General features: G+C 43.7%; 6 protein-coding genes across 8 annotated transcripts in view; 2 read left to right on the plus strand and 4 right to left on the minus strand.

Annotated features, from left to right (window-relative positions):
• Nucleotides 1-21935: 21935 nt before the first annotated feature.
• Nucleotides 21936-29104, plus strand: fgf16 (fibroblast growth factor 16). Its single transcript, XM_033973547.2, has 3 exons — nucleotides 21936-22317; nucleotides 24408-24511; nucleotides 28699-29104. The coding sequence occupies exons 1-3, from the start codon at nucleotides 22014-22016 to the stop codon at nucleotides 28942-28944; spliced, it is 654 nt and encodes a 217-aa protein (XP_033829438.1). The 5' UTR covers nucleotides 21936-22013; the 3' UTR covers nucleotides 28945-29104.
• Nucleotides 29105-31426: 2322 nt separating this feature from the next.
• Nucleotides 31427-61820, minus strand: atrx (ATRX chromatin remodeler). 2 transcript variants are annotated; one of them, XM_033973506.2, is made up of 34 exons: nucleotides 61588-61820; nucleotides 59745-59788; nucleotides 59421-59470; nucleotides 59223-59332; nucleotides 59084-59155; nucleotides 58886-58995; nucleotides 58739-58806; nucleotides 56170-58181; nucleotides 56033-56102; nucleotides 55818-55969; nucleotides 55571-55741; nucleotides 55360-55486; nucleotides 55187-55286; nucleotides 54756-54950; nucleotides 53662-53803; nucleotides 53480-53589; nucleotides 53230-53376; nucleotides 52978-53155; nucleotides 52686-52823; nucleotides 52439-52614; nucleotides 51949-52066; nucleotides 51097-51227; nucleotides 50363-50454; nucleotides 50135-50277; nucleotides 48586-48739; nucleotides 48406-48512; nucleotides 47080-47188; nucleotides 46814-46991; nucleotides 46540-46731; nucleotides 38137-38286; nucleotides 34660-34782; nucleotides 33362-33457; nucleotides 33166-33294; nucleotides 31427-32512 (listed from the first exon to the last, which is right to left on the minus strand). In XM_033973506.2, exons 2-34 carry the CDS (start codon nucleotides 59781-59783, stop codon nucleotides 32312-32314), a joined length of 6090 nt encoding a protein of 2029 aa, XP_033829397.1. In that variant the 5' UTR covers nucleotides 59784-59788; nucleotides 61588-61820; the 3' UTR covers nucleotides 31427-32311. The 2 variants fall into 2 exon arrangements, with proteins under 2 accessions (XP_033829397.1, XP_033829398.1); XM_033973507.2 differs by having other exon boundaries at nucleotides 59421-59467; nucleotides 61588-61806.
• A 1579-nt stretch (nucleotides 61821-63399) lies between these two features.
• Nucleotides 63400-71192, minus strand: kif3a (kinesin family member 3A). The gene is made up of 17 exons (XM_033973515.2): nucleotides 71047-71192; nucleotides 70375-70648; nucleotides 69730-69874; nucleotides 69562-69646; nucleotides 69372-69477; nucleotides 69098-69237; nucleotides 68801-68998; nucleotides 68550-68724; nucleotides 68343-68441; nucleotides 66542-66698; nucleotides 66277-66457; nucleotides 65656-65766; nucleotides 65459-65584; nucleotides 65323-65376; nucleotides 64815-64883; nucleotides 64596-64726; nucleotides 63400-64283 (listed from the first exon to the last, which is right to left on the minus strand). The coding sequence occupies exons 1-17, from the start codon at nucleotides 71050-71052 to the stop codon at nucleotides 64235-64237; spliced, it is 2106 nt and encodes a 701-aa protein (XP_033829406.1). The 5' UTR covers nucleotides 71053-71192; the 3' UTR covers nucleotides 63400-64234.
• A 253-nt stretch (nucleotides 71193-71445) lies between these two features.
• sh3rf2 (SH3 domain containing ring finger 2) lies at nucleotides 71446-90887 on the minus strand. 2 transcript variants are annotated; one of them, XM_033973554.2, is made up of 11 exons: nucleotides 90776-90887; nucleotides 89893-90329; nucleotides 86665-86904; nucleotides 85794-85889; nucleotides 84328-84705; nucleotides 77774-77883; nucleotides 77499-77669; nucleotides 76252-76520; nucleotides 73585-73877; nucleotides 72685-72980; nucleotides 71446-71972 (listed from the first exon to the last, which is right to left on the minus strand). In XM_033973554.2, exons 2-11 carry the CDS (start codon nucleotides 90319-90321, stop codon nucleotides 71792-71794), a joined length of 2463 nt encoding a protein of 820 aa, XP_033829445.1. In that variant the 5' UTR covers nucleotides 90322-90329; nucleotides 90776-90887; the 3' UTR covers nucleotides 71446-71791. The 2 variants fall into 2 exon arrangements, with proteins under 2 accessions (XP_033829445.1, XP_055080753.1); XM_055224778.1 differs by having other exon boundaries at nucleotides 90573-90779.
• Nucleotides 90888-108429: 17542 nt separating this feature from the next.
• LOC117377173 (BTB/POZ domain-containing protein KCTD16-like) lies at nucleotides 108430-120964 on the minus strand. Its single transcript, XM_033973531.2, has 2 exons — nucleotides 119686-120964; nucleotides 108430-109228 (listed from the first exon to the last, which is right to left on the minus strand). The coding sequence occupies exons 1-2, from the start codon at nucleotides 120476-120478 to the stop codon at nucleotides 108786-108788; spliced, it is 1236 nt and encodes a 411-aa protein (XP_033829422.1). The 5' UTR covers nucleotides 120479-120964; the 3' UTR covers nucleotides 108430-108785.
• A 3860-nt stretch (nucleotides 120965-124824) lies between these two features.
• nr3c1 (nuclear receptor subfamily 3, group C, member 1 (glucocorticoid receptor)) overlaps nucleotides 124825-143136 on the plus strand; it is a 23237-nt gene continuing 4925 nt past the window's right edge. Inside the window, exons 1-6 of the mRNA XM_033973513.2 lie at nucleotides 124825-125127; nucleotides 125709-126817; nucleotides 139778-139938; nucleotides 140018-140134; nucleotides 141051-141332; nucleotides 142176-142320. Of these exons, the coding sequence (XP_033829404.1) occupies nucleotides 125709-126817; nucleotides 139778-139938; nucleotides 140018-140134; nucleotides 141051-141332; nucleotides 142176-142320 (1814 nt within the window). The 5' untranslated portion in view covers nucleotides 124825-125127. The remainder of the gene's footprint in view (nucleotides 125128-125708; nucleotides 126818-139777; nucleotides 139939-140017; nucleotides 140135-141050; nucleotides 141333-142175; nucleotides 142321-143136) is intronic.

A 143136-nucleotide genomic window follows, 5' to 3' on the forward strand; every position in this document is an offset into this window, starting at 1 on the left:
CAGTCGTGAGGATTTAAAGTCGATATAGTGACAGTCGTGAGGATTTAAAGTCGATATAGTGACAGTCGTGAGGATTCAAAGTCGATATAGTGACAGTCGTGAGTATTTAAAGTCGATATAGTGACAGTCGTGAGTATTTCAAGTCGATATAGTGACAGTCGTGAGTATTTCAAGTCGATATAGTGACAGTCGTGAGTATTTAAAGTCGATATAGTGACAGTCGTGAGTATTTAAAGTCGATATAGTGACAGTCGTGAGTATTTCAAGTCGATATAGTGGTAGTCGTGAGTATTTAAAGTCGATATAGTGACAGTCGTGAGTATTTAAAGTCGATATAGTGACAGTCGTGAGGATTTAAAGTCGATATAGTGACAGTCGTGAGTATTTAAAGTCGATATAGTGACAGTCGTGAGGATTTAAAGTCGATATAGTGACAGTCGTGAGGATTTAAAGTTGATATAGTGACAGTCGTGAGTATTTAAAGTCGATATAGTGATTGTCGTGTGTCTATTTAAAGTCGATATAGTGATAGTCGTGAGTATTTAAAGTCGATATAGTGATTTCGTGAGTATTTAAAGTCGATATAGTGATAGTCGTGAGTATTTAAAGTCGATATAATGACAGTCGTGAGTATTTAAAGTCGATATGGTGATAGTCGTGAGTAATTAAAGTCGATATAGTGACAATCGTGAGTATTTAAAGTCGATATAGTGACAGTCGTGAGTATTTAAAGTCGATATAGTGATAGTCGTGAGGATTTAAAGTCGATATAGTGACAGTCGTGAGTATTTAAAGTCGATATAGTGACAGTCGTGAGGATTTAAAGTCGATATAGTGACAGTCGTGAGGATTTAAAGTTGATATAGTGACAGTCGTGAGTATTTAAAGTCGATATAGTGACAGTCGTGAGGATTTAAAGTCGATATAGTGATTGTCGTGTGTCTATTTAAAGTCGATATAGTGATAGTCGTGAGTATTTAAAGTCGATATAGTGATTTCGTGAGTATTTAAAGTCGATATAGTGACAGTTGTGAGTATTTAAAGTCGATATGGTGATAGTCGTGAGTATTTAAAGTCGATATAGTGATTTCGTGAGTATTTAAAGTCGATATAGTGATAGTCGTGAGTATTTAAAGTCGATATAGTGACAGTCGTGAGTATTTAAAGTCGATATAGTGACAGTCGTGAGTATTTAAAGTCGATATAGTGACAGTCGTGAGTATTTAAAGTCGATATAGTGACAGTCGTGAGGATTTAAAGTCGATATAGTGAGTCGTGAGTATTTAAAGTCGATATAGTGATAGTCGTGAGTATTTAAAGTCGATATAGTGATAGTCGTGAGTATTTAAAGTCGATATAGTGACAGTCGTGAGTATTTAAAGTCGATATAGTGACAGTCGTGAGTATTTAAAGTCGATATAGTGACAGTCGTGAGTATTTAAACTCGATATAGTGACAATCGTGAGTATTTAAAGTCGATATAGTGACAGTCGTGAGTATTTAAACTCGATATAGTGATAGTCGTGAGTATTTAAAGTCGATATAGTGACAATCGTGAGTATTTAAAGTCGATATAGTGACAGTCGTGAGTATTTAAAGTCGATATAGTGACAATCGTGAGTATTTAAAGTCGATATAGTGACAATCGTGAGTATTTAAAGTCGATATAGTGACAGTCGTGAGTATTTAAAGTCGATATAATGACAGTCGTGAGTATTTAAAGTCGATATGGTGATAGTCGTGAGTATTTAAAGTCGATATAGTGATTTCGTGAGTATTTAAAGTCGATATAGTGATAGTCGTGAGTATTTAAAGTCGATATAGTGATTTCGTGAGTATTTAAAGTCGATATAGTGACAGTCGTGAGGATTTAAAGTCGATATAGTGAGTCGTGAGTATTTAAAGTCGATATAGTGATAGTCGTGAGTATTTAAAGTCGATATAGTGATAGTCGTGAGTATTTAAAGTCGATATAGTGACAGTCGTGAGTATTTAAAGTCGATATAGTGACAGTCGTGAGTATTTAAAGTCGATATAGTGACAATCGTGAGTATTTAAACTCGATATAGTGATAGTCGTGCGTCTATTTAAACACGATATAGTGACAGTCGTGAGTATTTAAAGTCGATATAGTGACAGTCGTGAGTATTTAAAGTCGATATAGTGACAGTCGTGAGTATTTAAAGTCGATATAGTGACAGTCGTGAGTATTTAAAGTCGAAATAGTGACAGTCGTGAGTATTTAAAGTCGATATAGTGACAGTCGTGAGGATTTAAAGTCGATATAGTGACAGTCGTGAGTATTTAAAGTCGATATAGCGACAGTCGTGAGTATTTAAAGTCGATATAGTGACAGTCGTGAGTATTTAAAGTCGATATAGTGACAGTCGTGAGTATTTAAAGTCGATATAGTGACAGTCGTGAGTATTTAAAGTCGATATAGTGACAGTCGTGAGTATTTAAAGTTGATATAGTGATAGTCGTGAGTATTTAAAGTCGATATAGTGACAGTCGAGGGTCACAGCTCTATTTAAAGTCACACTACACTCTCACTTCATCTGGACACAGTTGTATTCGGTTAAGTGACCACAGTATTTCTCAGCATATTGTAATGAAAAAGGATTTCAACAAGTGGTTTTGTCAAACAAAATGTCAACTTTGGAAGTGTCTCTCGAGAGTTTAGCAGCTCGCTCGTGTTTTTGAGCCAGAAACATTCAGTGGCTGCTCCTGACTCGTCTGACCGCGGTAACCACATGTGAGCCACAGCTAAGCCCCAAAGCCAATTAAAGTGTTATGAAGTGGAGTTCCCTTTATTTATTTATTTACTCGTGCTGGCAAGGAACAGCTGCACAGTTACAGTAAGTGTGGCGTAACAGCTGCTCTGGTCTGAGAGCAGGTCCCTGTGAGGCCTCAGAGTCAGAGCAGACATCAGACAGTTACAGGAAAACACCGTCCTGCATAGCAAACATACTGTTGTGACGCACTGACCACAGAACCAGCACCGCCACGTCACTCTGAGCACATGAGCACCTGCATGAGCACCAGAGCACCTGCATGAGCACCTGCATGAGCACATGAGCACCTGAACACCAGAGCACCTGCATGAGCACCAGAGCACCTGAACACCAGAGCACCTGCATGAGCACCAGAGCACCTGCATGAGCACCAGAGCACCTGAACACCAGAGCACCTGCATGAGCACCAGTGCACCTGAACACCAGAGCACCTGCCTGAGCACCAGAGCACCTGAACACCAGAGCACCTGCATGAGCACCAGAGCACCTGAACACCTGCATGAGCACCAGAGCACCTGCATGAGCACCAGAGCACCTGAACACCTGCATGAGCACCAGAGCACCTGCATGAGCACCTGAACACCTGCATGAGCACATGAGCACCTGCATGAGCACCAGAGCACCTGAACACCTGCATGAGCACCAGAGCACCTGCATGAGCACCAGAGCACCTGAACACCTGCATGAGCACCAGAGCACCTGCATGAGCACCAGAGCACCTGAACACCTGCATGAGCACCAGAGCACCTGCATGAGCACCTGAACACCTGCATGAGCACCAGAGCACATGAACACCTGCATGAGCACCTGAACACCTGCATGAGCACCAGAGCACCTGCATGAGCACCAGAGCACCTGCATGAGCACCAGAGCACCTGCATGAGCACCAGAGCACCTGCATGATCACCTGAACACCAGAGCACCTGCATGAACACCTGAACACCAGAGCACCTGACGCTGTGTCAGAGCACGTTTAAACATGTGTCAAACTCATATGTTATCTTTATTTATTGAAAGTATGTGCTGTGTGTATATGTTTCGTTGTGTGGATGTGTATGTGCTTTGTGTATGTGTGGTGTGTGTCGTTGTGTGTATGTGCCTATATGTTTCATTGTGTAGATGTGTATGAGCTGTGTGTATGTGTGTATGTGCTGTGTGTATGTGTGTGTTCTGTGTGTATGTGCTGTGTGCTGTGTGTATGTGCTGTGTTCTGTGTGTATGTGCTGTGTGTGTGTGCTGTGTGTATATGTATGTGCTGTGTGTGCTGTGTGTGTGTGCTGTGTGTATGTGCTGTGTGTGCTGTGTGTATGTGCTGTGTGTGTGGTGTGTGTGTGCTGTGTGTATGTGTGTATGCTGTGTGTGTGTTGTGTGTATGTGTTTCATTGTGAGGATTTGATACAGGATGTACTTTGCTGTCGGACGCTCATAATCTTTGTGTATTTTGACCTGAACATATTCGTTTCTGACAAACTGCAGCTTCAGCCTTAAACACTTTTCATGTGGACAAAGTGGTTTCATTACATTAGTTCCTATCAGACTGCAGTCTGCAGAAACCTGTTTTAACTCTGGTGGATTTGAGCGGCTGGGTGGTTCGCCCCCTCAGTTTCCCCACGGGAGCCACAACCGGGCTTTTCCCAGGCTCCGCTCATATTGTGTGTCGCAGGTGGTTAAGTACAGAAACAGTGACAAGGATTTCACTCCCACTGCTGTGTCAGACGTGAGGAGACGTGTTTGATATCTCTTTGACAACGTGTTTATTTCTCTGCTGTTTTGGCCTGTGTTTACCAGGAGCCACGTGACAAACATTAATTATTGCCACTGGTTAAAGTGGAGTGAGGTCCAGGCCTCAGGCGGTGACCGGCTCCTCGCTGTGGCTCTTATGAGACTCTGAGTTCCAGAGTCTCATTCTCTGGCCTGTCCTTTATTTTGCACACAGTTTAAAGTCCTTGAGGGTACCTCTGCCTCCTGACTCTGGAATGTTTTTCCCACTCTGTTGTCACACACACGGAAATTATTTTATGTCTGTCTACAAACCCAAAAGAGAGATAAAAGGAAAACGACATTTCTTCAAAGGAGCATTTAGTGCCACAGCCGTATTTCTTCATGTCGTCTGCACCGCTGCACGAGTGTTTCCATCAGGACTGTTGGTATACACCTGCCGTCAGAGGTTTTAGCATAGTTAAAGTTATATGTTTATGCACACAAACGTCTAGCGCCAAAAAACATTATCATCAAATGTATGAAATTGGGTCAACATCACCATTATGACATTATAATAAATCAGACCCTCACTGTCCTCGGCCTCTTCTGTGGGGTATAACTCTCATGAACTTGTGATTGTTGAAAACACCACCATCATCCTCAGATTATTCTGCCCAGAGACGGACACTTTCCTCCAGAAGCTGATCAGAACTCTGGCTCCACCCACGTGACCCCGTCTCACAGGGCGAGAAGATGTGAGTGGAGACGGGGCAGTAAGTGTTTAGTCTGGGCCTGTGCTGGACTGTTTTTGGTTGTTTTCCTGGTGTGTGTGTGTGTGTGTGACAATACGCTAACTGGCCAAAAAAAAAAGTCACCACCAAAAAAAAAAAAAAGTCCCACACTCTAATATTTGGCTGTTCCTTTAGCTTTGATTGTTTTGATTTTGTTTCTTCAACGTCACAGATTTATTTCCATCCAGTTGTTGCATTAATGTTCCACCTGTTGCATTGATGATGGTCGAGTCTGACGCTGCTCAAAGCTTCTCCAGCACAAAGATTCTCACTGGGGTTAAGGTCTGGACTCTGTGGTGGACGATCCATGTGTGAAAATGACGTCTCATGCTCCTGATCCACTCTGTCACAATCTGAGCCCGATGAATCCTGGGCATTGTCGTCTTGGAATATCCCCAAAAATCCACTGATGGAATAACCTGGTCATTCAGTCTATTCAGGTGTCAGCTGACCTCACTCTTTGAGCACAGACTGTTGCTGAACCTAGACCTGACTCGTACCTAGAGGTTCGGACCTATTAGTTTACTTAAATCCAGGTTGTGACTTTTTTTTTTTGTCCGGGCAGTGTGTAACATTCACACACACACACACACCCCTACACACACACACACACAAACCCTCAATACTTCAATAAATCCCCAATACCAAAGTCATCTGGTTACGTCCTTGTGTGGACGCCCTGCAGCGAGTCAGAGTCTTACAGCGCCCCCTAGTGTTTTACATGATCGTTCAAGCTGGATTTCTGGCGTACTGCAGCACAAGATGTCGACTTCTGAGAACAGATCATCTGAGACAGACACATCAGACTCAGGCCCCCGGGCCAAATTTGGCCCTCGAGATCATATCAAATATGTATTAGAGCTGCTCCACCGGCCGCCGCGCCAGGACGGCACATTTGTGATGTGTATTATTCTGTCTCACTGTAAAAACCTGCACATAATAGATTTTTTATATTGGTTTGGTTTGTGGGAAACACACTGCACTGGACATGGGACATTTATTGTATTTTCTTGCTAATGTCAGTGATGAACTGTTTGTCTTATAATGTAATTAGAAAATGTGTGTGTGTGTGTGTGTGGGTGTGTGTGTGTGTGTGTGTGTGTGTGTGTGTAAATGTGTGTTTTAATGTGTGTTCACTGCACAGGGGCTGCACATGGAAAAAAGCAGGAGCTAAATCTGGTACAAATCATCTCTTCTTTTGTTAGATTCATGAATTTGTACACGGTCCCTGACAAATAAAGAATAAAAAGGAAAATAAAGATGCATCTCTTCACCTCGAATCCCAGAATACTTTGTAAATGTGTTGGCGCTGGCCCCACCTGTCGACCCTCATCAGCATCTGCTCCTGTCGTCTCACTCACATTTAATCCACCTCTTCTGAAAAACACAGATGTTGTTGAAATTTTTCAATAAATATTTAGTTTGGCTGCGACTTAGTCACAGTTTTTAATTTCGGCCCCCCCTTGATTTTGACGCCTCTGATCTAAGACTTGTCTCTAGTCACACCGTAGAGATTAGGACCACATTAGTTCTGTCACAGTCACAGCTCACAGACTCCACGGCGCCCCCTGGAGAACAACAGAGTTTAGAGATTGAGAGCATTCTCTGACCAGGAGCAGACTCAGGAATATTTCACTCCTCATGGTTCTGGAGAGTCTGAAACTGCAAAACAGAGACTTTGAACGAAAAGCCCAGCAGAGGGACCACAGACTGACCACGTCCCAGAGTCCAGAGTCCAGAGTCCAGAGTCCACAGTCCAGAGTCCACAGTCCACAGTCCAGAGTGAGGAGCTGAGAGCAGAGATCAGACATCTGGGCAGTTTAGTGAAGCAGCTACAGTCACGTCCTCAGAGCCAGTCCAGCAGGAGACTCACACCCGGCCCCCGCAGGACACAGGTACACAGCTCCTCCCAGTCCACCTCAGGTCCCTCTCCAGACCTACACAGTCTGTCGCCTCCTTCAGGCAGCCAAGCGTATAGCAGCTGGTCAGAAAGATGACGCTACCCCTCTCCAGCACACCACGACTCACAAGAGAGACGTCCAGTACAGTTCACCCGAGAGACACCATCAGGGACATCGTCTGCTCAGCACCATCAGCACTACTGAGAGAGAACAGCGCCACCTTCTGTGAGTCTCATGAGCACCGCACCAGGTATGACTCTCCTCCACTGCTGAGGACGTCCTGTATGTAGATAGACCCCCCTGAAAGTCCTCCTAAAAGTCACTACGGTCATTCTATGTCATGAAGACTGGACAATGGAGACCTGCACCATCCTGGATGATGGACAGTTCTCTTGTACCCAACGGCCCGGCAGCTCGGCCTTGACCGGCGGCAGAGGATCTGCCCCTGAGGACTATGAGGCAAGATTTCCAGTTGCTTCACAGGGCCGGCAGTGTCCTTTATGCTGTGTCCTGCTGGCCAGCAACACAAGGTCCACCACATCAAAGGGGCTTTGGCTGCCAAGGAGCCGGGATGAGCAGAGCACACCCATCCACTGGACGCACTAGACACAAAGTATGAGCATCTTTGAGGTCTGCCGCTGAAGAGACTCCGATCTGATCCGGTGCTGCTCACTGGGTCTGACTACCCCCATCTCATCACCGCCATTGAGCCTGTGCCTCCGGGTCCTCCTGGTGGTCCAGTTGGAGTCAGGACGCCGCAGTGCCTGAGGTGGACACTGTTCAGTATTTCACAATGATTAAAGCTGCACCAGGTAATCTTTCTTTCCCAGTAGATCAGAAGGAAATACTTACACTGCAGCCTCAAGCCCAGCAGTGGCCCCTAACGTGACCTTCCCAAAGAGACAGCCGTCCAGCAGCCGTCCAGCAGCCGTCCAGCAGCCGTCCAGCACCATGCAGCGACGGCGACGGGCCAAACATCTCTGCGCAGGTGGAGCTGTGGAGAGAGATTAGACCCTCAGAGCCGTCCAGACTCCTCACCTGCAGATAACCTCTACACACAATCAGAACTCTGGCTCCGCCCACATGACCTCGTCTTACAGGGCTGTGTCCAGGTCACAGGGAGCAGAGAGGAGACGGAGTCTGGGCAGACGGTCATTGTGTAAGTCAGAGCGTGTTCTGGACTCTTTTTGGTTGTTTTCCTGGTGTGTGCGTGATAATATAACAACCACACACATACACAAACCCTCAATACTTCAATAAATCCACAGTACCAGAGACATCTGGTTAAGTCCTTGTGTGGACGCCCTGCAGCGGGTCAGAGTCTTACAGCGCCCCCTAATGTTTTACAGTGATGGAGACGGTTCAAGGGCTGTAAAAGGGTTATAAGGTGAACTCACTCACCTCAGTGACATAGTCCTGTCTGCAGCAATTTACCCATAGAAGGACATGCACTACTCCCCATGAGAACAGAGAGGACGCTCAGGATTCATCAGACAAATCAATAGAAACTCACACAAACTCATTTCTTTGAGTAACATGATTTTCTGAGCCAACAGTGAAGTATCCTGTCTGTGTAGAAAACGTGTTAATGATTTAGACGTCTGCACACCTGAGACACACGTCCTGAGACACACGTCCTGAGACACACACCCTGAGACACACGCCCTGAGACACACGTCCTGACACACGTCCTGAGACACACGTCCTGACACACGGCCGTCTTACACTAGTGTAGTTCAGTGTTGTCTCATTAATGTGACTCTAACGAAGATGCAAATTTAATCACGACTACGACGTTTATTGGAAATTATTTGCTAAATTTGTAATTCCCTGTAGTATTTTATTTTATGTATTTGCATCATATACTCAAATACGTGTATTTGTTTCATATACGTGTACTTGTATCATATACGTGTATTTGTATCATATACGTGTATTTGTATCATATACATGTACTTGTATCATATACGTGTACTTGTATCACATACGTGTACTTGTATCACATATGTGTACTTGTATCACATACGTGTACTTGTATCACATACGTGTACTTGTATCACATACGTGTACTTGTATCATATACGTGTACTTGTATCACATACGTGTATTTGTATCACATACGTGTACTTGTATCACATACGTGTACTTGTATCACATACGTGTACTTGTATCATATACGTGTACTTGTATCACATACGTGTATTTGTATCACATACGTGTACTTGTATCACATACGTGTACTTGTATCACATACGTGTACTTGTATCATATACGTGTACTTGTATCACATACGTGTATTTGTATCACATACGTGTACTTGTATCACATACGTGTACTTGTATCACATACGTGTATTTGTATCACATACGTGTACTTGTATCATATACGTGTACTTGTATCACATACGTGTGTTTCTGTGTGAGGGGCCCTGGGAACAATGGGGCGTAATCCGTGCATTTTTTTCCAACTTGAAAAATAAATTCTTTCCATCAGTGGACTATATGAGACGATGCATATTTGTTTTCCCTTTTTCCTCTTTTCTTCAATCCCAATCAGTTCCTGCTGGACTTACTTCATTATTCCATGGAAAGTAGCTGACATGAGCAGGTGTCTCGGGCCTGGGAGCTGATTGCCAGAGTGAGTGGGCTGCAGTACAGCTGACTGTCGGAGCTAATGTGAAGTGACGGAGCCTCTGAAGCCGCCGAGAAAACACAGGATCAGTTTGCCCCGCAGTACGACCCACAGTGATCAGGTTAAACACGGGTTAAAAACTCATCACTGAAAATGCTCCAGGTAATTAATAGTTTTCCCACAAAATCTGTTGTATTTGATCCTATTTTAAAGTAAAGAAAGAGTTAAAAAAAAAAAAAAAAAAGATAAAACACAACGTCTCATCATTAATGAAACTCAGCTCCAAACACAAGACACAAAACCAGGACTAAACCAGGACTAAACCAGGACTGAACCAGGACTAAACTAGGGCTAAACCAGGACTAAACCAGGACTAAACTAGGGCTAAACCAGGACTAAACCAGGACTAAACCAGGACTAAAATGGGTCAATTATGAATAAAACAAACACAAATCTTTTACAGTTTGTCATTTCAGGTTTGGGTGAAAAAAGTGAATGTTTTGATTGTGATTAAAGTCAAATGACAAAAGTGATGAAATCTCAAACTCAAGGTGGTTCCACTTAGAACCTGAACCTAAACATTGATTTATTTGAGGATCAAATTCACACATTGGCTAATCAAACCTTCTGTAATGATGCAGCTCTATCTGTCCAGGAGATCATGAGCCGCCTGCCGTTTGTGGCCAGGATCCCGTCCCGCTGACAGCACCAAGAGTAAACAGAGGAGAAGACTCACGCGAGGCCCGTGGAGGAGGAGCACATCTGTGAGGAGACGCCGTGTCCTGCAGCAGAGGCACCTTCACACGGCCGCCACACCTCAGACTCTCTCCACCAATAACATCGTCCAATAAAGAGGATGCTGTGTTTTCAATCTGCCCACGCAGACAAAAACAGCTACAGAGCCGTCTAAAGAAACACAACAGGGTTTTAATCATCTCAAGTGGAACCTTATGGTCCAGGTGCAGCTCGGCCTCACTGTTTGAATGAATCGCAGACAATGGATAGGGTCCATATGTTCACGGAGGTAAAGCCTTAGGGCAGACATTACCCTCGTAATCATAACACTAAACAAGCTGAGATGTTTTAGTGGAGCCACTTTCCACTCTCTCTGTGAAAGGAGCCAGACCTTTGACCAATCACCTGCGTGCATATGTACTTTTAGTGTACTTTTAGGACCTTTTCAGTCCCTTCCAAAGCGGTTTATTGTGAAGGTGGTCCTGTGTGTGCCTCATGAGCAGATAACTGTGTCTTCTCTCGTGTGGGTCCATATGTCTCTTATCGCATTTCTCCTCCTCACATTAAACCAGGATTTGCAGTCTTATATTTCTGATAACAGCTTCTTCTTTTGGGCTTGAGACGAGACAAAGCAGTGGCCCACAGACTGCATATATAAATGGACAAAGCTAACCTGCTAGCAACTGGTCTTAAATGTTCGTATTAACCCTCCACATGATCCTGGGTTTGTTTTTATTTCACTATTGTGTCTGTAAATCAAGATCTGAACATTAATAACAGACAAATCAGGTCCTTCTTTCCCCGAGGTCGCTCCCGTTATCGTTAGCAACAGGTTTGATTGACAGCGTTGCTAAGCGTCCGCCCCCTGCTAAACCGATGAGCTTCATTCGGAGCCAAACGCTGTGGTGACGTCACACAAACCTCATCCACGTCTTTGCAGTCTGTGGTGCGGTCGTTCTTGTTCTCGTCTCTCGTTCCTTTGGCCAAACACACGCGGCGTTTTTCTGTCGGTGTCTTGTGCCGTTCGGAGTCCTGTATGAGATGCAGCTGTGGGCTTTACTGCAGCATTCAGACCATGATAATTAATAACTTCACTTGTTCCCCGCAATAAAAGTCAATTAGAACGTTTAGGACCAAACACCACGGCATGAAAGAGGGTCCTAATTTACACGGAAACTGATGCACCTTGTGGTTTTACTCGGTTTGAGGGAAAATAAACCTGGATAAATGGTTAATTATGAAGATTATAGGTCAAAACATGCGTGATTAAGGCATGATCAGTGTGACCGACGCTAATGATGAAAACAAAGATCTGCGCCAAGGCCTTTTCCTCGTATTACAATGTGGTGAGTGGTTACCATATAAAGGTTTGGGGAATGGTTAAGATATAAAGGTTACCATACAAAGGTTACCGTGTAAATGTTACCGTATAAATGTTTGTCTCCCGTCACGCACACACACACACTCGCTGGGTTTCCATGCTTCTTGGGGACATTACATTGACTTCTATTCATTTCCTGGAGACTGATCCAAAACCTAAACCATAGTCTTTACTTGCCTGACTTAACCCCAGACCTTAAGCTGTTTTACCCCATATTTGAACTAAAGACAGACTGATAGACCGATTTGCCGATATTTGCACGTTGTTTTGTTCGGGTTATTGGCCTTAAGGCTCCTGTTTGGGTCTGTGTTTGGTTTGAGCACAGCGGTTTCTGCATAAAACCTCATTTTAACACTTTAGAGCAATGATGGCTTTCACAAAATGAGATTCCACAGCTCCATTATCGGTTTGTAGTATTATCTTATTTGTCTTTATTTTAGTTTAATTATGCAGAGAAGTAAAAAGTATACGCAGTCATACAATCAAATCATGTATTATTGGGAAAAATGATCCAAATCAGCCCAAAAATATCAACAGATCTTATTGGTCATTGGTTGCTCTGGATTCTAAACAATCAATATCAGCCACGAAAATCTCCATATTGATGTCTAATTTTAAAACTTTAAAGTTCCTGGTGTGTTTCTGACGGGGTTACGTCACAGGACACTGCAGAAAACACATCCGTTGTTTGACCGTAGTGTGTCTTTTTTTTTTTTACTAGAGTCTGTGTCTTTAATCTTCAATTTGTCGACTCAAACAAGGAAATGAAAACTTGTGTTTGATTCCATAAACCCATCTGGCACTTTAACAAAGCCTCCTCTCACCGTGTAATCCTGGAGAATCTCATCAAATTACCAGTGCTATTCATACACTTACCTTCCCTGGAAAGACTTAGACAGAGCGATCCCATCTTTCCTCGGCCATCTTTCGTCTCTATTAACTGTCCACTCTTTAACTCTTGGATTAAATAGTATCAGACATAAGCTCAGCAAGAGTCAGATTAGTCATCAAAGCCTCGAGATGTAACAATACACTCAAAATAACCCGCCTTGTTTTTGTCCCATCGTCGCGGTAACTCTTTTGGTTGCTGTGGAGACAAGAGCGACTCTACAACCAGTTTTCCTAAAATAATATTTGAAAACTATTACACACCTTTTTGTTTGTCTTATATGTTGCACTTTACTTTGAAGGTCAAAGGTCGTCGTGTTCAGTTCCTGTGATGTTTGCAGTCGATGTCCCTCAGAAACACGGCTCCTGATGGACCTACGGGTCACAGAGTAAAATATAACGGACTGATCATTAAGTGCAATCACACGAGACACATGACAGAAACAGAACATCACATTTGTGAACCTGACACACCTCCACTGATTAGAACTCTGGATGAAATCAGAACAACAGGTGTCTTTGTGCCTATGTGGCCGCAGCAGCAGAGAGCCGCCGGCGCGTAGAGTTTCAGTCTTTGAAAGTGATAGGGGAGAGCCGCTTTTCTCAGACCTAACCCCAAATGTGCTGCTGATGGACAGACCACCCAACTCTGGGCTCTTAAACGCAGTGGGGCCGCTCGCAGCAAAGGCCGAGCCCCTGTCATTGTCCTGTGGGATCAGCATGCTGTTTATCAAGTCCACTGTCAGGACTCGTGCACTATCAAACCGCCAGGTTCACACATGGTGCATACAAAAATACATGGAGCGCTTTACAAACCCAGCCTTACATCTCTGTAAAATGTGACAGCGGTAGCATGCTTTGTGTAAAACTCCAGAAAGATGTCTTGTTGGAAAAACGGGGCCGTCTCATCTGTAAAAATGGAATCCCTGAAGATGAATGACATTTTTATGGTGATTTGTCCTTTTCGCCGCTCCAGGAAAATCTACGCTTTCTTTGTTCGACTTTACTGTGGGACTTTATAGAGGGATTCTGATCAGAATAAAGATTCCCCCAGGACGTCCTGGTGCCAGAGGCGCGGATGCCAGAGTCATTGGTCAGAGGCTGCTCATCTGACACCGTGATGTGGCCAAAAGTGGACTCACACCCATCCGTTTGTCCAGAGGATCCTCAAACTATTTCTGATCCAGACAAAATGACACAAACTTAATATGATTTCCCTCTGTTCTATGTTTATCATCGCAGTGAAAGTGATGCTGAATGTATGGACAGATGCTGATTTTAACATTCTCTTTTTAAGAAGAGCTGCTGTCTGTCACTGACATCTTTGGACGTGTCATACTGTTAAAAAGACTCGTTTGTTTGTGGATGAAGAGGGCACACACCACTCTAAATGTTTAGCACATGTCCCACATGAGATTTGGCTCATTATTTTCATGATGAAGTCTTAACACAGGACAAACGTGTCTTTCCAATCAAACCTGGAGCTTCAAACAAACTCCCCTCACAAGAGCAAACAGCCTGTGGTTATGGGGCTGTGTTCAGCGTGAGCCTCTTATAAAACATGAAAAAGGTGAGGATACACAAGGCCTTTTCCTGAAAGAAGTCAAGCTGCTGTCACTCGAGTCATAACATATACACACTAATGTACATATCTACAATAGACACATATACACACATAAAACAATGTCCAGAGAAAATGAACTTTTCTCTGGACGGCTCGGTCAGGACGCTTACTTCATCTCATACTTGGTTCATTATTAAACACATCTGGCCGACAGGTGCCCTGTCTGTAAAATATTGTCTATAGCAGAAATGAGAAGCCACAGAGGAGGAGCCAAAGGTAGCCCCCTATCTTCTATCTGCAGTGACATCAGAGCTCCGAGAGCTTGTTCTACAGACTCATGTGGCCCACCACTGTCAGTGCCCTTTCAAAGGACTGATTACTCCATTTCCAAGGCCTAATCTTTGTAAACAATCTCTGTTTTCATTATCTTTTAAACTGATTAGTCCTATGAACATAACTTTCCAGAGATGGACTCGGACAGAAAAGGCCCAGCCATATTGATGCCAGCTGTAACTGCCTGACCTTAAGAGAAATGGAGCAGTGATACAAACACAGATACAGCGCTGAAGAACACATGTGACCAAGACGAGCCCGAGACTCCCACAAAAGTCCTGAAGGAGAACGCCGTCCACAGTCTGCGGTTTTCAACAATTTGTCCTTATCATTATCAAAGAGTTTGGGTCTGATTCCTTTTAGATCTGAGCCACTCCTGTTTTTACACTGATTATTTCGTTTGCACGGCTCCATCGGCTCACTCCTCTGTCCTGCCTTTAAATGATGACTTTTATTCTCCTTTCCATGTGGACGACTCAAACTAAGTGGTCAGCACCTTGTCCACATCTTGCCCGCAGTCGCCTCGTGTGTTTGTACTAAACAGTGTGCACCTGTCTCAGGCTTGTTCCTGGCTGAACATTTTCTCAGCTATTTTCTGCTCTAACATCAAATGGCTTAAACAGTCCAGATGAAAACTTTTATTGAAAGTTTTTAGTCTAAACCTCATCAATTCCTTTTGCCAATAACCACCTGAGGTTTTCGCAACAGGTTTCAGACGAGCATTTCAAAGTTTATTCTTCTGTGGCTGAAATCACTCTGGACACAAAATATCCCTCACTAATAAACCAGTTCTGAGTGTTCAACAACAGCATAACATCAAAACTACGTCAGCAGCAGAAATGGCCTTGATTACAGAAACTGAGGAAGAATTTATCCACATGTGAGCGGCCGAGGGAGAATGTTTGGGACTGAACTGAAAAGAGGAGGGGGCCGACCTGCATCACCCAGCACTGAACTCCCTCCTTAATGAACTAATGTGTGTCCATTTGTCATAGCGTGACATCGCAAGGTTCTCAGGCACTTTGCCATCCAGGCCCCTAAAGGAAAACATCAGCGCCCCCTACTGACAAGCAGAGTCACACGAGAAGAGCCACACTAGAAGAGCCACGCGCCTCCAGAAGAGCCACAATTCTCCAGAAGAACCTGATTCCTCCAAAAGAGTCTAATTCCTCTTGTCTTCCATTCTCTAATACTTGCTCGAACAGTTGATTTGTTGACTCCAGCTCTTACCTGTTGCAGATTGAGTGTTCGGGGCCTGGTGTCTACAGTTTTGTTTGTGGTTCCTTTGCTCTTTGGTCTTGTCCATAGTGGAGTTTGAGTCTGACTGTTTGAGGTTGTGGACATCAGAATCAGAATCAGAATCAGAATCACTTTTATTGATCCCCGAAGGGAAATTCTCTTAGTTAACAGATGCCACAACCACAGGATAGAATTAAGAATAAAAATAAAAAGTCATTTAAATAAGAATAAATGTGTCATGTGTCACACACATGTGACATGTGTCTTTTATACTGAGGACGAGTTCAAACAGGGGACATTAATACAGAGAACGAGTGGAGGACAGAGGAGCCTCTGAAAGAAGAACTTACAGGTCTGTGAGAGAATACTACTGATACTACTAATACTAATACTTATTTTTAATCCTACAATGTGATTTCTTGGATTCTTTCCGCTCATTCTGTCTCATAGTTGAAGTGAAACTATGATTAAAATTACAGGCGTCTCTCATCTTTTTAAGTGGGAGAACTTGAACAATTGAGGCTGAATAAATACTTTTTTGCCCCACTGTAGGACGGATTGAGGAGAGATGAGACGTTTGAGATCACTGTTTAAACTGCTCATTTATGTGTATTATTCAAGATACGTGTTCATTTCGTTAGTTTATAACAAAGAACCTGACGGGCAGAGACTAGTCCACCCGAACATGATGATCTTTTACTTTCTTTACCTCAAAACTTGAACAAAAAGTCCACAGTGTAAAGGTAAAGTGTCTCTATAATGTGCACCCACAGGTTTATATGCTTATTTCAATTCTCTTTTATATAACGCTAAAAATGTTCATATTGCCCTGCCCTAATCTCTATGAGGATTTATTTATTCTCTGAAGCGAATGACAGAATACAGCGTAAAGGCAGCGGTGAAGGCCTACATCAACACAGAGATATTACGCGATAGGGGGCGCCTGGCTTTTTTCACTGTGTAACTGAACCTTCATCAGTATGTCACTGTCTCCACGGCTAAACAAATTAGTCCATTTGATTGATCAAAGTTTATACAAGAGCCGGGATTTGATTTCAAACAGAGGAGAGGGCGGCCGAGCAGCGGAGCGGGAGGGGCCAGGGGAAGGAGCAGAGTTGGATTGCCATGTAAATAGCTGTGTAGATAGGTAGGGTTGGGCTCGCTGCCAGACACTGTACAAAGGCCTCCTAACATCTGTTTGAGGGTAGATTCCTGCTCTGTTGTAGTAAGAATAATAGTGCAGCAGTGCGGACGGGATCATGATGGTGCATATGCTCTGTGGTCTGAGCACTCACTCATTACAAGGCACATCAGTCATCAGCTGCACGGACTCACGGACAGGTGGGGCTGTCATAAAGACACTTGTAGGATCCGGAAAAGCAGAGACTCTTAAAGTGGAGTTGGTGCTTTTATACTGGTGCTTGTACTGTGTAAATAGCATTTGGAAAGCCAGTTTATAAGTGTGGGCGGCCTTGAAATGAAAACACAAAAACCACAAGTTTGTCCATGGATAATCGCCCGCCAAACCGACACGAGGGGGTTGTGTTTGACCAAATGCTCGGAGAAACCACGCTGGAACATCTCTGTTAATGTTTGTCATGACAAGAGTTTCGTTCCCCCTCTCCACACAACACATGCAAGCAATTTGTCCTGTAAATGTTGGTGTAAGGTTGTGTTTGTTGCATTCTAGTGGCTTTGAGAAAACCAGGAGGCCTGAGTTTGTTGGTGCTCGAAACTAAACCAAACAAATTAATTTACACTATCTTCAGACGGGTTGGCCAAGGAAAGCAGCGGCTGAAACGTTACACCATTACCTAAATTCACATGCATTTGTCTGTGTCTTCTACCCCCTCCCCTGGCCGCGTCCCAGCCCTGCCCCAGCGCACAGGGCGCCCTTGAACAAGGCTGAGGGACCACCGGCGTGAAAGAGGAGACCCTCTGTTATGTCTCTGCGAGGGAACGAAAGAACACGGAATCCAGCTCTGCAAATAACTCACACTGAAGATCATTTTCCACATGCTGCTGGACAAAAGGTAAAATAAGAACAGATGATGGTCTCTGCTGTTCAGAGTTTGTCCAGTGTCTGTGGACACCACCAACTTTATCTGGAACAATCCACACGTAGAATGACTCAGTTTACTGCACAAACTGAGGGCTCGTGTTTTTAATGGTAGATAAATGTCAACACCTCATGACCTGTTTTTATAAAGCTGATCTGCAGAGTCTTGATGCTTCAGTGTTTGGTTCTTTGTCCAGTGTAAAAATAAACTTGAAAAAGTGGTGAATAAAACCATGAAGGAAAGAGCCTCCTTCTCTTCAGCCTCTTGGGTCAGATGAGTCGAGACCCTCTCACCTGTTTCATGGCCAATATGAAATTCTTTGGTCGTCATGGAGACATAACTTTAAGAATAACAGATTTAAACTCTCGTTTGTGCCACTTCTGTTGCAGATCTGTTCAACAGAGACACATCTAAGTCCTTTAATCTCCAGTGAGCTTCAGGAGCTGTGATTGTGTTGAATTTATGTTTGTTATGAATGATATTTGTGACACGGAGCAGTGACCTGGACAGTCACAAAATGGACACTCATTTGTGTTGTTTTTGTGAGTGTCTCTGAGGTGTGAGTGTAACTGTGTCTAAGCTCAGGGCATCCAGTCCAAGACAAACCTCCCCTCGTGGAAAATAAAGTTTATCTTAATTTTAAATCACTACAGAAAAACATTCAGCAGGTTCCATTTATAACACAGAGAATGTCACAAACAAACAAACAAACAAACAAACAAACACTGGATTCAGACAAACCCAGAGCTGCGTCTGCAAAAGTCTGTGTCCTCTGGTCCAATCATCGGTGAACAGTGTGTATCGCTCCCACATGATCTGCCTCGTAATTATAGAGATTAATTTAAATATTTATTTTAATGAGCTTTTTTAATCAGCTCTACCACTGAGGCACCTGGTCCAATAATCGCTCCATATTCAGGAAACAAGACTCAGGACGTACTGTGTGTGAAAGACACTGAGTCCAGAGCGACCTGTGCTGACCCCACACACACACACACACACACACACACACCCCACACACACACAGATGGAGTCAGGTGAGGCTCTTCTTCGTCCTTATATCAGTGTGAGTGTATCTTCATCAGCTCGTCTTCGTTCTCAGTGAGTGACTCGTGGGAGAAGCTTCAAAGCTGCAGCTCTGCACTCGAGTTCATCTTCATTTCTGTTTCCTCGGGTTTGTGTTTGTAGATGTGTGTGTGTGTGTAGATGTGTGTGTGTTTGTAGATGTGTGTGTGTTTGTAGATGTGTGTGTGTGTGTAGATGTGTGTGTTTGTAGATGTGTGTGTTTGTAGATGTGTGTGTGTTTGTAGATGTGTGTGTTTGTAGATGTGTGTGTGTAGATGTGTGTGTTTGTAGATGTGTGTGTTTGTAGATGTGTGTGTGTTTGTAGATGTGTGTATCCTCGGCAGGTTCTCCACATATGGGAACATTTGGACTCTTTTTTGTTTGCAGTCATAAATCTGCCATGTCAGCGGTGCAATCGGCCTGAGCAGCAGCAGATGTAGATCTAACAACGACACAAAGTCAAATCAAACTTCACGACGTCTTGATTCTGAGAGAGATCAAAATGGTGGCGGCGTAAACAGTTAGCAAACAGTTAGCAAACAGTTAGCATAACGCGTGTCCGGGAGTGTCTAAGTGTTCATGAGGTCACTGGAGTGTTCAGGTCTCACCTCGGTTTGCAAATATCAACACAGCTTCATAATAAAATAAATAAATAAATATAATACAGTAATGTTTTAAGCGACAGCCTCCCTCATGGACATGTGTGTTATGTGTGTTTTTAGACATGTGTGTGTTTTTAGACATGTGTGTTGTGTGTGTTTGCAGACGTGTGTGTTGTGTGTGTTGTGTGTGTTTGCAGACGTGTGTGTTGTGTGTGTTTGCAGACGTGTGTGTTGTGTGTGTTGTGTGTGTTGTGTGTGTTGTGTGTGTTGTGTACATGGGGCCTCTCTGTTGCACTTCTCTGTGTTTGTGTTGCTCCTGAGGCGTCTCCTCGTGTCATAAAAGTATCTCCAGTCTCAATATTCACTGTATCGACCTGGAACTGTGGATTTTTGGGGTCAGTTTTTATCATGTTTACATTTTTCTGCACTGATGGGAACATTTTGGTTCTGTTTTGTCTCTGTGCACAGTAAATGTTCAGTAAATGTTCAGTAAATGTTCAGTAAATGTTCAGTAAATGTGTGATGAAGTTTCTTGTTGTCTGTAGGTGTCTTTCTCTTTCTTTTTTATGAATTCCTCTTCTGCTCAAAGTCTTCCATCACGGGCGCAGTGGGCCCTGGCGTCTGCTCACACAAAGCCTGACCATCGCTGACTCCCCTCGTCCATCCATCAGAGGAGGCCCCTGGCACCAGCTGAGCGCCACTGTCCCGGCGCTCGCTTCAATGCCGCCGTGACACACCCCTAAGATTTATCGTGGCATAATTAGTAGCAGTGAGAAAGGGCTGTGTGCTCGTGAGGGTCACTCTGCTGCGTCCCGCTCACATCTGAGGGTCACTCTGCTGCGTCCCGCTCACATCTGCCTCCAAATAGATTACACTGCCACCGCACAAGTTGATAAATTAACTCAGCAACAAGAGTGTAGAGATCCATCACAGTCCTGACACCAGAACCGCTCTGCACAGAGTCAACACGGAGTCAACACAGAGTCAACAGAGTCAACACGGAGTCAACACGGAGTCAACACAGAGTCAACACAGAGTCAACACAGAGTCAACACAGAGTCAACACGGAGTCAACACAGAGTCAACACAGAGTCAACACAGAGTCAACACAGAGTCAACACAGAGTCAACACAGAGTCAACACAGAGTCACAGGCTCTGAAGTGGAACAGCGCCGTAAATCCACCTCTACCGGGACGTGAAGAACAGGTGAGGTCCCCCCGCCCCGCCCCCACCCCACTCAGTCTGTAACATTTGAACATGTTTTTTCTCTCAGGACTCACAGGTCTGTGTCTGTGTCTGTGTCTGTGTTTGTGTCTGTGTCTGTGTCTGTGTCTGTGTCTGTGTCTGTGTCTGTGTCTGTGTTTGTGTCTGTGTTTGTGTCTGTGTTTGTGTCTGTGTCTGTGTCTGTGTCTGAGTGTGTGTCTTTGTGAGAGTTGTAGTTTTATTCATGGATGATGTTTCTCCTCGTCACATCTGGATAAAAGTGTCTTGTGTTTTGAGGGTTTGTGTGAAGCTGCTCAGTGAGTCTTCATAGGACATGTCTTTAAAGGACACGTCTTCATAGGACAGGTCTGTTTGTGTCCTTCGCTCCTTGATAGGACACATCTTCACAGGACACATCTTCATAGGACACATCTCGATAGGACATGTCTTTATAGGACATGTCTTTATAGGACACATCTTCATAGGACACATCTGTTTGTGTCCTCCCTCCTTGTCAGGACACGTCTTCATAGGACACATCTTCATAGGACACATGTGTGTCCTCCCTCCTCGTCGCAGCCTGTGTTGCCTCGTGGTGAGGAAGCACCTGCTCCTCAGAGGAGGTGGAGATACGCGCGCTCTGAAAACGTCCCACTGCAGCGTTTGGCGCTGTCAGTTGCGCGGGATTGCGCTGAGATTATCCGCAGCGTTCTTGGGGAGTGCAGATTCTTTTTGCTTTATTATCAGGAACTATTTCCATCTGTTTGTTGTTTTGACTCAGTTTTTCCCAAACTTTCTTTGGGAGCTGTGATTTCGAGGCAGATCGGGCGCGTGGACGCGCTCATCATGTGAAAGTTTCACTGAGGTAAAACAGAAGCCACTTTTTGAGTGGAAAGTGAAATTGATGCGAGGAAGAAGAGATGCCAGCCAGGCGTGGCCTGTGTTTGAATATCCAATGTGAGAATGCACGGGGAGTATGTATATAACAGTGTTTGATACACGCACATATCAAACAGAAGCGTTTGTGGAGTGAGCGGCGCGGGTTTGGAGCAGGACGCGCTTTGCTTTGCGCGTGAATGGACCGTCCACCTCCCAACCCTCCATAAGACACTCGACTTTTGAAATGCCTTCGCTGAATGTGACAGCCGTGCACACCATGGCTGAGGTCGGGTCTTTTCTGGGGACACTCGACTTGGATTTACAGAGTTTCCCTGCGCTCGGGACGGTTCCTCTGGTGGAGTCTCCGGGCGGCCTGAATGAGCGTCTGGGGCAGATAGAAGGGAGGCTGCAGCGGGGCTCGCCCACGGACTTCGGACACCTCAAAGGGATCCTCAGGCGGCGGCAGCTTTACTGCAGGACCGGCTTCCAACTAGAAATATTCCCCAACGGGACAGTGCACGGGACACGGCAGGACCACAGCAGATTCGGTGAGTTACACTTTACTGAACCTGAGACCAGAGATTCAGAATGAAACTAAAAGCCCGAGCAAACCCTGAGCACAGTTAAAACAACAGGCTCTGGTGTGGCGATACTTCACAAAGTCACTGAACGGAAAGAATTTCAAACATGGCGAGCATCTTAAACGAGCCTGTGCTGCGTTTGTAACAGTCCCGGGTCATGGGGAGTCACTCTGGACATGTGCAGAATATAACCCTCCTGTCTCTGATGTGCGCTGTGTTTAATGAGGAGTTTTGCTGTGAACCTTTATCCCAAGAGCTGCATGACGTGCGTCACTGCGCCACGGCGCGCCACGGCGCGCCACGGCGCACTTTACGCACTGAATCCCACTGCGCGCGGGACACAGGTGTGCTCCTCTGCGCCAAAAACACACGCACCAGGTCTGAATCTGCGGGAATGTAACTGATAAACACAAAACAGCGCGTGTTCTGTCCGCTACAGGCCTCCGTAGACGTGGAGTCCTGTCTGTGGGTCAGGATGACTTCACGCACTGAACTGTGGGAGTTCAAAGAGTTTATGGTGAAGTGAGCGCGCGCGGCTGATGGGTGGTCGTGGTCCTCGTGCACTTGTGTCTGTGAGAGGCCCCTGAGGAGGAGGTGCGGGGAGGTGCTGTGGACATGGGGCCCAGGTGCCACTCTCCGGGGCCAGTCTGTGACTCACCTCCGCGTCACGGCCTCACCTCCGCCGCGGGGCCTCGTTTTACGCGCTGTTTCCTCCGCTTTGAACTCACGCGCTGCTTTTCACTTTAAACATCCGAGACTCGCGACGTTTCGCCACGAGCCTCAATAAAACTGTGCACGCGCTGTGTCATCCGGGGCCTCGTGGAGAAAAATAATGTAACGTCTCAAACTTCCTCAAACTTCTGCATCGCTCCGCTCATTTTCACGTTTAGTCTTTTTTATATAAATCACAAACGTTTCGTTCAAAGTCACGAGGGAAACACTTCTGCACGTGCACGCGCTTTATAAATGTGACCCCAGAGTGACCACACGTCCCCACTGACCCAGGACAGCCCCAGTCCTGAGCCCTGTGTCCTCTGTCCCAAAACCAATGACCTGTCCCAGTTTTATTCAAGAAATGACCCGGATGTCCCTATTTTTGACCCATCTGACCCCATCATCAGCAAAGAGGGACAAACATCTGTTTGGATAAAAACAGAAAACAGGGTTTGAAAATGAGCAGAAGGCAAAAAATATGACCCACAAGTGACCGATAAGTGACAGATAAGTGACAGATAAGTGACCATCAAGTGGCCGAGACATTAAAGTCTTTTTCTCTGTTCTGTTTCCTCCAAACTCCAGACTCGGGTGTGTCTCAGTTTTGAATTCTGAAAATCTGCCTCACCTTAAATAAACCCAGAGGAAAGTCCAGAGACTCAGAACAGAGCTGTGTCTGTACCACCGTGTGGTCACTGTGCGGTCACTGTGTGGTCACCGTGTGGTCACCGTGCGGTCACCGTGTGGTCACCGTGTGGTCACCGTGCGGTCACTGTGTGGTCACTGTGTGGTTTCTGCGTGGTCACCGTGGCTGTGTGGTTACTGGATCGTTACTGTGCTCATGTGGTCACTGTGCCCGTATGGTTACCGTGTGGTCACTGTGCCTGTGTGGTCATCATGTGGTCACTGTGCCTGTGTGGTCATCGTGTGGTTACTGTGTGGTCACTGTGCCCGTGTGGTCACTGTGCTTGAGTGGTCACCATGTGGTCACTGTGCCCATGTGGTCTCTGTGTGGTCACTGTGCCCGTGTGGTCACTGTGTCCTTGTGGTCACTGTGCTTGTGTGGTCACTGTGCCCGTGTAGTCACTGTGCTCATGTGGTCACCATGTGGTCACTGTGTCCTTGTGGTCACTGTGCTTGTGTGGTCACTGTGCTCATGTGGTCACCATGTGGTCACTGTGTCCTTGTGGTCACTGTGCTTGTGTGGTCACCGTGTGGTCACTGTGCCTGTGTGGTCATCGTGTGGTCACTGTGTGGTCACTGTGCCCGTGTGGTCACTGTGCTTGAGTGGTCACCATGTGGTCACTGTGCTCATGTGGTCACTGTCCGTGTGTCTACCGCAGGTATACTGGAGTTCATCAGTCTGGCGGTCGGCCTGGTCAGTATCAGGGGAGTGGACGCTGGACTTTACCTGGGCATGAACGAGAAAGGAGAGCTCTATGGGTCGGTGAGTCCAAGGCCTCGGCCACTGCTCCTGGTCTGGTCAGTTTGAGACCGGGCAGTGGTCTCACATACACCACACACACACATACACACACACTGCACGCACTACACACACACACACCACACACACACACACACACACACACACACACACCACACACACTACACACACTACACGCACCACACACACACTACACGCACCACACACACACTACACACACACACACACCACACACACACACACACACACACACCACACACACTACACACACTACACGCACCACACACACACTACACGCACCACACACACACTACACACACACTACATGCACTACACACACCACACATAACACATACACACACACACTACACTCACACCCCCACTACACACACCACACACACGCACTACACACACATACACCACACACACTACACACACTACAAAAACACCACAAAAACACGCACCACACACACTGCACACACACGTGTGTGAAAATACAGAGGAAACAAAAGTGAAAGTGAGTCCGTCCTGATCCTGGTCAAACGGCTCTTCACTGTCACATTTACATCTGTCCAAAGTGCAGACTCAGAGGGTTTGGGCAGTGGCGTCCGGTCGCACTCGAGCGGTCAGAGATAAAGCACATGAGCTCAGACGGCGGCTCCGACGCCGTGACAACAAAAGAGAGGAAGTGTGTAAAGGGTCACATGGATCAGATGTCCCAGGGCAGTACCTGAGGCCCCTGAGGTCCAACACAGACCCCTGAGGTCCAACACAGACCCCTGAGGTCCAACACAGACCCCTCAGGTCCAACACAGACCCCTCAGGTCCAACACAGACCCCTCAGGTCCAACACAGACCCTCAGGTCCAATACAGACCCCTGAGGTCCAACACAGACCCCTCAGGTCCAACACAGACCCCTCAGGTCCAACCACAGTCTGTGTAAAGAAGTGACTGAGTGTGACGTCACCGCAGCTTCAGCTCTAAATGAATCTCCTCGAGGCCAGAGCAGGTGTAGCGGCGAATTTGGAGCAGAGTCCCATATTTGGAATTCCAACCGCGAGTATCATAGCAACCAAAGAGCCAATCAGGAGCGAGGCTGTTGAAGGTAACACCTCTGGTTTAGCAGGGAGCAGGCACTTAGCAACGCTGTCAATCAAACCTGTTGCTAACGCTAACAGGAGCGACCTCGGGGAAAGAAGGACCTGATTTGTCTGTTATTAATGTTCATATCTTGATTTACAGACACAATAGTGAAATAAAAACCCCAGGATCATGTCGAGGGTTAATACGAACATTTAAGACCAGAATGAGAGAGCGACAGTTTTTCAATAGAAAGTGAATTGGAGCCAGAAGTGCGTCCATGATCACTTCCTGTTTGGATCATGGTGAGCAGGTTAGCTCTGTGTCCCCAGAGCGCCTTAAGTACAGCCGTGTCAGACGTGTTGTGTTAGCGGCGTTTTGTGTCAGACGTGTTGTGTTTTGTGTCAGACGTGTTGTGTTTTGTGTCAGGCGTGTTGTGTTAGTTGTGTTTTGTGTCAGACGTGTTGTGTTTTGTGTCAGACGTGTTGTGTTTTGTGTCAGGCGTGTTGTGTTAGTTGTGTTTTGTGTCAGACGTGTTGTGTTTTGTGTCAGACGTGTTGTGTTTTGTGTCAGACGTGTTGTGTTTTGTGTCAGACGTGTTGTGTTTTGTGTCAGACGTGTTGTGTTTTGTGTCAGACGTGTTGTGTTAGTGGTGTTTTGTGTCAGACGTGTTGTGTTAGTTGTGTTTTGTGTCAGACGTGTTGTGTTTTGTGTCAGACGTGTTGTGTTTTGTGTCAGACGTGTTGTGTTTTGTGTCAGGCGTGTTGTGTTAGTTGTGTTTTGTGTCAGACGTGTTGTGTTATTTGTGTTTTGTGTCAGACGTGTTGTGTTTTGTGTCAGACGTGTTGTGTTTTGTGTCAGACGTGTTGTGTTTTGTGTCAGACGTGTTGTGTTAGTTGTGTTTTGTGTCAGACGTGTTGTGTTTTGTGTCAGACGTGTTGTGTTAGTTGTGTTTTGTGTCAGACGTGTTGTGTTAGTTGTGTTTTGTGTCAGACGTGTTGTGTTTTGTGTCAGACGTGTTGTGTTAGTTGTGTTTTGTGTCAGGCGTGTTGTGTTTTGTGTCAGACGTGTTGTGTTTTGTGTCAGACGTGTTGTGTTTTGTGTCAGACGTGTTGTGTTTTGTGTCAGACGTGTTGTGTTTTGTGTCAGACGTGTTGTGTTAGTTGTGTTTTGTGTCAGACGTGTTGTGTTTTGTGTCAGACGTGTTGTGTTAGTTGTGTTTTGTGTCAGACGTGTTGTGTTAGTTGTGTTTTGTGTCAGACGTGTTGTGTTTTGTGTCAGACGTGTTGTGTTAGTTGTGTTTTGTGTCAGGCGTGTTGTGTTTTGTGTCAGACGTGTTGTGTTTTGTGTCAGACGTGTTGTGTTTTGTGTCAGACGTGTTGTGTTAGTGGCGTTTGGACTTGACCTGGACAAATCTGTTTCTGGGCTCATTTCTTTTACTCTCGTCTGACTCACTTTTCTGACACGGGGGATTGTGGGAGATTTGTGTTACTCAGCTGTTTTACTGGAAGAGGCAGCGTCCGCCTCACAACAGCACGACGCCTCTGGACATGTGTGTGTGTGTGTGTGTGTGTGTGTGAGAGAGAGGGATGTGTGTGTGTGAGAGATGTGTGCGTGACAGATGTGTATGTAGGGGTGTGTGTGTGTGTGTGTGTGAGAGAGAGGGATGTGTGTGTGTGTGAGATGTGTGTGCGTGTCTGTGAGATGTGTGTTATGAGTGTGTGTGTGTACAGTGTGTGTGAGTCTAGATTTCACAGTCCACAGTCCAGCCGAGCTCATCCTGACCCTTCATCATCATCACTGTGTGTTCTGTCGTCCTGCACTCACCTGAGCAGTGTGGTCACTGTGTGGTCACTGTGTGGTCAGAGGAGGTCAGCAGAGGAGGTCAGCAGAGGAGGTCAGCAGGAGAGAAGAAGACAGCGTTTTGTTGGTTCTGGACACTGCTGGACTCTGACGTGTGTGACGCATGACGGAGCGTTCCTGGCCGCTCTGATGAGTCTTATTGTTCTCACACGCTCTGTGAGCCAGCGCCGGTCACCTGCTGACCCCACCGCCATCGCTCACGCTACGAGACCTCGGACCTGAGCCAGGTCCAGAGCTAAAGAAGTCCAGAGAGACCACGTCCGACAGGAGCAGGTCCGGCAGGAGCAGGTCCGACAGGAGCAGGTCTGACAGGAGCAGGTCAGGAGCAGGTCCGGCAGGAGCAGGTCCGGCAGGAGCAGGTCAGGAGCACGTGGGCGGCTGGACAAAAGACACTTGTGGTTGTGATGGTTCAGCCTCTGGGGTAATGAGCACCTGCCGTGTGTTTCTGTGGGTTCGTTTTGTGTTTCTGTGGGTTCGTTTCAGTTCACGGGACAAACACAATGAGCTGCGCCGCAGTTTTTGTCAGTGGCGCAAATTAGAGCTGAAACTTTGTACGTGTGAAATTTGTGAGCGACGTTTTTGTGCTGCTGGTCAGAGGAAGGACGCGAGGACGACGTTTGTGGAGACGCACAATAGGCACAAACTATCAAAACATCAGCCAGTATTTGGAGAGTTGGAGTTGGAGGCGGCTCAGTTGGTAGAGCGTTTGCCCACTGATCTGAAAGTTGGTGGTTTGAATCCTGCTCTCGACATAAACATCATCGGTTGAGCTCAGATCCACTGACCCACAGGTTGTTGGTGCGATTCCAGCTCCACAGATGAACGCTGCTGTTGTGTCCTTGGACAAGACACTTAACCCCCTTGTGTGTGTGTGTGCCCTTGTGTGTATAAATGTGTATAAATGTGTGTGAATGTGTGTGAATGTGTGTGAATGTGTCTAAATGTGTATAACTGTGTCTAAATGTGTCTAAATGTTTGTGAATGTGTGTATAAATGTGTGTATAAATGTGTATAAATGTGTGTGAATGTGTCTAAATGTGTATAACTGTGTGTATAAATGTGTGTGAATGTGTGTATAAATGTGTGTATAAATGTCTCTAAATGTATATAAATGTGTGTGAATGTGTATAAATGTGTGTATAAATGTGTGTGAATGTGTGTCTAAATGTGTATAAAAGTGTATAAATGTGTAAACCTCTGTATAAAATCGTGACGTTAATCGTGTCGTTTTGTTTGTTTCCTGCAGAAGAAGCTGACGGCCGAGTGCGTGTTCAGGGAGCAGTTTGAGGAGAACTGGTACAACACGTACGCGTCGACTCTTTACAAACACACGGACACGGGACGATTTTACTACGTCGCCCTGAACAAAGATGGCTCCCCCAGAGAAGGGAGTCGGACTAAAAGACACCAGAAACTCACACATTTCTTACCCAGACCGGTGGAGATCGAGCGGATACCGCAGGCGTACAGGGACTCGTTCCAGTACAGGTGACCGCGGCCGTCCGAGGGGTCAGAGGGGACGAGCTGGTGTGAAGATGCTGGACCTGCCATGAAACTGTTTATTCAAGATGGAGCTGGTTTCAAACCTCCTGAAGTCACTTTGTGAAGCCTCTGCCAAGTTTGTGGAGCACGGACATAAACACGACGAGAGGAAACGCCACACACACCCACAGGTCCGACATCCCACAGGAGGACGCCACCGAGGAGGAGACCGCGCTGCAGTGACGCCAACGATCATCTGGACACAAGGGCACATTCCACACACAGAACGACACTTTCTAAAGGTACAGGAAAAGTTTGTGAACCTGAAGTCAAACTGGAACATGACTTTTTTAATCAAAGGTACAAAGTGGAACAAAACCACTAAAGTCAACACGGATCAGGACAGAAGCACTTACTGCACGGAACGAGTCAGAGGCGTGTGTGTGTGTGTGAGTGGGTGTGAGTGTGTATGCGTGACTGTGTGAGTGTGCATGTGGATGTGCTTGTATGTGTGTGTTCATGCATGTGTTCATGTGTGCGTGTCTGGGTGTGCTTGTAAGTGTCTGTGTGTGTGTGCATGTGCGTATGTGCGTAGGGGTGTGTGTGTGTGTGTCTGTGTGTGTGTGCGCTTGTACCTGTGCATGTGTGTGTGCATGTGCGTATGTGCGTAGGGGTGTGTGTGTGTGTGTGTGCAGGGGCTCGGGGGATGCACTTGTTTGACACAGATAATCGTGACTTGTGATGTTCCGTGTCTAGAACATTATGAAATCAGACCGAGGTGTAAAATGGGGGATCCTATTTATAAATGTACAATATATTTATTTTCTCCATATCAAATACAAATGTATATTTATTTATTGCAAAGACTTTATTTTGTAATGAACTTGAAGTTATATGAACTGTAGATTCTACTGAAACGACACAGACATGAAGAACTGACCCCAACCTGACAATAAAATTGTCTTCTATTGAAATATTCTGAGTTTGTTTGAACGCGGCGTCCGGCGCCGGCCCGGGGGCCGGGCGTTTGCATTAACCCTTTAGCAGGAGCACATAGTTTCTCAGGGGAGAGCGCCGGTCCCAGGGTCCCTCATAAACCCCGGGCTGTTCCGTCCCCACGGTCTCACACATTCACCGTATCAAATGAGATTCCTTATGCAACCGGACACCAGATACTAATTGCCTTTACACATCAGCGCGGTTTAGACCCACGACGAGGAGCCGCGCGGGGCCGAGAGGGGCCGCGAGGGGCCCCGCTGACCCCCGGCACCGAACAGACAGAAACAGCTGTTTGCTGCACAGACCCGGCTGGATGTGCCACAGTCCCAAGATCCACTAATCTGAGGATAAAGTCAAATGGATCAACATTTCAACATCTGCAAGAGCCGTAATGTTCCTCAGAGCGAGAGACCCCGGGGAAAACGAGTGGAAAAGAGAGAGACAAGGGAAAGAAAACAGAGAGAAAGAGAGGGATGAGAGAGATCTCTGAGAGCGGAGAGACCCCGGGGAAAACGAGTGGAAAAGGAAAGAGAGACAGGGGAAAGAAAACAGAGAGAAAGAGAGAGAAAGAGAGGGAGAGAGAAAGTGGCATGAGAGGGATGAGAAAGAGAGAGATCTCTGAGAGCTGAGAGAGCTGCTCCCCGGGGAAAACGAGTGGAAAAAAGAAAAAGACAGACAGAAGAAAGAAAACAGAGAAAGAGAAAACAAAGGGATGAGAGGGATGAGAGAGAGAGGGGGAGAGAGAGAAGAAAGGGAGATCTCTAAGAGCTGCTCCCATTGGGCAAAGGAGTGGAAAAGGAAAAGACAGGCAGTCGGAGAAAAGAAAACAGAGAGAGGGATGAGAGGGAGGAGAGAGAGAGGGAGAGAGAGAGAGAGAGGGGGGGAGAGAGAGAGGGATGAGAGAGCTGCTCACAGAGGTGGAAAAGGCAAAGACAGACAGGGAAAAGACTGGCAGATGGAGAAAAAACAGAGGGAGAGAGGGATGAGAGAGAGAAAGAGGGACGACAGACTGACAGAAGAGAGAAAATGTGGGGCACTGTAAAAAAACTAATATCAGATATTTTAAAATGGTCTTTAAAAAAAATCTGGTGAATGTCCAGATCTGTTACGATATTCTCTCCATCGACACGACAGACGGAGCGATACTTTGATACTTTGATACTTTCAGTGGGTCAGTTTTTATCGTGAGTTTTTCTTTGCACTAGTGGGAAAAGTTTGGTTATTTTCCTGAGATTTGAGCTTTAGAAGTTTGAACTATGAACTTTTATGACTCATTATAGAAACAAACTCCTAAAGTGTTTCATTCTGTCATTTATTTACTAAAGTTTGTCATTTAACTTTTTGTACAAATAGACGTTTTTTTTTTAGATAATTCTGTTTATAGTTTAGTTTCAATATTATCGTCTGTATTTACTTCAGTGATGCATCAAACTCCTACATGTGTGAACCGACCTTTGACCCTCTGGACTCGTGTAAATGACGCAGACTCAGATCACTGTTTGGTCACTTTATTAAATGTAATATTAAATACTTATCAAGATAATAGGAGATCATGGCAAATCATGTCGAACATAAAAACATTCTTCAAAGGCGTAATATACATTATGAAATACTATAGCAACAGTTCTGTGTGTTAAGAGCTACACCAGTCTGAACATTTAAAAAGCGAGAAAGTGGCAAAATGAGGTCTGGACGACTCCTGGTGCGACTAAAAACACCAGGACTAGAACACAAACCGAACGGCACCCAGACCATAGATCCACAGCCGTCAAACTGACAGTGAAGTACCCAGATGTACCCACGTATACACCCGGATGTACTCGGATGTACTCGGATGTACTCGGATGTACTCGGATGTACTCGGATGTACTCGGGCTGAAGGGGTTGTGCTTTCAGAGAGCCAGTCCTTCACACGCTGCCTCTAGTTCAACCCAAGAGGAAGTGGGACAGTAAAGAGGACGGTGCTATGCTAAAGAACACATGACAAAGTGAACCAAAGGGTCAGGAACCGGCACGGAGGTTTGAACAACACAAGCTTTACCACATTCAGCGACCAAGTAAACACTCAAAATTATATAGAAAAGATTTTATAACCTTTACATGTTTTTAAGAAAGAAATAAAAACAAATTTAATGTCCATAATAGAACACACATTTATACAACACAATCCATCTTTTCAGTGAACTACGAAATTATGAACTGAGAGTTGATCCCATTTCTGGCTCTCACTGTACAGCAGTCCCAAAACTACACCACTACACACCGAGAACCGGGCTGCGCGAGTTCTTAAGTGTCTCATAGTTGGCGTTTATGAGAACAGGGCCTTGGCAGAAGAAGCCTTTGGGACCAGAGAGCAGAGCGACAGCGTCCCGTCTGACCTACAAGCCTTTGGAGGGCCCCGGGCTTTTGCCCATGGCCTGATGAGAACCTAAACCGTGGAGGTGCTGGTAGAGTCCCAACAGATCCATCTGGCTCATCCCAGACGCTCCCAGGGCCAGCTGGTACTGCTGGTTGGCCAGGGCCAGCTGCTGCTGCTGCACCTTTCTGTTGTTCATTAGCTTCTGCACAAAGCCCATTAGCTGCAAGAAAGTAGAGGGCATAAATCAAATGTGGTCATAACTCACAAGGATCAGATTATTCTATGAGCAGTGAACCTCGAGAGAAACAGCTGCTGCTCCCGATCTGCAGTGTGAACAACTGAATACATGTCCTGAGAATATGTACTCTGAGTACTCTGAGTGACTGTACTCTGGTACAGTACTCAGAATACAGTGACTTTTCTTAAATCAAAGGAAAACAGGACAATACTTTAATTAGGGTCAAACTAAATGAGAAAAATATAAAACTCAGCTCTTGTGATGAGACGTGTCATTTTAGAGATAAAAGAAACACAAATCCAACAGAGAAACATTAAACTGTTTTAATCCTATGTTGTGTTTTTACTCTATAATATGAATGCAACTCTGTAAAAGTACTCAGAACACAGTAAAAGTACTCCAAGTATTCAGAACACAGGACTCTGGTTGGTCCATGTATCAGACTTTACAAAATACAGTGAGTATTCTGTAAGTGAATACAGTTTATAAAAGTATTCTCCCATCACTGCAGGTCTATGGGTAAAACAACCCACCCCCACGACTGTCCCCGGGCACATACCCCCCCGGGCACATACCCCCACAGGCACATACCCCCCTGGGCACATACCCCCCCCGTTTCCCCCCCGGGTACATACCCCCTGCTGCCGGGCCAGGATGTCTCGGTAAACGGCCTCGCGCCGTTTGATCTCCATCTCCACGTTGGCCTGTCGGTTCAGGGCGACGGCGTGGACCTGGCTCTCGGTCAGTGCAGGGTTTTCTTTCCACTAAAATATAAAAATCATTACTGAGACGTCCATTCAAAGGCATTACACCCGTTTAAAGGAGACGTACCACTCTGGCAATCGTGTCCTCCAGTGTCTCCGGGTTTAAAGAGTTCAGGGAATTCGTGGCTTCTATGACCTTTGCACGACCCTGGTTTATCAGGTCCTGAAGAGAAACAAAATGGCGTCATGCAGTGAGTTAATGATGGTTCTGACTGTACAGGGCCGGGCTGATATGGACTTTTTAAATCTTTTGAACCAAGACAATATCAGATTTGAGACTTGCTGCTGTGGCGAGGAGCGTGTTGTTATTTTTCTGCACTCTGCTCAGATTTGAGCTTTAGGAGGTTGAATAAATTGTTTTTCAGTGACTTGTTGCAGCTCATGTTCATATATTTTGATTTTTTGGGGGACATTCTGCTTAAGGCGATTGTGTCAGTGACAAAAATGAGTTTCAATAATATCGTTTATTGTCTGTATTTTCATCAGTGATATATCGAACTTCAAAACTCGTGGCAGGCCTAAGGGTTGATAACTTTTCTGTTACTATGGATTTTAAAATCTTCATACTGTGTCAACTATGTTCAGTTATAATTAAGTTCATATATTATATTTCCAGTTTGAGAAAAATTAAATGTCTGTTTTTTAATCTAGGATACAAACTAATTAGTGTCATGACGGTGTAAACTTGGAGCTGTATTTAAAGCCTGATTTCCATTTGTGTTTTTTGTTTAACTGAGGCCTCGCTGACACATGGGAACACGGCGGACGTTCAGTTTAGCTAAATTTTCATGACTGGACTGATCCGTGCGTCACAAATACAGATTTCACACAGATACATCAGCCATCGCTACGGCTACTGACCTTCCTCGGCCTCGCCCACTTAAATGCGACTAACCCACGCGTCTCTGGGAATCCCATTCATTTCAACTGAGAATTTGGGAAAAGTTTTGCCGCTAAAATCCGATATAAAGCAGTGTTCATTTGTGTAAAACGTTCTGTGATCATGTGACCGACGAGTCAACACTGCAGCGATTCTCCGGAGGCTTTAAAACGGCTCTTTAGTCCCCGTAGGACGCATTTACTGTGGAGATCGGCCCCACGCAAAATAATACAACCTGAATCATGACGGAGCGAGGTGGATACAGTTTAAATGAAATACTAAAAAGATCTTTGTGATTATTAACGCACAATGCCGACTTAAGACTTTGGCCCTCGCTCAGTTGCGCCCGCGTGTATAAATAGCCGCGGTCGCAGACTTGGAGTATTACAAACTGTCACAATTAGCAGTGGGGTCTGAGGAATGCGGGGTGCCGGGGGGCAGAGGGGCAGAGGGGGGCAGAGGGGCATATGCAGCTCATTACTTACCTCCAGCTGCTGGTTGGACATCGAGGATAACGCCGCCATGTTGAAGTTGACGTAGGACTGTGCGCCCGGAGCCATGCCCATTTGGGGGTAGACTGTGGGGGTGTTCCTCATCATAGACATGCCCTGCAACATCAAAGACACACACAGTTTGACGGGTGCCGTGTCACCTGAGGCATGATGGGAAAACCAACTCTGTTTAAAGGGACAGTGAACATCATCATGACGCCTCAGAAAAACTTTTGAGACTTTAGATTCTACCAAAAGTGTGCGTCGCTGTCCTGGATTAATGTGTGTGTTTAATGTGTGTGTTTAATGTGTGTGTTTAATGTGTGTGTTTAATGTGTGTGTTTAATGTGTGTGTTTAATGTGTGTGTTTACGAGCGGAGTGACCCGGGTCTCGTCCCAGTAAAGGACAGCAGTAATTAAACCTCTGCTGCAGATGTTTTCTCTGTGCCCTGTAATCTGGTCCATTCCGGTATGTAAGTGCATGTGTATGTGAGCGCGTGTGTGTGTATGTGAGCGCGTGTGTGTGTATGTGAGCGCATGTGTGTGTATGTGAGCGCGTGTGTGTGAGTGTGTATGAAGGGGTGTGTGTGTGCGCGAGTGTGTGTGTCAGGGGCCCTAGCACACACACTTGGACAGTGTTTTGTCGCAGACGAGTACAAAACCTACAAACGCAAACTGGACGTGGACAAAGAAGTGGATTTGTAAAACTCAAAATAATCATCACAAATAATGACGACATAAACCCTGAGCTGAGACCTTTGGTGTGGGGTCCACTACCTGCTCATCTCTGTGGAAATGTCGTCCCTTTCTTTTCAATGTGCCACAGAGTGCAAACGTATATTCTTGCATTGATGTAATTATGTGTGTTTTTATTGCTTGTCAAAACGCTGTAGGAGTAAAGACGCTTCTTCAGTTCTGGTCAGGTCTGGAGGAGGAGCTAACGACTCTGAAACAACGTTCTGTCCAGTTACAGATTTAACTTCAGCTCTTGCCCTGGATCAGACGTAGACGACTGAGGGATCACACAGACTCAGGGTCACCTCTCCACAGATCTGACCTGTAACATGCTTGTCTCCAAGTTTATTCCAGACAAAGTAGAAAGATCTCTGTAGAAGCTATTGGCTTATTTTGTTTACCATTTCTGTTTACCAAATTAGTTTAGTCTAATTTGCATATTTAATATATATTTTAACTGTTAATACTTTATATATTTTTGCTTATTTGTTAACCCTAATTTGCCATTGTTTACCCTGACACCTTTTCTGTCTCTGGTTCAGTCTGTGGGTCGTACAGATGGACCAGAATGCACCTGGGTGGGCCTGTGGTTTTGACCTTTGATAATGTGAAGTACTTTGGAATAAATCTATGAAACTGCATCTTTGGACCTGATACTAAATTTCCTCACCACCACAGACCCTCGAAAGTTGCATATTAGACCTTTAACACTTTTTCAAACTGCACTGGGGCAGAGAAAACGCGCCCTTTTTCTGCCCATGTGCGGAACTAAAAACTGAACTCCTGAGTGGAGTCTAGTGTGGGCCTCCAGCTCAGGTTCTCACAGTTCTGTCCCATTTCCTGAGCTGCAAATCTGATATTCATACACGCAGCTTATCCCAGCCACCGCCGGCCAAGCCTTAAGTTGCGAGGACATTAGCCGAGGTTGGGTTGCGTTCCAGTTGTTTCTCCCGCAAAGCTCCCCAGTATTTAGAATGATCCTTTGGCCTCGCTCGTTCTCTGCATCTTCAGTGGATATTACACAGAACTAATGCGAACACAAATTGGATCTCCGCACTCAGCTTTTGTGACTGAAACCCGGTGTTCTTTTGTAACGCAGAGGCCGCCGTCGAAAGCGGCTCGGGGCAGACGGAGGGCACAGAGGAGAGCGTGTAGGAAAAATAATCATTAGAGTGAATTAGACTCTAGAATTACACAGAGGGAGAGGAGACTTCTGAGCCATTACAACATCAGCTCACCAGAAACACTTTTACAAATAAACTTCACTAATTGCTCAATGAGGCTGGGGTGCTATGGAAAACTGAACACTGGGAATAGCGCGCCACCGGAGTATCTACAGAGAGGACCTGTCGACGGCCGGGCCAGTCATGAAAGGATAACAACAAGCCAACCATAGACTGTATAAAGACGTGGACTAAGGGCCCGGGTCGGCTCCAAATGAAGCTCATCGAGGCTCAGTTATAGAGGCCAAGTTGGAGCTGAGTTCCATATTTGGAATTCCGACTCAGTGTCACAGCAACCGAAGAGCCAATCAGGAGCGAGGCTGTTGAAGGTAACGCCCCTTCTCGCCTGAGTCTCTGGTTTAACAGGGAGCAAGCGCTTAGCAACGCTGTCAATCAAACCTGTTGCTAACGCTAGAGGGAGAAACCTCAGGGAAAGGCAGCGACAAAACACTGAAAACAATGAAATAAAAATCCCTGGATCACGTAGAGCGGGTTAATACGAACATTTAAGGCCAAAATGACGAGTCTGACAAAGGCGCCTACGAAGGTTTGAACTTTGAGAGAGTTTAAACGAGAGAGAAATGTGAGAAAATGTTAACGCCTGTGTGAGAAAAGTGTATAAAGTGTGTGGTGAGGGGTTTTACAGACAAAAACAGAGAATAATTAAAAATAAAGCTGATACTTCACGGATTATTGCGGGTTTTTTTAGATCGTAACAAGGGAACAGTTTAGCTCAAAACACAGATCTACAAAAAGAAAACTGTGGGTGGGGGTCACTTAACTGGAAGACGGGGGATAATCTGTTACGCTTCTCATGGCCAAATTAACTGCGATTAACGATTATATCAGGATAATTATTAAAGTTCCTGACAGTTTTAATGTTCTGGATATGAATTAAATGAGATTATCGTGTATTGCTCCATCTCTAGTCAAGATTCCTACACTTTTCTTGGAATCATTTTTCAGAACTTTTCCAGGACATTTACAGTTATGTAATCACGGCGTCTATAAACAGATCACCTCCTTTTTATACAGTTTTTATAAAGAAAGATGTGGTCTAAGCTCAAGTGACCCCAAAGTCCACAATTATTGGAACTTAATTACACAACAAGGTGAACGCACTACACACCCAAAAGATTTTCAGGTGGAACTCAAACTGGATGAAGAAAACGGTTTACTCTCCACATTTGATTTGTACTTTGTGAGTCTAGTGTTTCTTTTCTAACACAGGAAAGTCAGAGGTGCCTGTATGGGTAAGATAAAGAGATGTAGGAAGGGCGCGGGTGTAATTTCCTGCGTTTTGGTGGAAGAAAATGCTCCAATAGGGGGCAGTAAACGTTCCAATAAACAGCAAAGCAAAGAGTGGAGACATTTTCAAGGACAAAATCTATCTTTTCCAGGACATTTAGCTGTTTTTCTCATTTTCCATGTCTGGAAAACAGGCCGATTATTTTCCAGGTCTCTCAGGACTCGTGGGAACCCTACTGTGGGCGATGCTTTCCCCGGAGCTCACCTTCTTCTCGGCTTCGTACTCTGCCCAGGCGGCTTTGCGGTCCTCCTCGCTCAGGGCCTCCTCCTCCTTATGGTCCAGCAGAGAGTCGTGCTCGTGGTATCCCACTATCTGGTCCTTGCTGTTCTGGAGCATCTCGGCCAATACAGCGTCCTACAGTAAAACAAGTAATATTATCAAACTACCAAACAATTAACCATGGGATGATACTGCAATTTTGTGACAATTATCATGGCCAAAATAATTGTGATTAACGATAAACATCATTATGAATAATTAGAACCTGTGGTAAGTGTTTTTTTTCCGCACACTGAGGCGACATAAGGGCAATTATCTTTGTTGGCGATTATCACGATTATATAAAATGTCCTGCGAGTGATTGTCGACCCTTTTTATCACGATAAACAATATTATCCTTTATTGTCCCATCCCTAAAAACAATAATTCCATCTGTGCGACATGACAAGACATAAAAGCGTGTAAACATCGGAGATCTATATGGTGTTTTCACGGCTGATCCAGATAACATCATTCAGAATCCAGAGCAACCGATGGCTGAGCAGATCTGCAGATATTTTGGGTCAATTTTGATTATTTTCCCCAAAGTATGTCATGTTAAATTTACCACAAACACATATATAAGAGCTGTGGTCATGGTCTGTGCAGCTATTTCTTCTTATTAAAGTGTTAATATAAAGCTTTCTGTGTTTTTTTAGGCAGCAGATCGACCAAAACTAAATATTTCGACCTGTGCTGGAGATTTGAGGCCGATATCAACGTCCAAATATCAACCCCATGTATAATCCAACCGCTCCATCTCTAGTGAACATCTAACTCCCATTACAACCATGTATGATGCTGACAAAAATCACATAAACACAAGAACAATCTGGAATCTTCAGGTTGTAATGGGCCTGTGCCATTTATTACTGAAGTAAATATAAACGACAACAGTGAAACCAAACCATAAACAGCAAAATAAAGCACTTGAGTAATTAGTTTACATCTATAATGAGTCATAGAAGTTGCCAAGTCATCTCAAAATCTTATCATGTTGCAAAAGAAACAAAACAAAACCACAAATTTCCCTTTAGATCAAAGCGAAGACGCCCACGAAAAAAACTCACCTCCACACGTTACTGTTCCATCGATCATTTATTAAATACGCCAAGTATTAAAATGATCGTGAGACATCGGCCGCGCACGACAATCAGACACAAAACGCACCTGGAGGACGGACTGTGACGGGAGCGTTTTTAACAGTGTACAAAACGAAACGACCTTTGCCCTCAGACACGATAAAACACCGGTACACAAAAAAAGAGCGACGAGTTGACCCGATCTGCAGTGTTTGTGCTTTTTAACGGGCCGGTTATACTAAGAATGATTTAACAGAATTATGTATAAAATGAAAGAGCGTGTTGAAAAGGCCCCTCCCCACACACACAACAACGTGGACTGACAGTTTGAACAGTTTTATGAGCTAAAACTTGGCCTTGCCTGTAAAAGGAATTAGACAGATTAGACAACATATAAAAAGGCAAACAAAACAAATACCACATAGTTTTGTCAGAATCTGGTTTCCATGACGACATTGTTATTGAAAACAATACCTGAGTAAAAATGGAGCTGGACCAGATGCCGCTCACATAAACATGGTTTAAATTACTCTACACACACACAGACACACTTTTTTTTAAACTTTACATTAAACTGGGACTTCTTTCTGGAAACTTCATACAGGAGTTGCATCATTACCCTCAGCGTGAGCCAGTTTACAAAGGGACTGCCCCACAAGAGGAAAAAAAAAGTCAAAATGAAAAAGCGCTAAATGACAAACAATCTTAAAGAAGAGAAACAAAAAGTAAAACCTGAGGAAGTGGAAAATAAACGAGGTAAGGAGAAATAACTTTTACTCATCATCAGATTCGATCTCAATATGACGAGAAAACACACAGCGCGTCCATCTGAGAGCAGGTCTGCGGTCAAATAAACGGTCAAAGTCATGGACCCAAACATTTGAATGTCAAAAAGGTTCAAACGTTTTTAGCTTTTTTTTCAACATGACCACTATTGTAGTCAGTAACATAAAAAAGTATTCTGCTAATCACATCCAGTCAGAAGGAGCGACGCTGTAACGGGTCAGTAACTCCTGAGGTCAGATGACAGGACACAGCCGGTCACCGTGCATCTGGAGGGACCACAGTGATCTGTGTGGCTCTGGGGTGGTCCGTCTCACAGACCGCACGGAGTGAGCCAGCGCTAATGCTAATGCTAATACAGTGAGCTAATGCTATTGCAGAGCGTCATTGTGTTCAGAGCAGCGCTAATGCTAATGCTAATACAGTGAGCCGCTGTGTTCAGAGCCAACGCTAATGCTAATACAGTGAGCTAATGCTATTGCAGAGCGTCATTGTGTTCAGAGCAGCGCTAATGCTAATGCTAATACAGTGAGCCGCTGTGTTCAGAGCCAACGCTAATGCTAATACAGTGAGCTAATGCTATTGCAGAGCGTCACTGTGTTCAGAGCCAGCGCTAATGCTAATGCAGTGAGCCGCTGTGTTCAGAGCAGCGCTAATGCTAATGCAGCATGCTGTTGTGTTCAGAGCCAGCGCTAATGCTAATGCAGTGAGCCGCTGTGTTCAGAGCAGCGCTAATGCTAATGCAGCATGCTGTTGTGTTCCGAGCCAGCGCTAATGCTAATGCAGTGAGCCGCTGTGTTCAGAGCAGCGCTAATGCTAATGCAGCATGCTGTTGTGTTCAGAGCCAGCGCTAATGCTAATGCAGTGAGCCGCTGTGTTCAGAGCAGTGCTAATGCTAATGCAGCGTGCTGTTGTGTTCAGAGCAGGGCTAATGCTAATGCAGCGTTGTGTTCAGAGCAGTGCTAATGCTAATGCAGCGTTGAGTTCAGAGCAGGGCTAATGCTAATGCAGCGTGCTGTTGTGCTCAGAGCAGGGCTAATGCTAATGCTAATGCAGTGTGCCGTTGTGCTCAGAGCAGTGCTAATGCTAATGCTAATGCAGTGTGCCGTTGTGCTCAGAGCAGTGCTAATGCTAATGCAGCGTGCCGTTGTGCTCAGAGCAGTGCTAATGCTAATGCAGCGTGCTGTTGTGCTCAGAGCAGTGCTAATGCTAATGCTAATGCAGCGTGCTGTTGTGCTCAGAGCAGGGCTAATGTTAATGCAGCGTGCCGTTGTGTTCAGAGCAGTGCTAATGCTAATGCAGCGTGCCGTTGTGCTCAGAGCAGTGCTAATGCTAATGCAGCGTGCACTTGTGCTCAGAGCAGTGCTAATGCTAATGCAGCGTGCTGTTGTGCTCAGAGCAGGGCTAATGCTAATGCTAATGCAGCGTGCTGTTGTGTTCAGAGCAGTGCTAATGCTAATGCTAATGCAGCGTGCCGTTGTGCTCAGAGCAGGGCTAATGCTAATGCTAATGCAGTGTGCCGTTGTGCTCAGAGCAGGGCTAATGGCTGTAGGTAACCTGACCTATTGTCATACTTTCGGGCGGAGGAGCCTATCACTTTACTGGGGGAGACGGAGGCCCTGAGTGGAGCTGGGTGGGCAGATGGATTGAAAAAGTGGTAAATTAACCCACTGGCCCAAAGCGTGGGGAGCAAGGATTGTTTTTATAGAGTCACATCTCAAAAGGAATTTTGGCATGTGGCATCACAGACTGTTGTTTTTATTCAATTATGAAGATGCCAAGACATAACAAACAACAGGCTTTTTTCATTCAAGACCAAAGACCAGACCTTGTCTCAACCTAAGTGCCATAATCTGTTGTTTAAATCTTAAACAACACAAAGTATGCCTTTTATTTAACAAAGTATCTGGAAACGTGCTAATAACGTGATGTAAGCTCCAAGAAGAAAATCTGCTACAGCTGAGTTGGACAAACAAGTCAAAAGGAAAAGTCTACAGAATCAGGCTGAATTTGTGTGGTATTTACACATGCTTGAAATCTATTTAAGTTCAATATCTCAAACTAGTGTGTACTGTGTATGAAATGTACGTCAAAGTCATGGGCCAAACATAAACAGGGCAACATCAGACGCCTCACTGGGTCTGACGACATCCCCACAGCTGGTCATCCAGGTCGTCCAGGTCGTCCAGGTCAGCACATTTCTTTAAAATCAATCTATGTTTACGTTTTTTTCTAAACCTTAAGGTCTTTGCACTTCACTCTGAATCGTTACAACATTCTTTTTTTTTTTTACTCTGGAAAAGCTAATCTTGTTGCTGACGTGGGTCCAATCTGCCGGCATTTCAGCCAATAGTGAGGCAAAACATAAATGAGGAACGAGAAATTATTTACTGGAATAAAACAGAAAACAGACGACTGACAGTATCCATAGCCTCTTGGCCTTTTACCTTATGCAGCCTGGTGTTGCTTCTAAGGAGTAAACTGTTACATACTGAGATCAGACTGTTTGTAAGACACATCTTAAAACACAGGTGGGTTTACCATGGCAACACAGGGGGGCCAAGACGGGATCGCAGCAGCAGGAATGTGCGGAGCCAGGATATTTGTAATACCTAAACATAGACCGTCAATACTCTCCCCACCAGCTGCACATAACCCCGACGGCCCGCTCCAAACGCCGTCCAACAGCCTCCAGCGCCTGCGAGCAAGTGTGGGTTTATCGAGCTGTCAGTCAATTAACAAAGAAACAAAATCACGGATGTCACAAAGGGCTAAACAAAGACAATAAACATGGTACATTCCTATAATAACAAGCCCAAGCTAGCACCAGAGGAGAGAGGAAGGAGGGGGTATCCAGAGAGGAGCGAGGGCAGGCCAGCTGGAAGGTTAGCGGGGATTCAACCAGACATCAAGCCCAGACAGTGCTAGAAATTAATAAACCTGTTGTAGCCCAAATAAACTAAAAATACACCGATGGTATAAATAGACGTGTACATGGCTACAGGGGAAACACCGCAGCTACACGACAACATATGTACGGCCATTTGCTGGTAACACAATATCGACTTCACTCTCGTCACCCTTTTGAGTTTTGAAAGTCATTAAAAAGACAATAAAAAAGGGATTATATAAACAAAGACCGGAGTGAGGAAAAAAACAACAACAGAAGGAACACGGTCTCGAGCTGTTACTATCATTAGAGTTCTCTTCACCTCCGATCGGACGAGTCCAAACGTGTTCTGAGGCGGGCAAAACGCTGAAAAGCCAAACAAACCTCTGACTCAAGCACAAGTCGCTCAAGCAAGAAGCAAAACAACCCCTCGACATGGCGTACATCAGACTGGTGATATATGATCATTAAATAGAGTTTGAGGATTTCCCTTTAGATCAAGAGAGTTTTCCGATGGCTAATGAGACGAGCATGGGGAGGCTTACGGCCGTCTGTCGCACAGGAGCAGCCTCCGCACTGGCTCTGAGCAACAATAATAAATCAGGATATTTTATTAAATGATACAGCACCAATAATGTGAGCCGCTGTAAAGATAAACTCCCAAGAACATTTTTGGGAACACTTTGCAAAACTACATCGCTATAATAATTTTACAGTGCTATATACTGCTATTCAAAATATCCCCCCGAAAAACGACAATTTCGAAACTGCTCCAGACGCCGCTGATGTAATAAAACCCAAAGCAAAATGCAGTGGATGTTAATGAGCCGATACTGTAAACAAAATCGTACAGTCACATTTTTATACGGCGCTTCTCCAACTTCAAAACGCTCTACATCGAGGAACCTCTCACACATTTACACACACATTCATACACCGACACTGGGGACGAGACGGGTTTAGCGTCTTGCCCAAAAACACGACGACAGCATTAACCTGTGGGAGTCAGATCTGAACGCCCAACCTTCAGACAGAGGACAAACGTTCTACCAGCTGAGCCAGAGCTACAGTCGCCCCAAACGCACTGGTTTGTAGTTATGAGCTGATTTCCATCTGTCGTCTCACAAAAACAAGAAAAATACTTGATATCAGCTAAAAAAACATTTATGCCGTACTGCCATCTCCATTAGTGTGTGTTGTCTTGACCTCAGGGACTGGCCTCCTGCTAGAGCCCAGAGTCGGGACGAAACCGGGACGAAACCGGGACGAAACCGGGACGAAACCGGGACGAAACCGGGACTAAATCAGAGCTAAACATCATTTCAGTTTTTTGCATTTAAAACCTGTGTGACTGAAAGGATTTTATTCTGCCTCTGCTCTTTTAATGTCCATTTTATGATGATTACTTGTGATTATTGATGTTTTGATTTGTTGTTTTGTGATTTTAATGCCTTTCTTATTCTGTGAAGCACTTTGAATGACTTCGTGTACGAGTTGTGCTGTTCAAATAAACTCGCATTGCGTCAAATCATGAGGGACCCAGAGATTCCCAGCTCTAAAAGTGTCTACCGCACGCTGGCAGCACAGTGAGGTCTAAAAACCAGCCCAGCAGGAGAAACACTGCAGCACCGTAAGTGTTCGACATCGTCTAAGGATAGGGCAAATCTCTGGGTCACATGTACACTCCATGTCATTAGGAGGAAGTGTACCCTGTTGCGTCGTCTCCAATTAGTTTCTCTGAGCCATCTTTAACAGTGGGGTTTCAATAATGACCCTTCATCAGACCAGAAGAGGCCAGAGGCGGATGAGGAAAAAAAACAGTGATGTAGCTTTGAACATTTCTCAGCGGTGATGAGTAAGAGTAGCAGATAAAGATATAGCGAGCAAAGGAACAACAGTGAGGACATGGGGCGTGGTGGAAAAGATGACACAATAATATACTTTATGCAATAAGGCAGAGATCTGAAAAGTGAGTGTGACGTCACCCACAGCGTTCAGCTCCAGTCAAATGAAGCTAATCGAGGCCGGAGCAGTTAGAGGCGAATCTAGAGCAGAGTTCCATATTTGGAAAGAGCCAATCCGGGGGCGAGGCTGCTGGGGTTTTTAACAACGATGTCAATCAAACCTGTTCTTAATTGCTAGTGGGAGTGACCTCGGAGAAAGAAGGCGCCTGATTCGTCTGTTATTAGTGTTCATGTCTTGGTTTATAGACACAATAGTGAAATAAAAACCCCAAGATCATGTAGAGGGTTAATACGAACATTTAAGACCAAAATGATGAGTCTGACAGCTGCAGGTACAGAGAGACGGGTCAGTTTTTCAATATAAAGAACTGAATTGGAGTCAGAGTCAATGGAGCCGTGATCACGTCCGATCTGGCGCGCAGACGTTAGCTCCGTCCATTTGTATAAACAGTCTATGCGGCTACCACTACACCCACCACACACGATAAGACTTAACACACTTCAAGAAACCCACGACCTACTCAGTGGAAAATACTGCGGCTTACCATCATTAGACTGACAACGTATTCATGTTTAGATGTGGTTTAAAGACAAGCAATCATAACAGGAAACTACCACAACAAACGTACGAGTATTTACGATGACTTCTGCCCACTCAAAACGTAGAGGCCCATGCGACGCCGTGCCTGAAATGTAGATTACGTTTCATGAATGACACGGCCGACGCTTGACAAGCCACATATGGAAAAGCAAATATCTCCAAATATTGTACACCTGCTGAAATGGCTGCTCAAACTATCGTCATGAAAGTGTTCTTCCCACTTTGGCTCACAGTGATGGACACAGTCTGACTCATCTTCACATTTTTCCAGACGCCAAATTCCTTCCGTCCAGCTGTATTTCGGCTGCAGCGTTCGCCAATAACCTTATGGCAAAAAAGGTCCTGGCTCTGGATTGTCAGGTTTTAATCGTATCACTGAAATACCAAAGGGTTTTTTACTAGACATCCACTTATACTTACAGACCTCTGCAAAGTCAAGTTAATCAAACCAAAACCAAAATGTAAAAACACTTCAAAAAGAAAGGAGGGAGATGTGCGGCCAATTTAGAGACGAGGACAGTAATAAAAAGGAAGACGATTTGGGGAAAAGGGTTTTTATAGTGGACCAGCAGCTTTGCAATGAGCACACTGTTTAGTAAATAGCTGTAAACAGACAAACTAGTGCAGCTGTTCAAAGCTGTTTATTCTTATTAAACCCTTGGGGCCCAAATACTGACACAGCACCTGCATTAAGGAGAAGAGAGGCAGATTATGAAAAGAAACACAAAGGAAAGATCCCGGAAAGGCCAACCAGGATACAAGCTGGCATGTGGTTTGGTGCAATTTTGGAATAACAAGCTTGGCATTTAAAAGTAGATTCCTTGCCATGTTTTGTAGCATAAAAGACACATTTACTACTGTTAATAGGTTTCATCTTAAAAGGTTTTGTTTGAAGAACACAATGAAATTTCAAGCTAATTGAATACTGCGATTAAATCTAGTTTCCTGATGTTTTTTTTTTAAGATCAGCCGAGTTTATAAGTGTTCAAATGGACATGTAGCATACACAGGGCGAGCGTATCGGTTTACCTTAGGAAGCATTGGCGTGTCCCTCTTCTTCTTCTTCTCTGAGGGGTCGTCCAGCTGGTCTGGTTCAAAGGTGTAGAGCTCTGCCAGCTCGTTCATGGTAAAGTGCCTCTCTATTTGTTGCTGGTCCACAACTCGGAATGACAAAGACTGCTTAGTTACCTGCCGCTCGTAAATCTTCTCTTCCATTGTTCCCTGGGAAAAAGCAAAGCACATTTTATCAACAGACTAAATCCAGTATAATATCACTATAGATTATTATTTACAAACTTCATACCTGGGCCAAAAACCTGTACACAAAAACGGTCCTAATTTGTCCAAAGCGGTACACTCTGAAAATACTCTGGATGTCGTAGGAAGGATTCCAAGAAGCGTCAAAGATTATGACCCTGTTCGCAGCTACAAGGTTAATGCCCAGTGAGCCGGCTCGAGTGGAGATGAGGAACAACCGGCCTCTGGAAACAATGCAGGTTCAAACTTTATTACATGTATGTATTTCAAATCTGATAAAGTATTGGACACAAACGTTGACTCTGAGTGTACCTCGTGTTACTGGTGTCATTGAATTCTTCAGCCCACTTCTTTCTGGTGGTTGCGTTGGTCGAGCCGTCCAGGCGATAGTAGTCAATGTTTCTGTACCACTTCCCTTCACCTGGACAGAACAGGAGACGACAGGTCAAACTTCAATGTCCAATACGTGGATGTGACTTTTCCAGATGAACTTAACACTGGGTATAAACAGCAGAATCATGATTGTGTTGGGCAGACACCAGCCATGTTTAGCTTTCAAGATGGCCCACCCCCTACCAGCCTTCATAACCAGCATCTCAGTATGTTTCCAATTACAGCACTGTGATCTTTTCATTACAAATTACAAACCCTTGAGCAAACATTTTTTGTGGAATAAAAAGTCAAGGTCTAATCATTTCCAAAATGAAAGTAAAAACAGCTGCTCAAGTTTAATTAGGAACATGACCTTACACCAGCAGCGGTGCGTTTGTAAGCGCCTGTGTGTGTTTAAAGTTAATAAGTATGTAGCATACAGGCAGCCTCTCCATATGAAAAAAACATGAGCATTTTTCACATTTTACAGTGTTTAGTCAAAATCCACAGTAGTGTCACGATAAAGACGAGATCAGCTCACCGATCCATACATGAACGATGGAACAGTACTTTTTGTGGGTCAATATTCACTTTGTCTTAGCGCTACTGGGGAACGTTTATGTTTTGTACTTTTCTGAAGATTTGAGCTTTAGAAAGTGGAATAATTCACTTCTGATTCTGAAGTGTTTTATTTATTTATTGTAGCTCATGTTCATTACTGCACTTATAGAATAGTTCTGTGGGAGAAATCCTGTTTTAGGGTCAGTCATCGGGTCAGTGGGATAATTAGACCTGTCACTACTATCACTGTATCCACTCATTCTATACATGAAAGATGGAACTACATGTTTTGGGGTCAATATTTATCACTGTGCTTTGTACTGCTGGGATATTTTTGTTGAATAAATAACTTCCATGACTCATTACAGATGCAAACTAACGACTAAAGTGTTTCATTCTGCTGTTTATTTATTGCAGCTGATGATTTTTAACAATATTGTAGCTTCAGAATAGTTTTTGTGGTTTGAATCTGCTCTTGAGCTTTTGTGTCAGTGGCATAAATGAGTTTCAATATTATTGTTTATTGTCTATATTTACTTCATCATTATATATCAAACTTTAAAATGTGTAATTGTGACAGGCTTAATCTACAGTAGAGACATGTGGGCCCAGATACAGGCTGGACCGGTCAACTAAGAGGTACAATCAGTAAAACAGTCACATAAATCTAGATTAATCAGAGTAATATTTAAGACGCTTCAGTACCTTTGTATGGAGAAGGTTTTTCATCGTCATCATCACCATCACTACAAGCCAGTTTCAAGAAGTCCTCTATCAAGTCCAGAGAAATGAGAGACTGACTGAACACCAGCCTGAAAAAACACAAAAAACATGTCAGTAATGATAATTCAACAAACCATCATCATCACGGTGCTTGGGACGTACACTTTCTCGTCCAACTCCTCTGCCATCCGGAGAATCTCAAAAAGCAGCACCATTTTCCCAGAATGCTCTAGGACTTCAGAATCCGCTTCAGTGACAAAGTCTCGGTGCCAGTCAGCAGTGGGACTCCCGGGATGTGAGCCAGACGGCCGAGCAGCTGATTGAAACAGACATAAACACTGTGTCAATTCACTGCAATGTGCCAGTACTGACATTCAAACTGCACTCATTGTTTTGTGTCGTACCAAATGTTCTATTCATGGGTTACAGTTTCCTGTTATAGCAAACATTGAGGCCTTTTTTCCCCCATTCAAAAGACATAGTAAAATACAATTTTTGGTAACTGAAAAAGCAGCTTGAATGAACAGCCAAACATCTTCACTCCTACAACTTTGTGTCCAGTTGACAAATTTTTGATTTTTGTTTTACTATGGATCAGACCTGGACGACTGAGGGATTACACAGACATTCAAAAGATATATTTAGCTATAAATTGTTTTTTGCTATGGCAACGGTCCCAAAATCATTCGGAAACCTGTGGAGAGTAAACAATAATGTGTAAAGACTCATTTATGCTCCATTTTTGTGTGTAAACAGATCTGTAGCTGTAGTAAAGCTGTGTTCTTATGCATAGCCACTGGAGGGCGTCCAAAGTTAATGAAATAACCAAAAATGAAAGAACAAGAACAACATAAATTAAAAAGATCAAAGATGGAAGCTTTTTAGGTCACATTTGTTGAAAAAGAAAGTAAAAGTTTGTGCTGCAGCTTGTTCTAGTCACAGTCAGTACAGCTGCACTGAGTTCACTACTGTCCCCTACAGTCAGCAAGTACAGAGGGTGTATGAGCCTTAAGGGTGTATGAGCCTTAAGGGTGTAGCAGAGGGTGTATGAGCCTTAAGGGTGTAGCAGAGGGTGTATGAGCCTTAAGGGTGTATGAGCCTTAAGGGTGTAGCAGAGGGTGTATGAGCCTTAAGGGTGTAGCAGAGGGTGTATGAGCCTTAAGGGTGTAGCAGAGGGTGTAGCAGAGGGTGTATGAGCCTTAAGGGTGTAGCAGAGGGCGTATGAGCCTTAAGGGTGTAGCAGAGGGCGTATGAGCCTTAAGGGTGTAGCAGAGGGCGTATGAGCCTTAAGGGTGTAGCAGAGGGCGTATGAGCCTTAAGGGTGTAGCAGAGGGCGTATGAGCCTTAAGGGTGTAGCAGAGGGTGTATGAGCCTTAAGGGTGTAGCAGAGGGCGTATGAGCCTTAAGGGTGTAGCAGAGGGCGTATGAGCCTTAAGGGTGTAGCAGAGGGCGTATGAGCCTTAAGGGTGTAGCAGAGGGCGTATGAGCCTTAAGGGTGTAGCAGAGGGCGTATGAGCCTTAAGGGTGTAGCAGAGGGTGTATGAGCCTTAAGGGTGTAGCAGAGGGTGTATGAGCCTTAAGGGTGTAGCAGAGGGTGTATGAGCCTTAAGGGTGTAGCAGAGGGTGTATGAGCCTTAAGGGTGTAGCAGAGGGTGTATGAGCCTTAAGGGTGTAGCAGAGGGTGTAGCAGAGGGTGATGGGGGTAACCTACGTTCCTCCTCAGGCTCCGGGCGGCTGCGTCCTTCTCCTCCTTCTCCGTTTCGTCCTCGGGAGCTCGTGTTCCATTCTTTGATCACTTCCATATCGTCACTGTCAGACTCGTCAGAAACTTTTTTCTTGCTTTTCTTCTTTCTCCTATAAAATATTAACAAATGTGGGTAGGACTGATGCTTTATACCTTTAATCTTATGAAAAAAAAAAATATATATATATTCTTTACTTTTTCCTTTCATCCCCAGAGCTGAGGCTCATGGACGACTCTTCAGTCTCTGAGGCGATAAACTCTTCCATACTGTCCTCATCGAAGAAGCCCTGAGTCACAGAGAGACACGTGCAGAACTGTACTTTTCACACAACTCATGAGCCCCGAGCAGACACGGGGCCCGAGCCCGCACGGGGCCCGAGCCCGCACGGGGCCCATAGAGGCCCCGAGTCTGTACGGGGCATCAGGCCTTTCATTGTCAACCGTCGTCTCAGTCGCTCCAGTTATAAATATGGCCCATATTTATAACTGCTAAAATGAATGGAGGTCAAAGGTCAGTGGGCGACCTGATGGTGAATGACCAGCACTGACGCGCTGACGTGGGGAATGTCGAGAACTTTCAAAAACATATTCTGCTGTCCTAGCAACGGATATATCGTTTTTTTTTTTCTTCTTAAATATAATTTATTTTTATTTATTCTTTTTCTTTTGCTCTTTGACACGTTTAATGGATCAAATTCCTGCTCAAAAACTCAAAAAGTCACATGCATGGGAATACAAAAGTGGCGCCACCTGTAAAAGTCAAAGTACATCACATTAACGGGAGTTGTCTCAACGTAAAGTTTGCAAAGTGGTGCGTCAGTGCCATCCTTGGGGAGCGCCGGGTCGGTCGAGTGCACGGCCCACGAGGGCTGGTCGATGCGGCTTGTGGCTTTAATTTATTTTTGAGTTTTGTTTGTCAAAAGTCTTACCCTGTTTTCTTTACTGATGTAGTCCAGCTGAAGGCACCACGGATGGGTCCAGATTCTACTGAGCATCTGGAAATCATGGAAGAGTTTGGTCCCAGCACGGCCTCGGCCTCCTTCCTGCGCATTCCCCACACCTGCAGCAGACAGACCCGAGAAGACGAGAAATTAATGAATGTGGAACTGCTTTATACTGTACTCTGTATATGCAGACGGAGTGGAGCAGGTGCAGTCTGGTTTTACAATTGTAAAAATGCAATTAAAGTGAAATAAACAGTAATAATTTAACTTGAAACTGAATGAACTTTTTTAAATCTCACTATTCTAACGTCATGGAACGACTCTGATGTGAAAGTTTACAAAAGTTATTTAAAACTCAGAATAATTTACAAACATATCCCAGGTCATACAGTAAATCTCATCGTATTTGCTCTTTTTTTGTTGATAAAATGACATTTTTTTTCTCCACCAGCCCCCCACCAGCCCCCCACCAGGATTGCTCCTGTTTTTTGTTTTCCTGTTAGGTGTAAGATCTCAGAGCTTCATCTGTTTTTTTCCCTTCCCTTTTCGCTCCACCCCTTGCACCCCCACCCTCGTCCCCTCTGTCCCTGGGCTCTTCATTAGGGAGACGTGGGAAACTTGACTTAAACTTTGCCTGCGGCAGTTTGCCAGCTGCCACTCTTACACAGGTCCTAGACCACATTTTAAAGCGGAGGTCCACTAAACGACTTAACAAAGCTGCTCAAAATGGTAACTCCATTCATCTCAAGTTTTACTTCAGCAAAAGACAACTTAAAGAAGCACTGCAAAAACCCAGAGTGACACAAAGACTCTGCTGCTGTATGGCCTAAAACCCACCTGTGAAGTGCTCCAGGTAATATCTGTACAGGCGGCACTGGATGGGAGTCATCCGCACTGAGAGCACGTACTCGTGCTTTGGAGGCAGAAACTTTGTAAGTGCAGAGTAATCCTTTCTCTGCGGGAGACAAAGACACAGTGTTATAGTGTGAGAGGTGAGTATGGTTAAGACCTCCAACCTTACTCCTACAGCTTTGGTAACGACAAAAATACAATATTTAAACATTACAACAGTAGAAGTGAAACCTGGTAAAAGCCATATTGATGTCTTAATAACACTGGCTTCTTTATGGAGGACATCTCACTAGCTGTTGGATTCACATGATCTTGTTTTTGTCAAACTTTAGCTTAAATATGGGAGACTACTCAAACACACACAAATAAAACATTTACTCTGTTTCTTTTTGAAATGGAGACATAACATGATTAAATGGTTAAATTCAGTTTATCATAGTAAGGGACTAAAGACTCAGTGACTCCTATGAATTACCTGAACACAACCCGCCAACATCTCGTACAGAATGTGTGCCCTCTTCTTCATGATGCGGACATCGTGCATGGTGGAGTCAGCGCACTGCCCGTTCTGGATCGGGTTAATGAAGCGATTCCTGAACTCCTTTACTGAACCGAGCAGGTTTTCTTTGATGAAGTTAACCATGCAGTGGTCTGATATAAAAACAAAACATGTTTTTAGACAAATAAAACGCTGAACATTTTAAACTACCACAGAAACATACATTCAATCAGGTTGTTTTGCAGCGGCGTTCCTGTGAGGACCACTCTCCTCCTCGTCTTGATAGAGTTCATGGCCTTGGAAACAGCAGAGGCTTCATTTTTAAGAATATGACCTTCATCGCAAATCACCAAGTCTGGGCCTGTTCAAAAGGAAAACATAGTGAGTGATAGGCACATCAGCCACATCACACACAGCAGCACTGCAGGACTTCAGGCCAACCATCTCCAACAAGGATTACATAAATATATAGTTATTAGTTATAGTTAAATGTTATTTAAAGAAACACACTGTACCTGGATCTACAAGTGTCTTCTGAAAGGTCTCTTTGAGTTTCTTGCTTTTGATGTTCCTGCCCTGGGTGAGGTTTCGATACATCTCGTAGCCCATAATCATGATCCCGCCAGATTCTTGCCATTGCTGCAGCGCAAAAGCTCGCTCCTGTGGCCTTTTTACTGTGGCCAACTCTGTGACCTGTGACCCACAATCCGAACGATTAGACACACAAAGTCATTTTTATCAAACCGTCTGTGTCAAACCTCCATTACCTCCAGTGTCTCATCATCCTTAAAACCTTCTTGCCACTTCTCAAACTCGTTAAGCCAGTTCAGGACAGTGTTCAGAGGACAAACCACCAAGGCTGTGGAGAACTCAAGTTTTTCACAGAGCAGCAGAGTATGGAGAAACGTCACCACCTACAGTACAAAAGCAGAACTACATATTACTGGGATGTGCGCGATCTACCGTAACAAACGTGTCTTAAAAGCAATTCTTGAATGATAAAAGCTGCTGTTGTACCTGTAGGGTTTTCCCCAGACCCATACAGTGAGCGAGGATGCAACCTGAACCAGCAGATTTCTTAACCTTTTTCACAGACTCACAGCAGCAATCCCACATAAACTGGACCCCTGAAACACGAAGGCCAACGGTGACATGTTTGAAAATAAATGGCAGTAAAAATATGTCATTTTATCTCTTACCATCGACCTGGTGAGGCTTGAGCTTCGTCACAAGGTTTCTGTGGACCTGCACCAGAGGCTCCTTGGTCTCCTCATCCTCATCCAGGACAAGTTTAGTCGTAATGGGGCATGTGACCTGGGACGACTCCTCTACTTCAATCACCTAAAAGATGCCAGGTATGTCAAATACATGCTGTAAACTATACACTTTAAGACCGCAATAAAAAAAAAAAATCACTTGAAAATCAACTTTGAAATACTCTTTTTTTTTTTTTTTTTTTTTCCCCCGAGCCGATACTGAAACATTTGCTGGATCAGATATCGATTTCCAGATATCGATTCTGCCGATATCTTGCTCAAACATATAAATAAACTAAATAAATTTATATTATTTAAAAACAATGTCAGATAACCAAAACAAAACAAAAAAAGACCAAACTTTGAGACTTTCTGGTCCAATTATGATCAATAAATGAATTTTCATTTATACAAAGTTACTTGAGAGTTACTGCCTTATTTTATTTTGTTTAAAAGTAATAAATGCTGCATTGGCTGCTTGTATCTGGTATTGGTTGATATCGGGTATCGGCAGATCTGTAAAGCCATAACATCAGAAATGGTATCAGAACTTAAAAAGCCGGAGTAGTGCATCTCTAAAGTGTAAAGAGACTTTATGGACACGTTGTATTTTATGTAAACTATTACAAAAGCATTGATCAGATATTTTAATCAGACTTGATCTTTTGTACTCGGTGGTTTCCAAAGTGTTTGACCTCATTTAATACACGTCTGTCTGGGACCATTAGTCACACGAGGCACATGGCTTTAGTTCATTAATGTCCCATATCTTTAACACAACCCCATAGAAAGATTGGAAGGGATGGACCAGATATCACACCTCTGGATTTCTAACAGTCTGGAAATGTTTGATCGAAGAACTCAAACATGCTGACCCCAGTGTGATTACAAACTTTTATAACCACAGAGTACAACAAAACAAATCTAACTATATTATATCTCATTACTTGCCTTTATAATTACATTTTAAAATTGTAAAGCGACCTTATGGACACCCTGTATAATCAATGCATCAGTAAAAATCTGTTGTGCAGTACCTCTCTGAGTCTCTTCCTGAGTGCTTCCCTCTCTGCGATCCTCTTCCTCCTGTCCTCCTCCTCCTTCAGAGCGTCCCGTGTCTCCGTTCGCAGTTTGTCGTCCTTCAAGATTTTTCGGATCTTCTTGCGTCCTTTGCGTCCCTCTTCACCATCTTCACCATCTTCACCCTCCTCATCCCCATCCTCATCTCCGCTCTGTAAAAATGACCATAACACTTTGATCTCGAGAGCTTGGGGAATGAACACACTTTTACTGTCGACAGAAATTTGAGGGCCCGAGTCAAGAAACCTCACACGGGCCCCCCCTTTAATAGAAATGAATAGGAAGAGGGTTCAATTCTGAGACACTGGGGCCAGGGACAACAGACCCTTGACTGTGTGGCTGCTTCTCTAAAGAAACAGTTGTATTTTGTGTAATAGCTATTGTTCACCTTTTCATTACTGGAAGAAGAATCCTGAACTTTGATTCGACGGCGCTTCTTCTTCTGCTTGTTACTCCGCTGTTTCTCATCGTCCTTCTTTTTTGAAGCTCTGTAGTCATAAATTTAAAAAAAAAAATGGTTCAAGGCACCAGGAAACATGTTTATAAAGTGACTATACATACCTAGTCTTTCTTTTCTTTTCCTCTTTCTCTGAATCGCTCACCGCCTCACTCAGTGCTTCTGAACCTGAACTTCGTGCACTGGACTCCGGCTTCTCAAAATCTGAATCTTCTGAGTTATCACTGTCCACTGAAGAAAAAAACACCAAACAGAATTCCTTAAAAAGTTCCAAACATCTTTAGTGAGTGGTGTATAGAGTCCATGTAAACTCACCAGTCTTCTTCGCCTTCTTTTTCTTCTCTTTAGACTTGTCCTTGTCAGCGTCTTCGCCCTCGTCCCCAGATTCACCCTCGCTTAGGGACAACTTGTGACGGAGAAGTTTGTGACGTCGGGCACCTTTCTTCACATCTACATCAGATCCTGAGTTTTCTGAATCACTTGAGTCTGTGAAAGGCAAAAACATGTTTACATGAGATAACCTACACCACCTGAAAAACCAGATGCACAGTGAGCAGGAAACCTGATGTTGTTTCTTTGTTTTTTTCTTCTTTTTCTTCTTTTTTGACTTTTTTGGAAGTTTCTTCTTTTTCCAGTCCTTCATCGTCAGAGGAGCTTTCAGCACCAGATGAATAGTTGGATTTAATTTTAGCTAGAAGCATCTTCTTTGCAATTCTTTAGGAAAAAACAAATCAATAACCAATAAAAGATCTTAAAGGTGGCATTGTGAGTCATTACCTGTTTTCTGGGTCATCATCAAAATCATCTTCTAATGGCTGAGAGTCCGTTTTCTCCTCAAGCTCTTCTCCTGCACAAATCAAACTGTAAGCCAAAAGCAGATGGACCATGAGACACATGTGTCTCTGTGTGATTACCTGAAGACTGATGAAAGTGTGCACTTTCACCCATAATATTCTCCACAATAGGTTTAATCTTCTGATCGTCGCTGTCCTCGGCAGCGTCCTCGTCAGCCTGCTGCTCTTCCTCCTCATCACTTGATGAAGACTGCAGTTTAGAGGCCGCTTTGGGACTCTTACCTGTGCGTTTCTTTTCGTAGGACCTTTTACGATCCCCTGGCTTCTTTTCTGGAGAGCTTTTCTCATCATCTTTCTCCCGTTTCTTTACTCGGGTGGATCTCCGCTTTGATTTGTCAATGTCCTCATCTTCTGAATCAGTCGAGTCTGAACCATTTTGTTTTTTCTTCTTTTGCCTTGTTTTGGTTTTATTCTCTTTATTGTCTGAATCTGAGCTTTCAGACTTCCTCTTTCGTTTTGAAGAAGGGGATGTATTGTTTAGTTTAAATAAACGTTTCTTAGCACAACTGCCTTTCTCTTCATCAACTGAGCTGTTGGCATCAACCACTTTTTCAATTAGAGCATTTGGAACTTCATCAGAGTCTGAGTCCAGAGTCTTAGGCTCCTGCTTCACATCTTCACCTTCGCCTTCATCTTCATCTTCATCACACGTTTTGTCATCCACTGATTTACTTGACGTGGCTTTTTTCTTTGAGTTTTTCTCAGACTCTGAATCCGATGTCTCTTCTTTGTTCTTGGTCTCTGCCTGCTTCCTTAAGGGAGTAGTCTTGATCCGGCTTGACTGGCGGTTGCGCTGTGGACTTGTGTCGCCTTCTTTCTTACTCTTCACTTGTGCCTCCTGTTTCACTTTGTTTTTAGACCGGGACTCGCGGGTCGTTACAATCGGAACCGGAGTTAGCTTGACGATCAGATTCTTGATTTTGGGCTGTGAACGTTTAGAATCTGCTGGATTACCATTTGACTTTCCGTCTTCTTCTGTGACTGAAGTGTCACTCTGGTCAAGTTTAACAGAATCTGCAAGACTTTCAACCATCTGAAAAAGTTCTTCTGGAACTGAAGGAGGAACAGCCAAAATATCTTGATCTAGTGACATCTCACCAGCGTCTTCTTCATCGCAAATCTCAGTCTTTATTTTTACTTCTGGACAGGTTTGATTCATTTTGGAATCCACTTCCACTGCATCAGGCTCATTCTTTATTTGAGACTCTTCAACCGCCACCATTTCCTTAGTCGCTTGAACTGGTGTTTGAATGTTTGCATCGTCGGTGCTGGGATTTTCCTGTGCTTTGTCCTCCTCCATCTCGTCTATAGAGGATGATACTTGACTGTTACACTCTGCTATCTCCTCAGCAGCAGATTCATGGTAGTTTTCCTCTACTGGCTGCTCAATAGCAGTGTTCCCATCTGAAACGTCAGAGGAATGGTCAACATCCACATCATTTTTCACGACGCCCACTTCACTTGTGGTTTTTGTTGCACTGGGCAGGCCATTTAGTAACTCCATGTTTTTAAACTCTGGCTCTAGGGCAGCCTCCAATGCACTGTGGGCCTTTTTCAAATCTGCAAGTACTGATTTGAAAGCCTTCAAATGCCGATATCTAATGGAGCTATCAGTCTCTTCTTCTGCTGTCTGCTGTATGAACTGAATAAAAGTATTGTTTAGACCAGTAGTAGTTTCAACAAGTTTTTTAGTTTTCTTTATGAGCTCTTTGGGAACTTGTAGTTTTTTATAGGTAAAAGTCATAGTCCCTGAGGTTTCAGGCTGTTCTTTTCCATTAACAACTGCTTTTTGTTCCTTTATTGGTTTCTTTTTGTCTTTCATTTTCCCAGGCTCTTCATTTTTTTCAGTCTTCTTTTGTTTGCCATGGGTCTTAATCTGTTCCATCACACTATGGCATTCACAGACCAGATCTTGGAGAGGTTCCGCCCTGCAAACGTAGCAATGCCACTTGGAGTTTTCATCTGTGATAACCGACAGCTCTTTTCGGCCCAGGTTCCGCAGGATGCATTTCTTACAGAAAGCATTACTACAGTAGTCACAACAGATGAGCTTTCCTCCCTCAGCACACCACCTGCAAAAGCAAATTATGCAAATTTAACTCTGAACACTTCCTTACACAACAATGTAGAACATCCAAAACTGCTATTAAATATTCTAGTTACCCAACTGCACTGTATTATAAACTATAAACTATGGTCATCTGATTTGCACAGGCTCACTCGAGTAAAACGCTGTGAGTGAGCGGTCGAAACTGTCAGGTGTGCAAACAAACTTAACTTTGGCCTGAACAAAAGAATTTGTAAAAATAAGACATTAACCCTTGAAGACAGTGCAGTTTTTTGTAATACAAGATGTGAGCTGTAGAGAGCTGAATAACTCACATATCCCCAACTCAGACGTTAACTACCCACTAAAGTGTTTCATTGTGCCATTTATGTTTGCAGCTTTTAATGTTGCTACAGGGATTACCCTGCTGAGTTATTCAATGGCATTGAATAGTTTCAATATTATTCTTTATCATGACATTTTCGGGAGCAGTAGATTTTACTTATCTCACTTAAAATGTGTCATCATAGCAGGTCCACACCCAGCCCATTGATATACATTTAAAGTACAAACATTTCAGACCTGCATTGCTCGTCCATCCCATCTGAGTCCTTGCTGATGTCATCACTTGTGTAATAATAGTAACAGGCCTACAAATACATTATGATAAATCTGAACGTGCATTTGAGTCAGCAATGTAATGTACTTTACATATGTATTATCTCCTACCTTACAAACAAGCACTTTGAGCACAGGGTGCTCGTACACAGAATTTGACTGAAACTGATTAACTTGCTTCCCACAGCCTGTGCAGCTGACCTTTTTTGAGAGGGCATCATCTGTAACAGACAAAACATTACACTGATATAAGTTTATTGACACTGCAGAGGAATGCACACATGTCCATAGTTGGCAAAGTGAAATTACCCTTTTGCTTTTGTTTGAAATCCACCCTAGGCTTCATGGCTGCTTTATTCTCATTTCCAGTAGGCTTCATTACTACAGAGAAAAGATGAATTATAAGTACTTTTGCATCTACAGTATTAGTGGGGAACTGGCTCCATACCTTTTGAGTTTGATTTATTCTTTTCTGAGGGATTGTCAGATGTGGCACCTTCGTTTCCACTTTGCTCAGAGGCATCAGACTTGTTTTGCTTGGTCATTGTGGTGGATTTTCTAAATAGTAATTAAAAACATTTTAAGTGTCCAAAAATTCAAACAAGTCTCTACAATTTAACGATGTGCAAGGGCCATTGTTTCTAACCTCTTATGACGAGAAGAGGAAGGCTTCATAGTTTCTGAACTACAAGGCTGCTGGGAGAAAAGGGTTTAATACAAAAAATGGGGAAATACATAAGGTCCCTGAGACAACAACAGAAATGAGCCTTTGGCTATAATCTGGTATGTTTACATTCATGTTGAATCATGTTTGTTCATTAACATGCATTGTCCCAGTCAAATAAATAAATAAATAATAATAAAAGTGGTACATTAATTTAAAAGGACAAAGGCTAGACATATAGCACATACAGCTTACACGTATACAATACAGTTTGGGATCTTTTGAGCATTAGTCTAAAAAGCCTACCTCTTCTGTTTCAGCCATTGGACCCAGATCCTCATTCATTTTACCTAAACCAAAGTTTAGAAAAGTTATTAACAACAAACCTATAAACAACAGCATACCATAAAACAATCACTTTATTCAGAAAACATATTCCCGTTCACTGATGGCCCACAGACCCGCCAGGCAGACTCTGCTGTTTATGTTCCCATTATGCATCATCATAATGTGCTGATCCCTGATCACCCCTGATCCCCCCTGATCACCCCTGATCACCCCTGATCACACCTGATCCCCCCTGATCACCCCTGATCCCCCCTGATCACACCTGATCACACCTGATCACACCTGAGCTGCTGCTCATGCCATTCACATTCTTATGTACAAACTGTGTCAGTGAAATAGCAAATTAAAAGTAAGCAACATTGTAGAGTCAAGTGCTATCACTCACCATGTCTATGACCAATGTTTTGATTACATCAAATATCTCACCACAGTGAATCTGAGGTAGCACCCACACAAGCCTCAGTGCCATTATCATTTATGAGAGATGTGGTGGTGTTATTAGCGTAAATGGCGACGACTACTGTTAAGTAATGTAAGATAAACCAGTGTGTAGGTTCGCGCCATCACATGAAGGTACAGGGCTCCTGCTCCTACTGTGCAAAGTGTGGATCTACAGTAAGATCTGGATGAGACACTCCCCCTCCGTCCCGGGGAGAGACCGACTAGTGGCCGCTCCAGGCACTGCAGCTCCCGGGAGCTTGGGCCCAGAAAGACTTTCTCCCATAGAGCACAATGCATTTTGAGGGAATTCAAACTGCCCGTGTTCGGCTGACAGGACATCGACAACTTTCACACTGGTCTGATTTTGTAGGGATTCTTCTCCATTTTCTCAATATTAACTTTTTACAATTTTCAAATCCTCAAAGCGCCTAAAAGTTAGCTTTGTAATATTTAGCCTAGCCCCGGTCCAAGCCCACGCTAGCTCCGCTTTCACAGCTGCCACTCTGATTGGTCAGAACTGGTCACGTGGTACGTTTTGTCGTCACGCAGGTGGGAGGCGCGAGCCCGTTTTGAGGAAATAATGCGGAAGAAAAAATATTTTTGTGATTTCGCGCCGGTGAGCGCAGGCCACTAAAAACAACACGACGCCATCTTTGGTCCATCTTCCAGATATGATCACACTTCCACAGTGCCGAGACAAGAAGCAGAGCTAACTCTAGGCACCAAAGTAGCTATATGCATTTTGTGCGCCACAGAATAAGTAATGAAATCGTGCTTTCTAACATTAAAGTGTGAATCATATACTGCGAGACTAGCGGCTGCTGCGTGTCTGTGCACGTTTACCGGGGAGAGAAGCCAGAATAATAACAGTGCCGGCTGCGCAGCTAAAAGTCAGCTAACCTACTGAGCTAACGGTCAGCTAACGGCTAACCTGAGCTCGGGGGCTGAGATTCAATTAAAACACACAGCGGCTCCTGCATGAAATGACACAAACACAGCACTGGATCTGCTCGTGACAGTCCCGCTTAACATTTACAACACACAATATGTTCTTCAAGTTCATTTTATAAATAAAAAAAATAAACCACAAGGGGTTTTGCTGCCTCCGATGCACTGTGTTCTCATGCTAATGCTAATTTTAATGTGTAAACTTGTTGAAAGTGCTCAGACTAAACACTCTTACGGACTTGTATTCATCAGATTAAAGTACACACATTGTGTGACAATGAGAAACATCATTCTCCGCCTTTTTGCAGCAGTACATCAGAGGGGGATCAGAATTTAAGCTAACAGATGTAGCTCTGTGAGCAGCCCATTAAATATAAATACAGGCTGTGCAAACACTGGAGCTGTTTCTTACCCAGTTTACGACACACATTTCTGAGGGTGCAGATACTGATCTTGTGGTGTAAAGAAAAGTTGTCTGTGTTTCCGATGTCGCGGAAGCAAAGGGAGCCTCTGATAAAGCTCCAGTTACAGGAGACAAAGCAGCAGGACCATCTTGCCGGATGGCGCTGGACGCAGTAAAATGGCGCATCAGCCTGAAGCCCATGTGCTTTCCCATTGGCCAGAGCTTCAGATGCTCTGGCTCCTCTGGATGAAAGTGCTCTTTGATGCTACACTGTTTTAATCTTGTATCTGGAGATTATAAATGATCATTATGAATGCAATTTGGTTATAAAAGGTGAGCATCGAATCATTTAGCCTATTTAGACAAAGACTCAAATGTGTTTTAAAAATGATACTCATACCTGAAGATAAAAAGGATCATTTAGAATGATTCCAGTGGGTTATTACAGCAATTAATGTCACACTGTTGATGTCAGAGTGTGACTCAGAACATATGCCCACACAATGGGGACATTTAGTTTTGTCATTATGTCTGTTGGGGAAACACCTCATTCACAACTTCAACTTTATTAATTTCAGATATTCTGGCAATGTACAAAAATAATAATAAAAATGGGGGTTTCTGTTTCACCTTAAAATAAACAAACAAAGCAAAATCTAACTAAACTTCACACAAAATTGGTTATTAAAAGAAGCTACTAATCATAGTGGAATATCTAGGAGTAAAAATGATGAACAGCTTTCCATCAAGCGGTGTCCATATTTGGTCTCTTCCGCTGATGTCTCTAAATGCTGTGGTTTATAAGTGAGTAAATCATGTCTGATAAACTCACTTTCAACCCAGCTGTAGACCTGTCCTCTCCTCTGCAGTGCTACTGGTCTTTAATCATGAAGAAACTCAATATTTACACTTTTGGGCTAGTCATGCATTGTACTATACTTTATGCAGCACCAGCTAGTTCACCAAACAAATGTAGTCTGCTGCATGAGATTTTGGGCAGAGTGAGAAACATAACCGCCGCGAATAACCCAAAGGTAAGACTTGTGACATTGCATCATTGTGCTGTGTTTAAAATGATGTTTAAAGTTCTCTCGTCTTTGAAGTTACTAGATGAACAAGTGCAGACGATACAAGGAAGAGTACACTGTAAGGTAAAGATAGTTCACCTTATTATGTTATTCAAGTGTGAATTCAGACAATTGTTTTGATGTCTTTTATAAACTTATTTCTTTTACAGCGGGATTTCTTCTGTCTTGCCCAGAAGTCCCTGAGTAACCACCCATTAGCACACAAAGCTCAATTAAAGCACCTCTGTGGTTTGCTGAATAACTACAACAACGTGGTATGTTACCGATTAATTAGATGTAATGTTAACACCTATTTACAGTATATCCATTAATGTCCTACTCTTTGTTACAGACACAAGAAACCTCATGTAAAAACAACGCCACCGCTCGGATCACCACCAGTGAACTTCTGACAGACCTCAGGCTTTGTGCTCGTGCTGCTTTGAGAAACTGCACTCATGGCTGACATCAAGTTTTATGTTGTAACGTAGGCCATGTGCCAATTATTTATCTGTATTTAAGTTAATAATCTGTATTTAAGTTAATTATTTTATTACAAAGAGTATTTTTACATTTATCTAAATAAATCATAAAATCAACCGACATTTTCAAGTTTTTTCCCTTTTTTTTTTAACTTGAGAGTTTAAACGGCCCATATTACGCCATTTTCTGATCAATGTTATAATTTTGTTAAATCAAAAAATACCTGAAGTTGTGTTTTGTTTCATTCACACATGTGTAACTCATAGACCCCGCAGATTTAGACTGAATTCTTCTCTCAAACTGAAAACACAGTTCCACCTTGTGATGTCATCATGTGTTTTTAAACTGCACACACCTTTACTAGAATCATTTGGATCATTTCAGCCCTGGAATTGCCAGTCTGCTGAACAAAAGGTAAAAGGAGCTGTTCACTTGATGACATCACGAGGTGGAACAGAGCGTTTTGAGCTTTGTAGATGTTACATGCTAATAATAAAGTGTGACTCAAACATGTGAGAATGAAACAAAACACAACTCCAGGTCTGTTTTTGAGGAGGAAACCACATTCTATCAGGGCTAAAAGCTCAGAAGAGTCAGTTTTGTGCCACACAGAACCTTTAACGATACAGTTTTTACACTAATAGTAAAGGCAGCAGTTGGGGATATCACCTATTTATTAACAAAGCAACTGTATGTGAGCTAAAACATAGAAAATAATTTAATAAATAAACGCTGCAGAATAGTGTTTGTAAACATTTGACACACATCATGAAACAAAACAAAAGTTGGGTTAAAAAAAAAAAAAAAAGGAATGTGCCTCAGTCCATAACGTCCAGTGCAGTGGCAGCAGCTGTGTTTGTAATAATATAATCCAGGAGACATGGCACTGACAGGAGCGCTGGGGCATGCAGTATACACCTCACTCATGGTCAACAGCAATGAGAACCATGTTTATAAGTTGTGCTAAACATGTACTTCATGTATATGGTTAAGTATACAGTAGCTGAACAGTTCCCCCAAGTGCATTTTCACACATTTAAAGAACAGGCTCCAGCTGTGGACATTTTCTCCTTCACATTTTCAGACACTTGTTACCTAAACTTTCTTTACTGCAGAAGAGATTCGATCACAGCATCTGGCCTTGCTGATCTTTTCCTGTGTGAAGATGAAAGTATGATAATTATTATCAATTAATTCAGGAAGTGTGTATAAAGAAGATTACTCACTACACGACACTTACTGCTAACTTGGAATTAGTCTTTAGTCTAAATATAAGTGTATATAAAATGAAAGCTGAACATTATTCTTGATACGGCCTAAGCCCTGAGACGCTGGTCAAGTTTGCAAAGAGCAGTACAATCTGAAGATAATTAACCACAGTGATTTGTGCCAGTTGAACTAATAAAGAAACATTTGTAAACGTTTGTCTTATGATGATCTTATGAAAAAGACCTACAGTCTAAATACCTCCGTCCTGTCTTCGGACGTCCACTTTTACTGCTTTTGGATGTCCTGGGTCTTTCCAGCTTCATGAGCGACTGCCGCATGCTTTCTTCTGTGTATGCGAGGTACACATGGGACAAGTCCACCTCAAATGGCTGAAATTTGTACAGTTACAATTTGTTCACTTGGTTCATAATAATATAATAATAAACTGTCAAGAACAGAAATAAATGGAGAACATACATCTTTTTCTTTTTTGTCTGGAGCAGGGGTTTGTTTTCTCATGTTGTTGCCAGTGTAAGCCACACATTTCTGTAATTAAGGAGGAAAAGACAAAATGAAACAAATGAATTATCAGACACTATGAGTACTATGATGAGTACTATTATCACATTACACTATGAGTACTATTATCACATTACACTATGAGTACTATAATGAGTACTATTATCACATTACACTATGAGTACTATAATGAGTACTATTATCACATTACACTATGAGTACTATAATGAGTACTATTATCACATTACACTATGAGTACTATAATGAGTACTATTATCACATTACACTAGGAGTACTATGATGAGTACTATTATCACATTACACTATGAGTACTATTATCACATTACACTATGAGTACTATAATGAGTACTATTATCACATTACACTAGGAGTACTATAATCACATTACACTATGAGTACTATTACTACAGTGTTACTACATTACACTCTGAGTGCGTTTACTCACCAACTGCCATTCTCCAATGTCTTCATTCCAGTGAACATAATTTTCTATCATCTCCTATCAAATAAAATCAAAAGTAAATAATTCTGGACCAAAGTATTTTTTATAAATGTGTAAATATCAGTGTACTGCAGTAAACCTGATATTCCTGTGGGATAAAACTGTCTATGATGAGCATCTGCAGACGCAGCTCTCGGCTCAGCTGACGAATGTTTTCTAGGAGACCCTCAATTTCTCTGTGATGCTCCTGCTGCAGATCAGCCATCTAAACCACAAAGACCGTTAACACATAAAACAAAAACATAAAGACGAACATGACACGCAAAACACTCTGACCTCAGACTTGGCAGCCATCAGCATGGTCCACACTTTCTTTAGTTTCTTTGTTTTTCCTTGGGCTTCTTCTTGAAGACTTGTGTACTTTTCTTCAATATCTAGACGTTCTTGCTGTTGGAAGATTAAGACATTTTAAAGTTGAAGTAACGTTTAGTCCTTGTAAGGACATTTTGTTATCCTTATGCTGGCTTCCAATTCAACAGTCCATAACACAACTCAATAAACAATAAACAGATCATTATCTCAACATGTATACAACGAGGTGTGTCTAAATGCACTGCTTAAATACACATCATCTCTTATAAAAACATGAGCCATATTGACCCATGTCCGTCTAATGCTCTTCATCTTCATCTCATCACTAATATTCAAACCCACTACAGTGAAACGTGGTCATCATCAGGTTTATATGATGTCGTCATGTCCTGCTGATGTGTGAGTGAAGCACTTAAAATACAATACTGTAATGAAACATTATTTTATGTAGTGAAAACACAGCTGTATCCAGCCACTTCAGATGATGTTTAGGCACGTTCACTTTATCATAGTGGGACACAGCCAGTGCGTCGGTGCATATGCTTCATCACATTGTAGAATGTGGAAAATAACAAAACAATGCACCTCCTTCTCCTCCAGCTCTTTGCGCAGCTGCTCTGCTCTCCGGCGACGTTCCTCCAGCTCATTGTTGGATTCCTCCAGCAGTTTCTCCTGTTCCTCAGCTTTGGCCAAGAGGTCCACCCCACCAACAATGACCCTTTTCTCCAAACCAGACAGCTTCTCCAGCAGACGGTGGTGCTCCTGTCTGTTGGAATATAACAGCTTTACTGCTAAGTTATGTTGATGTTGTATTTGCGTCGCAACCTTAAAGTGTTTAAAATATACGCACTGAGCTTTGAGTAGGTCTTTTTCTCTTTTCTCCAGCTCTGCTCTGGCCTTGTTCCTTTCCTCTTCCTCCATATCAAGTTTGGCCTCCAAAGCCTTTCGCTCCTCTTCGATCTTTGCCTGCATTTCCACCATCTTGTCAGCAGATACCTTCTTTCTCCCTGTCAGAAAAAGTGGTGCATAAATTGCATATAATATAATAATATAAAGTGTAAAACTTTTGTTAGTAAAAGCAAAAGTGGGTTAAAGATCGATGTAAAGATTAGTTACAGTTTCTAATGAATATAGTTTGTAGTGTAAACTTAAATAATAATAGGATAAGATAGTCTTATACAGTGCTTTTCCAAACACTTAAGTCGGTTTACAATTTCATGCAATGTGGTAAGTTGCTAATGTAGCCACAGCTGCGCTGGGGTAGATGAACGGAAGCGAGGCTGTTAATCTGCACCATCAGCCCCTCCAATCACTCCCATCACTCACATACCACATTCATACTAGGCGAGGTGGGTGAAGTGCATAGCTTAAGGACACAAGGTTAGTCTTCCATCCAAGGACTAACCAGGCCCAGTCCTGCGTAGCTTCTGAGATGTGACAAGATCAAGCTTTGACAAGGAGATTTGGCCGCAACCCAACCTAACTCATGATTAGAGACCACACTGCCTCTAAGCAGCAGATGAACACAGCCACATTTCTGCAAGGCACATTCTTACACCAACCTCTTTCTTCTTCAGTAAAGAGGTGTATACCGTTTCAGAGGCAGCAAATGAGTAAAGGAGGAGAAAGAAGAGAAGCAATGAATGACACATTACACCCAAATATCCATCTGACGACCCACATGAAGGTTTAACTTTGTGCACAGAACAGACCAAGTGAGACTTAATTAAACAACACAAGAAACTCAGTGATAAACTGTGAGACATTGTGACCAAAAGTATTGCAGTGCTGCTCTGCAGATACAGTTTTATTATCAATAAGGGAGGATGTGTGCCTTACGTTTGATCAGGCTGATCACTGAGCACACGTTGCTTTTTGAAGCACATTGTGACTATAGTAACTAATCTGTGGAACCTGGTTAAAGAAAAGCAGCGTGCTCAGGATCAGTGAACAGGAGGTGGAATCTCAGGAGGGGCACGGATGCACATGTTCAAATAAACAAGGAAATAACAGAGCCCTTTTCACACATGCGTTCACACTGTCATAGTACAAAACTACAAAACGTATGTCATACAGCTTATTGATAATGTGTCCGTAGGAAAGAAGTTATATATTCATCCGTCTGTATTACATTAGGAAAAAAAAAAGTTTTTCTTTACCAAACGGTTGAGTGAAGTTATATTTAGTAAAGAGTATTTGACGGGCTCATGTGTGAAATTGGCTTAAGTAGTAAGAGAGAAACAACATGTCCAACTCACGGGCCAGAGGTTTACTCTCTGAAAGAAAAGATACTGAAAGTAAAAGCTCTGAACGGCTCCTGTGTGTGACTGAAAGAGAGAGGCACAGGAGAGACCATGCCATTAGTCATGGCATTACACTGTAACGCTGCTGACCCCTGCCCCAAACCTAATTTCTCCATGAAGACAAGTTAAAAGAAAAAGTACACCTGAGATACGTGCGCAAAACAACGGTATTTTGGAAATCCCCGGGTCCGGAAACTGTTGAATGATAAATATTAGACTAACACTGAAGTTTAAACGTTAACCGCAGATTTCAATCTTCCTCTCAGCTTTAGTCAGTATTTTAGACTCGTACTCATTTTACACAGATAAGAGTCACAGAAACACTCACATAAACCAAACATGACTCACCTCGCCTCCGTCTGCGACCTTCTCCAACTTCACCTGTTTCATCTTCACCTTCATCCATGTCTTCAGATCCACTTCCCTCAGAGCCTGAGATCTCCTCTCCTAGAAGCACAATGTCATTAACCTGCACAAGCGTCGACTGATGTACATTCAAAATACAGGTCGAGAATTACATCATTACAGGTCAATGGAAATAGGCTGCAGAACTACCTTCCTCAAGCTTCTTTTTTAACTCCTCAATTTCTTTCTGAAACTGACGCAGTAGAGCATCTTTAGGATCCTCGTTGATCCTGGCTTTGTTCTTGATATTTTTAGCCCTGTTGGCATAGCGCAGCGTGCTGATGGTCTCATCATAGTTGTAATCAGCAGGACCTATATTTGCACACTATCGAAAAGAAAAGTAGGTCATAACATGAGAATCAACATTCCAGTGGATGGAGCCTGTGTATTTTTCACATTACCATCATGGTCTTGGAGTTGCCGCCCAGGGAGTCTTGCAGAAGTCGTGTCAGTTTGGAGTTCCTGTAGGGCACATGAGTGCTCTTGCCATCCACCAGAGCAGAAATGACATTACCAAGAGTAGAAAGAGACAGGTTGATTTTGGTGGCTTCTTTCAACCTCTGACCTGTAGCCCCTGTTTTACCCTGTCTCTCTGATCCCTGTGTGGGCAAAGACACAGATGAAGTGTTGAGAAAAAATGTTCTATTATGAGAAAAATATTTCTTTTATATTCTTATTGTTGGAGTAAAAATACATACAGCCAGATCAACCAGATGGAGCTTTCCCATGCGCACATGCTGATCTCCATCCACACCCTTCTCACTGCACTCAATAGTAATGGTGAAGATGGCGTGTGAACGGGAGCTGTGTTCATTCATGTTGGTTGCTCCAACTGACCCTAAGAAACAAAATGCAATAATAATCCAATTATAGTCCAGTAACTCAACTTTCCTGTATAGGACCATGTGTGTAAAGAACCAAGTCTGCAAAGCCATATGATTTTTCAAAGAGTCTTGAGGCAAAAATACTTACTGTTTTTGTGCCCAACTGTCATAATTCTATCCATGCCGTCTGCGTTGTTGACAACATAACCAGGCAAATCCTTAATATACACACCAACATCCGGTCTTTCCTTTACCTGTTATGAGAAAATTGCTCAATGTTAAGCCATGCTTTCAAATAATAAAAATAAACAAGTATAACAGTATTTATAACAGTTTACCTCAAGCCGCTGCGTCTGATCTTTACCCAGCAAATCTCGCACCTCTTCATTGTAAATTTCAAGGTATGAAACACGAACCAAAAACCTATCCGTTTACAACAAAATGTATAAATAAAATTGTAATAGTAACAGTATTAACTACTACCTACCCCTACATTTTGCTCATACCTTGTATCACCCTCTGCCTTTGCAATGTGTCCAAATATGTGGGCAAAGGAGTTTGGGATAATGCCTCTGAGCTCTGGCACTGCTCTCACACCCTCCATGGTAAAGGTTTTTCCGGTTCCCGTTTGTCCATAAGCGAAAATGGTGCCTGAAATGAAAAAGGAATTGTTTGTATTTGGAATCAGTAACTAGATATTTAAAATTTTCTTTTTGCTAATACTAATTATCTATCTATCTATATCTATATATATAAACTTTTTAAAATTAAATAATGAATGAAATATTGAATATTGAATTAATTAACGTTATTATGGACTGAGTTATAAGGTGACTCAGTCCCTAATATGGACTGACTCCACAAGAACAAGCCATGGTGAGATTTTGACATAATTTATAATAGATTATGGAATCCACCTGACAATTATGGCCTCACAATTTTGGATTTATGTTATTTATTATTTTAGCTATCATTGTAGCACTGTTTTTGGTGCTAGAGCCCAATCCAAATATAAACATATGAAAGAAAATCACAAAATACTTTTCCTCACGAGTACACAATCTTGTGGTAATTTTATCTCACAAGATCTTGTCCCATCCCTAGTTATTATGAAATAATATGATATGAAAAATGCATTCTCTATAATCTACCATTATATCCTTCCAGCACTGAGTCGATGATGGGGCGGGCAGTGAGGTTGTACACATCCAGCTGTTTACTGTCAGGTCCAAACACTGTGTCAAAGGTGAAGGTCTTAGGGGGCTCGTTGGGAGTTTCCAGCCTGTTGACAGTGATGGTTCCTCGGATCTCGTCCACAATCACGGCCTGTTTGTTTCCCATCAGAATCTCCTTCTGATTCAGGGGGCGACATCGCACCACCACTTTGACATTATCACTGACCTCCTGCCTCTCGAGCTTATTACTCTGTAATAAACACACACATTACATTAGGCCTGTGGTTGAGCCAAGTCAAGAACGTGCTTTAAGTGACAGATAAAGGAGGTTTATTGACAAAAACACGGAGAGGAGGATGTTCTGCAGCAGAGGCTCTGCTGTTTATTGTCACTAGGCAAAACTAAGGCAAAGCATCAATGCTACAAGACGCAGCTAAAAGACAAATAAACCATGTGTAATGCGTGCATTTATGTGTATAAAAGGAGTCAGGTGCAATGTTATCCTGGAAATGTCATCATTTCTAATGATTTTCTGTGATTATGCTAACTGTGCTAGCGGCTAGCGGCTCGATGAGCCGCAGGGAGGAGCCCGTCAAACAAACACATCAAACATGCTAACAGGCTAATCCCAAACATGCTAACACTCACCGGCATGGTCAAACGTCACTTTTATCACGTATGATGAAATGTCAGGAGGCTGCTGTTCTGTGGACGCTGCGTTTTACCCAGAAAATGTAAATGTAGAGACAGAGACAGAGACAGAGCCCATCTCAATGAGACAACAACACCCGACTGCGCATGCGCAACAGCCACAGGCTCACAGCGGTCTGGTCCTTACTGCGCATGCGCAACAGCCAAACACTAAGGTCTGAGCCGGTGTTTGTCTGACCAGTCTGTCTGACCAGTCTGTCTGACCAGTGCTCCTGCATTCTGCTTTGACCAGACATGAACGCCGTGGCAGAGAGCATTTCTTTTTTTTAAACTATGTTGTTGGATAAACAAAAAAAGCAGCACATCAAAGAAAATTCCATGGAGTCTACGCATAAATAAAGGTTCCAGAATAGTTTTATTTACAGAATTGTCTTTCTGTAGCTGAACAAAGGCACTCACCAAGCATCGAGAATAAGTAGGGAACAGTCAGATGGGATTTGTGCAAAATGCGCATGTGTAGTAAATGAGAAAGCACAAATACTTGGAAATAAATATAATGTGTATTATATCGTATGATTTAAAGACACAGCACACTAAGATGCACACAATACAATCAGTGGGATTTCAAATTGGCAGCATTCATTTCTTTGGAACTCAGTGTCTCTTTGTTTGACTTATGCAGAGTTCTTTGGCAGCTTGACAACAAAAACACAGTATTCTGCTGACAGGTAAAGGCCGTCCCTCAGCTGAGCCTCTCCAGGACTTGAAGGATGTTGTTTTGGAACAGGCCAGTGTGTCCACTGCTCTCCTGTGTCACGAGCAAACGCCCATCAGGCCGCGGTCTGTGGACCAGGACCAGCTCCCCCTGAACTAGAGTGAGCTCAGAGTCCATCTGTGCTAAATGAGTTTTGGTCACTCTGTGTCTAAGGAAAAAAACAAAAACAGAAATGAATAAGAAGCAGCACTTATGCATTTTGATAAAGCCAAGAAAATATACAGCCAATATACAGTGATGGGAGAATACTTTGAAAATGTATTTAGTTACAGAATATTGAATACTTCATTAAAATGCATTCTGACACATGGTCCAGAGATGTATTAAAATTATAATGTAAAAACACAAAACAGGATTAAAAACAGATTTATGTTTGTTTCACTGTTTGTTCTGGATTTCCTGACACTGACTGAAGAAGGAACAATCACACACACCTCACCACAACAGCTGCATTTTACATTTTTCTCCCCGATTCTGTACAGTTTGAAGCAGAAATTGTGTGATCATGTACTGTAATGTGTTGCTTTTATTTTAGAAAAGAAACCGTACTGTGAAAAAGTAACTGTACCATCATTTTGACTTTTACAGTGACGTCTCCTTCTTTACTTTGACGACTGCACATCTCTGTCTTGTATCCCATATTTCCCTCACTTTTGTGTCTTAATGTTCCTTTCTCACTTGTAAATATGCACTCCATGTGGTAAATTATATTAGTATTCTGAAAACCTGTGGTGCATGTGTTCAGTAACGTCCCAACACGGCTAATGTCCCGCTAACGCTAACCCAAATCACAGCACATATAATGACTGAATGGTGTCGTTTTGTAAATAGTGGGTGACATATTCAAAGTGTGACGGCACCTGGAGGGACTAAACTGAGCCGAGACAGCGGCAAACGACGGCTGGGGCAGAACCGGAGAGTTTGAGTTCAGATCTGTGACCGTGGCGTCCAGGCCCTTTCTGAAAATAGGAGCTTTTCCTTCTTTCAGGATGATGCCCGGCCCGTCTCTGCCCAGTGTGAGCGACGGGGCCCACACTTCCAGAGGAGACACGCCGGATTGGGTGGACGATGCGACCTGTCCCGCAGACCAAGAGGAAGTGCGTCTCCTTATGGGGGGGGACTCTTCATCAGTGAGAAAACGCACCGACTTGGCGGGCTAAAATGTAAATCAGAAGAAAACATTACGGTCAGGCGGCTGCGGTTGAGATTGACATTTTCTGCGCAGGCTCAGATTATTTGGTGTCAGTAGTAATATTATGCTCATTTTCTACAGAGATACCATTGAGTCGGTGCTAAGATATGGAATCACCAGCTGGTTTGGAAACTTCCTGGTCAAATCAAAAACCCAAATTTTAAATCTGGTGAGGACAGCAGGGAAAATTATGGGCTGTGCTGTCCCTCTGAGTCCTCAAGAACTTTACAAACAGGCCATGAGGAGACAGACCAGGAGCATTCAGACCCGACACATGTGTTGCACCCTGAATATGAACTGTCGAGTTCGGGGAGGAGGTACAGGGCACCACGGTGTAGATATAACAGATATAAACATTCATTTGTGCCTGTTTCGGTGGAACTGTTAAATGATAAATGATGTAGAAATGAGTGACGGTGTGTGGAGAGAGATGTACTGCACCCTGGGTATGGTTTTGTTTGTTTTATGTGGTGTGAGCAGCCCATTGGTCCAAGAAAAATTTCTCCTAAGGGAGACAAATAAAGAAATCTTGAATCTTGACAAAACTCAAAACGCTCTTTTTGCAAACCTTTTCTCCGAAGGTTTTGAGAGAGTCGGGTCTAACGAGGATGGACTGTGGAGCGGAGGGCGGCTGCTGAAACGCTGGCTCAAGGGCCGGAGAGAAGCCCCTGTCTTTGAGATAAGCAGCAGAGGGCGCTAATGTCTCGCTCATCCATCCGAAAGGTCTGACACAGTTGGCCAGGATATTCATGTTCTTCTTCCTCTGCAAAGCTGGAGAGTAGCCAGACGTTTGAACTTGAGCGAAGTGCCTTGTGTTGGACGGGCTGTTTGTGTTTGACATTTGGTTGAACTGATTTAAGCCTGGAATGAAAATTTAATACAGTTAATAAGACAATATACAGTGATGGGAATTAACAAAATAATAAAAAAAAACACTCAGAATACCTGCATTAAAACGTTTTCTGTTACATGAGCCAATCAGAGTACTGTATTCTGAATACTCTGAATACTTTTACAGGGAGTTGCTTTATTTTATAGTGAAAAAACAGGAGATGTAATTACAAACAGCTTGATTTTTGTTGCCCTGTTTGTTCTGCATCATTTATGTCTAATTAGAAATGAAAATATCACACATGCCGCACAACAGGAGCAGTGTGTTCTTTTTTCTCATTAACACTGTGCAAAGCCAAAATCACATGACGAGGAACAGCCACGTAATCTTTAATTTAAACTCGTTAAACTCTGAAAAACACTAAATGAAAGAGGAACTGCACATCCACAGTCCTACAGTCACTCCTGATCAGTTCTATTCAGTTATTTTCACATATGTATGAATAAATAACAGTAGAGCTGATTTAATGTGTAATTTAACACAATTTATAACCAACCCATCAAACAAAAACAACTAAATGCTGCTATTTTTATTATTTTAATTCATAACTAACTCATAAAACTAAAACAAAATTCTGCTAAAATAGGGTCATTTTTTATTTTGGATCATTTTATTTTGTAACTAACTCATCAAACTAAAAATTATTATTTGGAATTATTTGAACTCATAATTAACTCATAAAACTAAAATAACAAAAATGCTGCTAAAAGGCAGACATTTTTATTTTGGATCATTTTAATTCGCAACTAACTCATAAAAATAAAAAATAACTAAAATTCTGCTAAAAGTGGCCATTTTTTGGAGAATTATTTGTCTATAAAACTAAAATAATAAAATGCAGCTAATAGGTGCACATTTTATTTTGGATCATTTTAATTTATAACTAACTCATAAAACTAAAATAACAAAAATGCTGCTAAAAGGCGGCCGTAATTGTTGTTGTTTTTTTTTTTTTTAATTAATAACTAACCCATGTAGCTAAAACAACAAAATGCTGCTAAAAGGTCCCCACTTTAATATTTTATTTTGGATCATTTTAATTCATAACAAACTCATAAAACTGAAATAACAAAATTCTGTTAAAATAGGGACATTTTTATTTTGGTTACATAGTGAGGGAGTTAGGGACATTAAAACCCGGGATAAGATAAGCTGCAGTAGGAGTAACTAGCTGGGGGAAGTATGGCAACCTGAGCACTATCCTCTACTTTGTCCTATTTTCTCATCAGCAATGCTATTCACATGTTGTCCCCTGTCCCACTCCCCCTGTGGAGTGTAACTCTTTCAGATGCCCCGATGACAGCTGGACCCTCTCCTCCTCCCCGCCTGGCCCTCCCCCTCGCCTGGCTCTCCTCCTCCTCGCCTGGCTCTCCTCCTCCTCGTCTGGTCTTCCTCCCCCTCGCCTGGCCGATTTCTTGTGTTGTCTGATTTTTCCTGTTGTGTCTGATTTTTCCTGTTGTGTCTGATTTTTCCTGTTGTGTCTGATTTTTCCTGTTGTGTCTGATTTTTCCTGTTGTGTCTGATTTTTCCTGTTGTGTCTGATTTTTCCTGTTGTTGTGTTTTTGTGTGTATATCTCAGTGGCTGAGTGGCTCATGTCTCACAGCAGAGGGTTTGGTTCGATCCCCGGGTCACCAGGCCTTTCTGTGTGGAGTTTTTCATGTTTCTCCTCGTGTCTGGATGGGTTTCCTCCGGGTACTCCGGTTTCCCCCATCAACCAAAACATGAACGCCCTTCGAGACAACTGTTGTTGTGATTTTGGGCGTTACAAAAATAAATGAATTGAATTGAATTAACTCAAACTAAAAAATAAAAAAAATTCAGCTAAAGGTGGTCATGTTTAGGTGGGATTATTTGAATTCATAACTAACTCATAAAAAAATAAAATAAAAATAAATGCTGCTAAAAGGAGGTCATAATTGTTTTGTTTTTTTTGTTGTTGTTGTTTTTTTTTTTATTAATAACTAACCCATGTAGCTAAAACAACAAAATGCTGCTAAAAGGTCCCCACTTTAATATTTTATTTTGGATCATTTTAATTCATAACAAACTCATAAAACTGAAATAACAAAATTCTGCTAAAATAGGGACATTTTAATTTTGGATCATTTTAATTCATAATTAACTCAAACTAAAAAATAACAAAAATTCTGCTAAAGGTGGTCATGTTTAGGTGGGATTATTTGAATTCATAACTAACTCATAAAATAAATAAATAACAAAATTCTGCTAAAAGTGGTCATGTTTAGGTGGGATTATTTGAATTCATAACTAACTCATAAAATAAATAAATAAATAAATTCTGCTAAAAGGCGGACATTTTAATTGTCTCATTTTGCCCTCACCTCTGTGCGGGTTGAAGATGCGTCTCACAGTGTCCCAGCCCTGAGAACCTCCGTGGAAAGACGCTTTTCCTGCAGATGCCATGGCGTGTTGAGCTCCGTTGGGCACAGATGGGGCGTGTCCCGTTGGGTATGTTGTTCCATCGGCGTTTACTTTATCGAGGGCGAGTACCACGGCGGGCGTCCGTGCCGCTGTGGGTCTCCTCCCACTCATGGAGTTGTACTGTGACGACGCACTGGCTGCTTTGGTCTCAAAAAGTTTAGCAGATGTTCTACAAAAACATAGAAGGACTTTTGAGCAGAGAATCACAAACAGCATCACAAAGACAAAACAATAACAAAAAACACGTCATTATCACCACTGTAACATTTTAAGTAAATATAAAATGTTCAGTTACGTCAATTTAATTTAATATTCAAATCTACGACATTTATTCAAAATTATTAATAATACAGCTCCACCTACTTTGAAACTATTTATTAAACTTTCTCCCAAACAAACTCCAGATCCACTCGGTCTTTGTGAATCGAAATCACACATTTCCAAACAAATCCTCGGACTTTGCTCAGTCGCTTTTTCATTTCAAACGTGAGAGTCTCTGAAACTGTCTCTAGACCTGAATTATTAACGTGTCCACATCCGTCTGGTTCATTTCTTCTGTTGTGTTTCACTGTAAAATTCTCAAATCTCTGCACTGACTCCCCGTTTCATCCCAGATCTGAACTAAATCCTTCAAACCGCAGCCTCAGATCTTCAGGCGGCTCCTTCAGGTCCCCCCAGTGTCCAGCTGAGACGTGCACAGAGCTTGGACTTTTTTAACGCTAATTTAAAGACATTTTTATTTAGAAAAAACTTATTATTGATGATTTTTAGCATTTAGCAGTTTAGTATTGGTTTAAAGTTCTTGTTTTATTGCAGCGCTCTGAGGTTTTATGGAATGAAGCGTGCGTTATTATTATTATTATAAAAACCTGCACATAATTGATGTTTTTTTTAATTGGTTTGGACTGTATTGCACATTTATTGTATTTTCCTGCTGATGTCAATGATGAACCGTTTGTCTTTTATAAAATAATCGTGATGAAACGTGTATTTTAATGTGTGTTCACTGCAGATGGAAAGAGACAGGAGCTAAATCTGGAACAAATCATCTCTTCTTTGGTCAGATTAATGAATTAAGATCAAGAATAAATAAATAAAGACTGACATCTGAACATTTTTACATATTTACATCAGCGTGACCTTTTACCTTAGCACAGGCGTTATGTAGTTACTTGGCAGAATTCCCACTTTGCCCGTCCGTAAAGACAGCCCACGGAGCCAGCCTTCCTTAAACTTGCCGTACACTCCCACCATCTCTCCGCCTCTCAGCTCCAGCTCCTCTGGACGCCGCGGCTTATACGAGTACAGGACGGCACAGCTGAGAGACCGACGAGGAGGTTTATCACGTTAAACTCTGAAACTTTCTCCTCAATTAACTCGTTTTTTTAACATGTTTTTAGAATAACAGTGACTATGACTCACACGCTGATGGAAAGCTGCTGCGCGGAGGAGGGAACGCCGTCGGCCGATGACATTTGAGGGTTCGTCAGAGTCAGAGTGGGCGGAGCCTCATTGGACATCCTCTTCTCGCTCTATTGATACGAAACAAAAGGTCAAATATTGAGCGTCAAGTCTTAAGATTCCGCGTTTAAGCTGGAAGACAAACAGATGAACACGTTAACGGAAACAAACAGGTGTTGGCGTGTGTTTTTGTGCGTTTTATGTTAAATGTTCGAGACTTCCCTCACCCCAGACGCGTCCTCCAGCGTTTACGTTTAAGTGTAGCCGACAAAATAAGCCAAAGATCTTAGGTCAAACATGTGAATAATCGTTATTGAGTGTTTTTGTTCGCCGTTTCGTCGAGCGTTTACAGGTCAAAAGTGTATTTCAGTGCAGTATTTTGGTCCTGTACTTTTCTGGTCAGTGTTTACGCCTCAGACTCTCGTTTTTATTCTTAACACTGGTGTAAAAATAAACCTTTCTTCCTCTTCTCTCCACAGTGATGCACTCAGCCTCAGCCCTGGGCCAAAGACTCATTCTATAGAAAATGCTCCGCGTCGCTGCATCACTGACACACACGAGAAAAACACACGAGAAAAACACACGAGAAAAGCACACGAGAAAAACACACGAGAAAAACACAAGGAACGACAACGGACATGAGCGTTTGACTCAGATCCGTAAAGATCAGGAACGGCTCGTTTACTGTAAATGTGTTCAATGTGTTATCAATGACAACAGAAAAACAGCACAAGAAAGAACACACCCCACTCAAAAAACACGATCCCACTGTGTGTTTATAATCTTATACTCTGGTTTGTCACACTGAGCGACACGGAGACGTTTCTCTAAACTATAGTGTCATTATTTATTTTAATCTCATCTCTGCCTCTTTTATTTCTGTATTTTGCCAAACACCTGAGAGACACAGTTTACCAGGACATTTAAAACCTACAGTAAATCAAACATAATCCAAACATAGAACTAAAACAAAAACATGGAATAACTTTAAACCGACACCAGACACTGGGAAAGACACGGATTTAATGTTTCAGAGCTGACACCAGGCGGCGCTGTTTTTACACAGAAAATCAAACTGAGGCAAAACTAAAGACAGAAGAAAAAGATGTGGGTGTGAGTGTGAAGACATTCAGAAGACAGAGGGACAAAGAGGGACACAGAGAGACAAAGAAGAAGACAGAGGGACACAGAGGGACAGAGAGGGGGACAGAGAGGGAGACAGAGGGACACAGAGGGAGACAGAGGGAAACAGAGGGACACAGAGGGACACAGAGGGACAAAGAAGGAGACAGAGGGAGACAGAGGAAAACAGAGGGACACAGAGAGACACAGAGGGAAACAGAGGGACACAGAGGGACACATTCAGGGCACAGAGAGACATTCAGGACAAAGAAGGAGACAGAGGGACACAGGTGTAGTATCTGTGAATGTGAGTGTGAAGACATTCAGAAGACAGAGGGACACAGAGGGACAGAGAAGGACACAGAGGGAAACAGAGGGACACAGAGGGACAGAGAAGGACACAGAGGTGTAGTATCTGTGGATGTGAGTGTGAAGACATTCAGAAGACAGAGGGACACAGAGGGAGACAGAGGGACACATTCAGGGCACAGAGAGACATTCAGGACAAAGAAGGAGACAGAGGGACACAGAAGTGTAGTATCTGTGGATGTGAGTGTAAAGACATTCAGAAGACAGAGGGACACAGAGGGACACAGAGGGAGACAGAGGGACACAGAGGGACACAGAGGGACAGAGAAGGACACAGAGGTGTAGTATCTGTGGATGTGAGTGTGAAGACATTCAGAAGACAGAGGGACACAGAGGGAGACAGAGGGACACATTCAGGGCACAGAGAGACATTCAGGACAAAGAAGGAGACAGAGGGACACAGAAGTGTAGTATCTGTGGATGTGAGTGTAAAGACATTCAGAAGACAGAGGGACACAGAGGGACACAGAGGGAGACAGAGGGACACAGAGGGAGTGACATCACCTGAACTATAAGAAACTGATCAAGAGCAGAGGTGAAAGAGATTCTCTGTTTTGTTACTTAAGTAAATAGTTTCATGTGATACTTTTACTTTTACTTTTTTTTTCCTTCAGTATCTGTACTTTACCCGTTTAGAAATTTACTTTATGATGCACTTTTCTCCTTTAATGTTAATTTTATGATTATTATTTCTGATTATTTATGTTTTGATATTTTAATGTATTTTTTATTCTGTAAATCTCTTTGAATTATCTTGTGTATGAATTGTGCTGTACAAATAAACTTGCCTTAAAGAGTAAAAAGTAAAGTATTTAGCACAGATTTTGAGTCTTATAAAGCTTCAAATGTGGTGATTTGTGGTGTGTATTTGGGACGACGTAAATGATCCTTTGGCTGTAATCTGCTGTTACATTCATGTTGTATCACGTCTAAATAAATAAATAAATAAATGAATAAATAAATAAACTTAAATACATTTTGATAAAGATTTGAGCTGAATTTTGTTCAACAGAAACAACTGAATTAATTGTTTTGTTTATATTTTTATTTGTATATTTTTGTTTTATTCAAATGAAATGTTAAAAAATAATAAAAATAAACCCTCAGCCTTTTCAGCAGGTCTCACACAAAAAGAAAAATAGTTTAAAAATGTAGTGGAGTAGAAAGTACAGATACTGCTCTCAGATGTACTTAAGTAAAAGTAAAAAGTATCCAGTTTAAAACGTACTTAAGTAAAGTCCAGATACCTACAACGTTCACTTAAGTCCAGTCCTTTACTACTTTTACTGCAGTACTGGTGTAATAGCGGCCACTGATCCTCGTGTGACATAACGAGGTCGTTTGTGGGTTTCGTTCACGTCCGTGGCGTTCGGAGGGACGTGGAGCTCGAGTTACTGCTCTGCTGATGTTACCTGAGCGAGAGGAAGCAGCGGGGCACAGAGGGCTCTGTTATGTAACGAACCTCAGCAGTGACTCACCATCGTCGTCGTCATCATCATCATCATCATCATCGGCCGCCCACTCGCCACAGCCGCTCTCTTTGACTTAGCTCCTCCCCTTTTGTTTTCATCACTTTTTATAGGTCGTGCTTTGATCTTTTTTGATTCTTTAGTGTCTTTTCTGTTCAGTTTTCAGAGATTTCCCACAAACGCTGAGCAGAGCCGTACGCTGCTCGTGTTTATATCAGGATTTATTTGTTCTGTAATTACCATTTAACTCATTAATTACTGTGTATGATTTATCCTAAGTACAGTTGATAATATCTTATGAAAATCCTTTAAAAAAACAAAAGAAGCGGTGCCTTTAGTACGCTCCGACGCCGTTTCCACATCATTATATTAGCTCATAATTTATTGAAGGAGGGAAAGTTTGGCTCATCTCCCAGTTCTGATTCCAGACCTTTCAAACTTTTGCGATTACGACTCACACCTCAAACTCCAAAGGTTTCGTATCTACAAGTCGATCTGTTTTCAGCGCCGCTCCATCTCACAGCAGCTCTCCGGGCGACGCCTCGGACGTGCCCATTCCTTAGGCCTTGTGTCACGGTTTCCTCCCCCGTCTCCTAGTTACATTTCAGTCTTTTATTGACCAAAGGAAACGTCTCACATCACGAAGGTCTGAAGTTTTTTATCCAAACACATGTTTTCACTTTATAAGCAAAGCCTCGTTTAGAAGAAGGACTGGACCGAGCGCAGGGCCAGAACATGCACCGTTTATGTTCCTGCGTTACAAACAGGAAGTGATCATGGACACACTTCCTGCTCCATCGACTCTGGCTCCGATTCACTTTCTATTGAAAAACTGTCCTCTCTCTGTCCCTGCTGCTTCAGACTCATCATTTCTATCGGGTTATTTAAGTCGTATTAGATCTGATAATTGCTCGGTGCTCGATATAAACGGCTGTGTTAAAGACAAAATGGGAGAAACGTTACGTAAAAGTAGCTTCTGTTGAACAAAATTCGGCACAAATGTTTATCAAAGTCACTGCGTTTGAGGCTTGATCAGATCTCAAAGTCTACGTGAAATATTTGGACTTTTTTACTCTTTTGAAACACGTACGGGATCAGACCATAGACTGTTTATATAAATGCACATGGCTAACCTGCTAGCCGCCGCGCTCTAAACAGGAAGTGACCATGAGCGCATTTCCTGCTCCATCGACATCGTAACTTTTGGTCTTAAATGTTCGTATTAACCCTCTACATGATCCTGGGGTTTTTATTTCACTGTTGTGTCTGTAAATCAAGATCTGAACATTAATAACAGCAGGAAGGGGCGTTACCTTCAACATCCTCGCTCCTGATTGGCTCTTTGGTTGCTATGATACTCGTGGTCAGATTTCCAAACATGGATCTACTACTAAAGTGCTGCAGCTCATAGTTTTTCACACCACTGTCCATTTAGAACAGTTTTTGGGGGATAATTCTGTTTTCTGATTTGGTTTAAATTTGATCATTTATCGTCTATAACTTCAACGATGTGTCGCGTTTGGAAATGTGTCGTCGTGACAGAGATGACAACAAAAACGAATCGTCTTATTTGATGTTAATTTGTTAAACGTTAATAAGAGAGGAGTCAAAAGTCTGAAAGTGACTGTTATGAACAAAATGTGCCTTGTTTGCAGCAGCAGAGCCAGATGTCCATAGAGAAGTGTCGCCAAAACAAAATAAAGAAAAAAAATAAGATAAACTAAAATACTGGACAGATCTTAAGCTGTTTTCTTTCTTTCTTTCTCTGTGTTTATACAGGGGAACCCAATGAGAACACACTAACTCTCTTTTTCATGGACGCCCTGTTTAAAATACAATACAAAAAAAACCAAAAAACAAAACAAACGAGTACACAAGTCCATATAAAAGTTTAAAAACAGGAGCAGGCGTGTGTAAAAGTTCATTATCCCATTATTAACTTTCCTGTTTTGCTTGTTCTTGGAGCGCGTTTCCTTTTTGTGAAGTAAAACAGCCAAAAGCCTCTTTCCCGTCTCAGTTTTGGTGCTCGTCCTTACACTTATGCAGTCATGTGATCTGGGTTTAAATGATTAACGAGGAGGTGAGGGATTCTGGGAGTTTTTGAGGTACTCCCTTATAGACTGATTTCATACAGCGCTGTTCTCTCTAAGAACTAAAGGTCAATTTAGTTTATATTGTCAAAATACTTTCAAATGAAGAATGAAAGTTTGGTTTTTTAGTGTCTTAAAATCTCCACTGGTTTTGTTTGAGGTTCAACGACACAATCCACGATTTTACAAAGACATTAAACATGGAAAGGTGCAATTTTTTCCTCTAAAGTCTGAACCACAAACTGTATAAAGACGTGGACTGAGTGAATGTGACGTCACAGCGTTCAGCTCCAGATGAAGCTCACCGAGGCTGGAGCAGGTGTAGCAGCGAAGTTGGAGCAGAGTTTCATATTTGGGATTCTGACTGTGAGTGTCATAGCAACCAAAGAGCCAATCAGGAGCGAGGCTGTAGAAGGTAATGCCCCTTCCTGCTCACACCGCTGATTTATCAGGGAGCGGGCGCTTAGGAATGCTGTCAATCAAACCTGTTGCTAACGCTAATGCTAACGCTAACAGGAGCGACCTCGGGGACAGAAGGACCTGATTTGTCTGTTATTAATGTTCATATCTTGATTTACAGACACAATAGTGAAATAAAAACCCCAGGATCATGTAGAGGGTTAATACGAACATTTAAGACCAGAATAACGAGTCTGACAGACGCAGGGACAGAGAGAGGGGACAGTTTTTCAATATAAACTGAATTGGAGCCAGAATCGATGGCGTCGGAATCGCGCCTGTGCTCACTTCCTGTTTACAGTTATGTCACATTAGAGATGGAAAAAAAAAAGTTATTCCTTTGATTTGAGAAATGTATCTGTAATTGTACCAGAATACAGTTACTCTAAAGTAGTACTCAGAGTTAGGCCTAAATACTTCATACTATATCGAAAATTTGTCAGTGGTGGATGAAGTATTCCATTTTGTTACTTGAGTAACTTTTCCCTTTTGTACCTGTACTTTTACTTAAGTTATGGAAAAATCTACTTAAGCAAAAGTATTAAAGTACCTGTTTAAAAATGCACTTAAAGAGTAAAAAGTAAAAGTATTTCACAGATGTTGTTCATTTGTTAAAGTGTAAATGTTGAGATATTGATAAAAAAAAAAGATTAATATTTTGACAGTAACAATATGAATCAGTTTCTTCATTTTTCTCATGAATTCTCTGTGTTTATTTTTGTTTTGGCTCAAAGCCGAAGCTTGAACTCAAAAACTTTAGTCAGGACGTTACTTTTCAGTCCTGTTCAAAAATGTAGTGCAGTAGAAAGTACAGACACTGCTCTCAAATGTACTGAAGTAAAAGTAAAAAGTACACACTGTAAAATGTACTTAAGTAAAGTACAGATACCTAAAAATTCTACTTATACAGTACTTTACTCCTTGTACTTTGTCACTGTTATGGTGTCAGGCCTCAGGACACACTTTGTGCATCTATTCAGTTAAATCTGTGAAAACTGTGACTCACCGCTGACCCCTGTTTGTCCGGACGCCGTCGATGTGAGTTTGTTCTGGACAGGTGTGCGTTTCCTCTGGACGATTGTGAGTTCCCTCTGGACGGATGCGAGCGGCTCCGAGCCGCTGGGAGCACGGAGCTGCGGTGGTGATGACCTTTGTGGCTGAAGCCGTTGACGGCGCCCCCTTCGCCTTTGGGCGGGTACGGGCCGCTCCCGGGGCCCGTGTGCTGTTTCCGATGGTTAGAAACGGCAGGTGTGGGTCCTGAGGTCTGAGAGGGTCCGAGGAGAGTCCTGCTCGACGCCTCTGCGGCCTGACGCTTGCTCCAGTGTTGAGAGTCACTTCCCTTTCGACTTTTAGCTTCAAGTATTTTGGCAGTCACCGAATTTGGCTAAAAGAAATGAAAACATGAAAAAAGAAAAGAGGTGAGAACCAACACTAAAAAAACACTGACTATCTGAAGACTTATCTCCACTCCCCTACATCTCCACTCCCCTACAACTTGTTGGACGAGCTGTCAAAGTACCCAGGATAAGTACCCTTCAAATGAGCCAGGAGTGGCCGACTGGCGCTCAGAGAGGAGCCGGATCTGTGAAATGGAGAGCTCCGAGCACGGCAGGGTTAAAGCCACGGTGATGTGCTGTGATGCCGCCCAAGCAGAGAGAGCATTACTGCGTCTTCATGCCTGGCTGCACCGCACAAGGAGGCAGGCTCAGAGAGAGACAACAGCGACGGAGGAGAGAGCGCACACGGAGCCAAGAACAAACAGGAAGATGAGTAAAATATGGTCAAAACGTGTGTGGGGAGGTAAACAGGAAATAAGTGAGGACGAATATGAGCGTCACTCCCCAACAGAGGGTCAGCCACAAGAGCAAACGCCACGACCCGACCCCACAGAGTCACACCAGGGGAATGTAACGAAGTACAAGGAGTAAAGTACAGATACAAATTCTACTTAAGTACATTTTACAGTGTGTACTTTTTACTTTTACTTGAGTACATTTGAGAGCAGTATTTGTACTTTCTCCACTACATTTTTGAACAGGACTAAAGAGTAAAAGTACTTTTCATATGATTTGAGGGTTTATTTTTATGTTTGTGGAAACATCCTGACTAAAGTTTAAGAGTTCAAGCTTTGACTTTGAGTAAAACAAAAATAAAAACACAAAATTCATAAGAAAACTGATGAAATGGGTTTGTATTTTTACTGCTGAATAAAATGTGTCTCATTTTGAATCAATATCTCTACATTTACTTTTACGTAAGTGGATTTTTCATGTGATACTTTGACTTTTTACCTTTGTATCTGTACTTTTACTTAAGTAACAAAGTGGAGTACTTCATCCACCCCGAACCGCAGGTGTGAACCTCCAACGCGGTGCAAAGGTCACGACCCTCCCACCGGATTTGAGACGTAAAAGGAGAGAAAGATGGACCCAACAAAGGCTGAAGTAATCGCACGAGAAAAGAAGCACTAACCTCGAGAAACTGCAGAGGGCAAATCCCAGTTTTGGCCCCGAGTTTCGCTTCAATCCAGTGTTCGTCCACTCGTCTGATGAACGTGAGGATATCCCCCTGAAACAAGAAACAAAAACAGCCAAAGGAGATGAAACTTAACCGGAGCTAAACTCACATTACATCATTTCACTTGAGGCAAAGTCCTTTCAGTGACCAGTCTAACCTCGGACCATGTGCTGTAAAAGGTTTCTGCTTCAGCTTCTGCTTTCTTTAATGGAAGGAGAGCCATAACGGAGCTTCTTACGTAACGCTGGAGAATCCTTTAGGCTAAGTAACAGTCACAGCAGCGGAGAAAGGACAAATAGCTCTGGCCATTAGTGGAAGCTGCTGGTGCGTTTCAGATTCGTGTTATTCACTCCACTCGCTCCACTACTACACTATTTTTACTTTTTTATGGTTAAAATATTAAATTCAGACGCTACAGGAGGAATCTGACTTTGACATCTTTGCTTTCCTGACTGTCTTTACTGATCGTTTATTTAAATCTGACAGGAAGAAGCTCATTTGCGGCTGATGTGACACATATAAAGTGTAAAGATGTTGCTATTAATAAAACATCCTCTGTCTTATTTAAATGTCACCGGAGAATAATCATGAATCCTGCTGTTTTTGTCGTTTAGAAGTGGAGTCGGGGGTTGGCAGAGCCGCTGGGTTTCCCATTGGACGTGTCTGTTACGTCACTTCCTGTACCAAATGTAAATACTTCCCACCATCACATCCCACTCACTGTTTCCGTTTACGTTTCTCTCTATGTTCTGAGGCCTTTGTGACTAAAGTGCACAGTCTCCAGTGTATGACGAGTGTTTTAATGAGCGTTTTCACACAGACAGACCTTGAGGAAGGCGAGGCAGTACTGACTGTCCTGCAGGTTCATCTCCTGTGGGCTAAAATCACACAGAGCTCTGCATAAAGCTGCCGGGCCACTGGGGGCGCTGCTGTACACCCTTCTGCTGTCGTTGAGGTTTCCATAGTCTGAGTCCTCATCCGCCAAATACGCTGAGTTTCCAGAGTTCAGGATGGCGTCGTTCAACAAAACTCTACGTTGGTTTGGTAAAGTAGATCTGCCAGAAACCTGTAAAGACAGAAAACACGACATTAACGCTCTGGACAAAGTAAAAACGAGCAAACAAACATGGACTGAACCAACACAAGAGCAGGAGCCTCACAGCTTTGGACTGAACACAGAAGTTTGGTATTTTTCTGAAAATATAACAACTTATTCTATATATAAAAGATGGAACAAGATTTTTTGGAGTCAGTATTTACCTTGTGTTACTTTTTCTTTCCTTTCCTGGGACATTTTTGTTTATGTTGCGTCTCTATGATCAGATTTAAGCTGTAAAAGTTTGAATAAATAACGTGTCTGACTCATTACAGACTCAAACTAACGACTAAACTGTTTCATTCTGCTGTTTATTTATCGCAGCTCATGATTTTGAACAATATTGTAGATTTTAAATAGTTTGTGTGTTTTAAATCTGCTCTTGGGTTTTGTGTCAGTGGCAGAAATGTGTTTATATTCAAAATGTGTGATCGTGACCGGCCTTGACCCTTGACCTATTGGACTTATATGGATATTCCCGAGCGTTTAGCGTCTTGTTTTTGCTCCTCATAAAGACCTGAGCTGTGTGTTTCCAGCAGCAGCAGCAGCAGAGCTCACTGTCACATCAGATCTGAAGATGTGGGAGGAGGGAAAGTGTCAGTTTGACTCATCATCTGCGCCAGCTTCTCAAATATTTCAACCTGATTTTGATATTTAAGCCAAGAGACTTCGCTGAGGAGTTATGGAGTTATGCCAGATGGAACCGAGGAATTAACACAACAGCTGCATCGCTCAGGTCTGGGTCTGAGCAAAAGGGAAACCGGATACAGACCCGACACAAGCAGAAGAGCGGGAGAGAGTGACCAAGTTGAATTTATCATTTATTGGGACGATTGCGAAAACGAACATCGGACGATATAATTAAAAAAAAAAACGAAAACGTGCCCGGACTTTCCAGCACATGCCCTGGATCGACCCCGATAATAATCACAGTCGTCCCTCACTATATCGTGGTGTTTGGTGTTTAGTGTTCAGTCTCCTCTCAGGACAGAATGTGTTCAGACAAATTTACATAAACGTTGGATCTCAGTGTGACTCTGAAGTGCTGTACGTTTGCAATTTGTTTTCTCCCCGACAAAACCCACAATGTCGATGAAACGTTCTGCACCGACAAAGACGCCTACGAAGGTTTGAACTTTGAGAGAGTTTAAACGAGAGAGAAATGTGAGAAAATGTTAACGCCTGTGTGAGAAAAGTGTATAAAGTGTGTGGTGAGGGGTTTTACAGACAAAAACAGAGAGAATAATGTAAAAAATAAAGCTTATTTTTAGAACGTGACCCCCGCGATAAACCAGGGACCATAGAACATCGACATCACAACATTCTATAAGTCAACGCAAACAGGGTCAGCCACGATTAATACTGTTCAAATTCAGCTTTTTGTTGCGACACAGTGAGTTTTTGGGTCTAATCACTGATAGAAATGATCAGGTTCAACATCTGTGCTTTTACCTACGACGTAATCAATAAGGACAACTGTGTGTGTAATTCCTCAGTCGTCCAGGTGTTATTCAGAGTAAAAGAAAAGCTCAAATTTAAACCTGTCAACTGGGTAGAAAGTCATAGGAGTGAAGTCGTTTGGCCTCTGCCCTGATCCGAGCGAATGACATCATCACATTCTTGAACCTGAAAACTACCGACACGTGACGGATGGAATGATCGTTTTATCGTGGGAACTTTGTTTGCACTAGTGAGGAACTTTTTTGTTAATTTTTCCATTAGATTTGACTTCTATGACTGATTAAAGATGCAAACTAACTAAAAGTATTACATTTTGACTTATTTTGGAACAGTTTTTAGGGATAATTCAACTTTAAGGTTATTTGCCAGTAAATACAAATGTCTAAATGAAGAAATTTAAATATTGTTATTGTTCTTAAGCAATAAATCAATCTGCAAAATCTGTAAACATGACAGACCGAGTCCTGGCTGAGGATCAGGAGCTGCACAAAGGTGAAAGGGCCTAAACAAATCCTCAAAAAAACCCAATGCGATATTATAAATGTTTCGCTACAGCTTCCAACTTTCTCCAACACAACTTGATCTTAACAAAGAAACAGTTTGTCTGGGTCTGTCAGAGCTGAACACGAGTTTAAAGCTGCACTACAGAAGGTTTAGCTGGAAGGAGATGGAGAAAAAGAGAAAAAATCCATCTCTTTTGCTACAGATCAAACCCGGACTGAGGGATTACACAGACTTTGTAAAGTTTGTCCTGCTAACACAGCGCCGAGCTGGGCCTGCCCGAAGAGTGAGATGTCGCTGAAGTAAATAATATCGAAGCTGCAGTTTTGTGAGGAAAATAAACAGCAGAATGAAACACTTGAGTCTGTTTGTGCCTGTAATGAGTCACAGAAGTTCATAACTCGACCGTCTCCAGCTCCAACGTCATCGTCAAACACAAACATGACCTGAATCTTCCCTTTAGGACAAAGAAAAGTCCCAAGATAAACGGCGAACCCCAGAGAGTCTCGCTCCGTCATGTGTTGAATGTTAAGTCCATGTGATTATTATTGGGACGGGCCTCACGTTAAACTACAGAATGTGTCAAAATGTTCAAATAAAACGGTCAGACCTGCAGACTGAGGGATTACACTCACATTGTTAAATCTGTGTGATCATGATCATTATTGGGACGGGCCTCACGTTAAACTCACTCTCGACAGAATGTGTCAATGTTATAATTGCTTTTGCAGTTGATCCAAAGTGCTAGACACTTTAAAGGCATTTGATGAGGTGTCCTGAGAGGGAGTGATGCGTCTGAACAAGTATCAATGATTTATATTTGTCTGGGAGCATTTTATTTTATGAAGCCAAACTAAACTGTGCTGTATAATAAACTTTTCATAATAAAATCACACCCAGGGTGCTTGAGTGTGTGTGATCCCACAGAGCGCTCTTCTGTTTGGGTCCTTGTCGTTGTGAAGTCGTCCACATCACTGTGAGACGGGCTGGACTCACCTCACTCTGTCCGTACTTGTCCCTGGACCCAGAGCTGTCCGACTGTGTTCCTTCAGTGTCTTCCGGTCTGTGTTGGGAGAGGGACGAGGGCACGTTGTAGTGGGGGGTCAGTGTGGTGTTTGCGGGCCCCTGGGTGATCTGCAGTCCCTCCAGAAGGCGCACGAGCATGAGGTTAGTGGGGAGCTCCTCTGCTGTCTGCGCATGGGCCGGTGCTTGGCACTCTGGGCACAGCAGCTGGGACTGCACCGGCTCCTGTCTCTGCAGACAGGGTTTGCAGAAAGTGTGTTGGCAGGGCAGGACCTTGGCAGACGAGTCCAGCTGCTGCAAACACCCGGGACACTGCAGCAGGGCCATGAGAGACAGGTCCTCCATTTTCATAAAGCCAACTCTGTTTGGGACAATTCCATCTGAGACACAGTGATCCAGCATGTCCCACTCTGAAACAACAAACAGCATGAGACTAAAGAGACAAGAGCACACACAAGTTTAAACACAGAGTACACGATAACAGCACTGTAACACACAGCCCTGTGCCACAGGTGTCTCTCACAGGTGTCTCTCAGTCTCTCACAGGTGTCTCCCACAGGTGTCTCTCACCTGTGTCTCTCACCTGTGGCACAGGTAAGACCGGCTCCAACGACACAAACACGACAGACAAACGCAAACTTACATAAACTCACATTGCGCGCGGTGCAGCTGTCTGTCTCACTCTCTCCGATTAGAAAATGTCTAACTTCTTCACGTCAACGTGACGCAGCGCGGAGGAGCACGCGCTCACGAGCCGCGGGACAGAGCCGTGAGCGCGCGACAGAAACACAGAGACAAACACAGAGACAGAGACACAGAGACAGAGACACAGAGATAGAAGCGCAGAAACACCCACCTGTGGAGAGAAGGCTCTGGCTGAAGAAACTCCCCCACAGGAGCCACAGACGCGGCTCTGACAGAGAAACACCCACCTGTGGAGAAAAGGAGAGTGGAGCGACACCTCGGGGCGGACCAGGTCATTCACTCAACATGTCACTAAATACTAAAGTTTCAGCTCACTGTGATTTTAAACAAGAAAATACTGAAAGAAAAGAAAAAAAACATTTAGCAAGAGCCGAATCCGAGTCATTTATTCAGACTGAGGCTGTTTTCTGTCCAGCACCGAGGAGTTTGCTCAAATCGAGGCCTGTAATGATGTAAATGTCTCACACTTAATCCTCCCACTGCAGACACGGGGCGTGTGCGTGTGCCGTGGACTCCCTCTGCTGGTGCTTCACCAGAGCCTCCACTCAGCTCAAAAACACAAAGAAGAAAAAAAAAACAGCCTGAAACAGATGGAGAAAAGTGGAGCTAAAATGAGAGTGTCTTTGAGTGATGAGAATAAATCAAATACACAGACACAATGACATTTCTGCAGCTCATTTTCAGCCTCCTGCAAGTCAAAAAAATAAATATTTCAGATGGGCTATGTTGGGAAAGTTCAGGACATCCATTTGAATATTTCAAACAAACATAAATGTTTGATGTGTTTCTGCACGTCAGCAGAACTCGGGGAATTCTAAAAACGCACATGTGGCTCTTACAGAGAGTGGAGTCATCATTTATTCACATGTTCATATCAGAGACAGAGGCTCTCAGGACCAGGTCTTTAATGGACCATCAGGACCACAGCCTCCTGCTCTCACCTGTGTCCACCTCAGCAGGACCGGGGCCCCTCTGCTGTGGCCCCCAGGGGCCCCTCTGCTGTGGCCCCAGGGGCCCCTCTGCTGTGGCCCCCAGGGGCCCCTCTGCTGTGGCCCCCAGGGGCTCCTCTGCTGTGGCCCCCAGGGGCCCCTCTGCTGTGGCCCCAGTGTCAGACTCATCCTTAGACTGAGTGAGAGTGAGTTTTGTCTGAGGCTTTATTTAAAACTGTGTGTGTGTGTGTGTGTGTGTGCGTGCGTATGTGTGAGGGGGTGTGTTTGTGTGTGTGTGTGAGAGAGGGTGTGTCGGGGTGTGTGTGTGTGTGTAAACTTTCTTTGCGGCGCAGCAGTTTCTTTTGGGCTGTTCTAGACACTGAGCTTAGTTTAATTAATTTTTGTTACTAATCCTCAGGGCAAATAAGTCACACACAAGAGTCACACACAAGAGTCACACACAAGAGTCACACACAAGAGTCACACACAGGAGTCACACACGAGAGTCACACACAAGAGTCACACACGAGAGTCACACACAAGAGTCACACACGAGAGTCACACACAAGAGTCACACACGAGAGTCACACACAAGAGTCACACACAAGAGTCACACACAGGAGTCACACACGAGAGTCACACACGAGAGTCACACACGAGAGTCACACACGAGAGTCACACACAAGAGTCACACACGAGAGTCACACACAAGAGTCACACACAAGAGTCACACACAGGAGTCACACATGAGAGTCACACACGAGAGTCACACACGAGAGTCACACACGAGAGTCACACACGAGAGTCACACACAGGAGTCACACACGAGAGTCACACACAGGAGTCACACACGAGAGTCACACACAGGAGTCACACACGAGAGTCACACACAAGAGTCACACACAAGAGTCACACACAAGAGTCACACACGAGACTCACACACAAGAGTCACACACAAGAGTCACACACAAGAGTCACACACAAGAGTCACACACGAGAGTCACACACGAGAGTCACACACAAGAGTCACACACAAGAGTCACACACAAGAGTCACACACGAGACTCACACACAAGAGTCACACACGAGAGTCACACACGAGAGTCACACACAAGAGTCACACACGAGACTCACACACGAGACTCACACACGAGAGTCACACACGAGAGTCACACACGAGAGTCACACACGAGAGTCACACACGAGAGTCACACACGAGAGTCACACACGAGAGTCACACACGAGAGTCACACACGAGAGTCATGCCAGTGGTTCATGACTGAAGAGTCTTAAGTAAATATGAAGATATGTGTAAAATGTGTAAAGTGTGTGAGGTGTGTGCTGTGTCTGAGTTGTGTAAAGTGTGTGAGGTGTGTGCTGAGTTGTGTAAAGTGTGTGAGGTGTGTGCTGAGTTGTGTAAAGTGTGTGAGGTGTGTGCTGTGTCTGAGTTGTGTGAAGTGTGTGAGGTGTGTGCTGAGTTGTGTAAAGTGTGTGAGGTGTGTGCTGAGTTGTGTGAAGTGTGTGAGGTGTGTGCTGAGTTGTGTAAAGTGTGTGAGGTGTGTGCTAAGTTGTGTAACGTGTGTGAGGTGTGTGCTGAGTTGTGTAAAGTGTGTGAGGTGTGTGCTGTGTCTGAGTTGTGTGAAGTGTGTGAGGTGTGTGCTGAGTTGTGTAAAGTGTGTGAGGTGTGTGCTGAGTTGTGTGAAGTGTGTGAGGTGTGTGCTGAGTTGTGTAAAGTGTGTGAGGTGTGTGCTGAGTTGTGTAAAGTGTGTGAGGTGTGTGCTGAGTTGTGTAAAGTGTGTGAGGTGTGTGTGAGTTGTGTAAAGTGTGTGAGGTGTGTGTGAGTTGTGTAAAGTGTGTGAGGTGTGTGTGAGTTGTGTAAAGTGTGTGAGGTGTGTGCTGAGTTGTGTAAAGTGTGTGAGGTGTGTGCTGTGTCTGAGTTGTGTGAAGTGTGTGAGGTGTGTGCTGTGTCTGAGTTGTGTAAAGTGTGTGAGGTGTGTGCTGAGTTGTGTAAAGTGTGTGAGGTGTGTGCTGTGTCTGAGTTGTGTGAAGTGTGTGAGGTGTGTGCTGTGTCTGAGTTGTGTAAAGTGTGTGAGGTGTGTGTTGAGTTGTGTAAAGTGTGTGAGGTGTGTGCTGAGTTGTGTAAAGTGTGTGAGGTGTGTGCTGTGTCTGAGTTGTGTAAAGTGTGTGAGGTGTGTGCTGTGTCTGAGTTGTGTAAAGTGTGTGAGGTGTGTGCTGAGTTGTGTAAAGTGTGTGAGGTGTGTGCTGAGTTGTGTAAAGTGTGTGAGGTGTGTGTTGAGTTGTGTGAGATGAGGTTCAGACAAATACAGTGAAAAACATAAACGAGCTCAACTGGATGTTCCAGTTTTTTGTGCATATTTGTGTGGACACTTTACTTTTGTGCACACATTACCACACAGCGCCGCGTCCACGCCCCGCCCACGTGTCCACGCCCCGCCCACGTGTCCACGCCCCGCCCACGTGTCCACGCCCCGCGCCCGTGAACACACTGGACAGGTTAAACTGTTAGTATAATCATGTATGATTAAGACACAGGACGAGCAGCCGTCTCTCCACAGATCCTCTCCAAACATCATCTATGAGCCGGAGACACGTCCGCCCAGCGTTTGTTCTGCTGCTCCTCTGCCAGAGCAAATCAATATTTCATATTTGATAAATAAATGAAACAGCCTCTTTTCTGCTCGTGGGCAGAGCTCAGACTCGATGCTCAGACTCGAGGCTCAGACTCGAGGCTCAGACTCTGAACGGCTCAGAATCGTGGGCCAGTGTTTGAGTCTGAGCTGAGGCTGTTTGTTTGTAGATTCATGTGTTTATTAAAGAGACGACCATTTTCCACTGAGCCTCTGACACATTACACATGTCAGACTTCAGTCACAGAGACGTTAATGTCTCTGTCTGTGCTGACGTCTCCCTCTGTGGTGACCTCTCCCTCTGTGCTGACCTCTCCCTCTGTGCTGACCTCTCCCTTTGTCCCTCTGTGCTGACCTCTCCCTCTGTGCTGACCTCTCCCTTTGTCTCTCTGTGCTGACCTCTCCCTCTGTCCTGACCTCTCCCTCTGTCCTGACCTCTCCCTCTTTCCCTCTGTGCTGGCCTCTCCCTCTGTGCTGACCTCTCCCTCTGTGCTGACCTCTCCCTTTGTCTCTCTGTGCTGACCTCTCCCTCTGTCCTGACCTCTCCCTCTGTCCTGACCTCTCCCTCTTTCCCTCTGTGCTGGCCTCTCCCTCTGTGCTGACCTCTCCCTCTGTGCTGACCTCTCCCTCTGTCCCTCTGTGCTGACCTCTCCCTCTGTGCTGACCTCTCCCTCTGCTCCTCCTTAAACGAGTCACTTGGGCCGTGGTCACAGTGGTCAGACTGGTCAAGCGTCTGTCGCAGCATCGTCCTGAGGCGACTCCAGTCTGAGCTTCACCTTTGGGCCTTTGGTGACGAATCGTTTGTGTTTTTAGATGTGGCTCTTTTAAAAATAAACCGTTTCATGAGCGTTTATTGTCTCGGGTTCTCACCTTCCCCCTGTCCACGCCCACTTCTCTGGACTTGTTCTACTTTTTTGTTGAGTGAAACGCCTCTGAGGCCCGTCAGCTCTGCATTTTTGAACATGAAGTGGATGGACCAGTTTCTATTATCAAGTCAGATCTGTGTTTTACAATGAAGCAAATGTAAAATAAAGATCTGTGTATGTTACAGTTTAATTCTTCCCCCTGGAACGTAACATGTGCTGAAATGTTCCTCTAATGTCATTTAACCATAGACTGTGTGCATTATATTCAGTCATGAGTTTAACCCTCCAAATGTGTGTATTTAAAACATAATCTTACACCTGAACGTTTCTTTTTCAGACGTATTCTTAGATTTGTTGTAAAGTTATATATACCGTCTGAAAGTCTGCGTTTGCGGGGCAGGACAGGAGCGATTCTGCTGATTTCAGTTAAAGTAAAGTTGAAGTGTTTTGGTTTCTCCTGCAGCTGGTGGATACAGAGATCTTCATGAGGAAAAACTAAAAATAGGACGCACACCTCTGAGCCAGCTGCCTCCTCACTGCTGCAGCCTTTGGGACTGTCGTTGTCTCTCCTCTTCCTCCTCCTCCTCCTCACTGTTATGTAGCTGCCGTACGCTCCCTGCACACCTCCACTTACCCCACCCAAGCCCCTGTGCTGCTGCCATGAAACAGCTGAAACTTGACACGGCTTAGACACTGAGGTGCGTTTGGTGAGAAACTAGAACACACAGAACGCGTCCGTCCCATGTGTCTGCACCCAGTTATTCACACGGCACAATGACACTGAACAAAGACGCTTGATAAAGGAAATATGGGAACGGAAGTGGAAGCTGCCAGACTCCTGAGCGCTCGGGGGCGGGGCATGAGGCGGGATGGGCATGAAGCGGGATGGGCATGAAGCGGGATGGGCATGAAGCGGGATGGGCATGTTTGATTTGCTTCATGTGGTTCTGTACTTTAAAGCCATAGACTGTGTAGAAGTGACTCACAGAGGCTCAGGTTCACTCAGGTCTCAGTCTTTTCCAAACAGGACTGTGCGGTTCATCAGATTCACTCGTTTCTATTTGTGAGTGTCTTTGATGCAGAGTCTACGTCCGCTCTCAGTCTGTGGTTTGGAGCTCAGACTTTACTCTTTTTATTTTATAACTGTAATGCTTTCGTGTTCTGTTCAGTCCATGTTCAGGAAACTAATATTCATACATTTTATTTGTCTTTATAACAGAAAATATATAAGCCTAATGATATCCAAAATCAACATCAATCAGTGACAGGAATTTTATTTATTTATTTACAGTTTCTTGGCTCACTTTTTGAAGCAGTCCAAAGTAAATATAGTTTCGTAACAATCTTGAACACTGAGTGATTATTTTGTGGCATTTGCTTCTGTGGCGTTTATCTTTGAGTTTTATTTTGAGGTTATGGACTAGTATTTTTGCAACCATTTGTTATTGACTGTGTTTAAATGTGTGAGTCTGTGGGTCCAGTCTACTCTCTGTGGGTCCAGTCTGTGCTCTGTGGGTCCAGTCTGTGCTCTGTGGGTCCAGTCTACTCTCTGTGGGTCCAGTCTGCGCTCTGTGGGTCCAGTCTACTCTCTGTGGGTCCAGTCTACTCTCTGTGGGTCCAGTCTGCGCTCTGTGGGTCCAGTCTGTGCTCTGTGGGTCCAGTCTGTGCTCTGTGGGTCCAGTCTGTGCTCTGTGGGTCCAGTCTGCTCTCTGTGGGTCCAGTCTGCGCTCTGTGGGTCCAGTCTACTCTCTGTGGGTCCAGTCTACTCTCTGTGGGTCCAGTCTCTCTGTGTCCTCTTTATTTGAGGGAGTTACTGCAGCTCTATACTCCACCCAGAGCCCTGAGGTCAGAGGTCAGCTCCTGGTGCTGTGCCTAGAGACAGACTCAAGATCAGAGGAGACAGAACCTTTTCTGTTTAGACTGAAACCCTCCTCTTCGCCCTGGTATTTAACACCAGACATACAGGTGTTTTATTGTTCTGTTCTTCTGTCTGACGTATCTGTATTTTCATTTTTTCTTGACTTTTATGTGAAGCCCTTTGCTCAACTCAAACTGTTTTAAATATGATACAGAAATAAACTTGAACTACGTTTTCTAGAAGAGTTCTGCCACTAATTTGCTTGGAATGTTCCCCAGTATAGCATTAATCTTTGCAGTCACCTTAAAAACAGGTGACTTTTGTAATGTTTTATCGTGACTAACCTGGGCTTTGGTTCATTAAAACAAGGTCCAGGTCCGGGTGTTAACGTTGTCCACCCTCTTCAGACGAGAGAGCGTTTCTAAAACATAAAAAATAAAAACTAAACAGGTTTGGCTCAGATGACGACGTTAATGTGACTCTCAAGTCTCTATATTTGTGTGTGAATCATAAAAAACATTATGCAGTCAGTCTTTTTTCTCGTCCAGTCATTTGTCTTGGCTAAATCTACAACGACGACATTTGATTTTCTGTAGGTAAAACGTTCAAATGCCTCAGACGGAGCGGAATCACCACGTCCTAAAGTCATTTCTCATCGTAGGTCTGGACGCTTGGATGACAGCGATGCACGGTGCGTCTGGAGTGACTCAGGTGACGCTGAACGCCGTCTCTGGACCAGACCACCACTCCTGTTTAAACTGTGAGTATAATGAGAGCACTGTCCAAACCGTGGAGCGTGTGTGAAATGCCAGCGTTCCCTCTGAGGCTCGGCTCGCGCTCACGGGGCCCTGTCGACTCCGCACACACCAGCGGAGACGGGACATGCTTTTGGCAGACCTACTTTTTGTACTGCATCCAAAATGGCGCCGCATTATCGTTTGGGAACAGCTAAAATAACCCAGCGTTGTGTTTCAGGAGCTTTCTGTGCCCGAAGGTGAGGGACACGATGAAACCAGGACTACTTCGCTTTGGGACTGAAGGTGAAGCTCAGGTACAAAACTCCACGTTACACTGGAGGATTCTGAAAAGTCTGGATCAGTGTAAGTCTTTTCCTGTAGGTCTGGACCAGAACTCCCTGCAGCGCTCACAGAATGTCCAGAACACTGCAGCTCGAGACAAAAACTAAGACACGAGACTCATCAGGAACGACTTGGATTAAACAGGAGCAAAAAAAATAGTAAAAAACAGTAAAATTATCAGATTTGCTGCTTCCCTTTAACTGTAGAAAGAGAGGGACAAGTGTTAAAGCCTTACACGAGCATTAAATCGTGCGTATATTTTTGTTTTCTTGTTTGTCTTGGACTCAAAACCTTTAGTAGCTGGTGAGAAGACAGCGCCAAAACCTGTTTAAATCAGCTGACCGCACACGTCACAGCAGCGTCACGTGACCACTCTGAGGCGCTACCGAGCACAACAAACTGTCAGGGGATGAAAACAAACGAAACCTCAGTCTGGAAAAAGAATCTGTTAAAATAAACGACCAGACGAACCTCAGTGGATCATAAAAATAACACTGTACACATACATACTCCTACTTTTACTTCTACTACTTCTCCTTCTGCACATCTCCTCTGGTACGTCTCTCCTGTGATCGTGGGGAGGTGCTTCGTCCTCGTCTGAAGTGACCCTCACAGCGGAGCGGCCCTCGTGCGGTGGCCTCACAGGATTGATGACCCGTGTCCCGCGTCAGCATCTTGTGGTCAGCACTCTTCTCTTTCACCTTGACTCTGGCTCTTGGCTCTGGGCCCCGTGTCGTCTGCTTTTCATATCCAGACGTCAGACTTTACCCGAGAAATGTGCCAGTGTGGCATTAGTACGAGACAGACAGGGCCGTCGGACTGAGGGGGGGGTAAAAGGGGCTGTTTATCCAGGGGCCCGGAGCAACGAGGGGCCCTTTAAAAAACCTGTAATGAGCTTTTATCATTAAACAACATGTAGGGCCCAACGTGAGGATTTGTACCAGGGCCATAGTTTAGAGACTGTAGTTCACCTGTAGAGACTGTAGTTCACCTGTAGACCCTGTAGTTCACCTATAGAGACTGTAGTTCACCTGTAGTTCACCTGTAGACCCTGTAGTTCACCTGTAGACGCTGTAGTTCACCTGTAGACCCTGTAGTTCACCTGTAGTTCACCTCTAGACCCTGTAGTTCACCTGTAGTTCACCTGTAGACCCTGTAGTTCACCTGTAGTTCACCTGTAGACCCTGTACTTCACCTGTAGAGGCTGTAGTTTCACCTGTAGAAGCTGTAGTTCACCTGTAGTTCACCTGTAGTCCACCTGTAGTTCACCTGTAGAGACTGTAGTTCACCTGTAAGACACTTGTAGTTTAAAGATTCAGCTTTAGGAGAGAAGGTGTCATAAATCATCCTTCTTTCTACTCGTCCGGCTCTGGTTTAAAGCCACTATCAACATCAGTCTCATCCTCTTTGTGTTTTAGGGGATTATTTTGGTTTGGTTGCCATGGCGATGAACTCCCAATCCCAACATGAGAGAAATGAAAGGATTAGACGTGATGACATCTGTGTCAAAGGCCTCTCCATGTCGCTGCTTCTGCTCGTCATATCCACAGTGACAGACGCACTTTTCAGCCCGAGTCAAAGCCCCCGCCCCCTCCTCTTTAGGCCCCGCCCCCTCCCTGAGCCCGGGGTAATACGGCCTTTGAGGTAAATATCATTTGTTTTGTGCCGTTTCTGTGATGGCTGGATAATGGCTTGAAGTGTGCGGCTAAATGAAAGTCTGAAGCCTAAAATGAAAGTAATCTGGGCTTTGTGTCGACCGGAGCTCAGCCCGATGGAGACGAATGAGTCCTGGAGGGTTAACGCTTTCACCGCTACAGCTCTGTGGAGGTATTTACTCACTAGAGTCTGTCACAGCAGCCCCCCCGCCCCTGAAACGAGCCCCCTGCCCCTGAAACAAGCCCCCTGCCCCTAATACAAGCCCACAACCTCTAATACAAGCCCCCTGCCCCTGAAACAAGCCCCCTGCCCCTGAAACAAGCCCACAACCCCTGAAACAAGCCCCCTGCCCCTGAAACGAGCCCCCTGCCCCTGAAACAAGCCCCCTGCCCCTGAAACGAGCCCCCTGCCCCTGAAACGAGCCCACTCCCCTGATGCTGTAGATGCTTTTTCATTATAAAACACACTACAGTTTAAATATTGTGACTTTAGTCGTATTTACAGATAAAAACAGAGTCTGTATTTCACATTAAAACCTTTTGCTCTTTGACGTATTTTATAAAACATAAAAAGCTCAAATGCATAAATAGTTTTGACGTGTGAGTTTACAGTGGGTCAAATGCTCCTCTGATCCTCGGAGCAGCGCGGGGCCCGGGTCAGCTGATGTGGAGGCAACAAGCTCGCCATCTGTGTGCGGCGTTTAATCTGTGCAGCGTTTAATCTGTGAGGAAATGAGACGGGCTTTTTACCATCCACATCTACAAGAACAAACACGAGACCCTCGCCACATTTACACAATGTCCCACTTTTTTATTGACACAAGTGGTGGGACTTTTGGCTCGATTCCTTTCAAAGAGCCGTTCAAAAGTCTGACACTTTATATATTTATTTATCTGATAGAAACAAATGTGAGAGCTCATTTAATCTACAAACTGATCACAGAGAAACAACCTCAGATGAGATTAAACTGGTTCAAACAGAGACAGGAGTGAGTTTAACCTTTAAATTATGAATAACAGAAGTAAAACATTTCACTACAATAACACATTTATTTTAAAACACAGATTTTATTACGATGCCAAATGTATTGTTTGTGTTTCGTGTTTCCTGTGGTTTCTGAGCTGATTCTTGTGTTGATTTGGTGTAAATCAGTGCAAAAATGCATAAAAAATAAATAAATAATAATAAAACGATTTGTTTCTTTTAAAAAATGAGATCCAGTTCTAACCATTCACATTAAGGAATCGTTCAAAAGAGCCGATTCCTTCACTGACGCCACATCACTGACACATGAACTGTGTAAAAATATTTATTTAAAAAACATTGTGTATATATATATATATATATATATATATATATATATATATATATATATATATATATATATATATATATATATATATATATATATATATATATATATATATATATATATATATATATATATATATATATATATATATATATATATATATATATATATATATATATATATATATATATATATATATATATTGGACACGGCGGCAGGTCAGATGTGTCCATTTATATAAAGTCTATGTCTGTGACACTGATCACTCAGAATAAGATCAAAGTCAAAGCACCACCACCACCATACACAAGGCCTCCACCCTCCTCCATCCTCCTCCATCCTCCTCCATCCTCCTCCTTCCTCCTCATTCCTCCTCCACCCTCCTCATTCCTCCTCCATCCTCCTCCACCCTCCTCCATCCTCCTCCACCCTCCTCCATCCTCCTCTTCCATCCTCCTCCATAATCCTCCATCCTTCTCCATCCTCTATCCTCCTCCTTCCTCCTCCATCCTCCTTCCTCCATCCTCCTCCTTCCTCCTCCTCCTCCTTCCTCCTGTTACACTGACAGTATCTTGTTCTAGTCACACGTCCCTCACTCGTGTCTTTTAAAGGTTTTGTTTTAGTTAAAGTCTGTCATTCTCCTCCACCCTCCTTCCTCCTCCACCCTCCTTCCTCCTCCTTCCTCCTTCCTCCTCATCCTCCTCCTCCTTCCTCCTCTTCCTCCTCCTCCTCCTCCATCCTCCTCCTTCCTCCTCCTCCATCCTCCTTCCTCCTCCTCCTCCTCCTCCTCCACCCTCCTTCCTCCTCCATCCTCCTCCTTCCTCCTCCTCCTCCTTCCTCCTCCATCCTCCTTCATCCTCCTCCTTCCTCCTCCTCCTCCTCCATCCTCCTCCTCCTCTTCCTCCTCCTCCTCCTCCTCCTCCATCCTCCTCCTTCCTCCTCCTCCATCCTCCTTCCTCGTCCTCCTCCTCCTCCTCCACCCTCCTTCCTCCTCCATCCTCCTCCTCCTCCATCCTCCTTCCTCCTCCTCCTCCTCCTCCACCCTCCTTCCTCCTCCATCCTCCTCCATCCTCCTCCTCCTCCATCCTCCTCCTCCTCCTCCTCCTCCTCCTCCTCCTCCTCCTCCTGTTACACTGACAGTATCTTGTTCTAGTCACACGTCCCTCACTCGTGTCTTTTAAAGGTTTTGTTTTAGTTAAAGTCTCATTCTCTTCAAATCAAACTGAACAGATTCTCCTCTTTATTGTAAAAGTTTATCCTCACATTTTGAGCACGGTTCTTTTCTCTCGTTTTACAGAAGAACTTTATCAACTTTAGCAAACGTCCTGTGAAGCCTCTGAAGTGTTTTTTGTGACGCACCTCCAGGTCTGGTTTCAGATTGCTCTCCTAATTGCACAAAGTGTATAAAAACTTTGTCCGATGTTCCCTGGCTGATTATTTAAAAGGCCGAAACATTAGCTGACAGAGGCAGGTTGAGTAATCTCATAAGAGTCTCCTGCCGTAATGGCACCGGCAAAAATCAATGACTAAGTTTGGACAGTGAAAGTCTATTCTCATCTGTGGATCTGGCATCAGACAGGAGCGGAAGAAGAAGTACTGTGTTCTGTTACTCAAGTAAAAGTACAGATACCAGAGCAAATACATACTCAAGTAAAAGTAAAAGTATCACATGAAAAATCTACTCAAGTAAAAGTATTATAGTACCTGTTAAAAGAGAACTTAAAGAGTAAAAAGTAAAGATTTTGAGTCTTTTAAAGCTTCAAATGTGGTGATTTTGTTAAAGATTTGAGCTGAAACAGAAAAAACTGAATCAATCGGGGGTTTTTTCTGTTTTTATTTGTATATTTTTGTTTTGTTTAAATTATGAACGTGTTAAAATAAACCCTCAGCCTTTCCCTCAGATCTCACACAATTATACAAAATACTTTTACTTTTCAGTCCAGTTCAAAAATTTAGTGGAGTAGAAAGTACAGATACTGCTCTCAAATGTACTCGAGTAAAACGTTTCCGCTGTAAAATTTTCTTAAGTAATGTACAGATACTTAAGTACATTAAATACTCTACTACTTTTACTTCGTTACATTCCACCACTGAAACTCAAACACACTCTCTGCTTCTGGATTTACTGTCTGGTACTACAGTATTTTACCCAGTGTAATATCCTCTAGTCCTGTGTTTGATTTATTTAACTGCACAGACCAGAGTCCTCTCCCTCCGCGCTGCCTCGGCCCTCGGAGGTGATTTACGAGCGGTGGGATTTCCGGTCAGAACGGCTTAATAGAGCCGGTATATTCTTCAGGGCAGTCCTTGAAAAGGGGATAAGGTAATGAGGGGGAAAATGACAGGGAGGAGACACTTGAAGTATTCACCTGCAGGACCGTGGCACATCCAGTCCACCGCTCTGACCCTGTAACGAGACGAGGGAGGACGCTGTTCTTCACCTCCCTCCTCCGCGGTCCCCGGGGAGTCCAGCCCGGAGAGCGCATCCACAAACCTGCCCCACTTTACAGTCACAACCTCGGCATCGTTAGGAACAGAGCACCTGGAGCCGGCGCTTTATACTTTTGCCAAGTGGATCTCAGAGGCTTTTGCGTGAAGTTTGGAGTGAGGCAGAGCGGTGCCGTGTCCCCGTCTGCAGATGGATCAGTCCCTCACTGTGCCCACGCTGTGACGGGGAGCTGGCGCCAAACCCTGCAGCTCTGGGAGAAGGTGGCGCCAAGAAGTGGAAGAGTAGACTTTGGCCAGTCGCCCGCCGAAGTCAGCACTATACAGACACCTGTCAGACACGTCAGCCCGTTCAGCCCCGCACGAACACAACTATGGGCTTTGTTTTCACTACTTTCTGCATTTTATACACACACAAAAGACTCATCCTCAAACGGGCCGCCCTTTGGTTTATCGATCTACAGTACAGCCATATCTTACGTCTTATATCTGATGTATGTTTATAAAATGCAGTAAAGTAGTAAAAATAATGAAAATAAACCCCCAAAACACTGAATAAGACGATGTGTCCAAACTTTTGACTTTATTTTTTGCTTATATTAGATGTTACCTCAACCAAATGTCTTTTTACAATGTCTCAGATGCAGTATTGATGTGACGTTTATAAAAGAATCGGCTCTTTTGAACAGTCCCTTAATGTGAACATCTCATTTTTTAAAAGAACTGAATCTTTTTTCTGATTTTTATGCATTTTTTTAACCAGATTATCTCAAGAACAAAACAAGAATCAGCTCAGAAGCAAAGCAGGAGACACGGAAAATATTTGTCATCATAATAACAGTTTACTTTTTTTTAATTATTCTTATTGTTGTGCAACGTATTTGTTTTGTTTTTTTTAGATTTTTTTTAGAAAGCCTTGGTCATGTCTCGGTGATTAGTTTGTAGATAAAATGAGTCTTTGAAATGAACAGACTGAAAATGTTTGCTAAAATGCTTCACTTTTTGATGTGTCTTCAAAAATCTACGTGAAATAATCAGAAACTAAACTACAGCAGTTGAGCGTAATCTTAGGCACCAGTGGAATATCTGTAGGTACAATATCCAACAACGTCCCTGTGTAACCTTTGTGTTTTTAAATGTCATTTCCCCCCGTGCCTGTGCAGATGTTAAATACTTTGTCGTGTCATATTCTCACTATATTCTCTACATAAGCACACACACTCCTACATATGTTTAATTCGATTCCCAGTTTCTCCTGAGAGCCGTGAAGCCGCAGAATCCCGGACACGTCGCCTAAGTCTACACATTTCACACTAACGCTGACGTCCGTGACATTCACCTCCATTTTGTCACTTTCCCTGCAGATTCATTCCTAATACGTTCCACTGGTGTTTCACGCGCTGGACTTGGCAGAATCAGGCCAGAGTCAGACCCCAAATGTGCTCGGCGGCCGCAAATTGGATCCCGTTTCTCTAAGTGCGTCCCCGCAGGCCCGTCATGAAAGGGGACCACTGTATGTAGGCTTAGGATAATCACAGCTCGCGGCACAATAGGGATTCAAACGATGACCCTTTTTGGAAATGAGTGCAGGAAATACGCGTCGAGCAAACAGATGCAACCGCGCGGTCCCGGAGGATTAAAACTCACATGTGAAGAGACGAGGAGATGCAGATATTGTTTTTATGAGCGGTGTTGTTGTTGTTGAACTTGGAGCGTTGACTTTTTTATTCTGTTTGTGCTGTAAAAGTGAATTCTGGAGAATATCGTGTAAACTCCATTTCCTTTCGAGTCGGCCGAGGCTGCGGTCGTTCAGCGAGGTTCATCCACCGTGTGGTTTGTGTACGCTCGTGTTTTATATTGTGGTTTTGTTAAATTAGCTCTAGTCATTCACTTTCAAAACATGTCAGTTGTGTTTGAGTTTTGTTTTTGCACGTCGACATTTAAATAAAAAGGTTTTGCTCTTCAGTTTCCTGTTTATAGGAGCCATTTTGAGTACTTTTCACCATTCGAAATACAGAATTTACTGGAAAAAATTGAACTACGGATACGGCGATGCAGTTTTTTCCTGTTCCGATACCGATGTCGATACTTTGGCTTTAAGTTTCTGCCAATATCGATACAGAAAACATCGATTATTTCCTTTAAATATAAATGCCGTTTTGGGAATATTTTGTAACTGTTTTATCATAAAGTAACAAGGCGTTTTGTGTTTGTATCGTTCAGTAAATCATCCTAATATAGCAGTTTATCGATCAATGAACCTGTATCTTGGGGCCGATATCTGATCCACCAAAATGTTCAATATCGCCGCCGATATCTGATACCAGTAACACATATCTATCCACAAATAGAATACGCTTGATCTCTGTGGCACCAAATGCAGCAAGAACAAAGCTTTTCACTTCTTCAGTCCAAAGTTAAAGACGTTTCATAGATTTGTTTTTCTTTGCTGCTCTCGGGGCTGAACGCACAGCACACACAGCTCCATATAAGTCCATCCAGAGATGCAGAGACTAGGGCCTAATCTAACGTAAATATAATGTTGATAAAGACGTGTTCAGGGTGAGGTTTGGCTGCACCTCTGGACTGTGTTCGTGTGTGACGTTCTCTGAGCATCGTCGCCTTTAGTTCTTCTGTTTTTGTGTCTTTACGTTACATAAAACTGCAGAAAGACACGGCCTCAGTTAACCCCGCGAGACAAATGAGACCCGTTAGAAGTTGCACTGCTGTATTTGATTGAATTTTTAATGTTACTTGGAGCCTCGGAGAAGGATGCAGGATATCGATTGTATTTAATGATAGTTCAGGGTCGGGATCTGAAGATATTGAGCGAGAGGAGAGTGACGGGGGCAGGTTCAGGTCTGTGGGATAGGCCAGCGAGGTCAGGCCGATACAGAGCCCCCCCCCCGTCCCCCGTCCTGAGACTGAGAGGATTTGATCTGCACAAACACAGTGAGTTTTCATCCAGGTGTTGGATTCACAGCAGCATCACATCATGTATCTGTGTGTGTGGTTTTTGTACTTTTATGTGAAACTTTGGTCTGGAGACGTTTAAATGTGCGACAGAAATAAACTTGAATTTAACTGAACTAAATGCACAATGTTTTCTTATTGTTTGAGGGTCCAAAAATACCTACATAAGACCTGCATTATTATTATTATTATTATTATTATTATTATTATTATTATTATTATTACTTCAGTGATGAGGAGAGGAGCTTTTCAAACAGAAAGTCCAGATAAACGTGATTATAAATGATGGACTGCTCTTTGTTCACGGTTGATGCTCATCGGTTTTGAATCTGTGCAAATGAAGCAAAGTGACAAGAAAAGCCTCTATAAATATCACTTCCTATGGCGCACGCTCGGGATGCTCAGTTATATGTGTCTATTTATACTGTTCACTGGATCCTCCTCCGGTTCATCTCTGAATGAAAAATCAGATTACAAAGTCAAGAGGAAGACGGACAGACTCTGGAGCCTTGAGCTGGAGGCGGAGCAGTGATGCTCTGATATGAATCATTATATACAGTGGATCAGGGCGCCCAAAGCGAGGCACACGGGCCAGGCTTGGCCCTCCAGATGGTCTAATTTGGCCCATGAGGAGCCTCTGAGATTTAAAAAAGAATCTATTTTCATTTGTAGTGAAAAAGACCAAACTGACAAGTGACAGCAGCAGTTACAGACAGAGGGGACACAGTTTTACAGTTGGAGCCAGAGTCGAAGGTCATAGGTCATTTCCTATTCAGCACACGGCAGCAGTTTACCTTTAAGGTGTCATCAGGTTTGACCCTTGACCTTCTAATGCACATTCATTTTGACCCACCAAGGAAAAAACTTTAAACCCCTGCTGTAGATCAACCAATCAAACAAGGATCAACCCCAAAGACGGAAACACATAAATAAATAAATGATCCTAAATGAGGCAAACGTCACAACTGACCAGACCAAACCTGCAGCGTCATCACGTCATGAAGAGCCAACGTCCACATACAATTCTCAATCATTTATTAGATTTTTTGCACACTTAAAGTCAAGGATTTGTCAAACACTCATTGGCTTCACATACCAGACGACATCATCGATCCAACACAGACGGACACGGCCGACAGGTCAGTGCTCCGCCACGAAAAGTGAACCCAAGTGTCTTTTCTGAGTTTGCATATTATGCTTATGGTGAAATGACATGCAGTGCAGTTTGGAAGAAACAAGTTTGTGTTAAGTGAAGATAAACGAGTGACACCATCGCCTCACGCCACACACTCTGAGGTCACACACGCTCTGAGGTCACACGCTCTGAGGTCACACTCTGAGGTCACACGCTCTGAGGTCACACTCTGAGGTCACACGCTCTGAGGTCACACGCTCTGAGGTCACACTCTGAGGTCACACACTCTGAGGTCACACACTCTGAGGTCACACACTCTGAGGTCACACTCTGAGGTCACACGCTCTGAGGTCACACGCTCTGAGGTCACACGCTCTGAGGTCACACGCTCTGAGGTCACACGCTCTGAGGTCACACTCTGAGGTCACACGCTCTGAGGTCACACGCTCTGAGGTCACACTCTGAGGTCACACACACTCTGAGGTCACACACTCTGAGGTCACTCTGTCAAAGCAACAAAGTGCCGCCATGTTGAAGCGGCAACCGTGGCTCAGTTGGTAGAGCGTTTGTCCATTGATCCAAAGCTTTGTGGTTTTAATCCTTCTCTCGACTGACCCACAGGTTGGAGGTGCGATTCCTGCTCCCACAGATTAATGTTGTGTCCTCGGGCAACACACTTAACCCCAGTGTGTGTGTGCACTGGCGCGTGCGTACACTGGTGTGTGTGTGTGTGTGTATGTGATCGTGGGTGGTGGTTGATGCTTTGAGGCTTGAATGTGGCAAAGCGCTGTATAAAAATGTGCCCCATTTACTATTTCCACGTTAGCTCACTGATGCTAAAGCTTTGTCACGTCTTTAAGGTGTCGTTTCATTCATAAGTTGTTTTTTTTTTTGTTTTTTTTTTGTGCTCTTACGTCACAGGTGGACTTTTTTTCTACATTTTTTTTGTTTCCATTCTTCTTGAAGCGATGGCGCCCTGAGGTTGCGTTGTTGCTTGGTGCGACAGTTTCGGTGCTAACACTCAGAACAAGTCAAACATTAGATAAACCTGATTTAAACTGGTGCCTGTCACTCTGTGCTCAATGGAACCACAGACCCGGGCGGATTCGTACTTGTGCTCCGGGACGTTCTAGTGCTGGCGGGAAAGTGTGTTCATTTCATATAATACAGCTTGTGTCTTGAGGGCGCTGCTGTTTTTAGCCCGTGTATCCTGATACCTCTCAGCAGTGGTAAAGTGATCGCTCTCACTCTCTCTCTCATTCAGAGCCGGTACTTTCTTAGCAGCTCTGATTGCCACATGTACTTCCTCTCCGGAAAGTGATCAGGAATCTTAATGCGCCGGAAGTCCTGGATGCACTTCTCCAGCTCCTGCTCCGGAGTCATCTTCTCCTTGTTGATTTTCCTGCCCTTAGCGGCGCCGAACGTCCTCACTCTCATCATGTCCGTCTTGCGTCTCATCTCGGCCTGCTGCTGGATGTGGGAGGGGCCCTTCGCCATGGAGCGGTCCAGAGTTTGGGCGTTGCACTGGGGGCGGGACACGGGTCCTCGGATCACGGTGCCCTGGGGGGAGCTGGCCTCGGACTGGGACTCCGAGCAGGAGGTGGAGAGCTCGTTGAAGGAGGTGCCGCTCTCTCCTTCTTGTTCGCTCTTGTGGCTTTTGCAGCAGCAGTCACAGTGAGAGGACGACCACTTAGACGGTCCACCTGAAACACAAAACACACTGTTTGGTGAAGATAAACACATTTTACACTTTAACACTGTGTTAATATGTTTTCGATGGAGCCGTGTGCCGTTTAGGGGACAGAGGCTGTGTTTCTGACATCAGCTGTTTTCTGTATAAACATCAATATTGCAAACAGTGTATTTTGTTTATAGACTTTTAAAAAGCTGAACGCTGCAGGTGTTCATCCTCAGAGACCTTCTTCAGGTCGACTGCCCTCGTTTTAGGAAACATTGGTGGTAGAGTTTGTTTGCAGAAGTCACTCAGTATGTAAATGATTCTTTCTCACCAGAATCTAAACGAGGAGCTGAGGAGCATTTCTGATGGAGCAGTGGCTGACGATGCCCACACAGCCATTTCACTGTCACCAACACTCCGGCTCCTCCGGTCCATGTGGGGGCGCTGTAGGCACATGTGTGGGCTCGTGCCTTTGACATTTTATCTCTAAATCTCAGGAGTCGTGGGCTGTGCATATTTCTGTCCCTGATGAGCCACAGTGTCTCAAATCAGTCGCCTCCAGACGTTTTATACATAAATATGACTTTAAGGAAACAAACTCATTTAACTTACAAATGTTAAAAGAGTTTGAATTTGAATGCTATTAAATGAAATTAATAAAACTCCTCCTTTATTTGTGCTGCTCTGGTTCATAAGGTTTAACTTTACATTATAATTTGATGATATAACTCAATGGGACATTTTCTGTTTTTGAAACAAAATAAATAATAATAAAAGATTTTAAACGGGGGTTTGCAGACTGGCTGTTAGCGTTCTGACACTATTGTTCTCCTTGTTTAGATTTAACTCTGAAGATGGAGTTATAAACAGGAGGTGGTGTCTAAGGCCTCATCACTTTCAAAGATGGATTGTCTTTAACTCTTCATTTCTTTTCTCTGGATGAGCTCAAGCGTCTTCAGTCTGACCACAGAGCTCTCGATGAAAAACCCACATCAGAGACAGACATGAGCGATTCACAATCTCTCCATGTTCTGACTTTCTCTACAGCAAAAAATGAGAATGAACCATAAACCAGGACGAGCGTCTGAACTTTGACAAAAGGAAAATTCATAGAAATCTCATCAATGTGGTGATGTCACATGAATGCAGCCTATTGGAGGGTTTCACACTGGAATGTGATGATGTCATACTCCCAGATGGTGGAGGTGGGGGTGGTGGTGGTGGGGGTGGTGGGGGTGGGGGTGGTGGTGGTGGGGGTTAAATATGATATATGGCCTATAGACTGTGGTGGTGTCTGAAACAGCACAGCAATCGACCCAACACTGAGACAACAGGGGCCACCTGTCAGAGCAGGAGGCCACGGCAGGAGCCATCAGGAGCCAGGACCTGACCAAGCTCTACACAACTGCACACAACCTCCATACAACTGCACACAACCTGCACACAACTGCACACAACATCCATACAACCTCCACACAACTGCACACAACATCCACACAACCTGCACATATGCAGCTCATCTGGCAAAACCGAGGTGCAAATCAAAAACTAATTCAGATTTTTGTAAGTCGTGTTTGTAGCAGAGGAGTGTGTGTCTTTATCATGTGTTTGTAGCAGAGGAGTGTGTGTCTTTATCGTGTGTTTGGAGCAGAGGAGTGTGTGTCTTTATCATGTGTTTGGAGCAGAGGAGTGTGTGTCTTTATCGTGTGTTTGGAGCAGAGGAGTGTGTGTCTTTATCGTGTGTTTGTAGCAGAGGAGTGTGTGTCTTTATCGTGTGTTTGGAGCAGAGGAGTGTGTGTCTTTATCGTGTGTTTGGAGCAGAGGAGTGTGTGTTTTTTTCCTCCTCTTTTTGCCTCCTACACTCTTAATGAAGTGCTGTGTGCTTGTGTGTTCGTGCTTGTGTGTTTGTGTGTTTGTGCTTGTGTGTTCGTGCTTGTGTGTTCGTGCTTGTGTGTTTGTGTGTTTGTGCTTGTGTGTTCGTGCTTGTGTGTTCGTGCTTGTGTGTTTGTGCTTGTGTGTTTGTGCTTGTGTGTTCGTGCTTGTGTGTTTGTGCTTGTGTGTTCGTGCTTGTGTGTTTGTGTGTTTGTGCTGCTGGCTACTGAAGAGCTCAAGTAAAGACAGTAAACAGGAGCTGCCTTTGTTTCCAAAAATATCCCTGGGTCGTGATTTTGACAAACAAAAATGTGCAGGAAATGTCGTTACCGTTAAACAACGAAACACAAAACCAGGTACGAAACAAAATAACTCACACTGACTTTGAACATCCTGCAGTCTGTGATGGACCACACTCTGTCTCACTTATTTTACCAATGGATGTTCAGCAAATTAGTCATTTTAACCAGAAGGATCCAAAACTGCAGGACTTAAAACGTTTTTTAAAGAGGCAACGTGACTCTATTCTCTATGTTCTAATGTCGTTTCCTCGTCACACACAGACCTGGAGTTGTGTTTTTGTTTGATTCTCACACGTTTAACACACAAACCTGCAGATTTAGGCTGAGTTCTTCTTCTCTCAAACTGAAAACACTCTGTTCCACCTTGTGATGTCATCATGTGGCGATACAGGAAGTGCTCCGCTGTGTTTTTAAACTCCACACACCTTCATTTATAGAATCATTTGGACTTTGATTTCAGCTCTGGAACTAACACTTATTTCTGCTGAACTAAAGGTAAAAGGAGCTGTTCACTTGAAAACTACCACTTCATGACATCACAAGGTGGAACAGAGCGTTTTGAACTTTGTAGATGTAACAGACGAATAATAAAGTGAAACAAAACACAACTCCAGGTCTGGTTTTGAGGAGGGAACAACATTAGAACATGAGTTAAAGCTACAAGAGTCAGTTTTATGTGATTTAGGACCTTTAACGTGAACTTTAACAAAGATCAGAAGTAAAAACTAAACACAAAACCCCAAACATGGAAACTTAGACGACGTGACACTGACGATGGACCAACAGAGGGCAGAGCAGAACACAGAGTTTATTTGAACACGCAGAGAAACGAGACACGGGGGAGACATTAGGGCGGGGCAAACGAGCAACAGGACAGGAAGTAACACACAAAAACACACAGGGACATGGATATGACAAAATAAAAGCTGCTAAAACACACAGAGACACAGAAATGTCAAAATAAAATCAGGTACTGAGTGAAAATAAGTAAAATCATGAGCCTGACACAGTGTTTTGCTCGTACTCTTAAACATATTGGGGTGTGGCAGTTTGGCCTAAGATTTAAATGACAGTAATAAAGAGATCTTTGACCTGTTTTAGTTCTAACCAGTTTGAGACATTTAAAAACATTATTCTGAGTTCTGTTTCTGACATTAATGTTTCCAGGATGTGCAGCACCTCCACAGTCAGTGTTCCAGCAGCTCAAGGCAGAGCAGGCAAAATATAGAACAATATTACAATTTCATATCATCCCCAAAGCAAAAGAACAAGAGAGAGGAGTGATCTGGCCCCGGCGTAAAGTGCAGCCTTTATTTCCCCTTTAAAGGTCCTACATGACACAAAACCCACTCTGGAGAGACATGTTCTAATGATGTTCCCTCCTCAAAAACAGGAGTTGTGTTTTTTCATTCACATGTTTGAGTCACACTTTATTATTAGTCTGTTACATCTCCAAAGCTCAAAAAGCTGTGCTCCACCTTGTGATGTCATCAAGTTGTAGTTTTTAAGTTAACAGTCAACTCCAGGACTCAAATGATCCAAATGATTCTATAAATGAAGGTGGAGTTTAAAAACACAGCGGAGCACTTCCTGTATCACCACATGATGACATCACAAGGTGGAACAGAGTGTTTTCAGTTTGAGAGAAGAAGAACTCAGCCTAAATGTGCAGGTTTGTGAGTCAAACATGTGTGAATGAAACAAAACACAGCTCCAGGTCTGTGTGTGACGAGGAAACAGTAGAACACAGTTGTATCTGGGCTTTGACTCGTCTTCACTGTGGTTTTAACGACAAATCTAAAAATCTCCTAATGGCCTGTGCAGAGATGCTGCAGATTTCAGAGGGGGTAATAACATGTCCATTACCTCCTCCCATTGCACTCTGTGAATCAAGTCTAAGGGATTTGAACCTCTGCCTCGTCTGTAATGGCCCGGCGTGTGTGAGAGTCACTAACAGCTTTTTAATGGCTAATCCATGAGTGAAGAGGCTCGATCAGAGCAGAATCTCTCTGCAGCTACAGGCCAAACAGAGACGACACGCCGAGGCACACGCACGGTGAACGGAGCCTGAGGGCCCCCGTGGAGGGCCCCCCTGGAGGGCCCCCGTGGAGGGCCCCCCTGGAGGCCCCCCGTGACGACAGCAGCAGTTACAGAGAGAGGGGCCAAAGTTTTTCAATGTAAACTGAATTGGAGCCAGAGTCGATGGCACATGATCACTTCCTGTTTGTAACGCGGCGGTTAGCGGGTTAGCGGGTTAGCGGGTTAGCTGTGTCCATTTAAATACACATCTAACCCGACCCTGCTCCGTGTTTCACTGTTTTAATGTCGTCAGTGTCTGTAGTGATTCATAAAACATAATGTGGATTTTTATTTTGTTGTGGTCTCATTTTGGAGACTCACGTTCGCCGTTTGAACATTTTTAGTTGAGATTGGATGTGCTGTGAAAATGGGGCAAACATCTTTGGGGCAGCTATGGGGGAGTGTGGGCCTTTTAGGGGAGGCTAGTGCCCCCTCAGGCCCATGCTGGAGCGCCCCTGCTGGCCTGGAGGAGCAGCGCGAGAATTAGTCTGTGTTTTTGGTCGATGGGGGAACGACACAAACACAAACACAAACACGCCCCACATGGTACTGATATAAACCTGTGCTCATCCTCCGCATTATGTATCGTCGCTGCTTGAAACTCTTATTGTTTTTAGTGAGTCGAGTATAAACAGGTCGTTATCAGACCCGTGACTCCAAACACTGTCAGCCTCCTCCATTAAAACAAGTAACTGTGTGTACACTATGCTATCTTTTCAGGGAAGCCATTGATTGTGTGTTTTTTCAGATCCATACGGCCTGTATAAGAGATCAGATTCCAACCACAGTGAAAGGCCCGGGCTGCGTCTGCACTTCTCATAAATAACACAGAGAGTCGAGTTCAGCTCTGTCAAAGCAACTCCAGCAGAAAGAAGCAGAAACCAGAAAGCCCCAGAAAGTCTCCGTTTGTCCTCAGACCGAGGCCACTGCACAAACACTGAGATCTGGATTCTCATCATATTTATTCTGGGGATCGGAGCAAATAGTGGAAAAGTAAAACGTGACGGTGACAGGGTCAAAGTGACAGGATCAGATGAAAACGTCACTGGCCTAGCTGTGTTTTTTACATAGTCTAAACTCGTTCTGTTCCGATACCGATTCTGATACTATGGCCTTAAGTATTGGCCAATTCCCGATATCAACTGATACCAGAGCAGAGACTGAAAACAGCATTTATTTAATTTAAACTAAAATAAAACTGATCTAAACATGTTACAAAACTGTTATTTCTCTCTCAAGTATTTTTTTATTTCATTTATTTAAAAATTTTGCACTCGTGTAACAAATAACAATAAAAAGAAGACAGTTTATAAAAAGCAGCGACAGGAAGAGGCTAAAAACCCAAAAGGGCTTTTATTAAATGATTATGATTACGTAAAACTGAACATTTTAGCTGTGCATTAGTTTAAAAATGACATTTACGCACCTTAAAAAAGTCATTAAATTCAAACACGGATTAAAATTGAAATGAACGACAGAACAGCTTTGTGTAAATAAAAGTTCAAACATTCTGAGACTTTCTGTGCGACTATGGCCTGTAAATAGTTTTATTATGTCGGTTTATATGTCCAACCAGGATATCGACCGATATTTGGAAGCCGATATCTGACCCCAGTATCAGATCGGCGCGTCCTTCGTCTAAACTGACTCATTCCACTGTGTCTGGTCAGTCGTGACACATAAAGTCAGAGCCTCATCACGGTCGGGTTAAACAGGGTCTGACTCAAACAGGAGGGGCCCGTCCCCGTCGTCCGCATCATTTCCCCTGAGCGGCCTCTACACGTCCGCCTCGTGTTTATGGACCTGGCACTTTGAAGCCAAACAATCCAACTCATCTCAGTCACAACATTAGAATAATCTGCTTTGTCTTTGTCCTTTGCAGCTGTGTGCTTCTGTGTGAACACTCTGCTTCACTCTGTGTAAACTCCAGCCTAAACACACAGATTAATGGACCGTTCACACAGAGCAGACTCTCAGGTCTCACTCACATGCTCCAGTGGCACACGTCATGTGTGTGTGTGTGTGGCTCTGGTACAGTGTGTTCGCTTTGGTGAGCTTGCAAAGTGTAGTTTACACTTTGTTAGCTCAAAAATGAGGCCAGCGTGTTCTTGTAGCGAGAAAAAGGCTTGTCTTGCAAAGAAAGCGACAGGAATTATAGAGTGAGGGAAATCCATTTGAACGAGATAAGGGCATCTGGGGCAAACGTGTGACCTCAGCAGATTCTGACCAGGCTGCAGCCTCGTGTCACAGATAATCACGTCTGTCATATCCATAGGCCGTTAATAGATTTATGTGTATATATTCTGTACAGTCTATGGTTTTATCTGTGTAGATTATAATTAGTCAATATGTCACGGCCTTTGAAGCAGAAACATCTCCTCCAGCTCCTCGTCACAAATGATGAGGAAGTATCGTAACTTCACCCACACGACGGAGTATGAGTGTGGTGTGTGGGGCTGGTGGTGGTCTGAGGGGCTGGTGGTGGTCTGAGGGGCCGGTGGTGCAGATTGCCAGTCTCCCCAGTCTCCTCTTGTGTCTTACTGCCCTGCTCTGGAGTCATGTCACTACAGTTTGAAACAAAAGGACTCGCTGATATTAATGTGAACTCAATAAAATAATGACCTGTTCTGGCGTCTGACCAGCACCAAACCAAAGAGATCTGACCTTCATGTGACACAAACGGTCACTTCTGCGTGAGGAGGTAGCGACCCATTCCAGCCACTGGAGGGAGTCACCTGAGTGAACTGTGAGCCTGGTCCACATGAGGACTGTCCCGGTGTACTCTGTCTGAGCTCTCCGGGGTATAATTAAGGTGGCGGCTGTCAGAGGGGCTGGCTGCTCCCAGCACTAAGGGGCAAACCTGATTTATGACTGAAAAAGGTTTTACTAACGACTGTTTCAAGCAGAACTCGGCACGTGATAAAACCCCATTGGTCTGGGACAGAATCTGCACATGTCCCTAAACAGGTGACGTCTATACAAAAGAAAACACTCAGGACTGGATTCTTTCATTTTCCGAATCACAATAACTTTTTTCAAGACTCTATGTTTTCGCGCAGTGTCTTCTGGGACTGAAATATTTACTACTAATTCTGTAAAGTGTGATTTATGAGGAGGACTCATGCTTGAAGGTGAGCAGATCTTCTTGAGCTGATGGATGTTTCAGGTTGTGTTGTGAGGAGGAGCTTGGACCATGTTTCTGTCCAGGTGCTTTTTCAGACGTTTACGACTCATTCACTGAAACATCATCCATCTTTCGTAAAGGCATCACCAGCCCATCCTCTTTCCATCAGCCTCTGAGTCTGTTACACACACGGTAATAATCTGTCCTCTCCCAGTCTCCTCGTCTCTGTCCAAATGAAGCCTTCACACACAACTGACCACACCTGACTCTCACTTTGTGCTTGTTCCAAATGTTACACTAAGATCATAATATATAAGATACTTTGCATTTTAATCCAGTGTGATCATGTGTTTCCAGCAAATATAACACAACACAGTCAAACGTTTGGACACACCCTCTCATCCACGTTTTTTTCTTTATTTTTACTACTTTCTACATTTTATTTACACGCAGAAGACATGAAATATATGATGTAAGATATATGGAATTATGTAGTAAAGAAAAAAAGGTAAATAACCCCCTTTGTTTTGTCAAAAAATATTTAGTCAAGTTATTAAAGGTCTTATATTTCACCAAACTGAGTCTTGTAGCTTTAAATCATGTTCTAATGTTGTTTCCTCCTCAAAAACAGACCTGGAACTAAACTTTTACATTTAGTGCAGTAGAGATTTGCAATTCCAGAAGCTGAAATGATCCAAATGATTCTAGAAATGAAGGTGTGTTGAGTTTAAAAACACAACTCCAGGTCTGTTTGTGATGAGGAAACGACATTATAATGACACAGATCAGAGGATAGTGTCATGTGGGCCCTTTAACGTTTTCTTTATCACGTAATTCAATATCTCTTGCTTCATATACTCGATGTCTTCTGTTTGTATAAAGTCATAATGAGGGTTTGTCCTGGTCCTGTGTGTGCAGAATGATACTGCAGCATCACGGTGACCCACATTACAGAGTACACCTGGACGCTTTCATTATCTGTCATCGACACTGTGCAAACAAACAAAATAAATGTGCAAACGTCTGCCTAAAAAATGAGGAGAAAGTGATTTTGTCTGCAGGCCCCCGCGGCTGTAATCGAGAGCGGAAGGTTGATGGTTTCATGGACGAATGGGATTTGTGTCTGATCAGATGGATGGGCCTGATACCACACAGGGAAAAGATGGAAGATGGACTGCTGCATCGGGGAAACAGAAACCTGCCCCGACTTGATGGACCTGAAGCTGTCTCAGTACGATATGATTCTGTTTCCAGATCAAGGTTTAGTTTGTTTTCATCCCTGATACTTTGGACTCCTCACTAGAGCCTCAGAGTGGTCACACGCCGCCGCTGTGACGTGTGGAAGGCGTCTAAACGAGCAACAAAACACAAACGTAAAACAAATCGGCCATTTTTAACCCATAAAAGAGAGAACCACGTCATGGAAATACGGAAACGTCCCCACAGGACTTTAAACCGAGAGATACCGTCCTGAAAATGTCGGACTGAGGATGGCGCTGTCTTCCTACCGGGTGGAGGCATGACGGGACTATAAACTGGGACGAAGGGGTCTTTTTACTGTCACACGCCTAAGATACGGTCCTGAAGAAGCTGTCGTCCTGCCTCCACCGGTAAGAAGACAAGCGCCAAAATTATTTAAAATCATCTGAGCGCACACGTCACAGCAGCATCACGTGACCACTCTGAGGCGCTAGTCTGTAAAACGGATCTATTAAAAATCTGAATATGTTTTATAATAATATGTGGGGTGTATTTTTGGGATGCTGAGATGCTAAGATGACTTTCGCTGTAGTAATCTGGCTCGGGTGAAGCAGACGCAGCAGCTGGAGGATTAGTGGACGACACTCATGTAGAGGATTCATTTTTAGTGTTTCCTCTCGCAGTAAAAACATTACAGCACAAAAACACATTGTCCCTGAGCCAAAGGTGCACTCGTCCACACGTGTTCTCAGCCGCCCCGGGCCAGACACTGTCCTATATCCAAAACAAGTCTGGAGTCTTTAAAGTGCGTAAGAAACTATGTCTTTTTGTGTGTTTTGTTTTATCCCTCCATCATCAGTGCCACACCTTCACTTCTGCGCACTTCTCCTTTTGCTTTGTCGTGTCTTTCCAAATAAAAATATGTTCTTTCTTACTGCTGCCCAAGACCAAGCTGCTACTTTAGTCTATTTTTGTTCTCCTCTGCAGCTCTCCCCATGGCCAGGTCTCATGCAATTTTTACTTCCTCGTTCCTCCAGTTTCTTGCTCATCTGTGCTGTTCACTTCCTTCAAGCTGCTTGTTCCCTGAAACATTCTGCACGTTCTCAAACTCACACAAACAGCCTGGACAGTTGTTACTGATCATGTTAAACGTATGAAATATAAAGTATTATGATCATTTCATAACATCAGTGGGTCTTTATATTTATACTGCATAAATAATCCAACATATACATTTTGCATGAATTATTGAGAATAATGTGTGAGAGGGAGGGACCTATGTCTATGGAGGCTTTTCTCTGGTGCTTTTAGCCTGACTCTACTTCCATATGACACATGCTGTGCCGGGCTGTGCCGGGCTGTGCCGGGCTAAATGACTCAAAGAAGTTGGATCAGCTCAAGTTATACTTCACTCATAATAACAATGATAAATCGTTAGCGCACCATATGTCAGGTCTTTTTCCTTCCTGAGCTTTTTAAAATGCTTTTTAATTGACCATATGCTCTGCTACTTAAGGTCCTAATTAACACGTTTGTTCAAACTTAAAACAGACATCTAGAGATGGTGAGGTGCATCATGGGTAATGTCCCTGTCCACTAGAGCTGGATTATTCATAACCAGTGGGTAGCTGGCAGCATCTGAGCAATAACCCGTGTTTATGCTCGGCGCATGCGCCGCAACCTCAGTTTGTGACTCAATGGCACTTTGTCCTGTGGCAAAGTCTGACTCTTTAAGACCAGAGAAAGTGTCATTCAGCCCAAACACCCGGGTCCAGAGGGATGTGTACGTCCCTCTGGGTGTTTTACAGAGTCCTCTTGAGTCTCCAGACCCTGCTCAGTGTGTGTGATGTACAGAGGCTGTGTAACAGTGTGTTACTCTGAGTGCATACTCTCCACAGTACTCACGGTAGAAGATGTACTGCGCGTAATTGGACCAGACTCTGTCCTCCGCGTAATGACCGGCTGGGGGCGCTGTCAGGGATGTGTTGCAGGCTACGATGTGAAAGCCACTCTCCGACAGCATGTCGAAGGCTCGCTCCAGATGCTTGAACTTGAGGTGAAACCTGCAGGTGTAGCGGTCTGGGGGTCTGTCTATATCCCGGTTCTCGCTCAGTGCGTCTCCAAATACTTCCTTTGCCAAACCGATTCTGCTGCTGATGAAAATACGGGGCAACTTTTTAACTTTGGCCTCGCTGTCTTTGGCTGCAGCAGCGCACACGCCTCTGAGCACCACTGTGATGTAGCCGTATCTCTTGTCTAAAGAGTAAGATGAAAAGAATCTGTCACTGCCCTGCGACGCATCGTCAAAATCACTCAAACACACGTCGTCCTGAGTCAGTTTCGAGTCCTCTGAGGATAAAAGTTTCACCAAATCTGGCAGCTGGAAATACTCCGCTTCCCTTTTTAAGCGTCCGCGCTCTGGAAAATGATCAGGCAGGACAACGAGTTTGTCTCTCAGATAATCCAGGACATAACGAAACAGAAACCCGTCTCTGTCGATGAAGTAGCGTCCTCTGAAGTCCTTGGACAAGTCGTTGGAAGATCCTTTCTTGGAGAACAGTTTCCCCAAAAGCGAGTTGGGGAAGCTGGTGAGGGTGGCCTGGCGCGTGTAGTACACCTGTCCCCCCACGTTCAGTTCAATCACGTCCGCTGGAGGATCTTTGGCGGGTTGTGTTTTAGAGTTGTCGCTCAGAGCCATTTTAGTCCAAACCGAGGGGAGTCCGGTCAAACGGGGCGTCCCAGAAGTTCAGGGCGCGGGGTAGAGTGCACGTGCATGGTGCTGCATATCCTCACTTCAACCCCGCGCGTAAAAGCGCAGATCCGCCGCGCATCCTCAGGGAAAATGATCGATTATCGTCATAAATCAAAGACCCGCGAGCGCATCGCGTTACGCACGTCCACTGCAGAGGGTCAGAGCGCGGACACTACACACACACACACACACTCTCTCTCTCTCTCTCTCTCTCACACACACACACACACACCCACACACGCACACACACACACAAACACTCTGCTTTTGGTTTAAAAAGAGAAAAATCCGACAGAGTCAAAAACTACATGAACCAACTGTGCCCAAAGCTCCGCGCGTCTCAGCACCAAAAATCTGTGAGCCGCGCGCGCGTCACTGCGCTGAAACAGAGACTGAAGCTTCTCCACGAGACTGAAGCTCCTGCGCGTCTCCACGCTGCTGATTGGGAGACGAAGAAGAGCAAGATTTATGAGCAAGACTAAAAAATGTTCCGTGAAGTGAAGCCCCGGATCATATTCAAAGAAAACTCCATCTGCAGAAAGTGCGCACATCTGCGCTGTTTAGTGCGCGGATCTTATCCAACAACGCGCAGCTGCTGAAGAGGATCTAAAGCCGCACATCCAGCACTGCGGACTTTAATCCTCCTTTCGAGTCTTCACACAGACATTTGCTTCCACATTAAAGGTTTTACTGAGGCGCTTATCCCAGAGGCAGCGTGTCCTGGTTAAAGACTCAGAGACGCATCTGTGCAGAAAAGTGCAAACAATAAGATTTATATTATTTTATTACAAACATCATGTTTATTTTACAAACAAAATGACAGCAGTGAACTGACAGGACATCAGGAAAAAGTTTGTTATTCTGTGGAATGTTCTGTGGCCACAGTGTCTTGTTTTCAGGTGAATCTCGGGGGAGACTTTGATGTTACGCTCAATACATCAGAAAATGGATCTGTTTGTCATTGATCCTCATTGAGCGACTTCAGCACCATGGACAGCAGCTCCTCCTCCACCACTACTCCACCTTACCCCACCTCACCCCTCTACTATCTCACCCCACCTCACCCCACATCACTCCACCTCAGCTCTCCACCACCATCACCTCACCCACCTCACTCCACCTCACCCCACCATCACCTCACCCACCTCACTCCACCTCACCCCACCTCACCCCACCTCACCCCACCACCACCATCACCTCACCCACTTCACTCCACCTCACTCCACCTCACTCCACCCCATCAAAGTTTTTATTGACCCTTGTTTCAGTTTTCAGTTCTGTTGTGGGGCTCAGTTCGTGCACTTTCTCCATCAGACTCGGTTGGTGTTGGTTGGTGTTGGTTGGTGTTGGTTGGTATTGGTTGGTGTTGGTTGGTGTTGGTTGGCGTTGGTTGGCGTTGGTTGGCGTTGGTTGGTGTTGGTTGGCGTTGGTTGGTGTTGGTTGGTGTTGGTTGGCGTTGGTTGGCGTTGGTTGGTGTTGATGTTTATAAACAGACTTAAACACATGATCGAGAGACGACATCCTGCTTGAAAATAAATGTGTATTTTTCTCCTTTACAGTTGTAACTGTGTCGTTCTGGTGCGTGTGATGAGAGGTTTTTGCTGCAGTGCTGATGGGAGGCGTGGACGACGGGAGAGAACCCTTGACTGGTGGTTTGGAGGAGGCAGCGGTCATGGTTTGCCCTGTTAATTCGGAGTAGCCTATATTGTGCTGAGAGGGGTTGCTAAGCAGCCGCAGGGACTGAGTGGGTTTCAAACAGTGAGATTTAGAGCTACACTGAGCACATTTTATATTATGAGAGCGTTTACCTCTACAAAAACAAACATGGATCCTTTTGACTCATACGGCTCATTCTACCTGCGTCTTCATGAGTCACACTCCTGTTTATACACGTGACATTTTGAGGACTGTTACGATTCATGTCAGACCTGTGTCTGGTCCCATCAGGTCTCAGGGACAAGACCAGGCCTGGACTCAAGATCAGGGGTCACAGTGAAACTGTGCCCTTAGGCAAGACACTTCACCTCGACAAGTGAGAGTGTGTGGGTGTGTGAGTGCACACACACACACACACACACACACCCCATACACCCCCCCCACACACACACATACCACACACACCACATACACACACACACCACATACACACACACACCCCCACACATACCACACACACCACATACCACACACACCACATACACACCACATACACACACCACATACATACACACACACGCACGCACTGTAAGCTGTATTTTCTTTATTCTCACTAATACTGTGCAGTTCAAAGCCAAATGAAAGATTAACTGTACTACAGTAACTGTACTGCAATAACTGTACTGTAATAACTGTACTGCAGTAACTGTACTGCAATAACTGTACTGCAGTAACTGTACCAGAATACAGTTACTCAAAATGTATTTGTATTTAGTTAGTTCAGCAATGTGTTTAGTTACTTTTTCATCCCTCTGAACCCTGTGGATGTGACGGGCGGGTCACGGGGTCACAGGGTCACAGGGTCACGGGGTCACAGGGTCACGGGGTCACAAGGTCACAGGGTCACAAGGTCACAGGGTCACAAGGTCACGGTGTCATGTTAAAATCACATGGTGCATTGGATGTATTTGTGTTTATTTATTAAAGCAACGATGCAAGAAAATAAAACAAACACGTGTAAATATGCAGGATGGAGACAAAGCCTGAGCTTGTGTCTAGATAGAAGTGAATGTACCTCAGGGAACACGTGGAGTTTATGGGGAGTTTTCAGGGGAGTTCCTTTAAGTAAAAAATTATTTATATGATATAATTATATTGACTGTTTCAAATGTTTTGTAAATAAATAAACAAATACAAATATTTGGGCTCATTTTCACATGTTCGGCTCAACATATGACTGCAGAAAGTTTCATAAATAACATTATAAGCACGGACTCTTGGCCATGGAGTCTTGAGCCTGGAGTTTTGAGCCTGGAGTCTTGAGCCTGGAGTCTTGTGGAGTTTTGAGCCTGGAGTTTTGAGCCTGGAGTCTTGAGCCTGGAGTCTTGAGCCTGGAGTCTTGAGCCTAGAGTCTTGTGGAGTTTTGAGCGTGGAGTCCGGTCTGGGAGGGCGGCTCTTATGGCCTGATCGCTCTCATATAAAAGCCTGCTGTTTATACCTCACTCATCCTTCCATTAAAGCCCATTTCCAGCCTCTAGTCTTTTATTTCCTGTTTGCTCCACTCTCTGGACACGTTCTATATTTTTGAAGGGGTTGGATTTCATGCACCTTCAGTATGAATAATGTAACACGATGAGTCCAGCTGCAGCTGTGTGATGTGATCATAAAGAAAACTTAAACATCTTTAAATGATCCATAAAACTCATCTCTGTTTCCCTCCAGATCACATTTTCTGACACTGGGCCTCATCTGTGTAATTATATGACTATAAATGGAAAACTGTGTCAATTTTTAAATTTTAAAGACACAAGAAACTAATTTTAGCTCATACTCAGCGGTGGAATGTAACAAAGTAAATGTAATATACTTAAGTACCAGTTTTAGGTATCTGTGCTTTACTTCAGTACATTTAAAGTGGGTACTTTTTACTTTTACTTGGGTACATTTGAGAGCAGTATCTGTACTTTCTACTCCACTACATTTTTAAACTGGACTGAAAAGTAAAAGTATTTTTAGTGGTTGTGAGATCTGCTGGAAAGACTGAAGGTTTATTTATTTTTAATCATGTTTGCAGTTTGAGCAAAACAAAAATATAAAAACAGACAGGAAAAAATATCAATTACATTTTTTTCTGTTGAACAAAATTCAACTCAAATCTTTATCAAAACCACTACATTTGAAGCCGTATTAAATACTTGTACTTTTTACTCTTTAAGTACATTTTAAAACAGTACTTTAATACTTTTATTTAAGTGTTTTTCATGTGATCCTTTTACTTTTTCTTATGTTTTGCTCCTGTATCTGTACTTTTACTTTAAGTAACAAAGTTGAGTACGTCTTCCACTTCTGCTTATACTGAATTACTTTATTTTGACTTAAAGGAGTCTATTTGATTGTTTATTTGGTTCTGGGGAAATATGGTGAGAGATTAATTTACTGACATTTAATGAGACCTACAGGTGCAAACGCCTGATAACATCATGATAACATCGAGTAGAAAATTGTTTATATCATCATAAATGCTTTAGTTTCTTTATCAGGTTCTTGAGCCTAAACTAAAGCTGTAAAACACAAAATCCTCCACGGTGCAGTGTAGGCCGCTGTCCTGCAGGTGGCGCCGCTCCACACACGGGTCTATGGGCTGTTCTCCATTTTGTGTGTTTTCTTGGAGGTTTGCGCTACTTTCCTAATGGCAAGCTGCGCCTGTGTGTAGCGTGTCCAGTTTAAGTGACTTTGTCAGCTCTAAAGGCAGCTCAGACCCGCAGTCTGGACACATAAAGTGTTCTTTTTGTGTGTTGTGTTGTGTTTTTGAGCCATGTAGCCGTGACAGTCGCTTCAGACTCATCTCCTGATCCTGAGAGTGTTTGGACTCCACTTTCAACCAAAACAATGTTGACAGGCGTCCTGTGCAGACAGCTCCACAGCCAGGCATCTGAAGGGTAAGTACAATGTTTATTTAGCATCTGTTTGTGTTTTATGTAAATGTGAATCAAATATATCATGACACAATACTATAAATAGTCACAAACACAGGCTAACAAACCCAGAGCACTGTCAGGGACACTGGGGCGAAATGTAGCACGTATCATTGAGCTAGCACTGAGCTAACACCGAGCTAACTGTTAGCACACGGCTACATGCCAGCACTTAGCAACATGCTACAGTTAGCATCCACTACACCCGAAACTTTGAGTGGAATCGCCACAGTTCTGCTTTTCTTTGGGGTTTTGTTGCTTCTAGATGTGCCGAATCTAACTGCGCATGTGTCAGGTCCTTTGTGTTATTGGATTATTAATAATGCGCATAAAAGTGTCTTTTACTGTCTTTAGCAGCATTAGCTCAAGGGCGCGCAAGGGAAGCTTGCAAACTTTGCACAAACACATGATCCATTATTTACTGTGCGTGCTCTGCTAACATGAATAACATGCTAGTGTTAGCTCATAGGACTTATATTTGTACAGCACACTTCTTTACGCGTTTATTATGGCTCTGGTTTATTTATCTCACTTTTACTTTCCAGATGGACAAAGGAGGAGTGAAGAAGCTGGTCTACAGAAGAGATGACCATTTGAGTAAACTGGTCTACACAGAGAGCTCCGAGGAGAGAGGTGTGTTGAGAGTGGTCCCTCCCAGTGCCATGTCCATCGCCTCTGCCGCCTCTATAATACTCCCTCCAAGCCCCTTAATGCAGCCAGCACAGCTCCCAAACGGCTTCAACAACAGCCCCCTTTCAGACAGCCTCTCCTCTCCTTCAGCCACTGTTTCAGTAGGCTCAGCCGACCAAGAGCCCAGAGGCCCAACCAAAGATCATAAAATTCAGTTAGGATCCAGAGTCCAGGACAGCGCCCAGTCCTCCATGGATTCCCTCATAGGAGGGTCAGATCCTAACTTTTTCCCCCTGAAAACAGACTTCTCTATGGATAAAGGAGAACCAGACCCCATTGACCTTGACCATGATTTTGACCATATCGGCAAAGATATGGACGTGAGCCAGAAGTTATTCTGTGATAACACTCTGGATCTCCTGCAGGACTTTGAGCTCACTGGGTCCCCGTCAGATTTTTATGTTGGCGATGATGCTTTCCTGTCCTCTTTGGGAGACGACTCTTTGCTTGGAGATGTCAGCTCCGACAGAGACACTAAGCCGACTCTTGTCGAGAGCAGCAATAACTGTGGCACAGTTGCTCTCAACGGCAGTAGCATAACTAGTCCCGGCCAAACGAGTGCTAGCACATCCACACCTTCCCCTCTGACCCCTTCATCCAGTTTGTCTGTTTCAGTGAAGAAAGAGAAAGACTGTGGGCTCATTCAGCTGAGCACGCCTGGAGTCATAAAGCAGGAAAAGACGTCTTTAGGCCAGAGTTATTGTCAAGTTACTGGCACATCTTCAGCCAGTCTGCCCAGATCGAGCCCCCTGTCCATCTGTGGGGTGAGTACGTCAGGGGGACAGAGCTTTCATTTTGGAGTGAGCACTGAAACGCAGCAGCAGAAGGATCAGAAGCCTGTGACGACACTGTACCTCCCAGTGACGGCGGTCAGCGGCGCTTGGAACAGAGTCCAGGGAAATGGCGACACATCTGGAATCCACAGAGGAAATGAGAGTTTCTCCAGCTCTTCAGCTTTTTCCAGGTATAAAACAGTAACAACACGGCACTGTCCAACATCACTGTAGTTTATCCTATACATCTGTGGAGTATATGTTCAACAGGTTTAGGTTCTTGGTTTGAGAAGGAAACGATTTCTTAGCCTGAAACTTCACTGAATTGAAAATGTCCCTCTACTGGGCAGTACGTTTCATTAAATATTCCTTGGAGAGTTTGGTTGTGATTTCAGTAAAAAGGAAACGCTCCAGTTGTTAAAATCTCTAAAATTGGCTGCCTCAGTCTTTGATCCTGTGATAGCATAGAATTCTAATTATGTACATTTTTTCTCCTGTTAGCTGCAGTCCAGTTGAACATGGCTGGTCCTCTGTTTACTCTGCCGACACGTACAGAGTATCTTTTGTTGGGTTATTACTCGGGGCCTTGTAAGGCTTGAGCTATAATGTTAGCTGTGAGGCCCAGTTGTGAGTAGCTCAGGCACTAGTCACATGATCATAGGCGTTGTGTACAGTTTTTTTTCTCCGTGCATTCATCTGTGTTAAACCCTTTGGACAGGTCCTGATTAGCTTCAGGTGTTGTCTCAAAATTACACACAACTTTAGAAGTGGACCTGGATGTGCTTCATCTTACTGTTTTGTTTGGTCAAAAACATGAACGTGTCATTACTGGATTCACTGGTCACTTAAGGGGGTGACCTTGATGTTCAGTGGCCCATTGAAATGCTTTAGATTTGGGTGTGTTGTTGTTGTTGGTCTGCTGCTTCTTAGTGGGAGCTACTTCCTCTTTGTACCTTGTGTGACAGAGGTTAACATCATCACTGCTCCTCTGCTGTGACATGGACCTGCAGGGACTCACTCCACAAGCTCATAAGCACCGTTTTAATCTCCACAACACCTGCATTATGTTACAGTTTGGTTTTACCTGCAAACAGAAGAAAACCAATGCCCAGGAATAAGAGTTTCTAAAAATAATATATTGTTTTGGAACCATATGGTACAGTGAGAATGTTTGTGTTACTCTGTTGAAAACTGCATGATGTAAAACAATGATTATAATCTGGAGATGGTAAGTTCTCTGTAAAGGAGCAAGTATCAAAAACATAAAAAAATGTGTTTGTGAACAGCACTCCAGAGATCACAGGTGATTTATGAGTCAGGCCACGTCACACGGTGTTGGATCAATCGTAGATAAGACGCATGAACACAGAGAGGCCCCTCGCAGGCAGGGCCCCTCGCAGGCAGGGCCCCTCGCAGGCAGGGCCCCTCGCAGGCAGGGCCCCTCGCAGGCAGGGCCCCTCGCAGGCAGGGCCACTCGCAGGCAGGGCCACTCGCAGGCAGGGCCTCTCGCAGGCAGGGCCTCTCGCAGGCAGGGCCTCTCGCAGGCGGGGCTTCTCGCAGGCGGGGCTTCTCGCAGACGGGGCTTCTCGCAGACGGGGCCTCTTGCAGACGGGGCCTCTTGCAGGCAGGGCCTCTTGCAGACGGGGCCCCTCGCCTCTTGCACGGGGGCCCCTCGCAGACATCTTCAGTCTAAACTTCCTGAAACATGAAAATGAAATCAGACTGTGTAAATGGATCTTTTGCAAAAATCTTTCAAATCAATTTAATTGATTGATATTATTATAAAATAAAGAGTAAAGACATGAGCAGCTGGAGGTTTGAATAATAAACTCTGATCTTAAATATCCCTGAGGGTCAGAGTACAGTGTCCGTGCCATAAAGCGGCTGTATATTCTGCCATTATATATTATGTATATTCTGTATATATATATATATATATATATATATATATATATATATATATATATATATATATATATATATTCTGGCATTAGGCCTGTCACCAGAATCACTTTATTGACTTATGGCTCAGTGTATGAAATAAAAGCTGTAACAGTTTATTTTAGGGCTCAGTATTTATCATGAGTATTTTTTTCTTTGCCAAAGTTGGAGGTTTGTGTGTTTTTATTGTAATGTGATCAGCTGTGGAGAGAAAGTCCCTTTTATGGCTAATTATTGGCCCATTCTGCTGAGCATTTGCTGCAGCTCAGGTCTTTAAATGAAACAGTCTTTTTAAAATGGTTCACTGGGATTATCTTGCATTATTTGAATCTTACTTCGTGACATAAAGTAGTTTCAATATTAACATTTATGGCAGTATTTCTCTGTAGTGATTATTGAGCTTCAGGATGTGTCGTGGTGACAGGTCCAGTTCACATGATGTTAACGTGCCAGACACGAGCTCTGAAAGGCCCCGCCTGATTCTGGATGAACGGTTTTACTTTGGCAAAACCTGATTCTCATTCTCCTGGCGAGAAAAGAATAAAGAGAAATATTTCCTGTGTTGAGCCGGAGCACGCCTAGTCCAAATGTTATGTAAGGTTTGTTTTTAGCCTGGCATTTCCTTCTCCGTCTGTGAGCGGCCTCCACACGAGCGCTCCTGTTTATGGGCCTTGTAACGGCACACACTGTCCGCCTGCTGTGGGATGTTTTGGTTTTTATAAATGCTCATCCTTTTTATGAATGGACTGGACCAATATTATTGTGTCTGTAGGGTCTGTTTCCTGTTTTTCATGTAGAAATGTGTAAGACAGGCGGTAATTGCCTGTGTGAAATGACTTCTCTGAATAGACCTGTCACTATAATCACTACATCCACTTCTCATTCAGTTTATGAAAGACGAAGAAGTTTATTTTCACTGTCAATATTTATCGTATTACATTTTCTTTGCACTGTCAGGAGATTTGTGGTTATGTTTTGTCTATATGATCAGATTTAAACTGTAGAAGTTTGAATGAGTTTGAGTCTGTAATGAGTCAGACAAGTTACTAACGACTAAAGTGTTTCATTTTGATGTTTATTTATCGCAGCTCATGATTTTTAACAATATTGTAGATTGTAAAATAGATTTTGTGGTTTAAATCTGCGCTTGGGTTTTGTGTCAGTGGCATAAATGAGTTTCAGTATTCTCGTTTATCGTCTGTATTTACTTCAGCAATACGCCACATTTCAAAATTAGTTGTTGGCCTATCTCCATGGCGACAGGCAACTGGCGGATCCCATCCCCCACCAGAAAAGTTCCGTAGTGCGCCTTCTAAATCTGACACTGAAGTGAGTTGAGTCTGAGTTCTGTCGTCGCACACACAGTCCACCCTAATTGGATTTGAACCAGCAAAACATTTCAAAGTTTGTTATCGTGACAGGTTCATCTCTGAAGTGAATTATACCAACGCCAGCACGAGTCTGGCTCCAGATTCGTCACCAGAGAGTAAAGTGTGTGGGGAATATTGAGACTTGGGAAACTGTGAGTCATGGCTGCATTTAGAGCAGGACCGTGTTCAAACACAAACAAACCTCTGGTCCACTTCAGGGATGGGACGATATTTAATTTTAGACTCACGATTATCGTGGCCAAAATAATAATTATTAACCTGTTAACATTCCGACGGCCCGGGCTCCGTCACTTCTTTGCCTTTCTTTTGTCGATTTCAGGCATAATAAACTTCTGACAGAGCCAACTTTGTTCCTCAGTGCTAAACACACGTGTTAGCGTGTGATTGACACCAGTGTTGGCCAATAAGGTGGGGGCTGTGGGTTACTGAGGCCGCAGACAGCGAATCAGAGCTACAGATGACTGAAAGTTCACGCCCCACTCTTCCTCTTGTAGAATCAACCAATTACATCACACACATTTAGTGACGTTTGGCCCTTACAGCCAATGAGCAGAGGAACAGGATGATGTATCACATGCCATGGTTTTCCGTAAACAGGCGTACCCGGAAGAAAATGTGTCCTCCTCAATGCCACGCTGTCGAAATGGACCAGTCCTTGTCGCGCCGGAAGTGACGCAAGTGACACAGAGCGCCCCCTGTGGGCAAACACCAGAACTAACATCTAAACGTTGTATTGGAACTGGAAACATGAGGCAGTGTGGTGCCGTAAAGGCGATTATAATCGTGCGTGATGATCGTGATTATAAAAAAATGCCACGAACGATTAATTGCGGACCTTTTTTATCGCGATTAATGATATCGTATATCGTCCCATCCCTAGTCCACTTTGGATTTTCAATGTGAATTTACCACAACAGTTTTGTCTGGGGGTGAGTAGAAGTTTGGAGGTAGCAGACCGCAGGCGTGGGACGTGTCACGATTAACATGGACAAAATAACTGTGGTTAACGATTATATCACAATAATTGTTGAAGTTGCTGACAGTAAAAGACAAATTGATAAACTGTCAACTGGACAAATGTTGTACCATAAACTTCAGACTATTGAACACACCTGAATATAAGTCACATGTTACAAATAAGTTGTGACATGAGATATTTACAGAGAAAGACGGTACAGAGACACATTGTTTTTTTGTTTGTTTTTTCCAAACTATGCTAGAAAACCGGCACTAACACGCCAGTAACACGGGATGAACATACCTACATGTTTAGACAATAAAACTGCATCAACATGGGCCATGAAACCTTTTGTTCTTCCCGCTGCCGCACCATCATTTTTTTAATGTCAAACTTACGTGCAGTGGCTCCATTTCCTTCTTTTACGCATTTCTTTGTGTGTTTTCCATGATGAGTCTGTGTCACGATGTGCAAAATGACAGTTCAAAATCAAAACTAGTGTATTCTTCAGCGCATAAGTCTGTCTCACTTTTGCGTTCATTGCTGGAGAGCGCCCCCCGGTGGCCGTTGTAGAGGGCGTGGGGAAAAAAGTAGCGACTTATCGTCCGAAGTTTACAGTAGTTTTGTTCGGGAGACAGGTTTGAGTTTTAAGCCTAACCCTATGAATCACACCTGGGCGACCGAGGGATTACGCACAATTGCTGATGGTAAAAATGTTCTGGACATGAATCATTATCATTTTAATATGAATAGTTTCCATATTTAAACTGTTACAGAATTGACCTTTGTTATAAACGAAGACATTAATGATCTGAAAAGAATATTCTGGACCAAGTGTCTTTGTTCTGTTCGTTCTGATGTAATGGAGATGATCTTTGTCGGCCGTTCTCATAATTACATAAAATGGCTCACGGACGATTATTGTGTACTCTTTTTATCACGATCCCGAGCAAACCACAGCGCCAAACTCATTTAAATCAGTGCAATCCATAGACTGTTTATATAAATGGACATAGCTGACCTGCTAGCACCACGTTCTAAACAGGAAGTTCTCTGTCTCTGCTGCTTCAGACTCATTCTGGTCTTAAATGTTCGTATTAACCCTCTACATGATCCTGGGGTTTTTATTTCACTATTGTGTCTGTAAATCAAGATATGAACATTAATAACAGACAAATCAGGTCCTTCTTTCCCCGAGGTCGCTCCTGTTAGCGTTAGCAACAGGTTTGATTGACAGCGTTGCTAAGCGCCTGCTCCCTGATAAACCAACAGCCTCGCTCCTGATTGGCTCTTTGGTTGCTATGATACTCGGGGTCAGAATTCTGGTCATAGTCATGTCTTCTCTCTCTCTCTGGTCATAGTCATGTCTTCTCTCTCTCTCTGGTCATAGTCATGTCTTCTCTCTCTCTCTCCGGTCATAGTCATGTCTTCTCTCTCTTTCTCTGGTCATAGTCATGTCTTCTCTCTCTCTGGTCATAGTCATGTCTTCTCTCTCTCTCTCCGGTCATAGTCATGTCTTCTCTCTCTCTTTTTCCTCTATTTTTGCTCCTGGAGTGGCAGCAGGGCCGTTGCTGTCAGCAGTATCCTTCATCGGGTGTAAATCAGTAGCGTGCGAGTGTGCGTGAGTGTGCGTTTGTGTGCGTTTGTGTGCGTGTGTGTGCGTGTGGATCGGGGCTCTGTATTATTTACGCGTGTGCGTGTTGCGTGTTAGCCGTTAGCCGTGTGGGCGTGACATGAGCGCTGTTGCGGACAGTCAGACCACAGCGCTGAGCTGCACTGACTCTCCTGACCTACTTTCTCTCTCCCGCCTCTCTCTCTGCAGCTGGCTCCGAGCGAACGCCAGATCAAATGCCTCCCATTCCAAGCTGTTTTTATTACAGCATTCCAGTGGACTTTTGCACGTTTCCACTTTTTTATTCAATTCTGCGTCGGATTTTGAATGTCGCTCATCGGGCTCGATGGGATGGCTCCATTTGCGTTGCCATTCCTCTTCTAAGTTTAGTGTACAGCTGTCGAGTCAGCACTGTGGATTTCGGGAGCTGATCCCTCCCACATTCCAGAGGTGTCCAGCTGCACACAGTAGCAGCCGCATCGTTCACCGCCTCAAGCCACACCCACCTCTGCTCAAGCCACACCCACCTCCGCTCAAGTTAAACAAAAGTAGTTCTGTCAACTCCTGTAAAAAAAAATATAAATAAATAAAAAATGTTTGCAATTACAAAAATACACAAACGAGGTCACTATATCAATGTACGTTTTATTTACACTACTACTGTGTGCACAGCAAACATTTAGGTTCACAAGAGTTCACAGTAATCTATATTTTGTGCTGCTTGTTTTTTGTTTTTTTTTGTGAGGGACCGTGGACAAATTCATTAATCTTACAAAAGAAAAGATGATTTCTACCAGAGAGAAGTGGACTTTATATCCAGGGTTTTGTGGTTGGCATAATTTAACCTTCGTCTGTCCTTTGTTTAATTAAAATCAAAAATTCTTGAAGGCCCCGTTAGAACTAATCTATCTGACTAATTATTATTGATTGACAGTCACAGTTAGAGCTGTGCAGTGTGGTGATAAAATGGAACCCTCGTCTCATTCTTCTGACTATTTATGACTTTGATAAAATCACTGTGTCCTGAATGCAGATCTATGTTCAAACCACGTGGACTAAGTGAGTGTGACGTCACCCACAGTGTTTGGCTCCAGTCCAATGAAGCTCAGCGAGGAGCAGTTACAGAGTGGAATTTGGAGCGGAGTTTCATATTTGGAAGTCTGACCACGAGTATGATGGCAACCAAAGAGCCAATCAGGAGCGAGGCTGGTTTAGCACCTCTGGTTTAGCGCCGTTGTCAGTGAAACCTGTTGCTAGTGCGTGCTCATGCTCACTTCCTGTTTGGGACGTGGCAGCTAGCGGGTTAACCATATCCATTTATATGTACAGACTCTCAAAGTGAGTGACAGATGGATGTAACCAATCGCAATGAAGTGTAAAGTTTCAGAATAAGCAGATTACTTTTGTTACATGTTCAAGGCAGTATAAAGAGACTGACTCTACAAACCCTGCTCTGGCTACAGGAAAAGTTTGATATTGACCTTATTCTGCCACGCCCACTTTTGCCTCTAAATCCTCCAAACCGTGCTCTGTTTGTGGTGTCTCTTCTATTTAAGTGCGAATCCCATTCATTTCAATGCGGAATTTGGAATCTGTGATCATGTGACCAACGAGTCAACGCTGCAGCGATTCTCTGGAGGCTTTAAAACGGCTCTGTCCCTATAGAACGCACGTCACGATAAAACAGCTCGAATCATGATGGCGGCGCCCACGACAACTTTCCAAATGTGGGTTCAGTCGATATCCTGGTCGGACATAAACACTGTAAATAAAAAGTCAAACATTGTGAGACTTTCTGAGCCAAGTGTGACCAGGAAACTTCTCTAATTCGTCTAATTCGTCTAAAATAAAGTTGTTCTGTCGTTACTGGAGAAGATTGATGACACCTGCATAACACATTAAGATCAGTTTTGTCTTGTTCTTTATTAGTTTTAAGGAAATAAATGCTGTTTTCAGTCTCTGCTCTGGTAGTTTTGCTATTGAGAATCGGCAGACACTTAATTCTATTATATTGAAATCTGTATCGGAACTGGACAAGTTGGGTCACAAGTCACTTTCCCTTTTACAATCTAAACACTGAAGATTCTAGAGTTGATTAAACATGCAGAGCCTTTTTTGTTCTCTTTTTTTTTTTTTAACTCGAGGGAGAAAGCGCTGCATCCTGCTCCACCTCTGCTCCACCTCTGCTCTAAGGAAACATTTGAGTTTAATAACACTCATCTTTAGCAACGTGTTTGGCAGTTAGTTTTTTTTTCCTGGCACGTTGTCGTTTACAGTGAATGTTGTGACAGCTCTTAGTGAAGACGCCGTTGTTGACGTCTGAGGTAGAGGCAGATCTGAGTGGAGCTCGTGACAGGGGAGCTTAAATCCTACAGATTATGGACGGTTAAGCAGGACACTGGGCCACTGGCTTTACGCTAAGTGCATTAGACGACCCGCCTCATTGAAACCAGGCCGATCGATGCTCCTTCAGATGACGGCGGGTTTGTGCCGAGTTTGAGGCCGACATGAGGGAAGCAGACCTCTCATTTCAGACCAGTGATAATCTCTTGAGGATGAAAACACTTCCTGGAGATGTGACTTTAACAGATGCTTTTTAAAAAGAGGAAATATGGAGCTATTGTTGTTTGGGTTTGACTAAAGAGCGTAAGATGAGTTATGATGATGTTGCGTGCAAACAACGCAGCTTTTCTGGCATACTTCTCTCCCTGATATTGCTTTGCCTGGAATGCTCAACAGTATGGCATTAAACGCATCTCGTGGAAATGAGCGTGCGGTGTCACCAGGTCATGTTACAGGTCGGATCTGTGGAGAGGCAAGCCAGCTCATATTGATAATGTCTTTGCCGTTTAAACTTACAGGTGTTTTATTCCCATTCTGTGAGATTTGAGCTGTAGAAAGTTGAATTATTACCTTATATGACTCATTACAGACACAAACTATTGACAGGCCTATCTCCATGGCGACACGCAGCTGACAGACCCTCCCCCTCACCAGAAAAGTTCCATAGCGCATGTTTAAATCTGACATTGAAGTGGGTTGCGTCTAAGTTCTGTTGCCGCACGCACAGCCCACCGTAATTGGATTTAAACCAATCGCCATAAAGCTGTCGCGCTGACACATTCCCAGCAGGGCACTGGAGTACGGCGCCCCCCTCGGCCCCCCTCCTCCCGCAGACGAGAGCCTTATTAGCGCCACGTAAAGCAGGGACACCTCTTCGTCAGTCCCAGGAGACATATGGCTGGACGCTCATAAACGGCAGTATACAGCTCTTTATGAAATGTATCTGCAGTATGTGACCCTCCGCTGAGCTGTTTACGGCCGAGAGTCAGGGAGCCAAACCGCACTGCCAAAACACGAGCCCAAACAGCTGATGTGGGCTCGGGCCAATGAGAGAATGTAATCACACGCTTGAATTTGGCAAAATATTTTCTTGAATATTTTGAATTGAAAGCTAAATGTATTTTCTGCAGAACCTCGAGGAGTCGGGAAGTGGACAGAACACGTCTTATTAACGAGTTTGGCAACGAGTTCGGCCTGGGACGGTGTGAAATCTGGTGTCACGATTCTCACGGCCAAAATAATAATTGGCCACTCTTTAAATATTAAAGATTATATCAGGATAATTATCTGCAGACAGTTTAAACGTGTTCTAATGTTAGGAATAAGTTCCAATTTTAAAACACTTTTATATAATTGTGCTTTTGTTATCAGTGAAAACAACAGTGACCCAGCAGAGAGCATTATGGGTCAGCAGTGTTGTTCTGCACATTCTGGTGATGTAATCGGGGTTGTCTTTACTCCAGATTACTGTTTATTGTCCCATCCCTAGAACACATTTAGATTCTTTAGAGTTACAGATGTCATAGTGATTTTATTGTTGTGACATTTGTGGCAAAATTTCAAAATGATTCACGATTATTTGACACCAAACAGTGAAACTATTTTTCTTTAACTCATGAAAATGAAACTTTCTGATTGAAATGGTAAAGTTAGTGTGACATAAATGACCGGTTTAAGAGTGTTTGAGATCATTTTTCTTCTAGAATTCTCACTATTTTGTTTTGTTTTTACGATCAAATATTTGACTTGTCTCGTTAAAATACGATAGTTTAACCTCTGAAAAGTACAGTTACTACAACACTGTGAATACCCCTCACCATAAGACTCTGATATCACTGTGCACTGTGTCTTTACCTTTGTCTTACAAAATATTCGTTGGCATTAATGTGGATAATTTTTAGGGAGGCCGATTCCCGATATCAACCAACAACAAAGTAATTCAAAGTGACATTAAGATCACAATACAACAAATCAAAAGATAATCACAAATAATCATCATAAAATGAACATTAAAAGAGGCAGATTAAAACCATGTCAGTCACAGCAGATAAACAGAACAGTTTGGATTTAAACTTTGTCAAAGCCGAGGCCTGAGTCACATCTTCAGGAAGAATGTTCCAGGTTTAAACTGCACAAAAACGAAACACTGATTCCCCGTGTTCAGTCCCGGTTCAGTCCCGGTTCAGTCCCGGTTCAGTCCCGGTTCAGTCCCGGTTCAGTCCCGGTTCAGTCCCGGTTCAGTCCCGGTTCAGTCCCGGTTCAGTCCTGCCTGAGCACCAGCAGGAGGCCGGTCCCTGAGGTCCTAAACACAAATGGCATAATGTAAAACTTTTACTGTTATTTATAATTTAAAGTAATTAAAGAACATCTTTGTTAAAGTACAAGTTTAATATGAGACGTTTAGGGCCAGCACTGGTCAGTGAATCGTCTTATTTCACACATGTAGATCAAAATGAGACATCGACTGAACATCTTTGAACTGATTTCAGTGTTGGTGCCGATGTCAGACTCCAGTATCACATCAGCACCTCCCTCGTCTTTACCTCTTTCACAAAATGTTGATGACTGTGGGTCGTTCTGAGTCTGGAGGAGACGTGGCCACACCCCTGTAGAGTTTAATCTTGTTCTTCTTCATGGGTCACTGCTCTGGTCGTTCTAAAACATGATGTGTGGAACAGTGAGATGACTCTAGTGATCCGTCAGCACAAAAGTGTAGAATGGAGACTTATTGACCACAGAGTACTCTGAAAGCTCTGGAGCGCAAAGGGCCCCCGTCTGCAAAGGGCCCCCGTCTGCAAAGAGCCCCCGCCTGCAAAGGGCCCCCGCCTGCAAAGAGCCTCCGTCTGCAAAGAGCCCCCGCCTGCAAAGAGCCTCCGTCTGCACTGCGTTCAGACTAAACACGACTAGAACACAGACTCTGGTGTTCTGTTTGGTCTGCTCCTCCTGAGACGCACACTTGTGTCTCTACAGTGAAAGGTGAACTGTGGTCAGAGCTGTAGGTTGTGACTGTGGTCAGATGTGACTGTGGTCAGAGCTGTAGGTTGTGACTGTGGTCAGAGCTGTAGGTTGTGACTGTGGTCAGATCTGTAGGTTGTGACTGTGGTCAGATCTGTAGGTTGTGACTGTGGTCAGATCTGTAGGTTGTGACTGTGGTCAGACCTGTAGGTTGTGACTGTGGTCAGAGCTGTAGGTTGTGACTGTGGTCAGACCTGTAGGTTGTGACTGTGGTCAGACCTGTAGGTTGTGACTGTGGTCAGAGCTGTAGGTTTTAGGCTTATACATTTTCTGTCTGTTTATAAACGGCCTGAATATCTCACTATCTGGTTGAACTTTGATACAGGAACTTTAATAAAAGAACTCATGATTGTCTCCGTCTAAAAACTGGCCACACTAGAACTGAAAGGTGGAAAAAGGCTTTTTGTTATTTTGCTTCCCAAAAATGGAATCCATTTGAGGGACATGTAAAACTCTCCACTGCAGCAGTTTAATAATGTGGAGATAAACATTTATAATCAAACCTGCTCCTGTTTTAGTTTTTTAAATGGACCTATGCAGGTTTTTGTTTTGTTGTGTCGTTCTTGTTCTTGTTCTGGCCTCTCTCTGTACAAACAGAGCAAGGAATGAAAAAGTGGTTGAATACTTCGGTCGAGTTACCCGGTGCATAGGCCCGTGTTTGAGAGTCCCATGTTTCAGAGGCCCATGCTGCACAGGCCCAGCTCCTGTCCTCTGTGGGTGGTGTTGCTGTGGGTGGTGTTGCTGTGAGCCGCTGCTTGCAGAAGGGGGTGTGTGCTGCTGTCGCATGGATGCAGCAAAGTCCAGCGGCCCCTTGTGGTGGTTTTTAGAAAGTGCATCACGTGTTGACCCAGCAGCTGACTTCAGGAAACATTTGCTGTTTCATCAAAGTGTTATTTTCTGACGCATGTTGCTTCAGGACATGACCTTTAGATCACAAATTGTTTAAAGGCTGACTGAGAACAATGGAGTCTTTTCTCCTGCTAAACCTGATGTGGAGACAAAAGAAAGAAGCTCTGAGATGGACCAAAGTTCATAGTTTGTGAAGTGGATGGGACAACTGCAAACACAGAGTTTAAGAAGCAGGTCAAAGGCAGAGGAATGATGTTTACTGTAGGATTTTTTAGGCTTTAATTATCACCTAAAGAAAAAACAAACTACATAAATTTCATACACTTTTTAAAAATAATTTTTGTAATAAAGCATTGAATTGACTAGTGTCTAATAATATAATAACACAATTATTATAAGTAATTAAATAATTATAATAATTACACAGAGGTTTGTCTTTGTCTCAGCGGCTGCTTTAATCAAATGAATGTTATTGTGACACAGAAAAGCGTGTGTTGTGTCATTTACAGGATAATAACCAGTGATGGAAAATAACTGAATACATGTAGAGAGGATTCTGAATACTCATGTAGAGTAACTATCCTGGTACAGTTACTTTTGTCAAAGGATTACATTACAGTACATTATCGCACAATTCAGGCTCAAACTGCAGGTAACGAGAAAAATATGAGACTCAGCTCTTGTGGTGAGGAAAGTGTGACTTTACTTCTGCACTTAGAGGGAAATGCAGAACAAACGGTGAAACAAACATAAAGCAGTGTTTATGTTTTTACACTGTAATCTAAGTATTCAGAACACTGTACTCTGACTGGACCTTGTGTCAGGATAACTTACAAAATGCAGTTTCCTTCAGGTATCTACATTTTCAAAGTATTTTCCCATCACTGAATATAACCTATTCTCTTTGCAGCAACACAGGAATAATAACTATCGACTCAAAAAATATCACTTTGTTGCATTTTGTTGTGCAGTAAATGCCTTAAACATCTCGTACTGTATGAACACCTTTGTTTAGTCCCATGTTTTCTTCTGTCCTCTCCAGTTCTTCCACTCGTAAGGAGAGCAGCAGTGCACCGGCTCCGGCTCAAGGCAAAAGCGGCGCTCATAAAGTGTGCCTGGTGTGTTCTGATGAGGCGTCGGGCTGTCACTACGGCGTCCTCACCTGCGGCAGCTGCAAGGTCTTTTTTAAGAGGGCGGTTGAAGGTACAGAACTCTACCACCTCCAGCTTAAAATAAAGTCAGTTTATCACAGTGTGGTCAGTAACATCTGTGTGCGCTCCAGGGCAACACAACTACCTGTGTGCGGGCAGAAACGACTGCATCATCGACAAAATCAGGAGGAAGAACTGCCCCGCCTGCCGCTTCCGCAAGTGTCTAATGGCCGGCATGAACCTGGAAGGTCTGTAGTAACGAGGGTCAAACAGTTAATGTCCATTTTTCTCCCATTCATAAAGTAAGCATTAAACAGCGAGGAACCGTGCTGTCTGCAGATTTAATGCACGACGCAGAGTCCATTAAAACTGCACAAGGCTCCTCGCTGTTTGTAGCCGTGATATAAGACCATGAAACTGAACCTGCGAAAGTTTAAAGTCTGGTCACTGTCTGTAAATGTCTCAGATGTTTAGTTATTTCAGTGTTTTAAATGAAGCTAGTCCCTGCATTCTCCTGTACTGAGCGTTTGTTTAACTGTTGCTATGGTGATGAATGTGACTTTACTACATGTGTGTTGTGTCGTGTTAACCACAGACTGTGTAAAGTGGATTAAGTGAGTGTGACGTCACCCACAGCGTTCAGCTCCAAACGAAGCTCATCGAGGCCAGAGCAGTTATAGCGGCCAATTTGGAGCAAAGTTACATATTTGAAATTCCGACCGTGAGTATCATAGCAACCAAAGAGCCAATCATCCAGGCTGATGAAGGTAACGCCCCCTCACTGATTTAGCAGGGAGCAAGCACTTAGCAACGCTGTTAATCAAACCTGCTGCTAACGCTAGTGGGAGCGACATCGGGGAAAGAAAGCGCCTGATTTGTCTGTTATTTATGTTTTTATCTTGATTTACAGACACAATCGCAAAATAAAACCTCCAGGATCATGTTAATGTGAAAACTTTAAGACCAAAATGATGAGGCTCACTGCAGCAATTACAAAGGGAGAGGTGACAAGTGAATTGGAGCCACAATCACTTCCTGTTAGCTAACGTGCTAGCCTCTATGTTCCTGTGTCCATTTCTATACACAGTCTGTGGTTTTGACGCGCGGCCATTGGAATTCTCACTGACCTCGGTTTAACTAATAATAATGTTTGCCTTTTTGTAGCCCGTAAAATCAAGAAGAATCGTCTAAAAGGTGTGCAGCAGAGCAACGTGCCCGAAGTGACCCAGACGTCTCCGCCTGTGGAGCCCCGCTCCCTCGTGCCCAAATGCATGCCCCAGCTCGTGCCCACTATGCTGTCGCTGTTGAAAGCCATCGAGCCTGAGACCATATACGCGGGCTACGACAGCACACTGCCCGACACGTCCACCCGCCTCATGACCACGCTGAACAGACTCGGGGGCAGACAGGTCATCTCCGCCGTCAAGTGGGCCAAGTCTCTGCCAGGTTTGTGCCGCTCTGGGTGTGAACAAAACACTGTGGTGCCTTTTTATCAGTGCGATTTATGAAAGTGTCTGACGGTTTGGACTACTCATTTTACTAAAACACAGATTATTATATATAAGTTTTTTTTCCCAAATGGACAATTTCTATGACTTCCTGGTTGGAAATCATGACATCACACGATTGAATCCCATAACTGTTTCCCAGCAACCACTGGGCCAGACTCCTCTAATGACACAGAGACTATTATTTGGCAAATAAAAGTGTAAGAGAACACATTTATTTTGTTGAAACGATGTTTAAAATATTGGAAAAATGTGTAAATTTTGCTGAACTTATTGACATATTTTTCAACTTTTCTTCACAAACTGCTTCCTGATTTGTGTAAAACTATTAATATAATAATATTTACAAGTATTTTACGAATTAAGTCACAACATGGGAATCTTCAGAACCAGAGTCACACACTTTAAGAGCAGTTACATTATAAGGACACGATTTGAGATTAAAACTAAAATTACAGTTTTATTTTTTTCTGATACGGTGAACCAAGCCTGTCCCTGATTGACTAATCCACCTGTCAATCACCTGTAATCCCGCCCATTTGAAAACGGGGAGATTCACCCGTGTCCAGACTCACACCTCTGTAAAGTATTGAAGAAGCGTGTTTTCTGGATCCCAGGCGATAGTCATTATAAACTGGTTTGTCGATTCTTGGAACATAATCTTTCACAGTTGTTGCAGCCGTAGATGGGATGTTCTCCTCGCAGCTTGAGACTTTTTTTTCTTTAATGGTTGTTATTTGACTGGTTCCATGTTTGTTCAAAAGTGTTTTTCTTTGTCCAGGATTCCGGAGCCTTCACCTGGATGATCAGATGACCCTGCTGCAGTGCTCGTGGCTCTTCCTCATGTCGTTCGGTTTGGGATGGCGGTCTTATCAGCAGTGTAACGGGGACATGCTCTGCTTCGCCCCGGACCTCGTCATTAATGAGTACGTGTTATCTTTCCCTTTTAGACGTGTATTTTTGGGGTCAGATTTTGGGCAGAACTCTGAGCTCCTGTCATCGTCTCATCCGTGTTGTTTATACTCGCACTATGCTAATGCTATGTGGAGCGTGTAAGTCAAAAGTTGCACCCGTCTGTCAGTTGTCACCACAGATTAGCATTTCAGGCTCTCAGTGCTTTATTATTATTCTGAACGTAAACTACACCTGAGGAGGAGAGCAGCAGCCACAGCCAGAGTGCCACAGCGTCACTATAATCTGGAAAATGCAAAATAAACAAGACGTTAATAAGATGGGAGAACATTTATTGATCTCACAGTGGGTCATTTCAGCATTGCAACCATAGACTGTGTAAAGAAGTGGACTGAGTGTAATGAGGCGTCAAATGAAGCTGTTATTAATGTTCATATCTTGACACAAATAAAATAAATAAAAACCCCAGGATCATGTAGAGGGTTAATATGAACATTTAAGACCAAAATGAGTCTGAAGCAGCAGGTACAGAGAGAGGACACAGTTTTTCAGTGTAAAGTGAATTGGAGCCAGAAGTGCGTCCATGATCACTTCCTGTTTGTAACACAGCGGCTCTGTCCATTTATATAAACAGTCTGTGGATGCAACAGTAAGACACAAGAACTCGCTGCAGTGTAATTGTCCAAAAATATGATTCAAAATGGACTTTTATACTAAAAGTTTAGCTGGAATATCAAATTAAACATCAAAGTGAAGTGCTAAATAGAGTAGAGAAATAAAAATATAAACTGTAGATAGAGTAAAAACTCTATGTACAATAAGTGACCACA

This window comes from Periophthalmus magnuspinnatus, chromosome 10 (assembly GCF_009829125.3).
Source record: "Periophthalmus magnuspinnatus isolate fPerMag1 chromosome 10, fPerMag1.2.pri, whole genome shotgun sequence".
Classification (NCBI taxonomy): domain Eukaryota; kingdom Metazoa; phylum Chordata; class Actinopteri; order Gobiiformes; family Gobiidae; genus Periophthalmus; species Periophthalmus magnuspinnatus.

What these genes read in the sequence shown, in the direction of transcription:
- LOC117377173 (XM_033973531.2), bottom strand. Translation starts at nt 120,478, where the DNA reads ATGGCTCTGAGCGACAACTCTAAAACACAACCCGCCAAAGATCCTCCA. An exon ending in CGCGCAGTACATCTTCTACC is followed by an intron (nt 109,229 to 119,685) that starts GTGAGTACTGTG and finishes TTTGTGTTTCAG; the next exon opens with GTGGACCGTCTAAGTGGTCG.
- atrx (XM_033973506.2), bottom strand. Translation starts at nt 59,783, where the DNA reads ATGAATGAGGATCTGGGTCCAATGGCTGAAACAGAAGAG. An exon ending in TCAAAGTGCTTGTTTGTAAG is followed by an intron (nt 58,807 to 58,885) that starts GTAGGAGATAAT and finishes ATGTATTTGTAG; the next exon opens with GCCTGTTACTATTATTACAC. An exon ending in TCCTGGCCCGGCAGCAGGGG is followed by an intron (nt 32,513 to 33,165) that starts GTATGTACCCGG and finishes ACTTTCTTGCAG; the next exon opens with CTAATGGGCTTTGTGCAGAA.
- sh3rf2 (XM_033973554.2), bottom strand. Translation starts at nt 90,321, where the DNA reads ATGCTGGATCACTGTGTCTCAGATGGAATTGTCCCAAACAGAGTTGGC. An exon ending in ACAAGTACGGACAGAGTGAG is followed by an intron (nt 86,905 to 89,892) that starts GTGAGTCCAGCC and finishes CTGTCTTTACAG; the next exon opens with GTTTCTGGCAGATCTACTTT. An exon ending in CATCTTCAACCCGCACAGAG is followed by an intron (nt 73,878 to 76,251) that starts GTGAGGGCAAAA and finishes TTTTCATTCCAG; the next exon opens with GCTTAAATCAGTTCAACCAA.
- fgf16 (XM_033973547.2), top strand. Translation starts at nt 22,014, where the DNA reads ATGCCTTCGCTGAATGTGACAGCCGTGCACACCATGGCTGAGGTCGGG. An exon ending in GCAGGACCACAGCAGATTCG is followed by an intron (nt 22,318 to 24,407) that starts GTGAGTTACACT and finishes TGTCTACCGCAG; the next exon opens with GTATACTGGAGTTCATCAGT. An exon ending in AAGGAGAGCTCTATGGGTCG is followed by an intron (nt 24,512 to 28,698) that starts GTGAGTCCAAGG and finishes TGTTTCCTGCAG; the next exon opens with AAGAAGCTGACGGCCGAGTG.
- kif3a (XM_033973515.2), bottom strand. An exon ending in TCCATCTGGTTGATCTGGCT is followed by an intron (nt 68,999 to 69,097) that starts GTATGTATTTTT and finishes TTGCCCACACAG; the next exon opens with GGATCAGAGAGACAGGGTAA. An exon ending in AAAAAAGAAGCTTGAGGAAG is followed by an intron (nt 68,442 to 68,549) that starts GTAGTTCTGCAG and finishes TTGTGCTTCTAG; the next exon opens with GAGAGGAGATCTCAGGCTCT.